This window comes from Pseudochaenichthys georgianus, chromosome 18 (assembly GCF_902827115.2).
Source record: "Pseudochaenichthys georgianus chromosome 18, fPseGeo1.2, whole genome shotgun sequence".
Taxonomy (NCBI): Eukaryota; Metazoa; Chordata; class Actinopteri; order Perciformes; family Channichthyidae; genus Pseudochaenichthys; species Pseudochaenichthys georgianus.
This window is the reverse complement of record NC_047520.1, coordinates 6,447,797-6,591,975: the sequence shown is the minus strand read 5'-3', so window position 1 is coordinate 6,591,975 and position 144,179 is coordinate 6,447,797. Positions and strand designations below refer to the sequence as shown.

The window sequence follows — 144,179 nt, the reverse complement described above, 5'->3', positions numbered from 1 at the left end:
AGTAAAACATTGTGTAGTGTGTATTTTTTTTTTAACCCATTCATTATTTTAATCCTAATGACTATTTCCTCTTGATCTCAAAAATTGTCCAAACTACCAGAAAGCCATCAAAGAACAAATTCTTCCTGGTTTCTGACAATCTGCAATCGGACAACTAACACGCTTACATGGAGGCATCAATAATCCCAGAGCATGACCAAAACTGTTCAAAGCCAAAGCATAGTTTGGTATTTTTCCTGATGTTCCCCGTCCTTCTGCTTTTATGTTTTGCCTCGAGGACTCTTGAGAGATGGCTTGGGTTAAAAGAGGGTCTAAGGTCAGTCTTTGAAGAGTTGCTGCATCTGTGCCTGTCTCCCTCACACCCCTCCAAGCTGCCACGCTGACCTCCAAGGCTCCCTGTGCCATGTCACGATTATCCCTGCCCTCATTTATAATCTGCACACCTGGGAATCTCCAAGCACTGAAGAACCAATCATGCCTTCACAGCGTGAATTCAATCATTCATTTCATCATATTTGTTGGTACTCTTTTCAATCAATCAATCAATGTTTATTTATATAGCCCAATATCACAAATGTTACATTTGTCTCAGTGGTCTTCACAGTGTGTACAGAATATCAGTATGACAATACGACACCCTCTGTCCTTAGACCCTCTGTCCTTAGACCCTCTGTCCTTAGACCATCACATCGTACAAGGAAAAAACTTCCGAAGAAAACCCAGTTTAAAGGGAACATGGAGAAACCTCAGGGAGAGCAGCAGAGGAGGGATCCCTCTCCCAGGACGGACAGACGTGCAATAGATGCCGTGTGTAAATTGAAAAGATAATACATTTCCAAACTAGGTAGTCCAAATGTTTGGAAATGCATGTGTGTATAATCTTATACACATTATATAATCTGTCTTTTGTCATATGGATTGTTTTTGAGGCCACTACCAAACAACTCGTACTCTGTTGCTTATGTATGATGACCTGTTGAAGTTGACAGATCTTGAATGGTTTGCGAGGTGACTTCATATCGTAGGCATACACTCATTTAATGTTGTTTTCTAAATGTGTTGACATTATGTTGATGCTTGGGTAAAACGTATAGAAGGAGATAGATAGATGGAGGAAAGGTGCCGTCTTGATGCCAACCTTAATTCCCCTGAAGACAAGTTGTAACTTGTGATTACGGCTCATTGATGAGACTTTCTGATGTTCTCTGCATTGTAAATCTGCTGCCTCTCGTTCAGTTAGACTAAGTGGGCTTGAGCTGTGGCTCAAAAGACTGCAATGAGTAGGAAATAACTATGAAATAATCGGTGTCTTTTTCTGAACTGGAAGAGCAGAGTTCAGATAATGTCACGTGCAAGTGCAGAAACTTTATTCTTGAGAAGGTATTAAATGATTACAAGTTTGAGAGTGTATTTGCTCAAAGATATAGAGAACATTGACTCGAAGCACCTATTCTGCTCACAATGAAATAAAGCCTCCGGAGTTTAAAAAACAACCTCAAATCAGTGAATTGCATTTTTATTTTTTTATCTGGCAGCAAGTAAAAAATCTTATTTCTTTTTTTGGCAGTACTTTAGTTGCTTTTGGTTTAAAAGCAATATATCAGTATGCACTCTTGAACAGAACCCTGCTTTCAATAGGTATTGAGGTAAAACCAATATTAAACAAGGTGGCAAAAAGGTACAATTTCAAACAAATGTATTCAAAGACTTTGGTCTTGTTACGAAATAATTCAGATCACCAACACGTACGAGCCCTGATCTCAACATGATGCTGCCCTGTTGCAAGTGGCTCCTGGTGCTGTTGACAGATGGTTGAATATCTCAGTATTACGATTACTGAGAGGCCGGGGCAATCCCATTGGAGAGTACAGAAGTACATTCTGCTCTCCTGATGGTTTCCTGGTCCAGAGTGGGGACAGCCGTATCGCATTCTGTCCCATTGTCAATCCATTATCAGGCCTCCAGGAAGCCTGTGGTTATCTGATTTCCCTTCCTATAAGCAGGTTGCAAAACAGCCACCAAACTTTGCAATTATAATAAGATGTTCCTCAATCAGTGTTTTCCCAGTAGTTTTACCTCATGATACTCCCAAGCAATATAATCAACGCGTTCCCGCATAAATATATTTATACACACATAGGAGAGCGGGTGTGGAACACCAAGCAGAGCGGTGAGTACTCGTGTTGTCCTGAGCCGGCTGTCTTAATAACACTAAGTCTAGTAATTGCTTTATAATGACACTGCCTTCTCTTTGTATTTCTTCTGATCAGGCACTTTTCACATATAGCTCGGGTATTTCCCTGGAGAGTGTATCCAAACCAAGAAATCAAAGTGACCGAGCCTTCATGAATGGAGATTCTGTTTCTTCTTAGAAAGCACTATATACTTCATAAAGAAAATATTCAGTTAAATTCAGTTTAAGGATAAGTTCAAGATTTTGGGGAAATTGGCTCATCTTATGCTTTATTGAAACTGCTTAGTTACAGATAGAACACAAATCTTTGTCACAAACGTGGTATAGTTGTATACGTTTTTGGCGAAAATTGTGGCAACTTGAATCAAGCAACCATTGTGTTTAAGGTTGCATTTTTGATATTGGTTTAGCCTCATATTTGCTCGTAAGGTTCTCCAAATTGAATCAGAATCGGTTGTATTACCGAGTAGGGTTACACATACGAAAGACACAGAAAGAAGAAATAGCTGATACTGATATTTGACACATTCAAAATTACATGGTAACGTAATTATTTGTGTTACACTTTCAGAGTAATACACTTTGTTAATAATGAACTATAACAAGTTGGAATAAAGACAATATTGTGTCCATAGGCTATAACAGTTTTATTTCTCTCATGGATCACCAGCTCTGTAAATCTGCAGTGAAATCTAGTCAATGTGGAATATTGTTTCTTTTTCTTTTACACCATGTCAAAATGCCCACTGTACGTCAACACCTATTACTTTTATTATCACACCATGTCTATATCCCTTTGTAAAAGCCTGCATCAAAAATATATTTGTTCCATTTCTTCATGAGCGTGCCTTGCAAATTGTTGCAGATGCCACCTCGCTGCGTAGGTCCATCGCTCAAAATCTGTTTGTTGAGGTGGCATGCTGTGATTACTCCCACTCGTCCTCGCTCGTGTGAAGTGAAAGGAGAAGAGACGGGAGATTTAAGTCTTTAAAACATTGCAGTTCAAACCAATTGACATTTGAATGAAAGCAGCACTGAGCTCCTGGTAGTCTTAAAACAATAGAAACATAATTGTGCTACAGTAATGATGGGTTTACAGTACTGTCAGTTCTTACTCTTTCTTTGTGTACTGTATGTTAACCGGTACTTTATTCCGTTTTTAGGTTAAAGTCAATTTAGTTTGTATTTATTTTTAGCTCACAGCTTCAAAAGCAACCAGCTATTCTATTCCATTAACGTGTCCATTATAAGCAGCTCTGATAGGTAGTGACGCACTTTCAGGAAAACAGCTGCTGTAACAACAGCAATGCACAGGGAAAGATAAAAAAGACACTGTGTGAACGATCCGTAGTTCACAGGAGAGCAGCTACCACATTAGACGAGTAAACCTGTCTTGCATATTAATCAGACAAAAGTGCAAACACACTGAAGCGTTCCAACCGAATTAGTATCCTCGTAATATGTCAGATTTTAACAGTATAACAAGCCAATGACAGAGTATTCAGAGATAATCACAGTTGCTGAGAAATGGTTATCTTTTTCACAACTCACACCTCTGAAACCTTGTGACTCATCTCCAAAATGTCAAGTCTGTGTGTGTGTGAAGAGTGTTTCAATGAATTCTGCCTTGAGTAGCTAATCCATGTTGCTCTGCACAGATGTGCCAGAATCCACTTTCAATGAAGTGAAGGCAACAAAGAAAGAAGGGCCAAAGATATCAGCTTTTCTCCAATTTGTAACCCAATAAAACTCTTACTTTATTTGGGCATTCATGAAATAACTATATTTGACACCTGATATCAAGTAATAATCAGCTGTCCCATAGCAGAACAGGATGACTATAATACCAAAACTATGTAGACATCCTTAGATTAAAGCAGACAAAAACTCCACTGGACTGACAGATAAAAGTGTGTTTTCCTGTGTGTCAGATTTAATGTAATTCAGACCTCAGACCTCTGCCCGGCCCTGCGTGTTGATGCAGTTTCACACCCTGTCTGACCTCAGCACATTTATATATGATGACACAGACTGGACTTCCTCATTTCAGGTTGTCAGGGTCTTGCTTCAGGGGGTACTAAGTGCCACATGCCCCACTTTGTATCATAAATATGTGCATTACCTCGTGTTCGGATCGCCATGTGTCACTCATTTGGAATTATATAATATATTTAACGTGCTATTTTTTTGTGTCGAAGTTGAGCAGCAAAGTGCATATTGTTTCAATTGTTTTAGTATAATGTTTATTTGTTCTTGCAATTTAAGAAATGAATTGGTTACAGGCCAATAAGCCACAAAGGCCTTCTCTTCTGGCCTAAACACTATCAAATCACTGACTAAACTTAATATACTTTTTTTTATAACATGTATTTCATTTTTTTCAATAGTCTATTCTCTGCATTTCATAGCTTTTCTCTGTGTTGCGCTTGGTTGGGCTTTGTCTAGTAATGTTTGTTTGTTTGAGCTTTTATCCAATCATTTAAATCAGAATGTCTTGCTTTGGTGATTTTTTATCAGATTCTTCCATTCCAAGTTATTATCTTTTAAGCAATAACTTAATACTCTCTTAGGGTTAGTAACCCATTTTTTGTAAAAGCACTTAAGATATTCTAAATCCAACTACTATAAAGAATCTCTCACATCGTCTTTAAGAATCCCAAGCAATTTTGGACTAAAATTAAATCTATTTTAAATAAATCAGGTAAACATTCTATTAATAAAATAAGAACTGCTGATACAATAATTCATGACCCATTATCCATTGCCCAAATATTAATCAGCATTTCGCTAATGTATGTTCCACACTACTATCTGACTCCTATTTGACGACTGGTATTTCTAATAGTAACTCATACTGCAACAGTTATTTTTCTTTTAAGAAGATTCTACCACACAATTTCATAATGCTATCACAGAATTAAAAGTGGATGGCAGTGCAGGACTCGATGGTATAGAAAACAGGTTCATAAAATTCGTCCATATTCTCATGTACCCACTTGCTGATTTGTTCAACCTGTCTTTGTCCACCTGTGAGTTGCCGACTATTTGGAAATGTGCACGCATCATTCCACTGCATAAAGGTGGTGATTTACTTGATACAAATAATTATAGACCAATCTTTACTCTTCTATTTCCAAAGTTCTGGAGAAAATAATTTATAATCAACTGTCACATTATCTCAATACTTATAATATTTTATCTCCGGTTCAATCTGGCTTCAGGCCTGATCTCTCCACAACTGCCCTACTTACATTTACGAATGACTTGTACTCTGCTGCAGACGATGGTGAACTCACAGGCGCCATTTTCATTGACTTGACAAAAGCCTTTGATCTCGTTGATCGATATCTGCTCTTGGATAAACTTCACGGCGTTGGCCTTTCTAATAATACAGTGTTATGGTTTAACTCGTACCTTCACAGTGGAAAGCAATGTGTGGTTGTTAATGGAAAACAGTCTGACCTGTTGATCCAACAAAAGGGTGTACCCCAAGGATCAACTCTGGGCCCACTTCTGTTCTCTATTTACATAAATGATTTATCTTCTTGTCTCATTAATTGTTGTACTCACCTTTATGCTGATGACACTGTCATATATACATCCAAATCTGATTTTCACAAATTCAGATCTCTCTTCAATCGGAATATGTAGCGCAGCGTCTCGGCATGAGATGGAGACCAGACTTGCCATTTTTCCCTGTCCACTCACTGCTGGATGGGCCGGATCCTCAGTGTCCTCCCCACTTTCAGACAAACATTCAGAAGCACTCTCAGTTGTGGAGGATTCCAGAGATAATTCAATGTCAGACTCGGAGCTTGTTTCTTCAGAAGAAGAGTCATCGCTTGCAGATGAAGGCGCATGACCATTTATAGGGCCTCTTCTGCAGTGAAATGCCTCTTCATTTTAGCTCCTTGGCTCCAGGACTTTCTCCTTCTCTGCTCACTCATGAATATCAGCCAAACTGCATGTTAACATGTGGCTGTGAAAGCAGCCAGGTGCGTAAACAAACTAACAGTTGTTTTTTGTTTTTTAATTACTCGAGCAAACTCTTCAAGACATGAAATGCATCTTTCAAAAGATCAAAAGATGCCCTTTGTCTTTACCCTGAAATGATCAGTGCATGCTTACAGATACACACACACACCACACACACACACACACACACAACACACCCACACACCACACACACACACCACAAACACACACACACACACACACACACCACACACACACACACACACACACACACACACACACACACACACACACACCTGTTGGGGCCCCGAAATGCTGACATTACAAAATGCATGGTTTTATACTGCAATGGCAGTGAGATCAAAAAAGGTGATTGAATTGCAGTCAATGAGGCAATTTTTTGCCACGAAGGTGTCCAGAGGTAGTATCTGATACTACGTAAAAATAATAATGCAGTCAAATCAATTTTGTTGCTAATCTTGACTCATCCAAGACTCTAATAACCACCAAAGCCCCATCCCTCTACTAATTATTATATTGAAAAAAATGTAAGGTTTTGTGTTTTTTGTAATAAATAATAAATAATTAAACAGGCATTTAAAGGGTTAAAATCCAGAATATTATTGAATGTTTGGTAGTTTTGAGTACGAAATAAGCTGTTTAAGTGATTCATAAAAAAAAAAAAAGTAGAAGAAATAATTTTATGTATGATGATTTAATAGCAGTTATTATGGCCGTGTACATTTTTGCCACAAAGGTGTCCAGAGGGTACAAAATGCATCACGAGAGTATACAAAACACGTAAGAGTAAACGACATGGATTTCAAAAATTTGACTCAAAAGAAGACTTCTTACAGAATTCCATGCCAAAAGCTGTAACACAGCTGAAATGATTACCAAATAAAAAAAAAAGTCAGAGGAGGGCACAAGGGTTAAGAGAAGTGTGATTGATTTGCTATAGAGTCTGGATCTGAACCAGCGAAGATCACAACGTTAAACTCATTATTAAACGTTGAACCGCTTACTTGGCAGCGGTCAGTGCATACTGTATGGGCCCTTTTTTTTTAAATAGTGATTTTAATGTTAAAAATTCTATAAAACTTAGACTAAAATGAAAAGCAAAGAAGTGAGGTGTCAGACCTCACTGTTGGCTGTTTCTGTCCCTGTACTGTAGTGAGGATAAACCAATGGGATAACATTACCGTAACCATGACATCATCCATAAACATGTCATGGGCCAGCCGTATTTCCTGTCACTGAACACATCATTGATTTATGTGGTTAGTTTTTCTTCTTCTTGTTGTTCATACCATTTGACAGTAAATAGATTTTCATGCTGCCACTAATGATTTGTGGTTCACTATACATCATAAAATCATTGCAAAGAATCTTGAATTCTTGTATTAAGCATGTGCTTAAAAAACCTTTGTTGTGGGCATACTCCATGTAAGACATATTGCAGTGTTTACAAATAATAATATTAACTTATTGTAGGGCCATACCTATACAAAACATGTCTGTGAAGTTTTTTGCTTAAAATACCAAACAGTTCACCCATTGTATCCATGCCTCATACTGCTCAAACCCCTCTGTTGCAGCCCTGTTAGAGAAACGCGGATCTTGGGTCCTTAGCTTGAAAAAAGTCGGAGCTAATGCCTGATCAGAATTCTACCGGAGATAAAGTTAAATTCTGCTGTGATAAAACGCCATCCTATTCTAAACCACATCAACGATTATTTCTGAAACAGTATGGAGCTCAAATGCTTTTTCTCTTGAAGGTTTATCACAGGGTGAGTTTCTTTTTTTATTTCCTGCTTTTTAAACACATGTGTGCAGCGGCTCCAGTACAGGTTAGCTCTGCCTCTGTGTTAGCGAGGCTTGCTAATGTAAACAAAGACGAGATTACGTCGAAAACACGTCAGGCGTTGTTTCTGATGGCAACTTTCTGTTGGTCCGCTGCCCGATTTGACGTCAGATCGGCAGCAATCTGTAACCGCTCGTTGTACACCTGTTTTTAAAAGATTTGGGTACGGAGGAAAAGAGAGAGGGTTTTCTTTCTGACGCTGCGTGAGTTCCCCGACGCACCGGAGACACATATTTATGTAAGACATCACAAAGTGCATTTGCATGATAGGTCCCCTTTTAAGTATGTCATTTAACCATCATGACAAGTGTAGAAGATTAGATGAGGGAGGAACAGATACATATTTGACGGTGACATTGTGCCTCAGTTAATATTCATGTAAACTCTTAAATTAGATAATTAAGTCTGTGTTTTTTTTTACTTTGGTTAATTTGTTTACACAAACGTTTAATCAGGTCCTGGACATGCAAATTGAATACTCGCCTCATTATGTGTGTGCTTTGTGATGATAAATCCCACCGTTGTTTAGAGACCTGGATGTAAATTAAATGTCAATAGCGTTGTTGTTTGGAGGCATATTACCCACAGCTGTTTATGCTCTCCATTTTCCTCCATTGTGTTTGAAGTAGATTAGTTCAAGCTGGTTTAGCTTTCATACATTTGTTAGATTTTTATTTTCTGCTTTCTGTGGTTATTCAATAGATGAACTGGCCTTGATATCTCTGTATATGCATGCCTTTCTAATTCAATCAAAACAGATTTAAATTGTTCTTTTGGTACGAGTGTGCGTCATGGTGTATGAGTAACACAGTATCAGCGCTTCAGGGACCCTTTGGGCAGCAGTGTTCCTTCCTCTGTCTTCTCCACATAATTTGCTCCATATTACATCCAAATTAGAAACAACCGACTCCTCGCTGACCTTCAGATCGTGATATTCTTTTCATAATTTCCCTTTTTAAAGCAAGTATCTTCTCTGCTCAAGTGTCCTTGAGCGAGACCCTGCTGCAGAGGGAGTCGTGCCTAGAGGGTTAAAAAAGAAAGATGAATACAATTTTACAATTCCATATTTCATAATTGTATATCAAGCATTGTTTTACCTTTATTAACTGTCCTGATATTATATACATGCACAGAAGCATGTCAAAGTAGCTAAAGAAAGGAGTATTGGCTTTCATATCTACATTTTAAAATGTTCTTAGAAATAAGACTTCATGAATAATTGATTAGGCACAGATTATCATAATTTTTGTATCTTAGAAGGACACTTATGCTGCTTTGCTCTCATGATCTTGTGAGATCTTCATGTCACTCATCTAGGCTTCACCATGGAAGCAGAGCAGATGATAAAAAGTGCCCTTTAAAAGCCACTAAGAATGACAACGTGGATTCACTTTGGCATACAAAATCTCTGCCAAAGAATAAAATACTGACGGTCCTATACTTTTGTCACTTTAATGATTGTAGCTTTTTTGTAGTTAGCGCCGAGTTTTAAGACATTAAAGAGGTCATATTATGCTTTTGGGCGGTTTCCCTTTACTGTCGTGTGTGATATAGGTGTTCATTCATGTACATGCTCTGCAAAGGCTAAAATCTCCGAGCATAGTAATACCTCTTAAAACTACTTTTTGTAACCTTCCTGAAGGCAGACATGTATTTGTGGTTGTTCAAGAATATTAGATTCTCAGTCATCATGGCCCTTTCACTGTTAACTTGAACTGGACAAGCAGAGTTTAACATCACCCACAGCTTCAGCATCAGGTTGTTCATTATTTAACTCCCTCAGGCATGAAATAGGATCTAAATGGGGCTCATATAATCATCCTCCGATTATCTAGAAGTGAAGCAATGCAGAAAGATGGGATGGAGATGGTGAGAGTACATATCAGCGTGTGGTCATATGGCTTTCACATGCCTCATTGAATACCATCAGTGACCAGAAGTCTCGGCTTTTTGTGTAATTTACCAGCAAGAAACTGTGCAACAAAATCACCAGTTGATATATAAGTGGTTGTTTTGTTTTACCAACAGAGGAGGTAGATTAATATCACTCTTGTTCTAGGGAATAATTGTCCATACATGTTTACCTTTTGCCCTCTGACACAGCTGCTCCAACCTTGAGCAGCCGTTATCTTCCTTAAGAAGGGGCTGCCTTAGCAAGTTGTTGTTGTTAACAGTTTATAACTCTCGGTCAGAGATAATCATTGTTGTGGGACACCTGGAACACATCCTTCCATAAGCGACTACAAATGTGATTCAGTGTCTTCAGCTGTTTAGTCTAACTAATGAAGAATGTTGATTACCCTTAGCGAAACTAGTTAAAAATCAATCAACCAAAGCCTGCTCAAATGTGATTGGTCAAAAATGTTGTTACTACAACCGGACACAGGCTGCGTCGGATACCAAAATCTTGTCCCATTGCCTGCAAATTCTACACTCATAAAAACGGATATCTCCTGGCGAAGTGACGCAAGGCAGGTCAGGCCAGTAAAGGTAATGGGATTCATAACAACGTTCGCTTACATAGCAGTAACCCAAAGGGACCGAGGTTAGCGAAAGGTCAGTGAGTGTGGGCAAACTTTAACAGCTTTCCAACACATTAATATGTTGGATTCAGATGTTGTTGCTATTCAGTGCATGTTGGTTTGTCTCGTTGAACATTGCCCACAGAGTAAAGGCAACAGAGTGGCAGCGGTTATTCATCTGTTGCTAAAGAACTTCCCAGTAGATCTGGCATCTGTCTACCCGCAATCAAACAGTTTAATAACGTTCAAGACAAGACTGTGGCACTGCAGATTTAATGTGAAGAAGAAGACAAGCTGTCCCTCAGCATCACAGCAGACAACGGAGCAGATTAATATTAATGCACTCGTCGGTGTTAATGGGCTGACTGTGCTGGCTTTAAATACTGCCACACACTTCAGACGATGAGTTTTGTCACCTGTTTTAAAGTCGCTCTGTGTCGGCAGAAACTGACTTCGGCGATTTCAGAAAGATAGTTAATGACTTCCAGGTTCATGGTAGTTTTTCATGTCTCATAAAAGAGAAGATTGTCTTGGATAAATGCAGTGTTGCATTGCATCAACTTCCAACTACTCTACTTACAAAAAACATTGTATTTCATGTCCATAAAATACATTTCTTCTTAGAAAATACATTGGGATCTGAATCATTTTGGCCAAACAACTTAAAAGAAATCCCAATTATTGAAATGTTACTCACAATAGACACAACCCAGCTTGAATACAAACACTGGAAATAAGAAGGTCTTTAAAGCATGGGTCGTTCAACCAATGTACACCGTTACTTTATGGGATCCACCAAATGTATTTCTGAAAATAGCGAAAATACTTCTATGAATTCAACGTAATATTAGCAAATATAACGTTTGTTGTTTTAATTACACAGGAATCTTGTGCAATCACGTGAGCCAGCCAACATGCTAAAAATGACGTCCATTACGGCAAACTAGTTAGCTTCAACAACATATGCATCATAAATAGATATGTTTAAACATAGCACTTGTGGTCGCCCTTCACACTATTGTAGGCCTAGTTAAATATACATTCAACTTAGCTATATGCAGTGGGTGTGCCTGCTCCATCTTTCAGCTAAGAGGTTCTGAAAAACGTCAAAGACCTCCATCAAAAGTACTTGCACTCTAACTCTTCTTCAAAAGCCTTGAGTAACTCATTGTAGGGTAAGCGTTACATTTTCCTGAGAAGAAACAAGAAGATTTCTATAAAATAATTTAAGTTTTTCAGCGTTGTACCCCAATTTTATTCCTTCACCGTGCGCATGAACAGAGCAAACAAAGGCTGACTGCTTTCTAACTGCACTGCATCAGTTCATTGAGCTGTGAGTGGCTCAGAAATGCCACACATCAGTGAATCATCTGAGCGTCTGTGCAAACAAAGTCTGACAATGCGTGAAAATGAAATAATGAATCACTGCTATCCCTCTGATGTCTCCACAACGCTCCCTGTTCACTCGCACTAAGCCGCTTGCTTGAACCTCTTCAGCGAGCAGGAGAAAGCGCATGTGAGGGCGGACGTGTTCCCCATTGCCATTCCTGAAAGGCGTCAGAGTCGCTCCACAAATTGAATTCCACTTGCAACAATAGCTCATGCTGATAACAATAAAACACTCAGGAGGTGGGGGGGTTAATAGATCTTTGTCTTAGTTTGCCTGGCGCTGGTTCCTTCGCAGCAGCCACGAGTTGAATTGCTTTTGCGTCACTGAATATTTAACGGTGAATATTGGGTTTAAATGTGTTTAATTGATTTCAGAAAGCAAATAAATGTAGGGTTAGTGCTGTAATGAAAAACACAAATACAATGTATTCTTAGTCACACGAACAACAAAGGACGAGAACAATCAGCACATTCTGATTCACATCCTGTCGGATTAAAGCAAATGAGTTTTTAAATGAGGAGATGCAGAGCTTTATCATGTCTAAGTATTCTTTGTCCTATTTTCTGTCAGTATTTAGTAAGTAAAAGCAATTAGCGGCACTTAAGTACTTATTAGTTACTATTCTAAAAAGGTCTTGATGGTTTTATTGTGTCTTCCAACCCCTATACTGTAGAATAGATAGGAAACACTATAGGAGCCAAGAAGACTAGGCTAGGGTGAAGGTTGAATACCCATCCCACTGTTTCAAAGGAAAGCAGCTAGCCGCACTAGCTCCAAAATGTGATCATCTCACAATGTTGCTTGGGGCCCCAAGTGGGCCAGGGACGGCCCTGTGTGTTCATGTCCAGTGAACATAGTTAGATGTCATGCATGTGAACATCATGCCCTTAAGGCTGCACTGTACTATTGCTTATTTTAAAAAACAAAGTACTTGATCTGCTTAACATTTGACAGTTTTTTCGAAAGCAGCATTTGCATCCAGTGCCAACTCAATTATGTACCCTGAATTTAGGATATAAATACTAGAGATACAAAGTAAAAAAAAATGTTTTTAATGGATATTAAGGGTTTCATGGTTACATGTGAGAAATGGCTCATTTATTTTCTAACTCAATCTTGTGGGGAACACTCCTTCATAATAAATGTATTCCACAGGCCCCAGGCCTGATAGGAGACAGTTGATTATAAGCTGATTAGGCCTGTTATGAATCAGAGGGCACATTGTGCACAGAACCATCTTCTCTCTTAATTAAATCCAAACGCCTCGGTGATGAGCCCGAAAAGTTTCATGATTTAAAAACTCACTTTGCATTATTTTCTGTTCCACACAACATTTCGGAAACCGTGTTTGTTTGCTTCGCTCAAAGACCACTGCAACTTTGTGTTGAAGCCCCTTTTCATGTGGGCAGAATTGGCATGAATTCTCAATGCGTGCCCTTTGTGAGACCACCAAGATGCTTTAGAGCCTTAGAGCATCTTCTAAGGGCAGAGTCCTTAATTGAAAGAGACAAGGAGAACAAGGAATATGTAGGGAAGGCCTGAGAGGTTAGAGTACTTCCTCTCCTTCAACAAATGAAGTGCCCGATAAATGTCAAGCCATGGAAGGCCAGGCTCTGAATGGAGATCGCTCTTGACTCCTTGAAATGTCAGCTAATATTCCTGCAAAGTAAATTCCAAGTTCCTAGTACTGTACATAACTTCCGGCAAAGTGTTTCAAAATCTGGATCGTTCCCTAAAAACACAACTCCTCTTAAGCACTCTTATAACAGAAGGGTAATTGACCTAGGGTCTTTTTAAAGAGCTTCCGAACCAAGGTTTGTGTTTTTGTCATATTGTATCGATTTTCTACCTCCTACGTGTTGCTTCTATATCTTGACACTGGCTGCCAGAACTACCTCTTATAGGTCCCAACGTCCAAAATCATCCAACAAATACTTATACTAGAAACAAACCTAACCTTTGTTAAATTTGATTCTGACCAAGACTACCTCCTTTCATTGGATCAAGAAAACAAACGTTCAGATACTCGCTAATTTGGTTCCAAGATGTGGGAAGGTTAGGCTGTGATTACAAACCAGCATGAAAATAAAACAAGTCAATAATTTACCAACACGTCTCGCATCAACACTTTGAGCTGTTTCTGCTCATGTGAAGAAGATAAACGAGTTCCCTAGTGCGTTTCAAATTTGAGGCTGTACTTTGAAGTTGTAATCGTTGTGGTTGATCAGGCAACGCACGTGAGCACTGAGGGTGAAGGCCTTCTAATGGGGGGGTTGTGTGTAAGTGTGCGACGAATGTTCATTCACCAGTTAATATATACATTTAAATTATTACAGCCCATCATTTTCTGTGAATGCCTTGGGCTTGTCACGCAGTCAGGATCTGAGGCTGGATTGAATTTAATAAAATTCTTAAGGATTATAACTTTAACAAAAAGAGACAGTGGTTTATTGGATAAAGGTAACTGATATGTTGGATACTTGGCCTGAAACAAGCAAGAAGGATGGTTGCATTTCTTAAAATGGGAGTTACCTGCTCATATAAGTTATTGCGATAGTTCTTGGGAGGAATAAAAAGTCTGGAATTTGATCCTGCAATTTATTTTACACAAAGACAAATCCAACAAAAACAACCAGCCCTCCTCTATGAACCTCAGTAATCCTCCCAATCCCTCACACTATGTTTCAGCCTCTGAGAGCTATAGATTTAGGTTCATGTGCTTTTTCCATTCAACATTTTTGTAAACCTCCCTGGTACAAACAACAGATAAGTGCTTATCCATGTCTGAGCAAAGCCTGAGGACCAACAGTCAAACTCTGTTGTTGCTCTCTTGCTGAAAGGACAGGAGTCCTGCTGCCCTTTTGTGGCTTTGGATGGGAAGCATTCTAAAGATTAAAAACATCAGAGCTTTTTTGAGGATGTGCTACTATATTTCCAACATATTTCTCTTCTTCTATAAGCTATACTATTGCTATACACCTAACAAAACTGCAAGCTTGGAGTTAGAAAAAGTAAAACATTGTGTAGTGTGTATTTTTTTTAACCCATTCATTATTTTAATCCTAATGACTATTTCCTCTTGATCTCAAAAATTGTCCAAACTACCAGAAAGCCATCAAAGAACAAATTCTTCCTGGTTTCTGACAATTCTGCAATCGGACAACTAACACGCTTACATGGAGGCATCAATAATCCCAGAGCATGACCAAACTGTTCAAAGCCAAAGCATAGTTGGTATTTTTCCTGATGTTCCCCGTCCTTCTGCTTTTATGTTTTGCCTCGAGGACTCTTGAGAGATGGCTTGGGTTAAAAGAGGGTCTAAGGTCAGTCTTTGAAGAGTTGCTGCATCTGTGCCTGTCTCCCTCACACCCCTCCAAGCTGCCACGCTGACCTCCAAGGCTCCCTGTGCCATGTCACGATTATCCCTGCCTCATTTATAATCTGCACACCTGGGAATCTCCAAGCACTGAAGAACCAATCATGCCTTCACAGCGTGAATTCAATCATTCATTCATCATATTTGTTGGTACTCTTTTCAATCAATCAATCAATGTTTATTTATATAGCCCAATATCACAAATGTTACATTTGTCTCAGTGGTCTTCACAGTGTGTACAGAATATCAGTATGACAATACGACACCCTCTGTCCTTAGACCCTCTGTCCTTAGACCCTCTGTCCTTAGACCATCACATCGTACAAGGAAAAACTTCCGAAGAAAACCCAGTTTAAAGGGAACATGGGAGAAACCTCAGGGAGAGCAGCAGAGGAGGGATCCCTCTCCCAGGACGGACAGACGTGCAATAGATGCCGTGTGTAAATTGAAAAGATAATACATTTGCAACATAGGTAGTCCAAATGTTTGGAAATGCATGTGTGTATAATCTTTATACACATATAATAATCTGTCTTTTGTCATATGGATTGTTTTTGAGGCCACTACCAAACAACTCGTACTCTGTTGCTTATGTATGATGACCTGTTGAAGTTGACAGATCTTGAATGGTTTGCGAGGTGACTTCATATCGTAGGCATACACTCATTTAATGTTGTTTTCTAAATGTGTTGACATTATGTTGATGCTGGGTAAAACGTATAGAGGAGATAGATAGATGGAGGAAAAGGTGCCGTCTTGATGCCAACCTTAATTCCCCTGAAGACAAGTTGTAACTTGTGATTACGGCTCATTGATGAGACTTTCTGATGTTCTCTGCATTGTAAATCTGCTGCCTCTCGTTCAGTTAGACTAAGTGGGCTTGAGCTGTGGCTCAAAAGACTGCAATGAGTAGGAAATAACTATGAAATAATCGGTGTCTTTTTCTGAACTGGAAGAGCAGAGTTCAGATAATGTCACGTGCAAGTGCAGAAAACTTTATTCTTGAGAAGGTATTAAATGATTACAAGTTTGAGAGTGTATTGCTCAAAGATATAGAGAACATTGACTCGAAGCACCTATTCTGCTCACAATGAAATAAAGCCTCCGGAGTTTAAAAAAACAACCTCAAATCAGTGAATTGCATTTTATTTTTTTATCTGGCAGCAAGTAAAAAATCTTATTTCTTTTTTTGGCAGTACTTTAGTTGCTTTTGGTTTAAAAGCAATATATCAGTATGCACTCTTGAACAGAACCCTGCTTTCAATAGGTATTGAGGTAAAACAAATATTAAACAAGGTGGCAAAAAGTGTACAATTTCAAACAAATGTATTCAAAGACTTTGGTCTTGTTACGAAATAATTCAGATCACCAACACGTACGAGCCCTGATCTCAACATGATGCTGCCCTGTTGCAAGTGGCTCCTGGTGCTGTTGACAGATGGTTGAATATCTCAGTATTACGATTACTGAGAGGCCGGGGCAATCCCTTGGAGAGTACAGAAGTACATTCTGCTCTCCTGATGGTTTCCTGGTCCAGAGTGGGGACAGCCGTATCGATTCTGTCCCATTGTCAATCCATTATCAGGCCTCCAGGAAGCCTGTGGTTATCTGATTTCCCTTCCTATAAGCAGGTTGCAAAACAGCCACCAAACTTTGCAATTATAATAAGATGGTTCCTCAATCAGTGTTTTCCCAGTAGTTTTACCTCATGATACTCCCACAGCAATATAATCAACGCGTTCCGCCATAAATATATTTATACACACATAGGAGAGCGGGTGTGAACACCAAGCAGAGCGGTGAGTACTCGTGTTGTCCTGAAGCCGGCTGTCTTAATAACACTAAGTCTAGTAATTGCTTTATAATGACACTGCCTTCTCTTTGTATTTCTTTGATCAGGCACTTTTCACATATAGCTCGGGGTATTTCCCTGGAGAGTGTATCCAAACCAAGAAATCAAAGTGACCGAGCCTTCATGAATGGAGATTCTGTTCTTCTTAGAAAGCACTATATACTTCATAAAGAAAATATTCAGTTAAATTCAGTTTAAGGATAAGTTCAAGATTTTGGGGAAATTGGCTCATTAGCTTTATTGAAACTGCTTAGTTACAGATAGAACACAAATCTTTGTCACAAACGTGGTATTAGTTGTATACGTTTTTGGCGAAAATTGTGGCAACTTGAATCAAGCAACCATTGTGTTTAAGGTTGCATTTTTGATATTGGTTTAGCCTCATATTTTGCTCGTAAGGTTCTCCAAATTGAATCAGAATCGGTTGTATTACCGAGTAGGGTTACACATACGAAAGACACAGAAAGAAGAAATAGCTGATACTGATATTTGACACATCAAAATTACATGGTAACGTAATTATTTGTGTTACACTTTCAGAGTAATACACTTTGTTAATAATGAACTATAACAAGTTGGAATAAAGACAATATTGTGTCCATAGGCTATAACAGTTTTATTTCTCTCATGGATCACCAGCTCTGTAAATCTGCAGTGAAATCTAGTCAATGTGGAATATTGTTTCTTTTTCTTTTACACCATGTCAAAATGCCCACTGTACGTCAACACCTATTACTTTTATTATCACACCATGTCTATATCCCTTTGTAAAAGCCTGCATCAAAAATATATTTGTTCCATTTCTTCATGAGCGTGCCTTGCAAATTGTTGCAGATGCCACCTCGCTGCGTAGGTCCATCGCTCAAAATCTGTTTGTTGAGGTGGCATGCTGTGATTACTCCCACTCGTCCTCGCTCGTGTGAAGTGAAAGGAGAAGAGACGGGAGATTTAAGTCTTTAAAACATTGCAGTTCAAACCAATTGACATTTGAATGAAAGCAGCACTGAGCTCCTGGTAGTCTTAAAACAATAGAAACATAATTGTGCTACAGTAATGATGGGTTTACAGTACTGTCAGTTCTTACTCTTTCTTTGTGTACTGTATGTTAACCGGTACTTTATTCCGTTTTTAGGTTAAAGTCAATTTAGTTTGTATTTATTTTTATCTCACAGCTTCAAAAGCAACCAGCTATTCTATTCCATTAACGTGTCCATTATAAGCAGCTCTGATAGGTAGTGACGCACTTTCAGGAAAACAGCAGCTGTAACAACAGCAATGCACAGGGAAAGATAAAAAAGACACTGTGTGAACGATCCGTAGTTCACAGGAGAGCAGCTACCACATTAGACGAGTAAACCTGTCTTGCATATTAATCAGACAAAAGTGCAAACACACTGAAGCGTTCCAACCGAATTAGTATCCTCGTAATATTGTCAGATTTTAACAGTATAACAAGCCAATGACAGAGTATTCAGAGATAATCACAGTTGCTGAGAAATGGTTATCTTTTTCACAACTCACACCTCTGAAACCTTGTGACTCATCTCCAAAATGTCAAGTCTGTGTGTGTGTGAAGAGTGTTTCAATGAATTCTGCCTTGAGTAGCTAATCCATGTTGCTCTGCACAGATGTGCCAGAATCCACTTTCAATGAAGTGAAGGCAACAAAGAAAGAAGGGCCAAAGATATCAGCTTTTCTCCAATTTGTAACCCAATAAAACTCTTACTTTATTTGGGCATTCATGAAATAACTATATTTGACACCTGATATCAAGTAATAATCAGCTGTCCCATAGCAGAACAGGATGACTATAATACCAAAACTATGTAGACATCCTTAGATTAAAGCAGACAAAAACTCCACTGGACTGACAGATAAAAGTGTGTTTTCCTGTGTGTCAGATTTAATGTAATTCAGACCTCAGACCTCTGCCCGGCCCTGCGTGTTGATGCAGTTTCACACCCTGTCTGACCTCAGCACATTTATATATGATGACACAGACTGGACTTCCTCATTTCAGGTTGTCAGGGTCTTGCTTCAGGGGGTACTAAGTGCCACATGCCCCACTTTGTATCATAAATATGTGCATTACCTCGTGTTCGGATCGCCATGTGTCACTCATTTGGAATTATATAATATATTTAACGTGCTATTTTTTTGTGTCGAAGTTGAGCAGCAAAGTGCATATTGTTTCAATTTGTTTTAGTATAATGTTTATTTGTTCTTGCAATTTAAGAAATGAATTGGTTACAGGCCAATAAGCCACAAAGGCCTTCTCTTCTGGCCTAAACACTATCAAATCACTGACTAAACTTAATATACTTTTTTTTATAACATGTATTTCATTTTTTTCAATAGTCTATTCTCTGCATTTCATAGCTTTTCTCTGTGTTGCGCTTGGTTGGGCTTTGTCTAGTAATGTTTGTTTGTTTGAGCTTTTATCCAATCATTTAAATCAGAATGTCTTGCTTTGGTGATTTTTTATCAGATTCTTCCATTCCAAGTTATTATCTTTTAAGCAATAACTTAATACTCTCTTAGGGTTAGTAACCCATTTTTTGTAAAAGCACTTAAGATATTCTAAATCCAACTACTATAAAGAATCTCTCACATCGTCTTTAAGAATCCCAAGCAATTTTGGACTAAAATTAAGTCTATTTTAAATAAATCAGGTAAACATTCTATTAATAAAATAAGAACTGCTGATACAATAATTCATGACCCATTATCCATTGCCCAAATATGTAATCAGCATTTCGCTAATGTATGTTCCACACTACTATCTGACTCCTATTTGACGACTGGTATTTCTAATAGTAACTCATACTGCAACAGTTATTTTTCTTTTAAGAAGATTCTACCACACGAAGTTCATAATGCTATCACATAATTAAAAGTGGATGGCAGTGCAGGACTCGATGGTATAGAAAACAGGTTCATAAAATTAACGTCACATATTCTCATGTACCCACTTGCTGATTTGTTCAACCTGTCTTTGTCCACCTGTGAGTTGCCGACTATTTGGAAATGTGCACGCATCATTCTACTGCATAAAGGTGGTGATTTACTTGATACAAATAATTATAGACCAATCTTTATAATCTATTCTATTTCTAAAGTTTTGGTGAAAATAATTTATAATCAACTGTCACATTATCTCAATACTTATAATATTTGATCTCCGGTTCAATCTGGTTTCAGGCCTAATCACTCCACAACAACTGCCCTACTTACATTTTCGAATGACTTGTACTCTGCTGCAGACGATGGTGAACTCACAGGTGCCATTTTTATTGACTTGACAAAAGCCTTTGATTTTGTTGATCGATATCTGCTCTTGGATAAACTTCACGGCATTGGCCTTTCTAATAATACAGTGTTATGGTTTAACTCGTACCTTCACAGTAGAAAGCAATGTGTGGTTGTTAATGGAAAACAGTCTAACCTGTTGATCCAACAAAAGGGTGTACCCCAAGGATCAATTCTGGGCCCACTTCTGTTCTCTATTTACATAACTGATTTATCTTCTTGTCTCATTAATTGTTGTACTCACCTTTATGCTGATGACACTGTCATATATACATCCAAATCTGATTTTTCACAAATTCAGATCTCTCTTCAATCGGAATTTAATATCTTACAGGACTGGCTATCACACAATAAACTACTGCTTAACAAAACAAAATCTTATACCATGGTCTTTGGTACCAGGTAGAAGCTCAAATCCAAACCTAATGTAGTAATAACATGTAAGGATGGCACTTCTCTGAATGAAGTTGATAGCTTTAAATATCTTGGTGTATGTCTAGACTCTGAACTTTCATTTAAACTACATATAAAGCATGTAATACAAAAAGTCAATTACGGAATCAGTATATAAAATGTATATATATATATTCATTGCTATCGGGATGTTAAGAGCATTCCATGGAATATAACAAAAAGTGTATCTCGAGCCGGTTTCTCAAACTTACCTACCCCACCTTTAATACTCATCTCATCTTACACTTAGCACATCTCAACAAGTTGGCATGCATTTCTCCGCATAAAATGAATGTCTAATTTAATGTGGGGAAACTACTGAAATAAACAATATGTCCAATCAGCACATACTGTAAAGCAAAGTTTAAAAACAACAGCAGGATGTCACTCAAACCCACCGTCACTTCTCTGATTTGTCACCAGGCTCGAACTCAAATCCCTTTTCCGAAAGTCATAACTTATTCTCCTAAAATCAGCGAGTAATTTTAAGGATAATTTGTGTCGTGCTGTGTTGAGTCATGCTGCATCACACAGCGCCCACTGTGATAACTGTTGTGCAATTCTTCTCATGCGTTCCTGTCCCCCTGCCAACACAGAGCATGTGATGAAGACCAAAACAGGGTGAGGGTCAGGTGGGACATGGTAACGGTAAAGAATAGAGAGCTAAAGCTAGTACGATCATCATGTTTAGCAATCAGCGCCCCCTTCCCTCTAAAAAAAGGACAAATCAATAGATGCTACAGACAAGCTAAAGCGTTCGTGCCGAGTAATGATGTCACTAATTGGATTATTGTTGTTGAACTCTCTATCAGCCACTTCACACTTTCTATTGTTTCCCTCCTCAGGAGATCCAATTATCAAGCTGAAGTGTTTGGCTGGACACTCATTGTTGAAAACCAAGCACATTTGGTGCATTACATAACTCACACCAAACATTTCTTATAATTCTTGCTGCAGTATGACGAATTTAAATAACGCTCAAATATGTCACTTGCTTGAGCTCAATTAATATTTGACTCTCTGATCATCCGTCCTAAAGCTATGAGTGCATGACTACAGATTAGTGGTGCAGCCTGCAGCAGATTAACACTTGACGGAGAATGAGAGGGTGAATTTGTTCTGTGATCACATCCAATGACCTTTATGTTGTCCAGTCAAATCGCTCCAATAACTGAGAGACTAGGACAACCCTTTGAGATGCACTGTCTGTCTGTGAACTTGTTAGGCCCAAAATGAAATACAGAGTTGAATCCCAGAACGAGATGTTTGTTAGAGGGTCTTGATACATTTGTAATCAGTGAATGTAAGTTAAATGCATGTTTCCTTGTTCGAAATATTTGTCCTTGTTGATGTTGCAAATGGAGCTGCGTTGATCCGAGAAAAATGTCCGCCCTGAGCTGAAAAAGTACTAGTGTATCGTGTAATTTTATCAGAATATCAGAGTATCGTGGTATCAGAATATCGCAGTGTCAGATTATCGTAGTATCAGAATATCGTGGTATCATAGTGTCAGATTATCATAGTATCAGAATATCGTGGTATCGTAGTATCAGAATATCGTAGTATCAGAATATCGTGGTATCATAGTGTCAGATTATCATAGTATCAGAATATCGTGGTATCGTAGTATCAGAATATCGTAGTATCAGAATATCGTGGTATCGTAGTATCAGAATATCGTGGTATAAGAATATCGTGGTATCGTAGTATCAGAATATCGTAGTGTCAGATTATCGTAGTATCAGAATATCGTGGTATCATAGTGTCAGATTATCGTAGCATCAGAATATCGTGGTATAAGAATATCGTGGTATCATAGTGTCAGATTATCGTAGTATCAGAATATCGTGGTATCATAGTATCAGAATATCGTGGTATAAGAATATCGTGGTATCGTAGTATCAGAGTATCGTAGTGTCAGATTATCGTAGCATCAGAATATCGTGGTATCATAGTGTCAGATTATCGTAGCATCAGAATATCGTGGTATCGTAGTATCAGAATATCGTAGTGTCAGATTATCGTAGTATCAGAATATCGTGGTATCATAGTGTCAGATTATCGTAGTATCAGAATATCGTGGTATCGTAGTATCAGAATATCGTGGTATCGTAGTGTCAGATTATCGTAGTATCAGAATATCGTGGTATCATAGTGTCAGATTATCGTAGTATCAGAATATCGTGGTATCGTAGCATCAGAGTATCGTGGTATCGTAATATCATTGAATAGTTTTTTATATGCTAGTATCATAGTATCAGAATATCGTAATAAAGTAGTACCTATTATAGTAGTATTAAAGTATAGTAAAGGCTTCTAGGACTAATAAACAACATTTAGCTCTCAGAAAGTCTTCACAAATATTGTTACTGTTTCCTTTTCCACTTACTTACTTACAAAGTGTTAATAATTTCTGGGTCTATGGAGACAAGTTTGTGGTCTTTAGCTTTCATAGAATCTGAAATGAACTTAACCTTTATCGAGATTTTCAGACACGCTCATGATGTTGATCCAATTAGCGAGAAAAAGAGAGAAACATGTTTGCGAAGGCATCTCTGAACATTCAGCGAGAGAAAAACACTCATCAAAGTGTCAATGAACATATTGAGAGAGCTAATGTAGCGTTGCTGATGTATGGTGTGTGTGTGTGTGTGTGTGTGTGTGTGTGTGTGTGTGTGTGTGTGTGTGTGTGTGTGTGTGTGTGTGTGTGTGTGTGTGTGTGTGTGTGTGTGTGTGTGTGTGTGTGTGTGTGTGTGTGTGTGTGTGTGTGTGTGTGTGTGTGTGTGTGTGTGTGTGTGTGTGTGGGTGTGTGTGGGGTGTGTGTGGGTGGGTGTGTGTGTGTGTTTCCAGTCTCCAACATATTAAGCAACGTGCAGAGTCAATGATTGTGTGTTAGTATCCTCAGTCGTCCTTAAACCAAAGACTATAATGTAATTGGCAGATTGGAACAAACTATTATCAGCATATTAGCACGCTTGTGAGTGAAAGGACAACAACAATAAAGAAGTCATCAGGCGGTGGAACAGCTGCAGCCCAATAAAAGCTGTATGTGGAGAAAAAACAACACAATTAGAGCCTCTCCTCTTGACTGCGGGAGGCTCTCTGCGCTTTAGTGTGAGACATTAGGGTCGTAATTGAGTTGCGGCGAACAAGGCCAACGACCAGAGCAGAAAGGTCAGCCGCTCAAGATTATTGGGTTGCCGTTTGGAAATGCTACTAAACCCTGCAGGCTTTGATCATTTGCAACAAATCTCTTCCGACAGATAAAGCGATCAGATGCTATTTGTGGAAGCATAACATTTACTTAGAAGCCGTGAGGTTGTAGGTTCAGCATCAGTGCGCCGGATACACATCGTGAAGCCAGACTCAACACTTGTGACGTCACGTACTGACCCAGTCCCTCCTTTGATGTAAAGATTAATAACAGTAACACACACAGTCTTAACATTTATTATATTAATGTACCTTCTTTAGGCGAACAAATACCCTACAATAACTAACTCTGCCAGACATCACCTGCAAAACGTGATCTAATTTACGGCCGCGCACTACACAGAACGACGATTGATTTTTGAACATGAGCAACAGAACGGCATGAATAACAATTTCATGCTGTGCAGACAACAAGGACAATTAGCAGATTGATATTCAGCGGGAAAATGAATTGCTTATTTGATTAAATGTTGGAGGAATTCAATTAACCTCCTCGGGTAAAACAGACATGAGGCAGAGGGGGGGGGGGGGGGGGTTGTCAGGCAACAGCTGATGTTATTTACATGTCACAATCGATATTCCCTTCAATTGACTTCAAGTCGTTTGACAATGTTTCTTTTGTGTGACACCCTGCATGCTGCATTTGGATCATTTCATTTTTTTATCAAATAATAGGAAAGCAGTATGGTTAGTATATAAGGGATATTTAAAAAGCAGTCAGTAGAAGCTGCCACTTGAGTAGCGACTGTAGATAAAAGCCACATTCAAATAAATGAATGAAACAGCCAAGTCATTAGGTCTGCTTCATCATATTATTCATCCACAATCTCATTGTTATCTGATAGTTAAACATTGACTTTCTTGCAGTTTTGTTTAAAGTAAATGTCTCACCTTTAGTGTCACTATTATAGTTAATTAAATGAGTTGTTTATGCTTTTATTTTGAAGGCAGCTTTGGGCACTGGGTGATTAGGTAGTAATTGGAAACAGGTGGAGGTGGGATTGGCGCACCAGAAATGATATTTGTTTTTCTTACCAAGGAGGGCCTCAGGACAAGAGAACAGGTAGAGGCTGTTTATCATTGTACTTTACTATTTGTAATAAACTGCAAAAACAATATTCTTGCCACGGAAAATGGGTTATAACCTGCATAAGATTCAAGATCTGGTGCCCCAGAGTCAGTTTGATTTTAGTTTTTGCCGCTACATCCATTGAGTAAACAATGTATAAAAACGTTCAACCTTTCAATATCGTCACAATATCGATGTTGATCAATGTATTTGGTCAAAAAGTATCGCCATATTTGCTAAATTCCTTATAGCCCATGCCCTAGTTTAAGAGGTGGGTGTTGCTGATGTATGGATACAGTTCAGAGTGGACAGTATAGCATGAGGCATTGTGGGTACAGTTCCATAAAGCTGACTAATGTACGGCTCTCTGCACTGAGCTGCAGGTTGGTCTGAACACACAGTGAAGCTCATCAGCGCCTCTCTGACTGGTTTGGAAGTTCTGAGAGTTACTTTGGATTCAGTTTTTCCTTTAAAAACAGAAAATCATCTGCTCACATGACCTAAAGAAATCCTGCTCTCTCTGCTGCGGTTTGAGCAGATTGTTATTGTGTCTGTAGACTCAGAGGCACAAATAATGACCGCCCTCCTCATCCTGTAAAGACTCCATTTTGCCGTAATGATGTGAAATAAGAGACGGGGGTTACTGCAGGAGGGGAGTAAATGGTGAAATGATGGTCAATGGAGAGCTGAGGCTGAACAAACAATAATGTATTTAATGTTCCAGGAGAATTATGAATGCACTCTGTGGCAGGAGTTGGCTGTCTGGCTTTAAAGTGCTGTTGCTGAAAATAATCCGTTCTCCTGCTTCCTGCATAATTTATTAAATGTAGACTTAATTTCTTCTGACTCTATGAAAAGGATCGAAAGGCGGAGGGCGGGAAACGACCTTGAATGAATTATTTAACGGCTCGCGTTGCTTGAATTTGTTTTCTGACAAGTAAGTCAAAGATTGACAAAGCAAATCAGACAGTTTGATTTGCAAGCAGCCATTACTTATTCAAGAGGGGTACTTTTTCTAAGGGGAAAAGTACATTTCAGATAATTGAACAAATGCCGAGTGCAGAACGGAATGACTCGGCACGGATCCTTACTCTGTGACACAATACACATGAATCTGAATACAGCGGCTTGTTACAGTTGTATAAGGACAGTCAGACGTGTTTATATGCTACTAAGCTTAGATTGTAGCAAGTTTTTTAGGGGCAAAAGGCTGCTCTCAAGTTAGTAATAATGATGATTTAGATTTTTATAGCGCCTGTCAAGAAACCCAAGGACGCTTTACAATGGGAGATGGAATAAGTAATAATAATAACTAGGGACAATAAGGCTTGTCAGATTGAGTTTCAAGTCAAGTGTTTTGAAGACAAATTGGTGATAATGTCCCAAAATTGATGAAGTTCGACCTTATGTCAAGCTCATGTCAAACATACGTTTTGAATATTGTCAAATCAAGTCTCTTAAGTCTTATCCAGTGCCATTTGTAGCGTCTACATTACGATTTCACAAGAAATGCTTCTCTATAGACATTGACTGAGAAAAGTATTTCTGCGTGTATAGATAAAAAACTCATAAATATATCATTAGTTTTGCGTTGGCATTCCCTGGCTGTTCAGAAAGATGCCTGTGCTGCAGCTCAATGGACTTTAACGCCCTCTCGTTGCTCTGCCATCTTGTTCTGTTTCTAAAGCGTCCCAGCATGCTGCGTTCAGCAAACAGGTTGCTCCTCATCCAAATAAAAAATGAATAATCACCAGCCTGGTTGTGGGGGCATGCTCCATGATAGCTACATTTTAGACTCTAAACTAAAGCATGTTTAGCATTTTACATCTCGAGTCAGTCAAGACTAATCCAAGCAAGACATGCAGGTCATGTAAAAATGGCAAGCTTTAGGACTTGTCACATGTATTTGTAAAATGAATGCGCCTTTTTCTTTTTATCCTGGGTTTGAGTCTACAGTTGATCAAAACACAGGTCCTGATCTAGGCCTGTGGTACATTCACTGTCGGTCGGCACAGTGGGAGATATTGGTCCTCCTACAAGAACTAAACTGCATCACAATCAGGGTCTGCACTTACACACAAGCTGTCTGTGGATCTGCATAGTTCAATTAAATACTGCCAACAGTTCCTCGATGGCATTAACATCATTTATTTGTATCAATATTTGACCAAAGACACGGCCAGTTACGATTCACTCCTCTGCGGTTAAGGAGTAGGCCTCCATGAGTTTCCTGGACACGCTCCACTGACCTGTGGTCTTCGGTTCCAGGTCAGAGGAGTGGAGGTCCGAGTGCGAGGGACTGTGAGACGACGAGTCAACGCGCATCATGTCTCTGAGCTGGCAGACGACACATCATGAGAGTGAGACAATTAGTATGAACAGTTCCTGTGTGGGGGCTTTTCATTTGGACCCTTTACAGCCTGATCTGAAACACACTGTGAAAGTAATGTGCTGTGTTTCTCTTCCAGAGCTATGCCAAGATGGGGCTTCTGGATCCTTCCTGCAGACACACTGAGTCTCCACTGGCCTGCATGGTACTGATTCACTGTCCATACAGAGACATACATACTGTACGTTATTATGATTATTTTTTAAGGGAGCAAACACGATTCAATAAAAAAGTGCACACAAACCGTAATTAAATATATTTTCCATCTGACTTCCACATTTCACCGCTGAGTTGCCCACCTAAATGGCTAACTTAAGCTAACAGCACTAGAATTTAATTCCTGAGACACTCGTTGGCTTAACTCTAGTTGCCATGCAACCAGTTGCTTTTTAAAATGGTCATTTCTAACCTGACAGATGCTTGTTAGGGTTAGATGGCCCAGCAGCCAAGTAGTGTAATGTGAGCTATTGAAAGTGGAGCTTTATGAAAGGATTGCGGATGATTATGATATAATGCACTTCACGTGTTATGACTTTTTTATGACATACTTTGGCATATCATATTTTATGCAAATTGTATAGTTAAATATATTAAGACTATTTTTCTCTTATAAAATGCCAAACTGACATTTTTAATCAAATACATGTTTTGCATCGTGCTATATTATGCAATTTTTATGACATTATAATACATCTAATATACTAAATAATAAATCTATTTCTAATAGAAATGTGAAATGAATGCATAGATTACAGTGACCGGTATAATAGCTGTGGTGCTGTGGAGGTGAATGAAAAAGCTTCATCATCATTTGGAATGAAAAGACACACACCAGTTTATAGGCTGCCTTTTATCATATTGTTTCCAACTGTACATGGGGGGGGGGGGTGGTATCTACTGTGGCTCGAGAAAACTGAATGTTCACATCAAAGCAGTTTGATATAAATAATATACAAGAAAAATAGTATTCTAAGAAAGATATAGCGCCTCAAGAGGAAGGCCCTGTCCTTGAACTCTTTTCTGTACATTATGTCTTTACATGTATATCTTATGACAATCCACATCACCAAAATAGAAAGATGTATTTACAGATATCAAAACAGCGTGTCATCAGAGAAGACCAACATACATCTACAAAACACTTTCTATATAGCTTTTTTTTCTTTCAGCAAAATGCCTATGTGCACACACAAAAGTAGGAATAATAATAATATGATGTAAAACCACATAAGTGAGTAAAAAAAGTTATTTAAAAATACATCAAATGAGTTATAACTTTGACAGATAATGGCAGTGAGAGACAGAATGTGTTCTAAAAAGTAAAGGGATTCCACCGGCCTCGTTTCCAGAGTAAGTCCTGCTCCATGTGAAGTGTGGAGCACGGAGAACCCGCAGCATTGAGATTCTGTTCTTATGATAAAAACACTATTCGGTTGTTTGCACCCAGGCAGCAGTAAAAAGTCACCGTGCACAATGTGCAGACAAAACCAGCGTGTTATTAGGGATGTCCTGAGTGCGCTAGGAATTATGGGGGCTGGTGACTCAGCTTATAAGGCACATCTCCCCCCCCCCCCCAAAAGTTGCTCCTTGTGTTGTGACGGCTGATCGTAGGGAAATGGACCGTGTACATTATGTGAGGAGTGGATGAAACACAGAATACATTTCCCCCCCCCCCCCCACAGATTCTTCCTGCAGTCTTTACAGTTTGATGTGGGATGCTGGTCTCCTGCTGGGACCCTCAGCTGAGTGATGGAGACCTCAGTGAGGGGTCCCCTTCTTCCGGAGCTCCAGAGTGAGCAGACCCTCCTCCCGGCCCAGAGCGTGCTGCACCCCCACCCTGTGAGCCGTCTCTGTGGCCGTGATGTCGATCTGAGCGTACTTGCTGGAGCTCTTTCCTTTCAACACACAACACAGAGATTCTTTTGACTTCAAGTGAGAGACAGGAAGTGTAACATTTAAATGTTCAGCACTGAGGACATTCAACACTTTGCCTTTTGACTTGCTACAAGGCGAGACAGTACTTTTCAGCCCACGGCAACCCAAAGTGCTTTACAAAATAAAATAAAAGACATTTATGAATAAATATAGTGGAAGCACATTATAAAAAGGCATTTAAAAGCAAAGATAATAAAATAAACACAACATGGATAAAAGCCATACTGCAGTTTGAATATGAACAACTCATCCAAATGCAGCCTCAAAAAGATACGTTTTTAATCTGGATTTCAAAGTATTAACAGTTGCAGCGGACCTGCAGGATTCAGGGAGTTTGTTCCAGATGGGCGGGGCATAAAAACTAAACGCTGCTTCTCCTTGTTTAGTTCTGACTCTTGTAGCAGAGAGCAGACCCGTCCCAGAAGACCTGAGACTCCTGGATGGTTCATACTTTTGCAGGAGATCGTTAATATCATTTGGGCCTCAACCATTCAGTGCTTTATAAACCAGCAGCAGTATTTTGAAATCTATTCTTTGACACACAGGAAGCCAGTGTAAAGACTTCAGAACAGGAGTGATGTGATCCACTTTCTTAGTGTTAGTGAGGACTCGAGCAGCGGCGTTCTGAATCAGCTGCAGCTTTCTAATAGATTTTTTAGTGAGACCTGTGAAGACACCAATTGTAGTAGTCCAGTCTACTGAAGATAAAAGCATGGACAAGTTTTTCCAAATCCTGCTGTGACATTAGTCTAAAAGATATGTTCTTCAGGGCCCAGGAGTTCAAAACATGTAATGTCAATCAGGTCCGATCAGATTTTGAAATCCCATTTTTTGTGATCCAGGATCAGACAAGTCGGACAGATTTTGTCCCTGTAGTTCAAAGCAGTTCAGGATAGGATCACCCTGCTGATCCAGACTTTTCAAGATGACTAGATCCTGAATATCAGTGCTTTAATCCTACCGATCTCCATCTAGTGGACATGAAAAATGATACAAGGAAGACAAGAGACCACATTGCATACATCTATTGTCCGCAATTACTTTTGAAAGGTGATGGACAGTTTTTTTGTTGAAGATATTTTTTCTTTAATCTAAATTACATTTGTGATTGAAAATCTTTGTTGTGATACTTTTATGAGCATAAACATTTATGTCATCAACATTTGGTTGAAAACAAAATTGGCCACCACAAACGTGAGCAAAAAATGAAGAATGATTTGCCATGAAGGCTAAAAATGGTGTATTATTTCAGTTAAACTTTGCCATCTTATTTATATTGAAACATATTTTTAAATAAATGGTACAGTACATTTTGCTCTGGTAATCCACCGCTCTGGTGGGATCAGGATAATCCAGTTCTATTTCGTATATGGCTTCGCCCTCTAAGGCTATCGCTATTGGGTTATCCCTCTGCGCCCCCGCGCAGCACTGAAACACTTGTAGTCCACGCCCACCCGCTAGGTGGGCCCCACCCTCGGGCCTCCTTCCAGTATAAATAGGAAGGTGGCCCGGCAATCTGCTCCCTCTTTTCTTCAGCAACCAGCAGTTTACTGAAGCACGAGAAAGCAACAGCATGAGCAATAAAGAGTGTGTCCGTATGTGCCCTTCGTGCAATACAGGCTACATTATGAGCTATGATTTGCATCCGATATGCGCAGCCTGTCTGGGGCCAGAGCACGCGGACGCGGCTCTCAGCCAGCAGGTCGCATGTCCTCATTGTGTGCGTCTTCCTTCATCCGACAGGAAGCAAAGGGCGGACGCCCTAGCTGCTGCGGGTGAGGAAGACGTCTGGGGTGGGCAGGTGCCCATCCAGGACAGCCTGTTTATGGAGGCGAGTGGGGGGCAGGAGTCGGACGACTCCTTCCCCGCCTCCCTCCAGGGCTCGCCATGCGGCTCTCCCCTCTTCCCCGGACGGGGGAGACGGGGTCGGAGCGAGAGTCAGAGGTGGCGGTCGAGCACGTGGTCCCCTTCTCCGTGGCCACGGCGCTACCGGCATTGGGAGGCATCATGCTGGAGCTGCCGGAAATAATCGGCAGGCAGCAGCATGTAGAGGTCTCCCCGTTCCACGAGTACGGGAGAGGGTGGCTCTGGATGACATGGCGGGCGTGTTTTCCCGGGTGCAGACGGGCAGGAGTGATCCGATCTGGCCGCGCTTCCCCGCCATTAGGCGGTATCAGGAAGGTGCAGCGGCGAACCCGAGGAGCTTAAGGGCTCCGGTGGCCTCCCTTGTCCCCTTCACCAAGGTGGAGGGTTTCACAGATGAGGTTTTCCCAACCACCCCCGCTCTGGAACCGAGCTTGACGGCATTTTTCGGGGTAAGACAGGCCCACCAGAGAGGGGGGGGGTAAGAGGGGAGTGAGGTACTCCCGTTCGGCGGCTACTCCACGAGAGCCGCCGAAAAAACAAAACCGACCTTGACAGTGTGATCGAAATAAAAGTTGTTTATTTCCTAACACGTGGTCTGAGTCATCAGTTACAAATGTGTGTCACATATCCCCCACCCTGGGAGCTGCCTATGACCTGTCGGTTAATAGCCAGCCGGGTTCGGTACAAAAGCCTGCGCTATTTAATCTATAGATGAATAAGCTGCGGAGCACAATAATTACACCAACTGCCTCCAATCTGATGATTAGTAGGCGGCATGGTTCGCGACAGATTTCTGATGGTTATGACTCTTCGGTTATTAAACCACAGACCTCGCGGCATTCTTCTGTCCGAGATACGCCACCTACACACGGTCATAATAAGCCCATGAGAGCAGTGTGAACGCCTCATGTGGATATTACTGCACACACCTCCATCCATCCTCTGAGCGTGTACACGTCTCATGATGCGAGGCGGAGTGATATGCAGCGTGTGGAGGCCTCCGCACAGCCCTTTCGCTCTAGGCCCACCTTGGGTTGCCTCGAGGGCTTTGGAGTGGCTCGTCGTCATGACAACCACAACACATCTCGAACAGGCACGCCCGCTGTCAGAGTGCTTCTCGGCGTGGCAGCGCCTGTGTTTGGTGGACGGATGGATGCACAGGCTGATCAGCAGAGGGTACACCCTGCAGTTCGCCTCCACCCCCCCACAGTTCAAAGGGATACAGGTGACATGCCTAACATCCCGAGAACAGTGTCTTGCGCTCCAAGCAGAGCTACGGGAACTCCTGTTGAAAGAGGCTATTTCCAGGGTTCCCCAGGAGGAAGAAAATCAGGGGTATTACTCCCGCTATTTTCTTATCCCGAAAAAGACAGGGGGAATGAGACCCACTTACTTCCATGTGTCATCATTCCGAAACACAGGACATTCCTGAGGTTTTCATTCCAGGGAATAGGCCGTCTGCCGTTCGGCTATTCCCTGGCTCCTCGTACTTTTTCAAAGTGTGGAGAGACGGCGCTGCAGCCGCTACACAGAGGAGGAATGAGAGTACTTTTTTACCTGGACGACCTGCTGCTGGCTCGCTCCAGAGAGGAAGCGGCTTTACAGACGGTACAACTCATATCGCATCTGTCAAAGCTGGGTTTCATGATCAACTGGGAAAAGAGCTGTCCTGTTCCAGCCCAGAGTATTGTTTACCTGGGGGTGGAATTGAACTCAGCCGCATGAGAGCACGACTCTCACGGCAGAGAGTGGAAACGCTGACAGCTCTCCTTCAACGTGTCATACCACGCAGCGTGATGCGGCTGCTCGGCATGATGGCAGCAGGTCACGTGGTGATGCCCCTGGGTCTCCTACACATGAGGAGACTGCAGAGGTGGTTCATCAGCCTCCGCATCGACCCCATACGACAGAAGATGCGCATGGTGGTCATCCCTCTGTCCGTGGGTTCAGACTTAACATACTGGAAAAGTCCCCACGTCCTGTCAGAGGGGGTTCCCCTGGGCAGAGTTACGTCACACATCTCGGTGTTCACCCTCTCTCAGGGTGGGGAGGAACGTGCATGTCACATGTTTTTCCACATAAATGTGCTGGAATTGATCTCCGTACGGAGTGTAATTCAGCACTTTGCCCCGTTGCTGCGGAATCAGCATGTGTTGATTCGCACAGACAACAAAGCCGCGGCGGCCTACAGGGCAGGACACACCGCCACTCATCCCCTGAGCGTGTACACGCCTCATGATGACAGCCGGAGTGAAACGCAGCGTGTGGAGGCTTCCTCGCAGCCCTTTCGCCTCACGGGAGGCTGAGTGCCCCAGCGGCAGCGCCCGCAGCGCCACGGCGTCAGGGCTCGCTGCAGAATTCTGCTAGTTTTAAGCTATCGGTTAATAAACTGCAGAGCTCGCTAATTAAGCCGGCTGCCACTAATCTGTTGATTAAGTAGACAGCAGGGCTCGCTGCAGACGCCTGCCGGTTTTAACCTACAGAGCTCGCAGCATTCCTCTGTCCGAGATACGCCTCGTACACACGGCCTTAATAAACCCAGGAACGCCGTTATAACGCTTCATGGGGGCAGCACTGCACACACCTCCATCCATCCCCTGAGCGTGTACGCGTCTCATGATGAGAGTCGGAGTGAGACGCAGCGTGTGGAGGCCCCCGCCTTGGGTTGCCTCACGGGCAGCGGCGGAATGGGCTCTGGCGTGGCTCGTCACCATGACGACCAAAAACACATCTCGAGCACGTGCGCCCGCTCTCAGAGTTTTTCTCAGAGTGGCAGCGCGCGGGTCTGATGGACAGATGGATGAGCAGGCTGATCAGCAGAGGGTACGTCCTGCAGTTCGCCTATCCCCCCCCTCAGTTCAATGGGATACAGGAAACACTCCTGTCCTCCCAGAAGCTATGTCTTGCGCTCCAATCCGAGCCGCTGGAACTCCTGTTGGAAGAGGATATCTCCAGGGTTCCTCAAAGGGAGGAAAATCACGGGTTTTCACTCCCGTTATTTTTCTAATCCCGAAAAAGACTGGGGCAATGAGACATCCTCGATCTGTCAGTATTCCACATGCTGACGATCAAACAGGTGCTGCAATGAACTTCCACCTGAAGGATGCATACTTCCACCTGAAGGATGCATACTTCCACGTACCCCTCATCCCGAAACACAGGAAATTCCTGCGTTTTCTCATTTCAGGGAATATCAGACCAGACAATCGTCTGCCGTCGGATATTTCCTGGCTCCTCCCATTTCTGTGTAGAGAAGGCTGGAGCCGCTACACAGAGGAGGGATGAGAGTGTGGTTTCCTCTGGACGACCTGCTATTTGCTGGCTCGCTCCAGGGAGGAAGTCGCTTTCCAGACGGTACATCTCGTATCGCATCTGTCAAAGCCTGGGTTTCACAAGAAATTGGAAGAAGATAAACTCAGCCAGCAGAGCGCGGCTCTCGTGGCAGCGAGTGGAGGAACTGACAGCTCTCCTCCGGCCTGTCACAACCCACACAGCCCTCTCCGTGACGCAGCTGCTCGGCGTTGGCGTCAGCTGGTCACGTGATGATCCCCCGGGGTCTCTTCCAACAGGGACACACACCAGAGGTGGTTCATTCGCTGCAGAAGCCTGCTGTTTTAAACCTATTGGTTTATAAACTGCAGAGCTCGCGGCATTCCTCTGTCCCAGATATGCCTCCTACACACGGTCATAATAAATTCACGAGCACCGTTATAACGCCTCGTGTGGACAGCATACACATACCTCTCATCCTCTGGGCGTGTACGCGCCGCATGATGAGAGACGGAGTGAAATGCAGCGTGTGGAAACTCCCTCGCAGTCCTTTGCCTAAAAGTGTGAGGCGGTGTCGCAGGCGTATGTCTCGGTGGAGCCCCGGAGAACATTAATGCGCACTCCACCAGAGGAATTCCTCCTCCACGGCTTTGCACGGAGGAATGTCAGTGGAAGATATTTGCACGGCTGCATCTTGGTCTTCCCCCTGTTCATTTATTCAATTGTATTTGAGGGATGTCTCCCTTTCCTCTATGACGCACCCCGTACTGGGTGTCCTGTCAGAGTGAGTGACGTCAGGGAGCCAGCTGAGCGCCTCTCGGCACACAGAGAGCGGCCTTTTCCCCTCGTAGGAGAGGGATGTTCCCCTTCCTCTAATACACTTTGTACGAAGTGTCTGATTAGAGTGAGTAACGTCAGGGATCCAGCTGAGCGCTCTCCTACCTGGCTGGCGCGGAGAGAGCGGCTGTTCCCCCTCTATGATGAGGTGGGACCTTCGTCTCTACTTCTCACAGCGGTCAGTATGTATTGTTCCAGCCTTCACCCCGTCAGGAAAACAGGTATGTTTGCTATGTTCCAGTGACGGGCCATTACGCATGGCACAACAGGCAGGGATGTGTTATTGAGCAGGTGTGTCTGTGCTTCTAGTGCCGGGCGGACCCAGTGGGGCGCAGACTACATCATGCTTCGCCCTTAACCCAATAGCGATAGCCTTAGAGGGCGAAGCCATATACGAAATAGAACTGGGGTTAGCTAACTGTAACCCAGCTTCTATGAGTAATGGCGCAGCCCTCTAAGCGCTGGGCCCCACTGGCTCTACGAATAGCTGAAGAAAAGTTATATTGTATGGGAGCAGATTGCCGGGCCACCTTCCTATTTATACCAGAAGGAGGCCCGAGGGTGGGCACAACAAAGCGAGCTAGAATGATGATCGTGGATTGACACAGAATTAGCATTTTAGTGGGAGCTTTTCATTTGGATCCTTTACAGCCTGATCTGTGAAAATAATATCCTCTGTGTTTCTCTTCCAAGCTGGGGCTCCAAGATCCTTTGGACGATTCAACAGACAAACATTTACGTTTTCTCTGCCCTGTGACTCTGCAGTCAGACTCACATACTGTGAGAGGATCTGGCTCATCATGGTGGAGCAACATGAGGAAACTACTATTATATCTAAACCTCTCCACCAGCTCGTCATGATGTCAGTGCTAAGGTGAAGGGACTCAGTCTAATATGGCCACTAAGGGGTATGAAACTTCATTAATTAAAAGGAACAACAAAGAGTTAAATATGAAAGCCTTTAAACACATTTTACGATTCTTTTTTCTTACCCAAAGAGGAATGAATGCATTTAAAGAGACTAAATACTGAATGATCTTTAAATTGTTAATTTAGTTTTGGGAAATACTCCAAGAGCTCAATGTGAAATTGAGTCCAATCATGTTACAAATGAAGCTCCAGCTATATAAAGTATGCTAAGCTTATCACAAAGACAGGACACAGCTACATGTATCACTCACTAAATGTGACCCGTTTAATAAGAATATCAATAACTCGTTTCTTCCAGTAGTTCTATCTTTGGGTACATGGGTTTTACCTTCCTACAAGTAAACGCTTGCTCTATTTCTAAATCTTCAATAGCAATAAACAGAATATATTTTGGATTTGGACAGTTGTTCGAGCAAAAAGAGGCTTTTGAAATCTTTACCTCGTACTCTTGGAATGAAAATCTGTGTTACTATTTACTGACATTCTTTAGCTAAAAAAGAAATAATTAGTCAGTGCAATCGTAACCCTCACCATTTAAAAAGGGTAAAGCACATTCTTGTGAGGTGAGAGGAAAATAAATCCAATTCCGAGAACTGATGACAGATGTAACAAATGTTCAGAGAGACGTATCTCTGCCCTTGAGGCCAACTGATGTCTTACGTTATGCGACTCTGGCCACACAAAGCAGCAGAATATGCAAATGCCTCCGTTAAAGCCTTGAAATTCCCCTCATGTCACCTCTTTCCCCCCCCCTCCCCCGTGATATATTAATGTGGCCGCATGCTGGGATATAAACTATACTGCTGACATCAGACATTAACCCCTCTCAGAGCTCCTTGTCCTTCTGAGGCAGCGACCTGTATGTCAATTAGCACTCTGCGGCGTCTCCATGGCGAGGACTCAGCTGTCTTTCAGCTCCACTCCTTTAACGCTGAACGAGTGAAATGGAATTACCCAACAATCGTGTTATCTCGAGCGACTTTCTGACGCAGATCAGGAACATGAGACGGACGGAGACAGGGGCCACGGCTGGGGCCCCTTTACTTTAGTTTTAATCGACTCAGGATGCGGACTTTCTTCAAGTTCAAACCTTTGCATTCAAAGGTCTTCCTGCATCTAATCCATTTAAGGTCCTCATTAAATATTCTCATGAATCTTTTACGATGTTCTAAATGGCAATCTGGACTTGCATGAACAGGCCTTCATGATTTCCTAGTTTATGATGATTGGCATTTACAGCGTGTCCATCGGCTCTGCTGTTTTACAGTGCAGTGTAGCAGGATTTAATAAACGTGTCTTATAGAAGGAGTATAAGCCAAGTAAAGTATGGACGAGCTATCAGTTAAAAGAAGATAGATATGCATATAACAGAAATGCAACATCTGAAAAACTACAACTACCCTAAGGGGAGGAAATACTGCTGCCTACAATTCCCAAATGTTTTTGTGCTGAAACAATACTTAGTATCTTACTTTGAGAAATCCTAACATGTCCAATTAGTCGGATTTGAAGGTTGTTCCAACACAAGCAGACCTAAATAAGTAATAGTGTAACAGTGTGACAAAAACAATAGATATTTGTTTTATGAATCTGACCAGACATTCTTTGCTTTGATTACTTTACTTACTGTGCTGGAAACATATTTAGTTTGGTGCAAAAAGTAGACCTTTCTAGATCTACTTGAGTTTCAGTATTGAATATTTGAAGTGAAATGTGTATCTGAAGCTTCTCCTTGATATTCTCCACAGGAGGACTTTGCCCTGCTGACTGTTGATCACATCTGGATAAGGTAGGATCATTATTACTCTACAGAGAAGTGTCCTTACTGTGAGGGGGGGGGTGTGCGACGGGCCCTCGGGGGCCCAGCTCCAGCAGCTCCAGCTCCATGTAGTTGAGCTGCTTCTTGGATGTAGGACTAACAGGAATATTCACATATGTCACACCTTCACGGCGAGGCCTTTCAGGAAGCGCCGCCTCGGGGGGGAACACTAACACGGCACCTGGGGAAGTGAGAGGAACACCGTTTTAATCAAGATCAGGACGTGTCTCTGCCTATTCTAACATGTGGTCCTTTCCGAGAGGTGTGAACAGTTATTTTTACAAAACCCCAGAGGACCAGAACCAACTAGATTTGTGAATAGTATACCGTATCTCCATGCCAAATAACTTCATTTTCATCCCAATAAGCCTTTAATACACATAAAAGAGGCATTCAGGTGCATCGGGATGACTTTATCTTTATTAAAATGAAGTTATTTCGTCGCATATTACATGGGGATTGGTTTCCATTTTATTCAGCTTGTTCATTGTAATAAAAACTGTCCCTCTGCTACAGAACTCCATCAGGATTACCTTGACAATACATCCTCGGATGGATTTGTCTTTTCATGGGATTTTATGTCAGAAAGATAGAACCAATCCGACATTTATTTGAAAGGTTTTTTTTGTCATTATGACCTCAATTAAAAGATAACGGTGGAGAAAAGGAGAGCTGGTATTATTTTAACACTTTGTCTGTTCTCCATCAGAAGCTAGAAGAGGTCTCCCCCTCAGGTGAGTAACTCTTGAGGCAGTCCTTATCAAAGCCTGCTGTTAATTAAAGTCATTCAGACAGATATCTGCACTGAAGTCTCTATATTACAGCAGCAGCTCCACTGGCACACTGTGTATTCCTTCTCCGCCCAGAGGCTCATTTCACATGATCTGAGGCCCCAGGGTTAGATGATGGGATGCATTATGGACATGTTGTGTTATGAGGCGGTTAAACCCAAAGTTATTGCCCTTATAATCCCACCCTCAGCTCCATATTTAATTCCTTGCAAATGTAATGTTTTTGTGTTGGCAAATCAGATTTCTAAGTAAAACCCAACACAGCAGAAGCAGTTTGGGGATTAAACTGAAATAATTTCATATTCTAATTTCTTAAAATGTATAAACACCAACAGAATATTTTTGAAGAAAAATGATTGAAAAATGTCTTTGAAGAAAAAGAAATGTTGCCTCAAACAATTTAACTGAACGCTCTGGTCTGTGTGTTGGACAGGAAGAACTACAGAGTGTCCTTCAGTGCTCTTGAAAGGTAAGATTTACTAAACCTAGAAGCCACCAAGGACAAAAGAGAAGAGTCAAATCTGTTTTGCTCAAGGTATTTCTAATGCAGTTTCAGAAGAACCGCATTGAAATACTTGCATATATTTCAACCTGCAGGGCGCATTGGCCAACTCTGCCCGTGTCATCAATGCCAGCAAAGCGTTAAAAAAATGGTTTGGAGTGAATTTGCATAATCTGAATATTGCGTTCTCTCCAAAGAATAGAAAGCAATGAAAGAAAGAAATACTGAAATGTATCCAAACAGATTTGAGTGAAGTGACTTGAAAATAGAAGTGAAATTAAAGTGACTGCTTTCTGAAGTCAACTAACTTCAGCACTGTCCATCAGAATCACATTTAGGGCCACATGGTCTCTTGATAAAGTCACTTGTTTTGACTTATCATTATAAAGTAAAGCTGCACTTTCCACAGGAGTAGTAACCTTAATTAAGATTTTTGGTCTAAAATGTTTGAGATGTATGGATTTTTTTAATCAATATCTGCTAAATGATTACAAAGCCCTCGTTATCTTATTAACAATTCACAGTTATTCAGGGGTGTGAGGTTTCACTGCCAATATGTAGTGTGTGTGATGCACTGCATGTCAGCGAAAACCAGCTCACTGATGAACAGAGAAACACCTCATAACAAAAACAACACCCATACAAATATTGCAGACACAATAATCCCAACAAAGACTTCAACTGAGGCCCTCTTCTGCTTGTGTCAAAATATTGCAAAAACTATGAAATTCTGCATTAAAATATTTATAAATCCATGCCACGAAAACGTAGTATTTGTTTTGATTCGGCTGTGTTAATTAAACCTTTCCATATTTATAACCCAGTAAAGGATTGTACTTTGTTTGTAGAGGCTGGGTAATGTGCAGCGTTTGGCGACAAAAACGACTTCACCTGCTGTCGCCTCTTTCTGAATGGCAGCAGCTCCAACCAGCAGCTGGAGGCGGGCCCCCGGGGGCCAATCACAGAGGATTAGCCCCCTCTCAGTGGGAGCAGCCTTATCCCTAATTGATCAGACACCGAGCAGCAGTGGGTTAGCCCGCAGCTACAGGAGAAGGCAGCCTCTGGGGGGGGGGGGTGTCACAGAGTCAAAATGGGAAACACGGCTCTAAGACATGTGTGTGTTCAGGGGGGGGACCGGTTTAAGCTGGTTTTCCATCTTTCTACATCCCTCTGCAGGCCGGCATTGAGGAGGTGAAAACATGTAGAAGTGTTCCCAAGGGAGTGATGACTTTACTCAAAAGGACAATCCTTCAGAGACATATTCCATGTCATGTGTTCAATAATTGAAGAGAATAAAAGAAGATGAATGTTAAGTAAACAAACCTACACATTATTAACATTATTTGTAATTAAAACGCATCATTCTACCCAGGTTCACCTGCCTGACTTCATCAGGAAACTATTCTTTTCAGATCCCATCCTTTGAGACAGCAGGAGCCCCTGATGATGGAAACAGCCAAGACCCTGCCAAAGACCCCACTGCCAGGGTCTCTGCGCTGATAGGTGAGTGTTTTCGAATCACCTAATCCTGATTTTGTTGTTGATTAAATTTGATAATGAATATCAGAGCAACGACATGAACTAGAAAATGCATTTCCTGCAGAAAATGTGTGCGAATGCTGTAAACTGTGAACATTTATGGCTGAATTTAGCTGAAAATGCTGAAAAAGCTTAATATTTCAAAGAAAAGGTTTAAAAAAAAAAAAGGTATAAACAACAACATGTATAGCCTTGATGTCCTGAAATAGCTGAATAATGTAATAGTTGAATGGGTTCTGCAGCTGAAAATAGGCTGAAGGAGTTCAATATCAGATGTAAGTAGTAGTGAATGAATTTGTATTAAGAAGAGAAAAGAAAGTAAAAAGGCTTGGGAAAGCAGCAGAATATTTGAACTGAAAACTTTTGAACTAACTTGATGGTGAATTATCTGTCGCCATGGCAATGGCATTTGATGACACCCCATAATACTCTTAGATGTGTTGATGGCTGCATCGTTACCAAACCTGTGAAGTTTTGGGCCATTTCGAGCATTTTCACTGAAGTTATGAGAAAACCGTGTTTCATGGTGAGCGTTGTGTTGCCATGGCAACAGCATTTGAAGAAATCTCAAAACTGTCCTGTAGATGTCTTCATGGCTGGACTGTTGGCACACATGTGAAGTTTGAGCACTTTTTCAACATTTTCATAGGAGTTACATTACTCTTCTCTTGATCATTCATCATCATATCTCTGTGTGTGTGTGTGTGTGTGTGTGTGTGTGTGTGTGTGTGTGTGTGTGTGTGTGTGTGTGTGTGTGTGTGTGTGTGTGTGTGTGTGTGTGTGTGTGTGTGTGTGTGTGTGTGTGTGTGTGTGTGTGTGTGTGTGTGTGTGTAAACAGCACTAAATAGACATTCCCAAGTCTTAAACAGAAGTCCTGCAATAAAACAGTTCACCAGGGCTTCATTGAATACTCAGGCTTGCCTCAAAACTGATTTCCTACAATTTGTCACCAACATGTTACTCGATCCATTTTGCACAAACTGTCAAAATGACAATAATTAACCAGTAAAAGTGCCACAAGAACAACCCGAACAGACGTTTCAGAATTCAAACTAACTGTTGATATAGCGTCATCAATCATTGCTGCTATCTGCCATCTTTCATAAAAGTGTTACCAAACTTCTCTGACATCAACAGTGACTCATTTCAGTTGCCATGGAGCTGGCCTCCTTGCATAACCTGAACTTGGTTGCCTCCTGCACATCCCCGTCCATTACTTGCTCGCTGAGGTGTGTGTGTGTGTGTGTGTGTGTGTGTGTGTGTGTGTGTGTGTGTGTGTGTGTGTGTGTGTGTGTGTGTGTGTGTGTGTGTGTGTGTGTGTGTGTGTGTGTGTGTGTGTGTGTGTGTGTGTGTGTGTGTGTGTGTGTGTGTGTGTGTGTGTGTGTCCACCAGTTGGTGCAGCTGTAACCTGTGTGTTTGTTGTAATCAGCAGTGATGGGACCCAGGATATAAGAGGGCTGCAGAACAGGCTCTCGCTCTCTCTCAGCTGCCCTGCTCGGTGCAGGTTCTGTTTTATTGTTGTTTGTAACCACTGTGTTGCATAAAATAAATGATTGTTTTGGGAAACCCCGGTGTGGAACTGCTGTCCTTATGTTGCAAGCAGAGCCAGCTTGTAACAGTGGTGACAGCAGCTGGGACTCCTCAGCAGGTGTGCATTAGACTGAGGGCATGTTGCAGGCTGAGGGATGCCCAAGTGGCCGAGCGTCCCCTGACACAATGGGGTCTTACATAACTCCAGTGGAAGGTTTACATAACATGCAGATTGATTAATAAGTGTTCCAGCTGCAGTGAGCCCTCCACTACACGATGACCTGAGGCTTTTATTCTGAATTATAATAATGTCAACACAAATGACTGAAGTGACTGCTGCTGCATTCTGTCCCTGCAGATACTCTCTCTGCTACATCAGAAGGATCCGTCCCCTGACCCAGAAGGCAACACAGGCCCTGGTCCAGGCTCTTATCATCTACTGCAGCCGACTGGTCTCCAACCTCCCTAAGTTCTCCCACACTAACTGGTCCTGGCCTCCCGCGCTGTCAGTGGCTCAGGCCCTTCCTACATTCAGGACATGGTTAACCGTACACTCCAGCACTTCGCTCTGCATCGGCCAATCGGCTTGCTACTCCTTCACTGTAAGTGGGGCCCAGGTACCCCTCAACAAAAACTCAAACCTCTATTCCTAAGAGCAATATGAATGATGTGTAATCTACTAAAAGAAGCATTTGATGTTTTTGTAAATGCATTTCTTGGTTGTTGCTGATGAATCCCAACTCCGACCCTGATCTGTTGGCTCCAGACATTCTGCAGCACGGTGTGCTATGTTCTCCATGAAGACTGGAGGAGCCACATGTGAAGTATTTTATGAGTTTGTTACGGTACCTGTTTTTGAGTCACTATAGGTGGTGGGCGTGTCATTGGATTTGTGTGGTTATATCGGTTGCTTTTACCTGCGCACTTTGTGATAGATGGAGGGGGAGTGAGCTGGAGAAGGACAATTGTTGTCGACCGCACGCATCAAATAATATATGGATATGGGCTATTGAATGTTTGCTTTGGAAATAAAAGGTCAAACGCATACTGGTGGAAAGAGTGGGTTTTTGTTTTTCTCTTGTTTAGACCCTCGCGCCACTTTGTTTGGAATGTTACTGCGCAATAAAGACAGCTTCCTGTCAGTGTCAGTCCATTAACCTGAATAAAGTCAAGTAGACATTATGCGTATTGACAATAAGTGTTCCTGGTTGTGTGCCATTTCAGACACTTCATGCTTCATTTGATTTATTCATAATGCACCTGACTGACACCAGAGCTTGCGCTAGACTTTTTCGCTGCCCGTCATTTTGACGGACAGGATCTTAAAACTTCTGTCAAAATCCAGAATTACCCGTCGGCCTTTTCACAACTCTGACGGGGGGGCCGGTGAGGGGGGGCAGTTCACATGCGCCGTGTTATGCATGGCTGCTGCACCTCGCGGGAGCGTGCACAGCGTAAAGCCAAAACTCACAGACATTTCAATGACTTGTAGGCTACGGCACAGTTAGGTTTGGAAACGGTATCATTTCCTTTTTGGAGGGCATGCATAACACGGCATAACACTCATACATCTATTGGCTTTATATAAGTGGCTCCTGGTTACTGTAAGAGGCCGGGCCAATGCACAGCTGAAAACTGACAATGGTCTCACCTTCAGTCTCCTGCAGCAGCCTCTGCTGACTGTAGCTGCCCATCAGCTCGTACTTGCTTTTCTCTTCTGCCTGCAAGACACAGAGCACTCTTGATCAGAATATGCACAATGTGTCATATGTATACAGAGGAAGGGTACACATTAGGAGTATTAATATACAGACGCAGAAATTCACTGAGAGCTCCGGGCTACGGTACGTCTAACACTGTCCGCAACGACTCATCAGCATGGATGGATAACCAAGCAACCTCTGTGAGAACAGCTATTATGGGATGACCGTTGGTGGTGGAGTGCAGCCACATTGCTTTCGGTCTCATTGAGGCCCTCTGCACAGAAAGAGTGACTCCTTTAGGGCGAAAGGGGTCCACTGATACGACTGTAGTTCATATTTAGAGAGAAGGACAGCTGATGGCCAATATGTTATTGTTTTCACATCTGATCAAATGAAAATGTATGTCCCACTGCTGTTGTCTGCATTGTCTCTGTTCACACTCATTTGACATTGAATCGTTTTAGTGAACTAAAAAGCATTAATCAGCAGATTTGCCTCGTTTCTAAGAGACACAACCAAAATGTTGTAAATGTACATAAATAAAACAATTAATCAACAATGTTAGCGTTGGTGCTTTACCTGGTTTTGAGTCAGTAAATGCTCAAACTAAAACTATGCCGATTAGTCAATGAATCTTGCTACGACAACAGTTTACGCTTGAGGTCGTATGATCCAAAAGTGTATCTCTTGCTGCTTGACTTTTCTTCCTTTTGCCTAACACTAAATATATTAAGTACAGAGCTTACAAAATGTTCAATTACAGATATAACTCTAGCCTTTTCTAAAACAAGAGTTAATCGCATCATATCAGACACTTCCCAACACGTTTGGCTGAACCCACAGAGTGGACGTGTGCGAGTGGTCGATAGTGTAAAGCCGATTAGAGAGTTTTGATTGGCCTACCTCAGAGTTCCTCTCCATGATCTCATAAGCAGGATCAGCTCTGCGTCGCTCCTCTTTGCTATTAAGCCTTTTGTCTGGTGGGAGAGAAAAACAGTGTTTTAAATAAGCCTTTCAACTGCTTGTGCCAATGCCAGGAAACAAATTAATCCCACATTGTACTTTCCTAAACCATCTTGTGAATCAAGTCAGAGAAAGTGCTTCCTGGGTACACATTTGTCCAAACGAATCAAACAAAAGCTCATCTCACAATAAAACAACTATTACACATGGGGAGAAAGAATCCCTTCCGAAGCAAACAGTGTAGTGCCATTACTTGTCCTAGAAACACGTTAAACAAAAATCTAATTTACCCATACTAAGTGTTTTCTTTGCATATTTTTGACATACTATACTACGGCTTTTTTTCAATATACTATGACATAATTTTGAATATTCACGACATACTATCCAATGCCGCTTTTTGCACATTTTCGACACACTTAACCATGCTATTTGTGCATAATTTCAACATTCTATATTATGCAGTTTTTCGTTTTCCGTATTTTACTATACTACACTTTTCTTTTCAGACCAACTTGGCAGCTTGTGATTAGGTTAACTTTAACACTCGTTTTAAAGCTTTCATAAGAGAGCCTATACTGCATACTTCACAACCCTCAAGAGCTCAGTTGGACAAGCAACACAACAAAAGGAATCATCAGAGTGAAGAGAGAAAACAAGCAGTTCATTCAACAAAGCAAGCCAGGCGGAAAAATTGAGAACAAAAAGTAGGAAACAAAGAGATCGACTTCAAAAGGGCTGAAGAGGAAAAGGACACCGAATAAATCGTAGAGGCTTTGTTGTGAGTTGAAGAGGAAACTGAAGAAGAGGAGACTGGAGAAGAGGAGACTGGAGAAGAGGAGACTGGAGAAGAGGAGACTGGAGAAGAGGCCTCTTACCTTCACTGGCCACTGTGGGAACATTTATCTCTTCGTGCTGACCCTGGATCTGTGATCTCTCGCTGGGAGTCTGATGGAGCGCTTCCTCATCAGCAGCTGCTTCCTGCTCTTGGCTATTCTTCAGGCCAGTTGGAAAGGGTTGGGAGGTTAAAGTGTTCCTGTTGCGGAACATTTCAGCAGGTGCGACCCGTGGAGGGGGGTGGCAGTGGTCCGCTCGACACTTTAAACAGTTCTCATAGATGGCATGTCTCTTGCCTGGCTGTGGCTCAGTCGGGACACAGGGGCTATTTGGTGCAGATTTGAGCTCATTTCCAAATCTAGGGCTCATTGACTCATAGAGGTTCAGGCTGTTAGTCTTGGCCTCCGGAGAGCCCAACAGCTCAGCAAGCAGACTGGCTAGTTTCTCTCTTCCCTTCCTTGGCAGCAGTGAATCCTCACTCGTCCTCACTGCTGGCGTCTCTGAGCGGGGGCAGCTTCCAGGGCCGGGAGAGGCACACCGTCTCTCCAGACTTCTCCTCGCTGCATTAGCGCATGGACTGCATGGTGATTTGTCAGCACTTTGATCTGCTGGGTTGAAGATATGATGTTCTGGAGGCAATGCACCCTCAATACCATTTGATTTCTGCTCAAAATCAAATTAGGGAGCTGATGATGAATGTTTATTATCAAACATGCATCAACTCTGTTCATGCAGGCAAGGATCAATGCATGCTGTAGAGGTTTCTCAATACTCAAATGTCCCCTCCTCGAGCTTGGTGCCGCCCACAGGAGATGCGAGCGGAGGACCGAGGAACCGAGGAGAGAGGAGTGGAAGCAGCAGGCGGTTAGAGAAATGAGAACTCCTCTCCTCTGAGCGGTCATTTTAAAGAGACGTCCATTAATGATGACAGGAGGCACAGCAGCCCTCTGTCTGATGGACAGATGTGTTCATGATGACTTATATATTTACTTTGATTCATTGACAGTGCGGTCTAATGAGACAATAACAGGCTACAGATGCGGACATACACACACACACATATATTTATATAAATATATACAATTTCAGAATCAAACAAGTAAGAGAGCACTCTCATAAAAACGTAACACAATCAGAGACTGGATATATCCCCCCCCCCCTCTCTGGTCGCTGAAATGGGGAATTGAATTTACGGGCCAAAGGTTTTACAAGTATTAAAAGTAAGCATAGGACACCAAACCAACTGAGACCCGTCTGTCCGCCGCATCTACGCACTGTACCACACACACCTACACACTGTACCACACACTGTACCACACACACACACACACACACACACACCTATACACTGTACCACACACACATCTACACACTGTACCACACACACACACACCTACACCACACACACCTACTGCTCCTAAAGCATAATCAGGCTACAGCCGTTGTGTATTTTATTGTGAAGCACTAAATGGTTTTAGAAAAATATCGACTCTTTGTTTGTAGATATCTACTAAACTAAAGCAAATACAGAGAGTAGGCCTGTTCTACTGAGTGATATATATTATACACACTGCTCTGCTTTCTGCACGGACCTCACAGCTGTTCTCACTGTAAACATCGCGTTGCGATGAAAGCAGTTACCAATATAATATCCAAGGGATGCATGCAGAGCTGTGATTGGCTGAGATAAGTCCGGCCGTGCGTCACGCCTCCACCGTTCCCGGAAATGCATCCGTGGAGGATGCATGAGTGTCTCCTCGGTTAGAGCTCCTCCAGAGAGCCTCCTCGATGTGCATTTAGAGAAATTAGATGTCCTTCTACATGGCGCGCTGAAATTCATTTCCGGGTCACTACCGGAGGACCGAGGAGTCGAGGAGGGGACATTTGAGTATTGAGAAACCTCTTGTGTGTATGGAATATTTGACTGATTTCACGCACCTGGTATGGCAGGCGCTGCTGGACCGCTAACTGGGATGTACGGCGTTCCCTGTGAGGAAAACCAGAGAATTACAGAAATGAGATTCTTAATGCAAACTGTGTTGATTAGATGAATAATGAAGTATCCTCTTCTCGTCAAAGCCTGCATACATTGGTGTTTAGACGTGGGGCCTTTTGAAGGAAAAGGCTGTAAATGATCTCCATTTTATTCAACTGGCATCAATCCCATAAGAAAAGAGAAAAACCAACAGAGCGTCGATCCATCTCTCAGCGCTTTCACGGACTCTCTGACAATCGGTTTGGTCCAAGTGAAGATATTCATTTGGAAAAATGGTTCACAATCACAAATACCAACTTTTCATATTAAAAAAAGGCAAAATATGTTTCCAATAACAGCTGGGCATGGTGTTGTTAAGCACACGCTACTTGGGAGTACTTTCAGCTGTAACATGTAGTACTAGAGCAGGGGTCTCCAACCTTTTTTAGGATGAGAGCTACTTTCAAAAAATAAAACAAGTCGTGAGCTACTTTTACTTATTAAATATTTAGCACATGTTTACATTATTATCGGCTTACCTTTAACCTTTGTGTGCTCTTTGGGTCTGTGGGACCCGTTTGCAGTGTTTACTAAAAGAAAATGTATGCAATTTTAACCTGCTTTATTTGGGGGTGGACCTCACATCCTCTGGGGGGTCCGGGGGCATGCACTTTACATGTTAAAGTGAAATGCATCAATCTGGTGCACTTCGAGCACAACATGAATGTATGGATACAGCTCTCAACACTCAGATGAAAGGGAGCTGTATACTTTTCAATAATCCAAACATCTTTAGAATATCACAACCAATTAAACTTGTTTATTCACATCTTATGTTACCTAGTTAGCATTCTATCTTTTCATTTATGCATATTTTACTAATCACTCCCCTTTTAAACAGTTTTTTTTCTTTTTTTACTGTCTTATAGTACACATTGGAATGATTTCTTACTTTATTTTTTACAACTAGGCTATATTAAATAGATAAAGGTGTGCTCTCTCGCTCTCTCTCTGAGGCTGTGTGCTCCTCCGTGGTGATGACGGCTTGCGTTAACAAATAATAATAAACATATTTGTAAAGTGGGGGGACACAAACGGGATTTCGAAAAGTGGGGGGGACATGTCCAATAAATAAATATGCAAGTTGCAACACACACCGAGTAAAACTCTGCCCCTCATGTGCTGTACAGGCTGGCATGACTAGGCGGTGTTCAATGGGGCTGATGTGTTGTAGATTCTGCCAGAAGGAACATCACGGTCACACTCCTTATGAAGTGTGCGGTGAGGTGCCGCTCCACATTGCTTTTCTTCCCGACTGCAACGCTGGTCCCGCAAATCAAGCAAGAACTTGACAATACAGTCCAGAAGACAATTTAGGCTGCACAACAGTTTGGATTAATTCAATCCCATCCCTCCAGTGGTTCCCAAACGGTGTGCCGCGGCACACTGGTGTGCCGTGAGGCAAGTCCGGGTGTGCCGTGGGATTTTGTGACAACCATACCTTATTATTGCAATATACAACTACACAAAAATAAAAATAAATTAATTTACTATATCAGTACTTTGTAGGTTTATATGTACGTAATCTGCGCGACTTGCGCGTCCACATCTCCACGTGCAGTGCTGCATACACATGGCTGAGTCAGCGATAACTCTCGAGGGGTGGAGGTATGCCCATTATTTTGAGTTCATCCGAAGAATAGACAGGAATGTGACGGTGAGGTGCAAATTGTGTCCAGGCCAGCAGCTGTTATCCACTGCTGTAAACACCACGTCAAACCTCAACAAGCACCTGCAAAGAACACATGCTAAGGTGGAGCTACCGCACACGCTATTTGTTGTTTGTTTATATCAGTCTGTTCTTCTTCTCTGTCTTCCGGTTGTTGCCTGTTTTGAATGACGAATACACACTACCGCCACCTGCTGGTAAGGAGAGGTATTGCCACTCACGCATGCGCAGTTCGTACGTGCTCGGCTGAAGTCTTTGCGGTGTCTGGTTCCAGTGCAACACATGGCCAACACGCAGGAGAACATGCCGACGCAACAGAGTGAGCAGAGATAGACTGCGCAAAATATACAGATAGTAGGAGACAGAGGACAGCCATGGTCAGATAGGAAAACATTCAGGATCTGGATCAGTCTTATGCGACAATGGAAACTGAACTAAAGAGAACATTTGAAACTTTAGCAGTCTGCGTGATCTGCCTGCAGGGAGGGGCGGGCCGGCCCTGCGAGTAAAGTAACGAGTAAAGTAACGAGTTACTTTATGTAGAGAGTAACGAAGTAGTGTAATATATTACTTCTTTTACATTTTTAAAGTAATATGTAATATGTAATATATTACTTTTTTTAGTAACGACCCCATCTCTGCTGAAATGTTACATTTATAATTTGTAGTTCAGGACCATGGCCAATGCAGCTTCCTTGCATTGACAGTTCTCTGTGCTGAATTTCCTTTGTCTCATTTTTAATGTTGTGACCTGTCTGGTTTAAATGAGTGTGTTGCTGCTTTGATGAAGCCTAATTTGATAACGTTTCAAATTAATTTCTGAAATATTTCGTTAATAAATATTTCATGAGTAATATAGTTGTCTTTGTCACATTTTATTTGGCATTAGTAAATAATTATGCACATTTACAGATATTTTACATGATATCAGTGATAACACGTGTTATAAGGGCTATTTTGCACAATAGGTGTGCCTTGAGATTTTTACTTGTCCTTTGGTGTGCCTTGGGCACAAAAAGTTTGGGAACCACTGCTCTATACTACACCTACCCCCCCACTTCACAAGATCTGGCAACATGAAACGTGTCATGATACAGGGGTTACAATGTATTATATTGTTAGATTAATAGGCAATATATACGTAGATATGTTTTCCTTTAACTGTGAGCCCATTAACACTACAGGGCGGACTGTGTGGTGAATGCCTCCCACACTGCTGCTGTCTGATGAACTCATGCTTCATTCATTACACTGAGGACTGGCTGGAGGGAAACAAAGGAAACGAGACATTTTGTTCAGGTAATCCATTACTGTTTGCCTTTTTACCTAAATGCACTGCCAGCAGGGGGGGCTATATGTTTGGAGTATTCTAAACTCACAGCTGATATGGAAACACAGGACAAAGAAGTATTGATAAGGATTTCCAAATAAAGTATAGTTTAATATCGGCCTCAAAACTCATGCAATACGCTTTAATAATATGTGTCAGGTTTCTACTGAATTACATCGATTACACTACACCGAAAAATATAAAACAGGTGTTTATGATGTAAGACTATTCATCATAAACATCAAAAAACAAGGTAAAGTTGAAACAATAAGTAAATTATTGTAATAGTGATTTTCAGAAAATTAGTCGTTAACTATTTTTATAGCAGATTTAATGTTTTTTTTTAACCTCTGGGTTCAGCAATGCAAATGTGAATATTTGCCTATATTCTTAGACATTTATTTATCTAGATATATTTGGGTTTTGAATTGTTGGCACCTCAAAACAAAATATTTCAATATGTGAACTTGGAATTACAAAATGTTTATGGGCATGTGTAAGTCATTTCTGTCATTTCTGTCATTTTATGGACCAAACGATTCAGCACAAAATCCCCATAATGAAAATGATTATTAGTCCCTGCCCTCAAACAAATATGAATGAAGGAGACATCTCCAGAACACCATGACCTACCTTGGAGAATGGTTAATATGGAGATGTTTTATGAGGCCACTCCACCCAGCCATATCAACACTCATATTGCTCGAGGCACGGGCCGAGGAGGTGGAGTTGCAGCAATCTTTGACTCAAGTTTACTTATCAATACTAAACCAACATTAAATTATACCTCCTTTGAAAGCCTCATTTTTAGTCTTACGCATCCGACCTGGAAAACTTTGCAGCCAATCGTATTTGTTACAGTGTATCGTGCACCAGGTCCTTATTCAGAATTCTTATCAGAATTCTCTGAGTTTTTATCAACTTTGGTTCTTAAAACAGACAAAGTAATTATCGTAGGTGACTTTAATATTCATGTTGACGATGATAAAAATAGCCTTACTGTTGCATTTAACTCTATATTAGATTCTGTTGGTTTCTGTCAGAGTGTAAATAAACCAACCCACTGCTATAAATCACACTCTCGACCTTATTAGTCGAACCGCATAATCCTGCTTTATCCGACCATTTCTTAGTAACTTTTGAAGTATTATTACGAGACTACAAAGCATTAGTCAAAAGCTCCTGCAGCAGAAACCTATCTGTTAGTGCTATAACCAAATTTAAGGAAGAGATTCCACCAATACTTAACTCGATAGCATGTCTGCATGTAGGGGAGGAAACTTATACAAAATGTACACCACCCCAAATTGATCATGTTGTTGATAGTGCTACAGATGCGCTGCGAATAAAATTAGATTATGTTGCTCCTTTGAAAAAGAAGAAAATAAAACAACATAGATTAGCTCCATGGCATAATGCCGAAACCCGCAAAATAAAGCAAAAGTCGAGACAACTTGAAACGATATGGCGTTCCACTAAACTTGAAGAATCTCGTTTAATTTGGCATATTACTCTCAATGAATATAAGAAAGCACTGCGTAAAGCGAGAGCAGCCTACTACTCTTCATTAATAGATGAGAATAAGAATAATGCAAGATTTCTTTTCAGCACTGTAGCCAGGCTGACAGAGAGCCACAGCTCCATTGAGCCTTCTATTCCCATAGCACTCAGTAGTAATGATTTTATGTGCTTTTTTAACGATAAAATTGTTACTCTTAGAAACAAAATTAATGACCTCTTGCCTTCGACCAGTATAGTGTTATCAACAGCTCCCGGAATCGTAAGTTCTAATATTACACTAGATAGTAAACTAGAATGCTTTTCAGCCATTAACCTTGAACAATTACATTCAATGATTCTCTCTTCTAAACCATCAACATGTATCTTAGACCCGATTTCCATTTCTTACCTTAAAGAACTCATTATCCCCTACTGTCCTACTAGGGCATTGCGTTCCAAGAATGCAGGGTTGTTGGTTGTTCCTAGAGTCTCTAAAAGTACAATGGGAGCCAGAGCCTTTTCTTATCAAGCTCCACATTTGTGGAATCAGCTTCCAGTTTGTGTTCGGGCGGCAGACACCCTTCATCCGTTTTTAAGAGTGCGCTTAAGACCTTCCTTTTTGATAAAGCTTATAGTTAGGGCTGATTAGATTCAGCCCCTAGTTTTGCTGATATAGGCTTAGTTTGTCGGGGGACATCTTACTTCTTCCTTCTCTCTGTCTGTACCCGTGTACACTCATGTTCCGATTAACCCAGCTTCCCCACATTTCTTTCTTTTTGGTGTCTATATACGCCGGGATCCGGAGTCATGGATGATCCTGCGGTCCTGTGTCCTGGATCGCGAGCCCTGGATCTTGAGTCGTGGCTGTGGTCCTGGATCATCGGTCCTGGATGGATATCCTTGTGGATTCATCTTCTTATTATACACACATGCATTTCCAAACATCTGGACTACCTATGTTGCAAATGTATTATCTTTTCAATTTACACACGGCATCTATTGCACGTCTGTCCGTCCTGGGAGAGGGATCCCTCCTCTGTTGCTCTCCCTGAGGTCTCTCCCATGTTCCCTTTAAACTGGGTTTTCTTTGGAAGTTTTTCCTTGTACGATGTGATGGTCTAAGAACAGAGGGTCTAAGGACAGAGGGTGTCGTATTGTCATACTGATATTCTGTACACACTGTGAAGACCACTGAGACAAATGTAACATTTGTGATATTGGGCTATATAAATAAACATTGATTGATTGATGTTTTACCTTAAAGCCTATTTATCGTTGGTATAAAAGCCCTACATACATTTGGACGACATTCAGTTTGGAGATAACACAAACCTTTTGCCTAACAGTTTTGAATCAAGAAATGAAATGGATGTAGAGGAAGTGAATAACGGCACTCACAAGGTCTTAATCAGCTTGATACAGGGACAGAGTCAAACTAAATGAGCTGCTGAAAGGCTCACTTGTTAAACAGACGGACCAAGAGACTGCAGGTTGTTTTGACACCGAACGCAAAGGTCATATTGACAGTGGGCGATGGAACAGATGATACAGGGAGGAGAGCGCCTGCTCACACAAGCTGCTGTACAACAGGAGTTATACAGCAGAGTGTACTCAGGAGAACATTTGAATCCTGTGGCTCTCTTTGAAAAAGGTACGTTTTGAGGCAAACAGACTGATGACGAGAATATAAGTTTACTTATATCTGAGCTGGCAGAAGAACGACATAAACAACATAAATATATTTCTGCTTACCTTAAATCCACCACAAACGGAGCAGATGGTCACAATGGTTTTGGGGGCCGATGTGTCACTAGAGGGCGTCACCTTGGTTTTCTTGCTCTCCTCTGAGGGGCCGTCTAGTTGTACATTTGTTGACTGTGTGTCAGTGTTTTCCGAGTGACCCTCGGGGGTCTTGGCGCTGCTTTGATCCCCCTGTGCTGAGTCTGTTGTTGGGTCTGGCGAGGCAGTAGCGTCCTTAGTTAGCGTGGAGGGTTCATTGTCTCTGGCCGTGGCCCCCCCACCCCCCTCCTGTAGCACACTCCTGGGGCTGTCGTACAGATACCTCAGTGATGAAGGTGTTCGGTATTCATGTGCAGGTGCAGTGGAGCAAGTACAGGGGCTCAGGTCTTGAGCCAAGTGGGGGGGCAGGCTGAACACAGAGCCGAAGTCCTCCCCGGGGGGGAGGTCCAGGCTGCCTGTGTAGGAGGAGAAGCTCCCCGAGTAGGAGGAGTGGCTGCCGGTGGCGATGCCGCTGTCAGAGGAGCTCTGACGGCCGATCTCCTGGAGCGGCCGGGGGGTCTTGGGGGCGGGCCGGGTCACCCCCCCCTGGGTGACGGAGAGCTTCTCCATGCTCTGTAACGCCAGTTTAGCTCCAACATGGCCGACGCTTTCAGATGGGTTGGAGGACGGCTCAGTCCAAATGGCCATCCGGCTGCTCATGCTGCTCTCTGATTGGCTGGTGTCTGAAGCGTCCGAGGAGCCGGACATGCTGCGGTCGTCCCCCCCGGCAGACGCACAGTACGACACTGCCAAGACACACAACATTAATGACACTTTGATGAATGTATTCAACAGCTGTAACAAAACAACTTTTTATAATCATTTAAGCATAGATAAAGCATCACAATATCATTTATCTTGTCACTTGTATCCATAACATAACATGAATAATACATCACATGTAAGAGAACTGACGATTCTGCTAACTTAATTGAAATGTTAAAGGTGGGGTAGGTAAGTTTGAGAAACCGGCTCGAGATCGCAAGAATTTGAAAATACACAACCGGAGAAAATCTGCCACTTCCTTATAGAGCCCCTCCTCCAACACACACGAACGCGCACATGACCAATGAGGGCACGAGATAAGTTTGTGCCCCGATGAAAGGCTGACAGGCAGGTAGGCCAACCAATCCGTTTAGCCGGCCCGGCTAAACGGATTGGTTGTACTTTTTACAGTATTACGGCTTCTACAGATGACATTTTTTTATGGATTTGTTGTCAAAGCACTTAAGATATTCATTGCTATCGGGATGTTAAGAGCATTCCATGGAATATAACAAAAAGCGTATCTCGAACCGGTTTCTGAAACTTACCTACCCCACCTTTAAGGGCAGCATCATTATGTTTAGGTGTGGAACAGAGATCACTGCAGTGAAAGAATGATTATGTGTGCTTTGGGATGGTTATTAAATGTAGGGATATATTCAGAGCAGAGTACTTTTAGCTTCAGTTCCAACTTTTAAACCACAGTAACATGCTATACCTGTGCTGCTCCGGTGAGAGAGCATGCTCAGCCGTTTCTCCAGCTCCTGGGCGTCATGGTTCAACTTCTCCTCCGAATTCGTCTGACTGCCACTGGGGTCTGTATGGAGAACATCAACGAGTAAGTCACAAAGGCTTAATTTATATATATATAGAAATCTACAGACTTAAAACAGCAGACCTTAAATTAGCGCAGTCAAAGTAAATAAGTGACGACACGGTAAGTTTAGCATGTCTTGCTACTGTCACTGAGACGTGGGATCAAAAGAGACGCCGCTGAGGACTCTGAGGCACAGCTGTGGAAACACATCCAACAACAACAACAAGGGACACTTTGAACCACAAGGGTCTCACTCACAATATAATAATATGTGAGCAACAAGATGTTAGTGAAAAGACTAACTTACAAGCACTTTGCCAGGAGTGTTGTGTACTATGATTTGGCCTATGAGTATAACAGGGACGTAAAGAGGGTCACACAGGGGACAGTATTTATGCAACATACAGGGTTATTTTTAGCGCTGCCACGTGGCTGTATCGGTACGCGCTCTGCTGCTCGTGCTGTTCAAGGATCTCATGTACCCGCCACCGCCAAGGTCAACTTTAAAACTGGATCGATACTTTCCCTCGACCCCGCAGCAGTGACGTGGTAATGACACCGAATTCCTTCATGTGGAGGATCGACTTACAGCACACAACACTGTTCTCAAATTAAAAAACAGACTGGGGAAAAACTTGATATTAGTTTAGTAAGCCTTGCCACTTGTGTCCCTCGTCTCATTAAGTTGCATGTTTTTGAAATCCTGTCTTTATCTTGAAGACAAGTAGCTGTTTGTGATACTAGTGTTAATACCATTTACAGTATGTGCTGATTTTAATTTTCTTCAATTCAAATAGTTAATAAAGCGTCATGTGTTCAGGAAATGTACTTGTCCCGAGGAACACTATGTACAGTGTAGTTTAGAGGACCATATTAAATGTTTTACTATTATACTTGTAAATTCTAGCGAGTGCGTTCTGATTAAATAAAAATTGTTTTTCTCATTATAACTTGATTTTTTAAATCATATTTTAATTTCATTAGGATAAAAATGTATCTTGGTGCTTTCAAAGGCTCGGTGTGGCATGTAAATCAAATAGTACAAAATGTGCCAGAAGAATTATAAATCATTTCACACTGGTTGTCATGGCTGCAACCAAAAGGTATTGTTCTGCCTCTGCTGGCACTCAGAAGCTGTGAAAAATGAAATCAAAGTTTCCCACAGCATCTCCACTTACTGCTGCTGTTTGATAACCAGCCGAGTGAGAGTCATCAGTCTCATATGACACCCTCACGCCTTTTAAGAACGTCTGCCTGTGCAACCAACAGCCTCCCAGCATGACCAAAGAACAGCCAGAGATCAGAGGACTGGGGTAATATCCGTTTGACTGACAGGTGTCCCGGCCTATCACACAATGAATTTCTCGGGCTTACTTATCCTGGCTAAGCTCCTTTAGACTAACGCCTCCTCCTCTCTGACCAAAATAGGATTCTTTTGGCTGCTGCAAACAACACTCCTCCCTACATGTATGTCACGTCTGCGGTTATGAGATAAGGAGGAAATACGCCGACACTAAAACAAATTATAGGAGGATAGAATTGTAATCACCAATCATGAAATAGTTTATAAAATACTAGTTTGAAAGGAACAGTTTGACATTTTGGAAAATACGACTCATCTGACGTTAAATATGAAGCTATAGCCATCAGTTGGTTAGCTTAGCCTAGCATTAAGATTGGAAGCAAATGGAACTTAGCTACATATATAAAATGAACTTGGTTGAAAGAAATCCTAGTTATATACAATCTCCTCTTTATATTGAAGCAGCCATTTTAAATGTGTATTCCCTGTGGCTTGATTACTTGTTAAGTAATGAGAGGCAAAGAGAGGTGGATACAGCATACAGCATGAAGGGTGACACACATCAAGGCAATTCATGAGAACAGAGGCGGAGAAATGTAGTCAGGAACAGAGACACAGACTACTGGGTGAGAAAGTGAGAGACACAAGAGTGGTGGGGGGCAGAGTACGATATGAAGGGGGGGGCAGCAGTGGAATCCTGTGGGTGAGGTTACATACAGGCTCGGAGTGATTAGGAGTCTTTGGCTGCTCTGCTGGTGTGAAACAAGTCTTTGACTCCTCGCTCTCGCCTCGACATCCTCCCTGCTATTTATTCTACTACGCAGCACAATAATAGGAGTATGAGCTCAACCTGTGATTGGGCGGCGAGATGTGTGAAAACCAGAATATCCACGAGGCCCCGCGGCTGCGTGCCAAGCTCTCTGTTGAGTGGCATTCTTTCTTTTTGTGTGTTGAAAATCAAAGTGTTAAAGTGGACAGCAGGAGAGCAGAACACGTCTCACAGCTTTAGTAATATTAGACCTGGCATCCAAGCTGGTAAAATTACGAAAAATAAAAGCATGTAAATGGTCAATAGAGACATTTGAAAATAATATCAAACCAATGTTTAGAAGAAGACAGGACAACTCTCCATAGAGTCGAGGATTTTAAAGTCGAGTGATAATTCTCTCTGTTGATTCGTCACTACTTTAGTTCTTCTCCCATCTTAAGCCCAAGAGTAGGATTCACTTCAAAGTTGAGGAGGAACAGAGGCTCTATTATTCTTCATTATCAGTGTGTTGTTATAATTTGACTAATAGGTGGATTAACTCCGAAAATTGTGAATAACGCTAAACACAATTTCCCTGAGACTACACTGATGTTTTTCCAAAGATTAGCTTCTCCTGCTGAACAACCCAAACCCCACGTTCAATCCCGTAACTAAAGAGAAGCAGCCAATCTTCAGTATTGCGAGTCTGGAGCCAGGTGAAGGCTGCAATCTGTACACAATTGATTATCCTATTAGGGATTCATTTTCTATTCCGCTTTCAGCCCTGGCATTATGTTACAAAATCCCAGAGGAACTGCAGTGAAGAAGACAACTTTTAGAAAGTACACTAGTCTCTCCGTCGGGTTTTCCCAATGGGTGGCAGGGGAATAGCGGAGGACGAGCCTCAGCTGAAGCTCGTTATAAAAACAAACTTCACCGTTACACAGAAAGTTCAGAAATATTCCACTCTATTACCTTTTCAAGTATTACCAAATGGAGATCATGATGTCCACACATTGAGTCATTGTCTATCATTTAAGGAGTGCGCCTGGCACCTTGACAAATTGTAATCTTGCCAGACAACCCTGCTGTAACACGAGGTTAAGAAAAGCGTAATGGCAATTTGGAACGCAGCCCACCCCGGCACTATACCCTCCACTATACATAGACTACAATTCAATGTGCTGCCTTACCCCCAGTGAGTACAGTAGTCCTCCTCTCACTGGTGCATAAGGGGACCCTAAGCCCTGTATGCACCCCGGTACACTTAGGTCAGGGGTTAGGATGTTTGACTACAGTTATAAATGGCTGCTTAGGGTAACCCAATTACATAAAAAGCAGCTGTCAGTCACAATTTGGTGACTTCAAAGCACATCCATCAGCGGAGGAATCGTCTCACTCGTTCTGCCAAAAAGGGTTGGATTCTAGGAAGGCAGCAGTCGCAGCTCTGACAGTTCCTGGAGGCCCCGGGGGGGGGGGGAGCCGCGCACACTTCGATTCAGTTTAAATGGCAAGTGTTGACTTAAGTGTTTGCTCATATTCCTTGGCAACAGCGAGGCACTCCATTAACTGAATGAGCCTCACACGAAGACCCACCTTCTCTTTAAATAATAGCGCTTCAACTTAACGTTCCCTGTCTCTATAGATCTCTGACACCCTGTTGTTTCTCATGTCCTCTCCAGTGAAACAGCTCCGGTACTGACCTGGCAGGATGGGCCGCAGTCCAAATGGGCCCCTGGTGGGGGAGATGCCTCTGACGATGCAGTCGAATAGAAAGCTGATCTGCTCGCTGTCAGCAGACGAGAGCAGAAACACACCGGCCCCTGTAGAGAGCACACTTTATTAGTGTCACGATAGATTTGCAGCAACAGATATACCGTAATTAGCACAATTGTACTATTTGGCCAAAGAGTCATGAGGGAAGTCTTAAAACAGGAGGTCTCGGGGTAGAGCAATGGGAGAATTTGGTTTGGGATATTGCCAAATATCTGGAACATGCTCCCAGAAACCTGCAGGTCCGCTGCAACTCTTAATACTTTTAAATCCAGGCTGAAGACTTTTCTTAGTGCCGCTGCTTGTAATTGAGCTATTCACATCTTACACGGCACTGTAACTTGTATTCATGTACCCGTGCTATTCATGTTTTATTATCTTTGCTTTTTAATGTTTCTAAATGTGTTTTATGCTCTTAATGTCTTTCATTTGTATGAAGCACTTTGAATTGCCTTGTGTTGAAAAGTGCTATATAAATAAACTTGCCTTACAAGAGGCATTAATAAGAAATATATCACAAGAAATATGTATCATTTGAAATCCTTGAACTGTCGCGCCAATATTATTGATGTACCTGCCACTATTATGACTATTATTATATGACTATTATTCACATCATCATGTACTGGGTGGTTCTATATCCGACGTCTACCTCTTGTCCCATGAAGTCATTAGGAATCATCCATGCTGATCCATTAAATGAACACTTCAGTCCGGAGCAACCGATCGACTGATGTCCAGCAGCCAGGCTGCTTTCAAAGCTTTCTATGAAAAATGATTAAATATAAAATATTTGCCGGTTCGTTTTCTGTCGAATAGAATAAATTGTGTTATTGTTCTGTTTGGGCGAATACTCAAATGAACTATTCAAAGTACCTTCTAAACATCAAAACAAGATTAAATAATCAAAGGATAAGTAAGCAGATCTGGCCAAGCATTCGTTACTTAATAATGTTTTAATACCCGTTTGTATTGAGGGTTGATACTCGGCACTTATATTCATTTGTCTTTCATATCAATGTAGAATGTCATCAAAGGGGAATAAGAATGCAAAGGTTAAGAGGTCACGCTCTACAGAGGTCACCTGACGCCCTGTGACAATACAACTGGCTTCCCATTACGAGGTGTCCCCATTAAAGAGGCGCTGTGTCGCCCTGTTCTTGGGACCACCCATGTGAAAGCTGCCGTCAATCACATTCCCATCCCACCCCTCAGTCAGCAGGGGTCAGCAGTAAAACCCGCACAGATGTTGTTCAATGTGTTTGGGAGTGGGAAATGTAAACTAGCTAAGAGTCTTCATAAGAGCAAAGGCTGGGCTTTCCATTTTCACAGCAGCAAACGCATCCATGCACTCCATTTCAATCAGGCTGCAATCATATTCATTTCAACCACTTTTTTCTTTTGTTACAAAGGAATAAATTAAGTCAAATTAAAACAGAAATAAGCGGGGAAAAAACACTCATTTCCATTTCAGAAAATCTTTTAATTTCAAAAGCTGGAGGCAGGAAACGTTTGGCATTTTAATCTAGTATGATGATGTAATTTCTAATGCTGGATCAGTTTGTAGTTTATTCTATTTTCTTCAGCTTTTCCTGTCATTGATTCGACTGCTGTAATGATGCCATTTCCCAACATCTTTTAAATGTATAAATCCATTTGAATGTCCGACTTGTGGCGGATTCATTTTCCGTCTATCATTCTCCATCCGATTCATTATTTTACTCATTATATCAAGAGCGGTTTTCCAGCCCACTTTGGCTTTACTACTCAAAAAACAGTCATTTAAGAGTTAACTCGAGCAGGACATGGACCAAAGGTCAGACACATGAAGCTACAACCAAGCGACATGTCCAACCCCCCCCTTACACAACTCCTCCTTCTGCCACAGACTGTGCCGAGAGATTACATGTCACAGGAATGCGCGCCCTTCAACACTGCAACATCTTCACACACACACACACACACACACACACACACACACACACACACACACACACACACACACACACACACACACACACACACACACACACACACACACACACACACACACACACACACACACACACACACACACACACACACACACACACACACACACACACACACACACACACACACACACACACACACACACGCCTCTGTTGTTGCTCTTTTTCTGTGCATGCGTTGTCTGTGATGTCTGACTGTGTTCATATTATCCAAGATCCTCTGCTGGAGTTTGAATGGAGCGGAATAAATCATATTTGGCATACTGGAGCGCCATGTTTCCAGCAGGGTCATGGTGTGTCCGTAACGCTCCGATGTCTCTGTGCCCCCCCCCTCACGTCAGCCCCTCTCCCCTCCAGGTGTTGACATGCACCGTCTCTGCTTTAATGGTTTCACGTCTGTTACAAGATGTAAACTATGTTCTACCCGATCACAGGGGCACGCAGACGGAGCCGTTATAACTGAGGGGTAACTTCTGTTTCTCAAAAACAACTCCTCTGACATGAGGCATGATGTTGCATTTCGGGCACAGCAGGGGGGAATCTCGCAGACTGAATCATTTCCTCCAGTCATGAAGCAGCTGTTTTACTAATGCAACATGCAATGAGTCAGAGAGGACAACATTAATGAGGACAAGTGGAAAATGTCTTCGTGCCACTCGCGTCTTCTGGCTGCCATTACTCATATTGGTGAATGTAATAGCCCATATTTCACATTATGTCCATATGTAATAGCTAAACATCTCACTTTGACACCATGAATGAATCTGCTGCTACAGGCTCTCCACACGTGTTTTGAACAGGGCTTTGGGCCCGTTCAGTCACATGAGCATGGCTGAACTCGTTGGAGTTAGAGGAGAGGCCAGTCAACTTCTTCCACACAAAACTGCAAGTTGGAAGCAACCGTTGTTTTAAAGTGATTCCCTACCAGGGTACAACTGATTCTACTGTGGCTACTAGAGAGTGGAGCATCGAATCCATTGTTGTTTTTTAGCAGGAAAATACGGAAATAGTATTAAAAATGCGAGACTTTGAAGTATATTTAATGTCACAATAACTAACAACGACCAGCTATTAGAGAAGGACTAGCCTTGGGTTTCCCATTAGTCAGGTGTCATATTTTAACACCGTGTGCTGCGATTAAGATTGCAGAAAATAAATAAGTAGTAAGTAAACAAATGAGTTAAAATGGATAACTTTAGGTGATGGATAAATGGCTGAAATCTGTAGCTTATGCCGCTCCAAGTGGAGGTAGAATAATGCCAACTAAGCACACAAAATGAAATCAACATTTCCAGGATCATCATGACATGTATGGGCTCTGATTCACAGCCACCGACCCACCCGGGGTACATGCCCCATCTCACAAGGCAGGGCAACAAGTAATTGTACGCTCTACCATTCTGATATCTCCTAATTGGAACTAAGTGACTCCATAAAAAGCAGCTCCAGATAACGGGCTGTACAGCGTGTATGTATCCGAGTCTTCCACAACGTGATGGTACCGGTCAGAAGCCTCTCTGTCAGCAACACTGCTGGATAAACGCTACAAATGAATCATCTTGAATCACAGACAGTTATTATTTGGTCGGCTGGAGAAAGACGTAAGAAAAGCACAGCGCAGATTCTCATTTGTTCAGCTATTAGCCTCTAATGATGCAACGCGATGTTTCCAGCAGACATTGTTGTCACGGCATGGTGACGATGTTGTGCGAGGGAATGCTAGGTGGGGGGAAGTTGGTGAATTGTCTATTGTGTTGTTTTTTGAACATGTTCTAAACACTTGTATTTTAGGTGTTGAATGTGCAATGCTCAGTCAACTTTCACAGTTCTTAGAATTCCTTTAGTTCCATCTCATGCTTCCCAAACAAAAGTGTGCTGTTACAGCCAATAACCAATGATCCTGATGTGTTGAAGAACCATCTGCCAAACACAGAATCCCAGTTAATGACCGAAAACTAAACGCATCCAAATGTAGCATGAGAGCAACAACATAAAGGCTATAGACTTACAGTAACCACATCTTGTCCCTCCCTCGAACACAAATCCGTTGGGTACGGGTCCATATCTGCGCAGGTCTGGGAGGTTCCAGTGTCCGATGATAGCAGGCGGGACGTCCCGGGCTAAAGCCAGCAGGTTGTTGCACAGATGAAGAGTCGCAGGCCCGCTCCCCAGCTTGGTCCCCGGTAAGACTCCAACACTGAATCTGTGAACTAAGCAAACAGAGAAATGGTTAAATCACGAAGAAAGGCAAACCGCTTCAATGCAAGACTTAGAACTTCGAGCATTATCTAACAATTGTCACACTGTTATGTACAGGTGATTGAACTGCCCCATAATAACCTGGTCAAATAAGACATTGACTCACTGAAATCCGGATCCGGACCCAGACGCCGACCTATACGGACCCGGAGCTATTATCAATACATTAATAGGGGATTTTTCGGCGCCTCCCGCTTTTTTAACGCTGATTTGGGTGACTTGTGTAATTCGTGGAGAACCGAAGAGTTTTCGTTTTGGGGGTGGGGGGGAGGGAGTCAGTCCGACAGACGGACAACTTCTCACTTCAAAAAAGAAGAAGAAATCTAGACCGCAAAAATAATTAAACAAGCGAGTACCTGTTTTTCCTGGCCAAGGACAGGTTCATGAACACAACACGAGCGTAACGTGTCTTCACGTGGTATACGTCTCGTCTGAAAGGAGTGCTGACAGACAGCACCGGAACGCCGCTCCAGCCCTTAAAATATTGCAATACCCATAAGGAGCCGTACACATGCCGCAGTGGTTGCGTGGCTGTGTCTTTAGTTGTAAGCACAGTGGCGATCTGTTGTTATTAGCATCCGGTTAGCTAGCTATGCTAACGAATTTAAAGAGCTTTTCTACAACCAGGTGGAAGAGAGCTCTCTCCTGAGAGGCTCAAATAGCCTCAGCTCAGTGAGGTTAAGGCACACCTTGATATGATCAATATAGTTATTAATGAGACTAAATGAAAAACAGGTATAAAATACTATATGACAGCAACAAAAAAGTTGTTAAAAATAACAAGAATAGAGTTTAAAAGGGGAGTGATTTGTAAAATATCCAAAAAGGAACATATGCTACAGTTCTGTTTCATATGGGTGCTGAGAGATGTATCCATAGATCTCTTAATGTTGCTCTCAAAGTGCACCACATTGATGCATTTAACTTCAATATTTAAACATTACACATATCCACAGTATTTAAGTAATGTTAATTGACAATAAATATTGTTGTTTTTGAATTGTACTTTCTTTATTTGATTGGCAGTCAGTTGTTGATTACATGCAGACGTTGATAAAGCTACAGGTCACTTCAATATATTTCACACTAATTCATGAAGCAACTTAGACATTTTGATGTTCCGGACCTTTGCATGGGGACATTTTCTCTAACTGGACCTCGTTGAATTTTAGTTGAAGACCCCTGGTCTACGGGATTGACCTTTTGAGACAAATGAGTAATTTGCAATATTATATAAGTACATTTGAATTAGATGTTTCCCTGATAATACTATATTGTAAAGAGAACAAATGCATGTTGAAGTCGTCGGGAAGAAGGCTGGTTACGTCACCTGTTAGCAGCCTAATCAGAGGTACTATTGACTTGCATTATGGTGTGTTTATGTGTGCCCAACAAACTGCCAGGACTTCTGTCAGAATCCATTCACAGAGTCCAGGCAGAAATTAGCCGCAATTAGTCTTCACATGGGATAGATGCACAGTGTCCTTAAAAATGATTATTTCAGCACGGTTTTGATTTCATTCCTCAACTAAAAGCAGAAACAGCTGCACACGCAGGGAGTGAGATCAGCGCGCTAACTGTGAGCACAGCAGGCTCCGATCTAAAGGCCAATGCAATCAATCACAGCCTCACAAACATCTGTGTCATGTTGCTTTGAAGGAACCAATGAGGTTGTCAAATTAGAAACAAGTACATTTGTGTTTCTGCCTGTGAGTTTGTGAAACTTTATTAAACTCATGTGTGGGGTTTCCCAATGGCTCTTAAGACTTTACCTGCGCTAAGCTAACTCCGCAGGTGAGGCTGATGGGGAAATGCTGACAGGATGCGTCATGTCATTACTCAGGTTAAGGAAGATTAATATGTTGTCCCAAAGAACAACAAAAGCTGTTCCCAACAGTGGCCCTCAGCCCACAGTCTGGCAGGTGACATTTCCAATAGCCACACACACACACACACACACACACACACACACACACACACACACACACACACACACACACACACACACACACACACACACACACACACACACAACACACACACACACACACACACACACACACACACACACACACACACACACACACACACACACACACACACACACACACACACACACACACACACACACACACACACACACACACACACACACACACACACACACACACACACACACACACACACACACACACACACACACACACACACACACGAAGGAAGGAAGGACTGCTATGCAATTTGTCTCTAGCACCATGTCCTCTACCCCACAGGCAGGTCCCGTAACCCTGTCATTAGTGACTGCTTTAACATTCAGCTGGAGCCCGGCCATCAGCTCGACAGTCCAATGCTATATTTAGCACCTATTAGTTTATCTTTTATATAACTTGCATACAATGGATCCATAGAGCATGGATACATTAACTCAATTCAGGTGCGACCATTTCTAAAACCTTGTAATAAACCTTTAAAACGTTCTTTTACTGACTATTCCCCGGGTGTGATTTACTAAAAGATCCTTAGCCCTTTCATGAAGCACATGACTTAGTTTAGGGTCAGACAAAGTGAACATAGCAGAAGTGTATGCCAGGGTGACAATAGCTGTTCTCGGGATGGTCTGTCACTTTTCAAGTGTACTGAATCAGTAATATAAATGCTGTTTGATGGAACAATCATATAGGACCAGAAATGTGTTAAAAGGGTTCAACAGCAATTGAAAAGACATTCATACAGCGACAGAAACGTCACAAATAAACTGGCTTGCCAAGTCAAAAGACGCACAAACATCAACTTATAATATAATATACAGAAATCTGTACAAAGTAGTTCCTTTCTTCAATGAATCAGCAGTCAAACTGCAGCTTTCCTATAACGGTGCTTCAAAGCTCTCCACCCGTTTCCTGCCTTTGCTTCACTTGCTGCAAGGTACTCGGTGGTTCACCTGGAAGGCTTCATAAACCAGGCCCCTGGATACATTCATAAACCGCTGACCCATCTGTTTCCTTAGGCAGAACTCTGGGGTCAAGACTTTACTGAATGTGTCCAAATACACAATTAAATCGTACTGCTGTTGAGGGCAGTTTGTTTGTTCCTCTTATGTTCTTGCTTTTGTTGACTTGTGAACACTAACTATGAAAAGGCGCACATTTGTACAGATCTGACCAATTGCAGGGCGCTTAAGGTTAGGGTCCTTTGTCTGCGGTGAATTCTAAAGTCTGAAACCTGTCAGCATGATGGATGAATTAATCCACTTGTTGAGAACCGCTTTTATTATAGAATAGAGATTCATCTTGAATTGTTTTGAGCACCGGAAATGAAACACTAAGCGAACAAACAACAAAATACACGGCTGTATATCCTCACCTTCTCCGAGGCTGTATCGTAGGCGGGCGTCCCACGCCTGCAGGGCCTCTTTGCTGTCGAAGCCCAGTAGAGCAGTCTGGTTGAGGCAGAGGATGGTGAGAGTGAACGCCACTCCTTCAAACCACTGTCCCGTTTCCACTCCGCAGATCTCCTCCAAGGTGACACTGGCCCTCTCCTTGTTGCCCTGAGCTTTGTCGGATTTGTCTTTAAAGACCAGCAGCACTAGGCAGTCTGGAATCAGAAAGTACGTACATGAAAACATCACATTTTTGCATTATTATAGAAGCAGCAGATCCCTGAAAACAACTGGAAACAGTTTAAATACATTCAATTCCATCGTCAAATAATAAAGTATTCTGACACACAGTAGCTGTTCTGTAGTCTTTTGGCACCTTCAGATAATCAGTGTCAACTGACAAAACAACAGTGTGTGTGTGCATCTCACTACACACACACACACTTAACCCACATAACTGAGGCATGAGCGCAGACAGCTGTGATAACACTGACATCCAAGATCTGAAGAGGAGCAGCGCTCACCTCAGTATAACCTGTGGAGCACGCTAAGCACCAGATATCTAGAAGAACCCTTTCTGTGTAATGCAATACAGACACTTTAATACTGGGAATCAGAGTTCTTAAAAACATTAAAAGATGTAAGTACTTTCGACAACCTTGAACTCAACTTCATGTAAGCTGAAGCCTCTTCAGTAAATGTGACCAGATAACACACATTCACTGAGAGTCTAAAAATGCAGAAGGGCTCGCTCTTTTATAATTAATTAGCGGATGGGCTCAAAGGGTCAAAAATACTTTGAGCTTGTGGAATCATGTTTAGAAATATTTTGAAAACTGTTTGTATATCAGTTTTAACCTGCACAATCTTTGTAAGAGAAATGTTACTGTGTGGAAAGAAATCTGACAACTATTTGTGCACAATTAAAATCAAGGTGAGGCTACACACACAGCAGGAAACTGTGAAACAACTGAACACACTTGAATGCACATTTAAATGATTGATGCTAATACAAGTACTTTTACTTGAGTAACATTTTGAATGCAGGAATTGTACTTGAAACAGAGTATTCCTACACTCTGGTACTTCTACTTAAGTGCAAGACCTGAGAACTTTTTCAACCTCTGTCTTTATTTCCGAAGTTATTACTCGTTTGAGCCCAATTTGTGCCCACATAGTTCCGAATGAACGAACACAAACACGGCCTCGTCATTACTGGAAAACACACCTGATATGTTCAACCTGCTAACGAGCTAGCTTCGTCTACTGGCATAGCTAACATGTGCAAAAACTGCGTCAAAGCTTTACGAATATTTTTTCATTTCGTTAAGAAAGAAGTGTAAACAAGAAGCTGTTATACCTGCTACAGGCGACGGCTTGCGAAGAACGACCCACCTAGTTTTCCACTGTGAAAGAAAGCAGAAAGTACACACAAACTTGTTTAAGCATAGATGAAAGTACTTCTGCCATATCCGTCAGCACATTTAGTCACGCTAAACACCTTTTTTCCATCTCTGAGTCTGGCATATCCCTCCACGACAACAGAATCCGTCATCTTCAGTCATGGTTCCTGACAGCTGCACAGTCGCTGACTGAATGAGGGGTCACTTTCAAAATAGCTGCTCTCTCCCTGCTGGAGGGGCACACACTCCCCCCAGCAGAGGCACATTGAAAAAGGCACGACCACTATCCAGTGTTGTGTGTAACGCGTTACAAAAGTAACGGAGTTACAGTAATGTAATACTTTTTGCTGTAACGAAGTAATGTAACGCATTTCTAATGAAATGTGGGTAATATACTACCCGTTACAATTCTCAGTAACGCAGTTACAACACATTTAACCCGAAATAAAAAAATAAAATGTTTAAGAATGTACCAACATCGCGAGACATTCCGACACCAGAGACAAATTGTGCGGGTAGATTAGTAAACCTGGTGTTCATCAGCCTGTCATGTGTTCATTTCCCCATAATGACCGCCTCGCTGCACATTATCCCGTGTATTAGTTTACACGGCCATACTAAACAAACTGAAGTTACCTACTGTAACTCCAGTTTCTATGAGTATTGGCGTAGCCCTCAAGCTATCGCTATTGGGTAATCCCGCTGCGCGGGTGCGCAGCCATACGAAATAGAACTACAGAGCCCACACCGTGTTCCTGTTATTGTTTACTTCCTCTCTGCCTTCTTCTGGTGATTTATCTGACGTCCACCTCTCCGTCTTTTAACCTCTTTTCCTTTCTCTTTCTTGATCCTCCTTAGCAACCTTCATTACAGTCCTTGACAGTGGTCTGGACTACTGTATTAACAACGTGTCAAATGTTAAGAATTTACAATCAGAATCGAGTATTCAACTAAGCCGTGTAATAAAAGTTGTTAGTAGCCTTAATGGCTATAGCTATACCACATTGCCCTTCACTGGACATAATGAGCTGCACTAAACTACATTTTAGCATTTAAAATACCTAGTCATTATTTTGCGGTTATTTTGGTGAAAGTAACTCAAAAGTCATATAAAAGTAGTGTAACTCATTACATTTCAGAGACAGTAATAGTGTAATGTAACTTATTACTTAAAAAAGACAGTAATATGTAATGTAGCCTACTGTATTACATTTTGGCCCGCCATGCTGCTGCCATCTGGGCCGGGCGTCGGTGCACCGCCTGCTGCTGCTGGAGGAAACCTTCATTCCCAATCTCCTACCCCCAACACCACACCTCACATACTTCTGAACGTTTCAAAGTTTCTTTACAAATGCTGGCTTAAGAAATATAAACGTGTTACTTTAAAATAAAGTTTATTACGTCGAAAATGCTCCTGGAAATCGAAGATATTGAAAGTGGCCCTTCAACTGTGTAATTGTACAATAGCTACATTCAAAATGAAAAGACCCAACACAATTATTCATGGGACAAATTCCTGGTGAAAATAGAAATGTGCTGCCAAAATAATTGATATCCTTAAATTAAAGTTAAACAAATCTATGTATTTCATTTGAAATAGTTACAATTCAGATTATTTTTGTTTACATTAGATACATTGAAGTCTCACTTTAAGTAAAAGCACTAAAAGAACTAAATAAATGTGAGTTTAACTTCAGCTATGAGTATGCAATATTAGAATGATCTTATATGACCATATATAAAATATGTTTGCATTGTTGTACTAACTATACAATCAAAGGATAACACGGTTCTATCATTCTGTGCAATATGGTTAAAAGGCATAAATAAGCTTCTTAATTCACATTAAATTGAGATATAATTTATGAAAATACATACAAATATAACTCATGTATTAGGCTCAACAACATTCTAATATATTTCAAGTCATAAAAGGTTTATTCAGTCACAAAGTGTTTCACAGTTAAAAAAGATAATCTATAAACTTCCACAAGCATTATAAATATAAAACAATAAAATAAAGTACAAAATATTATATATTAAAGCTATTATCCAGGTAACATCAATTCACAAAGCCTTGGGTTTGCGTGTGATCACTGAATTGATCCAATCGATATAGTTCGTCACTTTAGTGTAAACACCGGGTTTTTGGGAGCGGCCGCAGCCCTCTCCCCAGCTGATGATGCCATACAGGAAGCTGACATCATGGTGCGCGCAGGCCAGAGGGCCCCCCGAGTCGCCCTAGGGAAACACATAAGTGGATAGTCTTCACACACAATATAAACAGACATGCATAGATGAAAGCGGAGTCGCACAAACAGCTGAGTCACCCACTTGAAACCTAATATATTACTAAAATTGCACTCTACCAGCTCTACAAGCTAAACAGATAAGCATGACATTTCATTTAAGAGGGAAGCGCGGATGATTGGGTAGGATGTCTTTGGCTGCAGACGTGTCTGTGGTTTGTAAACCCTCACTAACTTCCTCCTGTCACTTCACTCAGGGGAATCCCTGCTGCCATCTTAAGTGCTGTTCCATTACTCTGAAACCTTGAGTCAACGTTCTTACATAGACCCTTTCAAAAAGTGAGGGACGTCTACAGCTATGTGGACTTTGGGAGTTGTATCTGCGCAGAACACTTTATGATCAGTCGTGAAATACTCCAGAGCAAAGAGTCGAAAAAAAGAGAGCTGGTTGCGATTCTTATATTCTTATACCTAGCCTTGTTTTCTTTCTAAGACATTTAGCAGCAGAATATAATTTTTTACAAATAGTATAAATGATAATACATATTTACAGCTGCCAGATGTAGCTTACCTAGCTAGCGAAACATCTGACCAAACTACTGTTAGTTTGCCAACATATAACCTGTCGAAATTCAAGATTAAAAGAGATAATGGTGGACACACTTGGCCCAAGCTTCCAGGAAGTCAGCTGGATGTTGAAGCACCTTTTGTTGTTAAAATCATCATCGAGAAATCAGGCCATGTTGGCTTTATGCGGCACTGAGCGACTTTAATAGGAATAAAGGGGGCCCCTCATCAAGCGCCCCATGCAGTTCCCTTAAAACAACCATGGCTTGACCCGAAACCTAACTGAAAAACAACACAATCAAATGCTCAAATTATAAACATGCGAAAATGTCGGAGTACATACGTTTTTATTGGTTATATACCATGCTTTTCGCAGCCTGGGATATAACAATCCCTGTCTGTTTCAAATGTGTACATACCTGGCAGGCGTCCGCACAGCCGTTCAGCCCCGCACAAATCATGTCAGCAGTGACATGGTTGCCATAAACATTTGGCTTCCTACAAGCGTCATGAGGAATCAGTCTCACTCCAACCTCCTGCAGACTAGAGTAACCCTCTGCCTCTGTCAAAAGAAATAACCCCAACACGTTACATTACAAGGAAGTGAATGGAAGTCCCCCATGAACCCAGGAAGGTACTTGGATGTATCAATTAGTTTCAATGACATGTTCTATTGAAGGCCCAACACAGGTGTTTCCTCATGAGACCTATTGATTGACATCTTTACTCTCCTGTCAGGGTTTACAGGGCGGAACAATTTAACCGGTCATCATCAGTGTTATGAGTAGGTAATAAAGTATTATGACAAAACATTTCTAGGAAAGCACCCCCGGATTTCAACTTGACTGAAGGTTTACTTCTCCATCGTAATAAAAGGGGGTGTGCAGGGCAAAACTAAAGGAATACTTCAAACGTACCACACTAAATGATATCTAAGATGACCTCTTCCAGGTTGCTATAACCCCAAAGATTACAGGAAAATAACTTAATGGAAGCTTCAGTCTAAAAGGCATTTCTTATCTCTATAATTGTACTGGTACAAACCCATTTAGTTTGTTAAACTAACATTTCCTGAGAACTTTGGAGGAACTTGAAGCACGGAGTTTTGAACACATATTGACAAAACAGTAAAAAGACAAAACAACATTTCCACTGCTTTGACAGTTTAATGTTTCATAAGGAAATAATGTATTGCCGTTCAATATCCACCCAAATAAAGTGTCTGTTCCAGTGTATCTCTGTACTGCAGGTGTAATCGTGATGAAACAGCTCGCCCATGATCTCCCAATCACTCACTCTCACTCATGTGTCCCCAGCCGCTGATGGTACAGCAGGAGTGATCAGGGAACGCCATGCTTTTGTCCGGGAGACAGATGGGTCTGATGAACGGAGTTCTCCTCACGCACCGCCCGTCCTGCTTCGCCAGCTTAATCAGAACTGCAAAAACAATAAACGCAACGCTATGAAACCGGTGACAAAAAGCGTAGTTACACGATGACACAAGTGTTGACCAATGAAAACGTTAGTGTGTGTGAAGAAGTCAGTGTGTGTGTTCATGCGGGGGAGCACAGGGAAACAGCTGCTCAGTGACGCACAGCTGTGCACGCAAACTGGGGTCTTAAGTGAGTTTGTGTGTTTCTGAATGGGGACAGGAGGTATTTACTTGAGTCACTGGTGTGTGTGTGTGTGTGTGTGTGTGTGTGTGTGTGTGTGTGTGTGTGTGTGTGTGTGTGTGTGTGTGTGTGTGTGTGTGTGTGTGTGTGTGTGTGTGTGTGTGTGTGTGTGTGTGTGTGTGTGTGTGTGTGTGTGTGTGTGTGTGTGTGTGTGTGTGTGTGTGTGTGTGTGTGTGTGTGTGTGTGTGTGTGTGTGTGTGTGTGTGTGTCCGTTCAGTGCTTACCAATGTCATGTAGTGTTGGATTAAACACTGAGAACTGTTTTGGAAAGATGTACTCCTGCACTCCGAACGTCCTGGTGTTTGGACCCGTGACGTTGAACCTCTGCTGGCCGAGCACCACCCTCAGCTGAGACTTCAGGGGGCTAAAGGAAGACACATTATGATCAGTAGATGGTAATGCCAAGTATTTACTCATAATGTCCATCTGTTACCAGACATTTCAGTCCAGAAGCCTCAACAACTACCGGCTACAATTACTCCGATTAACTTTGATGCCCAGAGGATGAGCTACAACCTTTATTTTGGCACCACCGTTAAACTAAAATGTTACGTTCACACAGGACATTTTAAAATGCAATGGATGTAATCGATTTCCATTATATTTATCCAGTACCTCCAAGCATCCATACGTCCTAGCTTTCCCTGAGGACAACATTAACACTTCTCGACCCGAGACTCTAATAATAGCTAATCTCCAATATGGTGTTCATTAATTAGTTTGTTCTGCGGGGTATTAGGAACATTGTGGACTCTTGTTCTGCTTCGTTTAGCAGAAAGCAGATATCATGTGCCGTATCCTTATAGTAAACTGCTAAACACTCCAATATCCATTCAGTGATGTCCAACTCGATGATGTAATGCGTTAGCCAAAGGTCTTTGAACTTGAACAATGACACCGGATGCCTGTATGCTGACATCAAGAGAGAAATGTATGCTCATGCATGTAAACAGCATCTGTGCGCGAGCCGTTTTTAGGTTTTCCTCGAACTGGACGTCTAAATATAGCGCCTTCGTAAAGCTGTGATGATGAGGAGTCAAAGCCTTTGAATCACGGGCCTTCTGAGTTGCGACCTCTGCGACGGATAGTATATTGTGTAGATAATGCTCCCGTCTGATCTATAAATGTCTTTTTGGTACCATATTTTCAGCAGGAACTTGGTGGGAGATTTATATTTTTCCACACAAATATGTACGGTATGTCGACTAAACAGGGCTACCAAACCATTGCCTTTGCAGTGACTGTAAAATGTGCAACCATTACAGCTGGAATGCGTCCATGACATACTTGCGGAAGAAGCAGTGAGCCGCAGAGACGATCCAGCAGGAGGAGACCAGAGAGCCGGCGCAGAAGTCTGACTCTCCGATGTAAATGGCTGCCATCCAGGGGTGAGTCCCTGGCAGCGCTGAGTTCCCGCCCATTATCCGGCCCTTGGCTATCGATGACCTCTTCTCGTGCCTTTTCCCACACACATGCTTTTTGCCGGGATTGGAAGGCTTCGGGACATTTAATGGGATAATCCTTTGTGAAAAGGCTACATGAGGAAACAAGTAGAAGTGCATGATTATTTCAGATTCAATGGCATAATTTAACTATAAACTACATTTTGTAGAACTAAAACTAGGGCTGCACAACTAATCGAAATTGTGTAGAAATATATATATAAATCGCAATACTGACTAGTGCAATGTCCAGATTGCAGTAAGCCCAATATTTGATAAGGACAAATATGACAAAATATAGAGTAAAATATTGCTATCGCAGACTAAATTTAAAAACAAAGAATCCCAACATGACCTTTTAATATTTTTTTCAATGAAAATGTGAATAATGTTTCAAAAATGATCATTCCCTCTTATACGGCATACTGATTGCAATTGAATTCCAATAAAACCAAAAAGCAATTACTTATTTTGATTTGAATTGTGCAGCCCTAACTACACCAACCTACACGACTACATATTCATCTAAAAGCTAGAGTATGATGCTAACACACTTCCTAAATACCTCTTCTGAATATTTGCTTGTGTGTCACAGGCTGATTCTCCCCTGTAAGAAAGCAAAAAAGGCTGTTCTATAGGAAAACAATGATATATCAGAAGAGCAGCCCCATGCTAGAAACCATGTGTTGAGGGGAGCGCAGCAGATGGGAAAAGCTTGTGGATTCTGTGCATACCCCTGGCATCGGGACGCACGGCTGACGGTGCTAAATCCCACTCACCACATAAACATGGAGCTGCACCTGACATGACATGTTGATTCAGGGTGAGTCATGCCTAAGCCCCCTTATCTCATCCAGCCCACGTTGTAAAAAAGCGCCCTGCCAAAAGCAGTCAACTCGGCTGTATTCAACTTCTTCGGAGCAGCGTGACTCAACGGAGATTCGCTGTGTTCCCCGCGCTCTCTGCTATGATCCCAAACACTGCATTTCTAATTAAAAGTAGGGATGCCAGCGATTAATCGATGTTTCGAATATTCGTTACAGTCTCCATAATCGAAAATAATTTTTAAAATTCGATTTTATTTATATATTTTTTTATTATTATTTATGTTTTTCTTTTTTTTCCTGGCTTAGTTTCAACCAAAATAGCGGTGAGGGAATAATCGATTAATATTCGCCAGGGCTGTCCGATTTTCGAATTTGATCATGGTCAGTTTCTGGCATCCCTAATTAAAAGCGAGGGCCTTGAATGAGCAGTTGATCTGTTTTGATTGACTGTGTTTCTTATTCAAAGCAAATAGATGAACCATTGTCAATGATGGCCTTCCTGAAAAGCTGCTCCTAATCTTTTCATACTTTCTAATGATGAGTTCAACCTTCACAGAGGACAGCTTAAAGACCCCGTGAAGAGTGCGCCTGTGCATGATCTGTTATGCTAATACATATAGTAATGACCAAAATTGTCCATTGAAACCCATATCAAAAGATGTTGGAATAGCAACTAATTTGATGAGTTTTGAATTTGCTGCCGTGAAATCCGCAGTTGACCGATGTTTCTGTTCCCAAAAGATGAAGGTGAGTCTGGCTGGTGTCATTGTTTCGTAGATTCGTTGATTGTTCATGACAAATAAAGGCCACTGGTCGATTCGAGAGAGAGAGAAAGAGAGACTGAGAGAGTTACAGGGTTGTTGTTAGCATCTAGTTCTAGCTCGGAGCTAACGGAGATTAGCTGTTTCAAGAGGGAGAGTCCTCTCCTGTTGGACTGAGAGAGATAATGTCAGCTCAGGGAGGTAAAGGACTCTGAGTGATTAGATTGTAAACTGTAGCCTAAGTTATCTCAGTTGGTTTGGTCATCTATGTAAACAAATATTTCCATCTATGTTAGTTGTATAAAATAGGTTAAGAAATCCTTCCAATGTTTTTTGATTATTGAAATATATCTTTGATATGAGTGTTGAGAGCTGTATCCATAAATACGCCATAAATACGCCATCCTTTATAAGTTACATACATTTACGTAAACAAGACCAATAATAACCAAGCTTGATAATAAATGGAAAGCGGATAGTTCCAGAATGTATCCGCAGTGATAAAAGCACAATAAAGCTGACTAAGATATATTATTACTCCTAAAACCCATGGACGCGCTATCTCAAAACACCAACTACATGACAAACTAAATACAGATGCTAATATGTTCTTCAACGCTCTATGATTTCCAAAGAGGCCTGAGAAAATGTCCCAAAAACACATGGTCCCACTGCTTACAAAACTAGATGATCAAACTTCTCCGTTTACTCACACACAGACATCACACAGGCGGGGACGTCACAGTACTCCCAGGAGATGGCGCCGTTATCTAGCGTGTAGCACCACGGCATCTTGTCTTTATCTGGGTTTCTGCACACACGGGAACACAGCGGACAGAGTGTGTGTAGGTGTGCCACCTTTGATTATAACACTGCAGATTACTCACATAAACTTAACGGCACCATCTCTTAAATTACGAGCGGAGAATTATTTCAATTTTGTTGCCCTCACATTTGAATAATTAGGAATAATGTCTCACTGAGCTGTTATATAGGACTTGAATCACAAAGGCAAATGGTCGAAACGTGTGTGTTTGTGACCAAATCCCAATAAGATGGACTTTTATTAATCCCTCGTGGGGAAATTGTTTCTCTGCATTTGACCCATCCTAGTGTTAGGAGCAGTGTGCTGCCATTTTGAACGGCGCCCGGGGAGCAGTGTGGGGAACGGTGCCTTGCTCAGGGACACCTCGGTAGCACTTGGTCTAGCCGGGACTTGAACTGGTGACCTTCCACTTGCCAAGCCAAGTCCCTATCGACCACCGCCCAGTGATAACTACTTGTAACTTAATGTTTGGGACTTTTTAGGTCACATACTAATTGCTGTGGGCATGCTTGGCAAATGTGGAGGAGATATTATTTTTAAATTGTATACAGGCGTGATTCACCATGTGCTTGTTTAACGCTCGCGGTGGTTTCATGTCTGCTGGTTGTCTCTGAGGACTGAGCGACAGGTGTTAGCATGTGAACTCCACAGATAAGCTCAGAATAAAGTTAGAAAAAGTCTAATTTATTGGAAGAATATGTTGAAATCTAGCCAAATAAGCCAGCTTGTACACATTCAAATCATAGAATAACTAGCTTTCATTTGTCATGTCGCTACTAGAATTAGCGGGATGTCTCCACACACACCTGCAGTAGGCATGATTCCCGAGGCCTTTGCGGGGCGAGTCGTCCACCGTGCCCACGTGCAGCTCATCGTACAGCAGGTCTGAGTTCCAGGCCGTACAGCGGGAGCCGGACACCGTCGTGTCCACCACCCCTCTGTAACCTGTGCCCCTGCCGGTGTAGCACTCTGACTCCGGCTCTACACACACACACACACACACACACACACACACACACACACACACACACACACACACACACACACACACACACACACACACACACACACACACACACACACACACACACACACACACACACACACACACACACACACACACACACACACACACACACACACACACACACACACACACACACACACACACACACACACACACACACACACACACACACACACACACACACACACACACACACACACACACACACACACACACACACACACACACACACACACACACACACGTGTCAATCATGTCTTGATTTCCCAATGAAGTGTGTCAGCAACATGAATACAGGTTACTTTCTTTCACTCTCAAATTAGTCAGAACACGTCTAAAAAAAAAAACTCAGGTTCAGCAGCTCGCTCTTGTTTCCACCTGCCACCATTAATCAAACCATTATCACACACACATGAGTGGACACGAATGCACTGTATGAACACGAACACGTGACAGATACACTTAGAGAGTTACTTCCTGCTACTACAGGTCTGCTTTCACTCACCGACGCTGCAGTGGGGACCGCCGTAGCCCCACCTGCAGTTACACACCTCCTTTCGGGTGGCTGTGATCCGTCGACACGTCCCGCCGTTCTGACAAGGGTTTGACCGGCACACTGAACACACAAAGGCAAAACAGGGCACATCATCTTCAGCGTTCATACCGTCTGTACTCTGCGTGTTCAACACATCTGCGATAAGTGATCGTTTGGTCCATTTAGGGATGTGGAAACAAGCCATTAGCAAAACACTGACATATCATATATGGCGTTTGTTGACAGGCAGCTTATTTACACATTCAGCAGATGCAAAGCCACATCATCAATCACTTAACAATGGGCTTTTGGGCACCTCATCAAAGCTCAATACGTCCTCTCTTTTAGCTCCTATTTTGGTCCCTACCACGCTCTTATATAAACGTTTTTAGCCGTAACAAGCAGCTGTTTGTTTTTACAACAAAGAGTTAATAAATGACACTATTTACAGAGCAACAAACACCAGATACACAAAGTTAGCAACCAGCTGGTCGCCATAGCAGAGCATTTAGCGGCTAAAGGGACAAGAGATATTTCCCTCAATAGTTGGTAAATGTTGTGTAAATATGAAACTGTTTTCTAAAATGAGCTCCATGCAAGCAAGCTGTGCCAAGCTGTGCCGGTCTTAAGAGACAAGAAAGTAATTGAATGCCGCTTAAATTAAATTAATTAACCTCGTGACGCAACATCTGTATATCTCTGCGCTGTTTAAGGAGTTTCATGTGTTACCTTCAGAGAAGTTTCCAGCGAGCCAAAGGATGACTCAAAATAAACCTAAGTGCAATTGCATTCCAAAGCTCAATCTAAGGTCATGCAGGTGCATTCAGTTTAAAGGAGATTTTGTTTCCTCCAATGTAAGATAAGCCCCTACCGTCACGACAAAAAGCGGTTTCGGCTCACGGAGCATGACTCCCTCTTTTATGCCGGGGAATCTGATTAATGCCCAAGAACATCCTCCCCATAGAGATGAAAGCACCTCATGGACCTGAGGGGTGTGTCCTAAAACAGCATTCCTGAGTCACAGTGAGTCATATCATGTGTCTTTTCTTCCACGGCAAAGTTAGGCTTGTAACTATGGAGCCGTGATCAAAGAGAGAAAGCCTGACACTTGTATCTTTTGAGGTTTGATAAGTAAGAAAAAGCTTGTGAAATCTTTCCTTAGAGTGCAGGTTCACCTAACTGACAGTTTGTGGGAGTGCATAGTGTTTAGGTTACGGTAAATACATCCTCATATTGGGTTTCACTCATCGTCTCAACAAAAGCACAGGACTGAAAACACGTCTTACTTGTGTAGCGGACTCTTTCACACTGGATTTCCCCCGCCACACATGTGCACTGTTCCACATTACGGAGGTGAATTCGTCCCCAAGTCTCTCCGGTGTCATAATAGTGCAGGTGTACCATTTCATAGCACTTCTCTGTGGACGCATGAAAGGCAATAGGTTGAAATGTGAGAGCTCAATGGGCTGAGCTGAGCAAGATGCATTCAAATGAGAAACATTTGAGCGTCTTCTTGGTGTTGATGTTTGATTGAGAGCCATTCAAAAGACTTTGAATGAGTGATTTGCAAAATGACTCATAACAGACCTGTGTGAAATTAGAGGGGACACTTCTTTAACAGAGATAAGAGAGGGAAGAAGTAAAGCCTGACATCTTATTCTAGGTCTTTGAAAGAAGATTTTAAATGAAAAGAAGAAATCATTTTAATATGACCAACATGCACTTCCTTATGTTGCAAATCATGTGACATAAAGCGTTTTTTAAAAGCCACGAACATAACTTCATGTACCGATGAATACCATCAAGCTCTTGGAAAAAGCCAGTAGCGTGAAGAATTCATTTTGGGGCTCATTTTTCATCAGGACTAGGAATAAAGTTATCGGATTGAAATCATAACCTCTGCATACGTTTCCTATAAACATAATGAGACAAGTTGCAGAGTTTGTTCATTTGAAAGTTATCAAAGAACCTTTCTTTTCTTTTGCGGCAGTAAGTACGTACAGTAAGCTTCCTGATTTGCAAAATGATAAGAAAACACTGAATGAAGGCACACTTAAAAAGGGATGGCCATGAGAGTCTGAACTGTTGTGTTAAGATTGAATGATATAACAAAACAGTGGAAGTATACATGTCATTCATAAAGAATAACTATCTCAGTGTACATACTGTGCTCACAGTGTGTGCCAGTGAAGCTCTCCGGACAGGAGCACTCAGCAGACGAAGTGTGTGGGATCCGTGTGCAGACCCCTCCATTCTGACAGAGGGTCACCTGACATGGATCTGTGATTCTGCGCGACGTGTGGACCGAAACTGAAACACATCAACGTGGACGGACAGTTAGAGGGTAGCCATGACAGTATTATGATTGATTAACTGCACTGTGTTTAGTACACTTACCATTTGGAATCCTCTTCTGTGGCGCACAGAAACCGTACTGCAGGTCCCGATCGAAATTATGAGTGAGGGAGCACCTGCAACGGAGGAGGAATATAATAGAGTCTCCAGCATGTCACCGAGATTACAAAAGGAGACATTTGCATCGAGATTAGGGTTTGGCAATATACTCATGTTACCGTGAAAGATTCATCAACTGTCTGAGATTGTTAGATGATGTTCCAGTGTGTCTCAGCCTTTGACAACTCAGTAGTATGCATGATCCGATCGAGTGGGCGGGGCCTATGGGGATCTTCCATTTAAAGTGATGTCTAAAACTCACTTAATGGAGCTCAGTTAATGGCCCTTCCACAAACAACAACCAACATCATTATTACTTTCAAATGAAGTACATTATTCAAGTTCTCTCTCTCTCTCTCTCTCTCTCTCTCTCTCTCTCTCTCTCGCTCTCTCTCGCTCTCTCTCTCTCTCTCTCCCTCCCTCTCTCTCTCCCTCCCTCTCTCTCTCTCTCCCTCTCTCTCTCTCCCTCCCTCCCTCCCTCTCTCTCCCTCTCTCCCTCTCTCCCCCTGTCAGTATCGTCTCATGCAGCTCACTGACCAGTAATGAGTGACCCGACAGTGAAGAATAAATATACTTGTAGCTAGTTTAGCTAGTTCCAGAGGTAGATAAAATAGCTAAGTGTGTTAGGTCTAACTCTTAGTGTGTGTTTTGTTCCGCTCCATCACAGCGGGTGGAGCTGCAGGATTTCTGCTTCACACACGTTGCATAGCGCTATTTTACTGTCTTTTTCGGACACCTTAAAATAATGCCAGACTGGTGAGCTTGTTTTGCCGGCCACTGAGAAAAGTGTCATGTATTTTACGTCATGCGATCGGCTCTCGCGATCTGCATGTTTAGAGAGCACAGATCGATCGGCAGAGAGTGAGTATCGGCCGATATCGATCGGTGGCCGATCTATCGGCGCATCCCTCGAGTAAATCATGCAGAATGTTGCACTGATCTATCGGCTAAACATCAGTCGGCAACATGTTGATATTCAAACCACATGAGAGATAGAGCGGCCACAAGGTAGATGCTCGCAGTATCTTTAATATGAAGTACAGTATTCTAAAAGGTAAAGGTAGCTGTATAGCAGGTTGAACGCACTTTATAAATATTAATAAAATAAAAAGATTACTTAAGAGGCTGTTTCATACGTTTGTAAGATTCAGTTTGTGCTTATTGCAAGATGAGTGCAACAAAGGGCTTAACAATTTCTGATCAGTTCAATTATTTTTTTTATATATAACCACAAAAGCAGTATCCATTACAAAAACAAAATACATCAGTTACTGCAATCTGTTAACAATTGTTCAATCATAACCGCCCAGAATTTCACAATTGGTGCAACCCTAATATATATTCTTTCTTTATAGCAATTTTTGGGCCAATTTGTGATATTGCTTTATAGATTGAAAACTCATTTTGACAGATTAATATTGCTTTCTTTAAGAGAAATGCATGGAAAGGGAATGCCTTAACAGCTATAGGATTGGTTGACATGTAATTTGATAGAGACATTAACCCTCCTTCAAGATGAATTCCTCTTGATGCTTCCTCTTCAATGCGTCCAATACTTTTTTTTTATAATAGATTGTGCAAAACTAAGGACACTCCCATTATCCTCAAATGCACTTTATGTTTAGTGCTAGTTAGAAAGCTGGTGAATATGCTTAACATTACCTAAACATAAGCACATTTTTTAAATGAGTATGTTAGCTTGCTGATATTAGCATTTAGCTCTGGTTCTGCCTCAAAAAGTTGACTCTTAGTCTTGTTATAAGACTTTGGCAGTCAAATAGAGACACAACTACCTGCTTATTGTATCCATTAACAGTTTCACAATAAGCATTAAATGATTTTATGACATAAAACCACTTATATCATTAGAGAGTCTTTTATTCACCCTTAAACGACGTCTTACAAGCTACAAGTACTAACAGGCCACACTAACAATTTCTCTGTAACTGAAATGCGGTACTTTTGAATTCCACTTTGATTCTGTGAGAAAAAGAAAACCTCACTAAACCACAACCGACCGACACTCTCTTACTCTGTAAATCATCCACTTCTTTAACCAAAGCAACATCGGCATACTCCTGGCCCCCTCGGTGAATCTGCAGTACATAATGACAAACCTCTGCCGACGCTGAGCTCATGAACGCATCGCAAAAACATGCAGGGCCACATTACAGTATGTGTAGGCCATATATAATTGCATTCATGTTGCTCCAACTTGCTGGCACCCACCCTTCTTGTCTCAATTCCAAAGAATGAAGACTGGAAAAGCCCGTCAGCAAGTTTTCCAGAATAGAAAAATCTAATAAAAAGGAAGATGTTGTTGCTAAGACATAAAGCAATACAAATGTGGTTTAACTGTGACAGCTGTTTATTCACCCGAAGGATGGGAATGTATAAACTACAGCCACAGCAACAGTTTACAGAGGATTTCTTTAATAAGTATAATACAACTATTATAATATTCCTGACAGGGCACACAAATCATTAGAGGGCCCACCAGCAATGAGCAATTAATTAAAGCAAATTAGCTCATTAAAAAATGGCATTATATTTCCCTATGACACCGTAAATCCCCCATTACTGTGACTGTAATTGGAAGCCACTACACAGCCCAATTACACACTGCACTAGTGTCATCAGGAAATCACTGCAATTACCGCATTGCATGATGGAAAATACCAGTGTTTTTGTTCATTTCAATGTCATGCCAACTTGAGGATAAGTCATACAAACATCTATAACGTAACACCTGCGGTCGGCGTTAGGGTGACGTATACAAGGCGTGTGAGTCTGCACAAAACCAAAATGTGACGAGGCACGTGTGGTCTAATGCAAGAGTGTGGTAAGTTGTTACCATTACACACAGGTGGTTGATTGTGAAAAAATAGAAACTCACCAGGGTGTTGAGGACCGGATGGTGAGGCAGTGGTGATGAATTCTTCCCCCCTGACGAAATGGGAATTTACATTCTTTGTTGTCTGTTGTTAGAACTGGCAACAGAGAAAGAAAACACAGCTTGTTAGTGATTTTCAGAGAACACACACGAGTGAAATTAGAAACTGGCTGAAAAAAATGCAATTCCCCCCCTGCACCTCAAACACAAAGACTCCTTTGACTTTGAATAGCTCTGATTAGAGAACAGTAAACCCATCTCCCTAGATACCTAAATCTGCAGGTAACAGACCTATACAAGCACTAACTCCCAAGGGATTACAGTTAAAGTTGCACCCACAACTTTCTCTGTAAGCTAAAAATATGACATATTCACTGCCAGTTAAATGTGCACCATCCCTCTTTTCTCATCTAAATCAAACCCAGGAATTAGGTAAACCCTACCTTTCCGGATCCCGCTGTATGGCACTTGTGAGGTCATGGATTCATACCCAGCAGACAGTATGCGCTGAAATAAGTGAAAATAAGTCATTGCAATGAACTTTTCACGCAAAATTGATTAAAACAAGTAAGTAGGGTGGTTACAACTTACCCCCCTTGTACTGAAAACACAAGGTAGAAAAAGTAATACAAAGTATGCCATCATGAAAGTGTGTTGGTCCATCCGGAGAAGCTTGTTTCCAGAAGTCCGAGGAGGTTCTGTGAGCCTGTCACGTTATATCTGTCAGTTCCCAAGTGATCAGCCTGCGTTTGGTCATAGGAGAGGTGGGAAACCCTGCAAGTATTATCCTGTCCCTCACACTTTCAAGCTGTATTGAGTAAACCCGTTGCGTCATTGGGCTCGGCTATCTCCGCGGCATCCTATATCCCGACTGGTGTTCCCTCTGCACCTCTCTGCAGACGCCCACGGTTTATCATTGTTAGTTATCCATGGAGAGAGGACAGACCAAAACTTTCCAGAGGCAGAGGCGGGGGGACTATCTGCTGCAAACTCCCAACTTTTCATACTCAGGCACCGTGTTAAAGTAACGCGTTACTGCAGTGTCACTTAACTTTATGCCTCATATCTGATACATGTGTCGACTGTGGTGTCTGGATTTTGTAAACTTGTTTCGTTAATAAAGACTGAATAATATAATAGTAACTTTTGACATGTCTTTGCAAATTGCAGGTTAACTAAGCTAATGGGGTTAATGCATGTTGAGCTATAGTTTAGTATATTAGGCTAACTCTACTGTTAAGTAACGTGATGTAGCCTCAGTAATATAATTAAACCAATTGACATACAGTATTATAACAACCCCTTTTTAAATGAACACTTACAAGAGAAACCACGACTAAGTTCAATTTTAATTCTGACATCAAACTCATTAGTTAGCTCGTGTCTTTAGCCCAGTTAACTTTAGCTAACGCGTGTCCCAAACAGAAATGCTAACCTTACGGGTCCCACATAATATATTCTAAACGAATTAAAGTAAGTGGGTTGAACAAAGTTTGACTTGGAAGTTCAAGGCTGTTGTGATAATTTAATAATTAATTGCAGAGGAAATGAAGTCAAGTGCCATGAGTCGTGTCGATGTTTAAGCATGCTTAGAAGTTAGCTTAAATAACGCTAAGCTAAAGAGGAAAGCTAGCAGTTGGTGTGCTAACAAACAGTGCTGTTTAACTGCCGATACCTACTTGTCACAGTATGTTACCCTGGAGAAAGTAGTGCTAGCTAATGTCACAACAAAATATAGTTCTTAGGAATTGTTTTGGAAGTCCTGAAACTGGTTATAGGTCTCTTCTTTTATTTCCATCATAGATTCATAGATAGTACAAAAGGACTGCTTTGGGAGATGGTAAAAGAGCACAATGTGGAAGCAGTCAAGGCATAAAAACATTCACAGATGGGCCATTGGGTTATATCTTGTTTTTTAAATCAGATAAGCCAAATGTAAGGTGAATCAAGGATAAGGCAGAAAGTACAGTTCTCATCTAGAACTCATTAACGGCAGGCCCTTTGAAATAGGACACGTATGAAAGTGAAGAGCCCAACCAACCTTGTGTGTTGTCAGCATTCCAGTAGTGACATGCTGTGTCAAACTACCCATTCCCGTAATCTAACCTCTAATTTTCCCCAGCTGTAATGATCTCCTTCCAGATGCTGAGCTAAAAATACAAAGAGGAGGTTGGACAATTGAACAGCACCTTGAATTGGTAAAAAAAAATCCCAGGTGAAGGTAAAATTGTTCAACTAAGACATCTCCAACGTTAATTATTTACAAGTCCCACTAATTTAGCAAACACATGAAGCTGGCCAACTATGACGAGAAGAAGAATTCAGGGCAGAGATTGTTTTATGTAAGACTTGGTGTAATAAAGTACAACAGAGGAGTATTTCAACTATTTGTTCACTAGGGGGTTATTACAGGATGTTAAAGGATTCCCTTACTGACATAAAACAATGAATTAATCCTATAAATTATGCACTTACAAACGAAAAGAGAACTTTTGATTCGAATTACAGCAAACAAAGCTTTTTAATCAATCAACATGTGGACAACCTCACACAACCACAGAAGCAGGAAGTACAGGCAACAAAGGTACCATCATGTATTATCTGTAAACATAAGAAGAAAATATATACAAAAAAACTTAAATATGCAAGAAAAATTGTGATTTACCTCCCTTTTGATCCTATAACAAAGTACGATCTAGCATATGATGCCATAACATTTGGTACCACTTTCTAATAGGGTAACAGTCGTTTGACACAAATGTTTTAGCCCAAGGGGCTCTTACTAGATGAGTATTTTTTATCTTTCCACTATATCTCACAGCCTTCCTCAGCAGAAGAAAAGCTGGTAAATTGACATTAGGTCAAGATCTTTTGTTCAAACTTTAAGTTGCAATTAATAGCTTAATTAATGGTATTATTTTACATTTTGGTTATGCTTTTGAGTTCATTCAATACATTTTTTCAGAGCTTTTCATCTACATCTCACAATTTTCCTAACCGGCGAGTGTCTATAAATGTAATTGATGGCATAATCAATTATTAATCTCTTCTCTTGTATATGTTGTTCCCACAAGGTATTTTAATTTAGCTGTTCAATTCATACTGATAGCTTATAAGAGAGTTACATTTATAATAAACCCAATAATGACAACTTTCAATCCTAAATGCCTAATAGAAACTGGTACCATTAAGTTAATTTCAGGCTTCTTCCATTGTTGTCCTTAGTCTAACATGGCTCACAATAGAAAGATTTTGAACTTCATTATTAAACTAAAGCATAACAAAAACATATCACTGCCTAAAAATTACAACCAGTACTAAAAATCGACAAGAATACGCCAGAATTCGTAACAAATATACAATATCTATCACCATAATATTGACTTTTTTTTGGAGTGTACATGCAGCCGATTGTTTGACAGTGCCTTAGGCTTAAAAAGTGCAGCAGTGGGGTTTCCCTTTAGACGATTGTGGCCTTGTAAAGGTCTGTCTGGCAGTCCTGGCCCTCTGGTGGGTTCCGGCCACTCTGGGGTATCTGGGTGCTCCTCAGCTTGCTCTGGCACTGCCGCAGCTCAGCCACGTAGCCCTGGAAGCTCAGGCTGAGCTCAGACTCCTCTCCCTGGGATCTTTCCAGTGTCCCCTCCTCCAGGTGGACCCCCTCCACATCCATCACCTCCGGAGCCGTCTGTGCAGCGTCGGCTCTGTCGGTGGCTGATTTGGTGTCAGAGCTTGGTTTTGTGTTTCCCTCTGTGCGTGGGAGAAAGGAAAGACAGATTGAAGATAAGTTGATGCTTTATGGGCAGCCAATGTCTATTTGAATATTTCATTTGAAAATGTGCAAAAACACAAGGGGAATTCATAGATGTGGCCACTTGGATTCCATAGGTCACATAGATTACAGTTACTCAATTACACATCGAGAAGACACGACATTGTTTCTTTAATTCTTTTGTGTTCTGATAAATCCAAGCTCAATATTCACTCCACTACAAGTTTTTTGTAAAGTCTGATTGTTTTTGCCATCATGTTATCGTGCTTGGCTCATAGCCCACATATCTTTTTTATTAAAACAGCTGCAAACTCCAGTTTATAGGAGCAGATGTTTTAAGGTTTAAAAACCAAAACCGTGAGCTAAAAAATAGCTAAAACTCAAAATAAAGAACATGGAGCTTGGCTACAGATGTGGGAGATTATTTTCAGTGTTTCACTTCTGATAAACTCGATTCATTTTTTGTAACTTAATATTGATCACTGCACCCATTTGTGGTTAAAAGCATATTTAAAAGAATATATCCCATCTCTTTGCGACTTTGACTCATTTGGACCATGTCTTCCAATTAGACTGCATCATGACCAGATGCGTAATATAAGTGTTTTCCATTTCAGCGGCTCTAAGAAACGTGTCATCCATTGCATTGTAGCTCAAATGAACACTTTAGTTGAATATGTTTGAGTAATGTGACAGTTATATAATCTGCACAGCTGTTGTCAAGACAATCTGGATGACATAAATGTCTTGGCTCAAACTTGCTGAACTCACTTGCCAACCATGGGGGAGAACTGAATGGATATTATTAAATATTAATAAATGGACTTGGATTAGTTGTCCCAAGTTTTATATTACAACTTCACAATTTGGGCTTCATTTCAAACAAGCTGTATTCATCAAAGGCTTTTACTGTTTAATAACCAAAGTTAAAAGTACATTTTAAGAGGGTGATGAGCAAAACAGAATCGTCTTCTTCTCGTGAAAGTGTACTCATGGGGCTAAAACCCCAATGTTTCCAGGATGTTGGCATTACAGTCACTGATAAACTCCCCACTTCTAATGTGAACCCTATGGCCCCACAGACTCTAAACACAGAGGTCCGAGTGACTCAAACACAGCACTTCAACACATAGACGCTCCCAACTCCACCGACTGTGATTCACTGCTGTTCGGCGCAGATGTAAACACAGCCTGTGAGCTCCAACAGCTGACCTTACACAGACCCTCAGCAGAACCACTGCGGCACAACAGAATCCACCAAGGTGAACACGAAACAGCTTCAATAGCTGTTCAACGACTGCCAACAGGTTCTCTGAAGCTTAAAGACATCATTTAGACATGTTTTAGGCAAATAAGGAGAGACTTTGATTAGAATTAGATATACTCGATGGTATATAATATCAACATTAATCACAGGGGTTTCCACAGGATGTGATGCATTGATGCGGTCATGCAGAGCTGCTCGGTGACACATTATGATTAATTGGTGTACATTTGAAATTGAACAGTGATTATTTTTATAATTAATTGGCTGCAAATCATTTTCTAGATACATTGATTGTTTGATCTATACAATTTCAAATGAAATTGAAATTGCCTCCAAGGTAATGTATTTACGTGTCATGATTTGTCAGTCCAAAACCCATAATAATGTGTTATTACTATTATTATTATGTATTGAGAAGCGTAACACTTCCTTTTTTACTGCCAGTTTTGAACCAAGAACTATGTATACATATTCATTAGTACGTATTTTGTTGCAGCTCTACTTTTAAAGCCATGAATGTATTCATCCATTATTTCCAAAAAGTTAATTTACAATTGCAATTTTCCTCTGAAATAGTTTTCCTCAGATTTACAAAATCACATTATGCCTCAGGTGCTCATTAATGTTTACATTTGAACACAGGTCACAAGTTAACATTTGTCCTTTTTAAAAAGGGTACAACTGCGATTAAATATCACAAAATAGTTAAAAATCAATAATATGCGTCTTTGGGACTCATCAAAACTAATCTTCTGTTTTTGATTAATTTACTATAAAAACCGATCATATAAATGAAAGTATCAGTTCTTGTCACAAGCCAAAAAGGATGTGAACACATGCTTCATACTCACTTTGTACTGTTATGGGTCAGGCAGGGGGGGGGGTGCAGCCTATCCCAGCATGCATTGTAGCCTATCCCAAAGAAACAGGGGACTTCCAAGATGTTGATACTAATAGAAGAAGGTCCTACTGTAAACACTGAGCCACCATGCTACCAAGTCTTGTTCAAAATGTTAAAACCGTAGGTATACATTTTAACCAAATAAAATATGTTGATAGCTTAATTATGCCTGATGTCTTGCCTTCTCTTCAAAAGATCACCTCACAAGATTAAGTGTGTTTCTCCCAGCCATCATTTTTCACCTTTTCCAAGCATGTTTTCGGTGTCCCAGCTTGCTGTCTGGGCTGTGACGTGCAAACATGATGGCCTGAACAGAGCTGTTTGACACAGCCATGCCTCCTATGGTGAGGTTTGTCCACAGATATGGCAGCAGCCTGGAGCTGAAAAAGAGCCTGGATCGCACTCAGCTACGGAAAGTGCTGCCAAAAATCTGCGCGCAGCCCTCCTCTGATCACCAGACGGATGATAAGGCTGGCCCAGGGTCAGATCTGTCGGCTTTGAGAGCTGACAAGAGGAAGATGGCGGGAAAACTGTGCCACATGGTCCCTCAGGTGTGCTGCAGTCATTACCGAGCCCTTTTTGTAGATAGCCCGGCCTCAAGGTAGATTTACTCCCAGCAGGAATTCTTTCATCTTCCCCACATGAGCCAAACTATTCCTCTGAATTAAAACAGAAAGCATCTAAACTTTAAACCCTTCCTCAATTAATCAGTTCTAGCTCAATTCCTACCTTTATTTCTGACTCAAACTCTATGCATTGAGTTCATGCCACTCAGATGGAGTTCCACTGTGTGATGTCGCCCCCTAGTGGGCACTCCCCTCATGACTCACAGTGTGTCAGACAGGGTGAATTGATTACAGCCATCATTAGCAAATTATCCCCGTGACCCCTGCTAAAGGCCTCCAGATACAGACCGCAGGCCTTCTGGTTTCATTCTAACAGACTAATCAGGGGGTAATTTACACCAAATATGCAGAGTAAATGCAACTTACTGTCGAGCCAGAAATACTCTTGGTACTAATATAACTCTGCCTTAGAGCCACCGTTTTAGAAGCTAATTCGTACAGGGTGTTTTTACCCGTAATACAATGATTTAGCTTCTTCAGTGTCCTTTATAAATGCATGAATTACCTTGTGTAGTTTGACCTTTTTGCAGTAGGATTAAGAAACAATACATTTCTATGACTTGAAAAGTACTTATTTTATCCACATGAGCTCATGTAGACACAGCTGGACTGTATCCTCTTATTTTCTATTGTACTTTATTATTCATGTCTTAAGAACGTGTTGATCCACCTCAGCAGTAATTATTGATTTCCTGGGAACAGCAGAGGGCGCCATTTCAACAGAAACAAATAAACTGACAGTCAAAAAGCATAATTGCTCCTGAACCATTGTTAACTTGACCACTTCTGACGTATTCAGTGGGTGTTTGTCTCTTAAACACTTTATAAAGCCTGCAGCGAGCGTGACTTTGCACCAGAATAAAGAAGTACCAACTTGATAAAGTGGAGGCGTGTTAACTTTTCCAGCCTCCCCGAGGTGTTAGAAATATGGATATGTTAAATGTCTTTTTCAGCTGCTGGGACAAAGGGTGTAATAGTCTGGGAGACGGATGAAAACCAGCAGTGACAGTTTCTATCTGTAGCTCAGTTAACTCGCAGATAAGGTTACCATGGCGCCCAGTGGTGGGAAGAATCAGGCTGATGCACTTAGCAACGAGAAAAAGAGGGAGCCTGCGGAGGAGCTTCCATCCTTCCTCATCATCTTCTGCATGTATCACCTTGCATTAAAGACTCGCTATTCATGTAAAGAAAGCAAGGTCAGAGTGAGCATGCAGCTTTGATACGGTGCTTTGAAGTGATAAACACCGGCTTTGTTGTCGTCGAGCGTCATTATCCTCTCTTTCACGGGATCACAGAAGGTTCCCTGGAGTTATATTTAAAGCCGTGAATCAAAAACATGTCACCTCTAATTGCATATCTGTAAAGAGAAAGCCTTGTATTTCTGAAAACGTCAACAAATCAACCACCACCGTTACAAATCAATTCACCACTTGATCGGTTTACCTTCAATCTCAAAACACAGAAGTGGGGGGGGGGGGGTGCGGGGGGACAAAGACACGGAGGGGGGATAGATAGAAAAATGAAATCCATCTGCAGGTGAGCTGTACACTATGAGCCAACACTCGAGCGCCACACAACAAAAGCTACACACAACAGAGCCTGTGAAGCAACAACACACCAAGCAGTGTTTCACCAACACAGAACACACACACAGCGACACCCTGAGACGCGCGCACAGAGAAAAGTACACAAAGGAGTGGGAGCTGATGAGAGGAGGAAGCCACAAGAGAAAATGAGAGGAAGCTACAGAGAAGAGGAAGGGGGGGCATGCGGAGGCGGGAAAAGGTTGTGGAGGTGGGGGTGAGAGAGAGAAAACTCACAAACGTGTAAAAAGACAGACGAGTGATTTCCAATTCTAACATTTATTAGATCTACTCAAATCACAGGTACAGAGATCATTGGCAGTGATTATCTACAACAGGTGTCTGAAGAGGGGACCCGGGGGGGAAGAGTGACAGGCAATCCAGCAATGTCACCAGCGCTAAGGAGCACTTGTCCTCTCGGTGAATAATTATGTTCACCGGTTGCTCAAATGGCTGCAGCTGGAGACGACACCTTGGTAATGACTCACCGGAGTTCCGAGGGTCTGACATTGTTGGATTGCTCTGAGATGAACGTGGTGGGATGGAGAGGAGCACAGCATGCGTTTAGTGATGACTGTTGTAATGCTGTCAAACAGGTTCATGGGTCTACTTGGCTACGATGGTTTCTAATTGTACATGATGAACCCGTGATGGCAGGAAACACAGCTGCCAATCTCACTTTCAATGGTCTCCACCACAGCATGCACTGACTGTCAAATATTGATTGGTGATCTGTATGCACTACGCATGTATTATTCATATTCATTATCTCCGCCATCACCATCGGCATGCACCCAAACTAAACTAAATGAATTACTGGAATGAACTGACGCAACAGTTGGAAGTGACTTCCAGGTACTCGCTGAACAAAATATACACATCACTATTTACACACATGCTTTGCTAACTTTATGAAAAACAGTTTTCTTAAAGGAACGGCAAACTGACAATTTGTCATTAAAGTGCATCAGAGTCAGTGTAGAGGGAGTGTTACCGTTAAAGTGGTCGGGTTTGGACCACTGTGGAGAGAACGCACACGCACATACGACACACACGCAAACACACCGGTTGGGTTACACTGTCGAAATACCTGAAGTGGACTCTCCGCCTGCGTCTTGAGGCTGGGGGCAGGGCGGTGGGGGGGTGAAGTTGGCTTCTGGCAGGCTGCTGTTGAAGGACGGCATGGGGGACGACAACGAGGGCAGCAGGGTGCTGTTGGGGCTGCTGATGTGGCCCTCCCCCACCAGGGTCAGGTCACTGTTGGTGTCTTCCTCCACGGTGCGGAGGCTGGGCCGGGTGTCCGAGGGCCTCGGGATGGGGGACAGGTGGGTGCCGAAGGTGGCGTGGCGCGTGGGCGGCATCAGGCACCGCCTCGTCGCGGAGTGTCCGTTGGCGCCGGAGCTGAGGGAGGAGTCGAGGCTCTCGGAGCGCAGGTTGGCGCTGAGAGCCACTCTGGAGGAGACGCCGTTCTCCCGGCTCTGTTTCTTGGAGTCTGGAGTGGAGCAGGAGATGGCTGGGGTGAGACGCAGGAAGTCGGGAAGCACCAGGTCGTTTTTGTTCAGGAGGCCGCGCTGGTCGTTGGCTCGGGTGCTCTGCGCCCGGCTCAGGAGCTCAAAGAATTCTGCAACAAAACCAAAGAAAATCACTCTAACTCTTCCGAATATGTTCAATCCTGGAAGAAAATATTAGTTGAACATGCAGCATAGCAGCCTGACACCTGACAGAGAAAATAACCCTAGTCCAGAGGCAAAGCGAAAGCTAAGAAATCCACCACAAAAACATCAAAAAGAGAAGAAGAAGAAGGAAGAGAGGGATTTACCTTCAGCTTCATCTATATTAATCTTTTTCTGTTTTCTCTTTTCCCCTGGGAGTGCTGAGTCTGGTCCACTCGCTTTCACAGAAAAGTCCTTTGGTGTTGACCTCTCATCTCCCTGCAGATGCAACAATAACAATGCACTCTGTTAGGGGATGGAGTGGGGGGGAGGAGGGTTTCGTGGGGGGGGTGGGGGGGGCTAAGCACGGGCTGAAGCAGAACGTCCAGGTTTCATGAGCCTTGTCCGTCTGTCGGAGCCTTTTTCTGGCCATGCTAACATCTATACGGAGTCCTATCGGTCTTCATACGGTGCAAAACTCAAGCATGGAGAATATGAGCGGGTGAGTCAGCCACGGGCGGTGTTAGGGCGAAGAATACAAACAAATCAGGAAGTACACACCAATGTAAAGCTTGTCGAAAAGTGTACATGTTGATGCACTGGCCCGCTGATTAATGAGGCTTAAAGGAGCAGAAGCAGAGCAGCAGTAGGAAAGGACAAATCACCACATCCCGACATTTGAAGCCACGTGAGAAAAAAGACATTGTGGGTACTCACAGCAGCAGAAAAACTTCTGGATGGAGGGAGGTTCTTTAGGGAGCAAGACTTGGATTTATCTGCTTGAAACAAAGACAGAGAATAAAAGACATGTTATACATACAGAAGTTAAGGGTGCCAGATTGTGCTTTTTGGGGTTTCCCTTTTCCTGTAGTGTGTTATATAGGTTTCTGTGCATTTCAATGGTCTGCAAAGGCTAAAATGTGCATTCTTCTACACACTCCCCCCCTGCCTGAAAACGCCTCCATTGGACTCGTATGTTTACTTCCGTAACATAGTGACATCACTATGTATCACTCGCGCTGTTATTGGCTAGTGCTCCAACACATTTTAAGTGATAGCAGGGACATCTCTAAGTTGGCCAATCACACTAGAGCTGGCCAGCTAACCAATCAGAGCAGACTGGTTTCAGACAGAGGGGGAAAAGAGGTGCTGTAACACAGGCAGTATGAGACAAATAAAGACCTTTTTGAATATTAAAGCATGGAAACAAGTCGAACAAAGTTAAACTTCTGGTGTCCATCCCAGTTAACAGTTACATTTGAAATAAAAATGAATTCTTATTTTTGGTATAAAAAAAAAATGGTATTCTTGTTTGATGGTCTCACCTTTCCCTGCAGCTGGATCAACTCTCTCCAAAACAACTCGCAGGCCATCCAAACTGGATATGGGGGCGCCGAGGTCCAAAGGCTCAGTTTCTCCACTCTGAAAGAAAGTCATATTTAATGGTTAACACCTTATGGCTAAGTATGTCTCAATTAGTTTTGGCTGTAATTGAGTTCACAAGCTAAATGTATAAACCGTATTTCAGGCTACTGTATAATAGAGTTATAATGCCTGGAAACCCGAAGGACTAAAATACATCCTCTGGCAGGAGTCGAGGGGAGGACTAAAAAGAGTTGGCATGTTTGAGGAGTGTCGTCATTTGTAATTATAGCCCTGCTGCTCCATCTTCGGAGGCCGGGCTGAGTCACAGCGCTAACCACCGTGTAGAGATGGAAAAGGATGCGGTCGCTTCCTTCCCCTGACCATGATACTCCACCCTGTGGCACCGTCACACACTGCACAAGATGCTGAACACACACACACAGGAGCTTCAAACAAACATGAAGGCATTGTAGCCACCGGGGGCGACTTACTATTTTGGCCACGAGATCGCTGAGGTGGAGGCCATATTTGGCCACCACGGGACGCAGGACCTCAGTGACGGGTTTGGTAGGTTTGGCCTTCAGACCCACGGAGCGGTTAATGGGGACCAGGTCCAATCTAGGAGCACAGAAAGAGCACGGGTAAATGTCAGCGGCGACATTAAAGCACACAGTGAAAAAGTGATATTTATTGGCAAGAAGAGACACCATGGAAATCTGACGCAGCGCCCCAGTTTGAGACCTGGCCGAGGTAAGAGGAAGGCATTTAGAGAAGAATAGAATATCAAGGATCAATAGATCTCTTTTTCCTTTGTACAACGCTCCCTTGTACCCTTCTTTAGACTAAGGTGAAACTAATCAAATATTAATCCTTTTTTACCTTAAATCCCCTCCAGCTGTTTTCTTATCATTACGATCAATACATATTTAATATAATTCTTTTAACAGAGGGAAGTAGGAAAGGATTTAATTGCATTTCTAAATGATTAACTTATTATTTGTAAATGTAGTTTTCCGTTCATTATTATTTAAAAAGATTCAGGTTTGTGGTTATACTATTAATAATATTTGCATGCCTGTATTGGTCTTCCTGGATTGGGTATGTCTTGTTTTCTTGTCTTGTTATGTATGCAAAACCAATGTAAACTAACGTGTGAAGAGCTCTTTCAAGGAAATTGACATATCAAAGGAAATGTTTAAGGAACATACCTAAACAACGTCCGCTTCTCCACTCTTAATTCTCGGGAGCTGAGGGTCATACAGTCTTGGTCCAACACCAAAGGCTGTGAGGAAAAAAGCAACATTAAAAAACACAAGCGACAAACCCAGAGCACTCCATACCGTAAACTCTACTACACAGTACATCTGTTTTAGTGTCTCTGTTGAAACTTAATTAGAAAAAGCTTAATTTAACCAATGACTACTCACAAGAAAATACATTGTTTTATTAGCTTGGTTCATCGCAAACAAAGGGTTGACTCAGTGGTTGCATGAGGAGCTTGCCTGAGTGTTCTGATCGATTAGCAGCATGTTTCCAGCATTCATCAGTAAATGATTGTCTTACCTTCTCTCCTCCCACCAGGAAGAGGTCCACAGCAGCGATGTTGACGTTGATGCTCTGACAGAGGTCGTGGAGGACGTCCCTTACGGAGGCCCCGGGCCGGAGACTGATGGGAGAGCAGGAGCCGTCGGGCAGCACCACGCTGCACTGTTTGGGGGAGCGCTCCCATACTGAGTGGCGATTATCAGCCTAAAGAAGATAGACAAAGGGAGGCTTCATTAAAAGGACTGGAAGAGTTAAAAAAGCCGCTTTCACTTTGTACTGTGTACTTTGCCGTACTTAGTTCCCAGCACTGTTTTTTTTTGTGTTGCCATAAGTTATTCTCTCTCCGTTGGTGCGCGAGGCTAATGCTAATAATGCTAATGCCAGCAAATACAATGGCGGCTTCACAAAACTTTTTTTACGGGGCGTGGTTTGCAATTCGCCCAGCCAATCAGAAATTGGAACTTTTTTCTCCTCAGGAAAGTACCACCTCTCTAGCAGGCACGTAAAAGTTCTCATGAACTAAGTTCTCTTTTTGGTGTGAACGCAAAATCCCAGGAACTATCGGAACTAAACGAGAAAAGTACTCCGGTGTGAAAGTGCCTATATACATGGCTTCAGTTGTAATTTATGCCACCCGTTAACTATGAGTGGGCTGACAAGTAACACACAATTACTGAGGCCTGATATGATAGCTGTACCAGACACTGGGCTCTGTGTTGCCATAGTGATTTGTCCAGAGGAATCTTACCTCGATCTTCCCAGCAGAGCAGGAAGTGGCCATCTCCAGACTGGTACCAGACGACAAGGAGCCCTGGGACTCCCTCCGCCCATTACTGCCCCAGTAGTCTGCACAAGAGAACACAGAGGAGGGTGAACTCATGCAGATAAGAGACTTTAGTCACTACTTTCAGAAAAATAAAACGTACAATATTTAACACCATGACAGCTTCAAACTATGGCATGACTTAACAATGTTTTTAGAGTTATAATCAACGTTTGACACCACAAAAACGGTTATCAAAGAAGATATTTGCGTATAAACAGTGTCATTCAATTGAATTGCAGCTATATTTATTGAGAGACGGTACCGGTGTGAACAGTAGGTTCAACATAGACCAAAAAATTATGATTGTAATATATATTCAAAGCAATAAATACACCAGAGTTTGACAAACACTCTGGTGTATTTACACATAAAACAACTTAAGCTTTAAAGAATATTTACAGAAAAATTAGGAATAATTTCTAATGTATTTGACAAAGCTTAAAAATAAATGGTTTTATCAATTGCAGCCTTTCAAATTAGTAACCTTAAAAAGGCACAATGAGTAGGTTGTTTTAAAAAGATGTGCAGATTCTCTCTGTGCCTTACAGCTATAATTTGATATCATAATGATCAAAATCCCCAACAAAGGCTTCCCATCATCATATCAACCTCATTTTGGTATTTCGCCACCTTTAAAACACTGGCCCTTTGTTGATAGCACTCTCTCCGGTGAGTCAAAATGCTGTCAAAAGGTGGTTTTGGGTACATGAGCTGCGTGTGTAATACTTTGATGACTGCGGGGCAGCTGTGTTTCTACATCCCTCCCCCGCATGTAGCTCATGGCAACCCCGGAGCTGGCATCAAATTGGTGTGTTTTTCAAGGACACATCAGCTCTTTGGAAGTGTTGCGAACGCTTGTGGAAAGCTTTTTTTAACCAGTGTTCTTGTTTATCCATTCCATACCCAGGTTTATGTCTGCTATGTCCTTCTTCTTGGGGCCCTTTCCAAAGCTCCTGTTGCGGGACCACGAGAAGAAGCCGCGTTTCTTATCGGCGGTCTCATCCTTGTCTTCGGTGAGTGACCTCCCTGACCTCTGCTTTCTGGCCTCCTATTGGTTGGAGAACATAAAAGGAAGATGTAACCAGCTGTAAAGGACTGTCAACAAAGCTGTTCTATTCTAGTGATACAGCTTAAAAAGTCAGTGTTACCTTTTTGGGAGTGGAGAGGGAGGAGCGGTCCGAGCTGCCGCTGTGTTTAGAGGGCGCAGGACTGCAGGGAATCTGGTAAGGGTCCGGCAGAGATCGGCCATCCACCTCGGCACGCATGCACTCTTGGTAAAGGGAGGACTTGAGGAATCGGGAATAACTGTCAAACTTCATCAAATTAAAAATCTGTAGAAGAAAAAGGGCGGTTTTTAAAAACAGTGGTGGAATGAAAGAGGTGAGATACACAAAGAGGCATGTAGGGTCAAACATAAAAGGGAAGAGTAAATTAAACAAAAGAGGAGAACTACCGGTGGTAACGTATGGTTATAGCTCATGTTATGACAGGTGTCTCAACACTTTTAAATGCTCATGTCCAGCCTGGAAATATACACATGCATGTCTATGTGTCTGTGTGTACAGTATGCGCTTGCTTCTCTGTGGGCGTATGCCAGTTTGTGTTTATTTCTCTGGTAAAGGCTCCGCGCCCTTTCGTAAACAAACCCAGATGGCCATCGAGAAAAGCCAATATGCTTATGCAGAGTGACTAAAGGCGAGAGGAGAACGGAACCCCCTACTGTCAAGGAAAATGCCCGGATATTCACGGTGATGCTGAGCAAGGAAATCATAAGAATAATAGAATTCAGAAATCAAACAAATATGAAATGCTGAGGGTCAGTTTTTAGGCTCCTATTGAGGTTTTGAATGTCTGTCTTCATATTAAAGTACACTTATCATGCTATTTGTAGGCAATAGCATAGGTCTCAGATATATAAAAAGCATGTCTATGAAGTGTTTTGCTCAAAATACCAAACAAATCACCCATTCTAGCCTCATATCCCTCTATTTCACTTCCTGTTTCAAAAGTGCTGATTTGGGGTATAAAGATTTAAAAAATAAAAAAGGAGGGGGCTGAGCTCATGCGGAACACGGCAGCTACTGTCTAAACTAAATACTGCGGTGACGAAACGCCATATCATGGATGATCAAGGATTATTTCTGAAACAGTCTGGAGCTCAAAGGCTTTCTCTCTTGCCGGTTATACCACAAGGTGAGTTCCTTTTTATTTCCTTCTTCACACACATGCTCTCCAGTACAGGTTAGCTCTGAGTGTTAGCGATGCTAATGTGAACACCGACCATATTACGTCCAAAACAGTCGGGCATTGTTTCTGATAGCAACGTTTCTGATTGGGCCGGGGGTGTAAAGCCAGCCTACATTTCCGATATTACGTCATATCGGACGCAAATCTGGATCAGCTCCAGTGTTCCCCCGTTTTTAGAGATTTGGGTACGGAGGAAAAGAAAGAGGGTTTTATTTTCTGACGCTGCCGGGGACACATATTTATGTATAAAAGACATAAAAAGTGCATTTTGCATGATAGGTCTCCTTTAAATGAATTCATCACCCTTAAGAAAATCTTCAATTGTAGTGAAATGGTTTATCTTTTTGGATTTAATCAACTATCTTTGATGAATAAAATGTGCCAAAGTGTGCCCTTTGTGTACACACAGCAGTTATTAACAGTTAACCATTTTTTGACCGCAGTTCTCAGAAAGGCTGAACTGAATATTTTGTTAGAATTAAAGGTATTGTGAATTTTGGAAATGATTGCATCTATCTTTTCCATTAATTGCTAATTGCTGTGGAGTTAATGAAAACGTTTGGATCACACAGGTTGGAATCAATCCTATTTACAAATCGTATCATACTGGTATTATGCTTCAATAATAATAGTATAACACTGATAGCATTAGTCTAGCCCTTCTTAATCAGCAACTTGGCTGAAACATTATATATTCTGTCATGCAGAACAAAAATGAATGTAGCAGTCTTATTTAGATTTATGACTTTCAACATGTTGAGAGCAGCCTTGATTTAGCTCCTCCCTACCAAAGACATGACGTGATAAAAAACTGTTGAAGCAACATGTTATTTGCAGAGACGAGCTCACTACAACTTCTACTCTCGTTGTGTCTGTACCTGTAGCTGCTGCGTCTTGAACATGTCGGGCCGCGGGGAGGTGAGGACGTCGTCGGCCAGCTGGGCCTGGCTGTCGATGTTGACCGGCATGGTGGCCTTGCTGGACAGGAAGCTGTTGTAGATCTCTCCGGCTCTCTGAGACAGCTGCAGGACAGAGGGCGGACGATGCATTAGAGCCAAGATGTATTTCACATAAAATAATAGCATCATTTCATTAAGGATTGGCCAATTGTTGGAAGGTGGGACTCATAAGGGTCACACAATAAATGTACAGGGTCGAGAGAGAATGTTTATGTACGGAATTCAAAATGTAAATGCAACCAGGAAGTGGGATTTGTATCTTATGTGGAGAAGCAGGACAGAGTCTAAAAACGTTCTTACAGGGACAATAAAGTATATTGTATTGTATCATATCAAAGACTTCTATACAAAATCATTTATTATATATATTGGCTTTAGGTATAGATGATGGTTTACCCCTGTTTAACCTGTTAAAAAAAATCTTAACTCATTTGATTAAGGAAAAACAGTATGATATCTATTCTGTTAGTAGAGGTGATACTCAATTTTGTGTTACGTAGATATAGGACAAAAAAGATAGGAGTGTTTCCAATCACTCTACATGTCTTAGTCAGTGGGTTTAGCTTCACACTGTAGACTTACCTGCTTTTTATCAGCTGCAGGGACATGACTGAAGTATTCACAGGCCTGCCAGAACAAGATATTCTCCTCACTGAATTCTTTCTTGAGAAATTCCTGTGGAGAGCAACAGAAGGAGTCTTAATACGATCCCAAACCGGTGATCATGCTTTTTTGTTATGTTCTCCGTGCTGTTGCAGTAGTGAGGAAAACGTTTTTTAGGTGAAATGCTGTGAACAAAATTGGTGTAGGCACAGGAGAGTGTGGGTGGATCTGATCAGTGCTGAGGGGGGGTGAGGAGCGACGGGGCCTCCGGGACGCCAGAACTTAATGCTGAGCCTTCTGAAGGTGTTGTAGGCTAAATTCAATAGGCACATCTTTTCTGTGGGAGGTTATATAAATGAAGTGCCCGTAATGAAAAGTTTGGATATAGAGAACTGGTTCGGGACTATTGAAATCTTTGCCTTAGATTTTGTTAAAAAATAAGTCTCTCAATCTTGTCATAAATGTAAAAAAGAACACAATCCAAGCCATAAAGAGGGGGCAAACTCTCAAATACTGACAAAAAAGGTGAAATGTTAAAATGTAAAGACTGCATGTAAACAGTTTAATGTTAAAATGTGGTCTAACTCCAACATGACATAACTGGATAAGAATGCAGGAGTTTTAATGCCATAATGGTCAATGATCAGCTGATAGAAAAGCACCAAGCACACGTATGAAAAAAGTCTGAAACTAAAATAACATTTGTCTTTATTGCTTACACAATTGAGTTCGGTTACTTTTCACTTTCAATTACAAAAATAAATAACTCAAATAGAGTGCAGAGCTCGGCCAAGGCCAATGTCTCATTCAGGTTCTCTGAGAAATTGGTATTACCAATATGCCCGTTTTCCAGTCATTTTGCACAACAGGACTGCAATACAAATGCCGTACCTCGCATTGAGATTGCAATAAAAGTGAAACATGAAACTTCATGCCAACAGATATTTTCACAACCCTGAATCCAATCACCTATGAAACGTTCTTATCTTACCGAGAAGTAGCGCACCCCCACTGGGTCCTGGAGGAGGCGTTCGAAGCAGGCGGCCCAGCTGGCCACTCTCTGCTCCGGGACCCCTCGCAGGCTGCCCGCTCCTGGAAGACTGCCATTACTGTTCAGGCTGCTCTGGCTGCAGCATCCCTGCAACTGGACTCCACTGTAGTCTGTGGAGGAGGGGGAGCACAGTGTAAAGGTTAGAGGAGATAAAGAGTGATTCAAGCCAAAGGGAAAGTAAGAGAGTTTTTAAACCTTCTAAATATCCTGACGATTTTGGCATTGGTGTGTTTTTTGTCCCAAATAATAATGAAACTTTCCTCCCTGTCTTGTATTTCAGCTGTTTTTTTTATTATTACTTTATATGTAGTTATATCATGTGTTTCTGGTGCACTATGTCATAATTGTTTTAATGTTTTTTTTTGTGCCCTTGTTCTTAAAAAGCGCTTTATAAATCGACTTGCCGTGTCTTTTGGGATTTTTTATATTCCCGAGGAGGCAGATTGAATTAATGTTATCTGTTGAGGAGAACAGAGCTATTGTGAAGACTTGTATAAACACTTTCTAAGAAACCAACAAAGACTTTTGGGATTGGTACATTTCTTGAAAAGACTCTTAACAAAATTAGGCATGTCTGACTTGAAAGCAGCCATTTTGTTGCAATGGAACATTATTAGAAGTGGGTTAGTTTCACTACAGGCAACTATTATACGTACAACTCTTACTAGTCTTTTCAACAAGAAAAGAGGAAGACAAATATGTAATAAAAGTGTTATCAGAATACCTTAAATGTACGTAGTTACAGCAGACAAAATAGCCACAGACAGCTTAATGTTACATATGGTACATGCATTAAAAAGTACTAAGTTATGATATTATAAAAAATATATAAATGTAATTAAAAAATAAAAGTTACATCATTTTCAAAATACACATCCTGTAACAGTTCTTAGGATTTAGCAGCCAGGTATATATATCCCGTTGAGTTAAGAGGGAAGATCTTTAACAAAAGGATCTAGTCATAATGGGGAGTCAAGAGGTGCCCTACATCTGCGGCAAACACAATTACAATGTGGAAAGGGATGAGACAATACGGTAAATGTCAAGGGAAAGCTAATGGGTCTTTGACTGTAACCTTTGCTACTCCTCTCACTGGCGAATGTGAACACACTAAGTGAATGTCAAAATATGTTATGTGGGAAGTGGGATCTGATTGCAGTGGAGAAGGAGCAGATGTCACTCAGTTGGTAAAAGAAAGGGCAGAGAGGACCGGGAGCGGAATAAAAGACGAAGAAAGAGAGGACACATGGATGATTAAAAGGAAGACAATGAGGGAGAGTGCGGGGCTGCTGGTCATCTAAAGTGGGGGCTTTGACCCTCACAGTACCTGCTATCATGACGGCAGATGGCCACTTTAGGGCTGTGGGCAGGCACAGTAAAAACAAACCACACCGTGTGATTTCTTACAGATGCTAGCTGTTGTTATTCTACTCAGAGTTAGCTGGTTAGCATGGGCAGTGCTAACTGGTGTTAGCACTGTATCTCTGATGTGGAGAACAGAAAGGCTAGTGGGGTCAAATAAGGTCCGGTCGTCATCTTCCTTCCACACAGGATGTAGGATGGGTTTTCAACAGTGGTGAAAGAAGTACCAAATAATAATCGAGTAATACCAAAATGTTAATTACTCGATTGTAGATAAACTTCCTGCATTTCAAGTCTTATTGTAGTGAAGTACAAAAGTATCATCATCAAAATATACAAAACGTAAAAGCACGTAATGGCCCATTTTCACTACCATATTAATTAATGGATTATGATTATTGGTGGAGCTAATTTTAACTGCTTTGTATACTGCTGCTGAATATCCTAACCTATACAAATACATATATTTGTAAAAAAGTACAATATTGGCTTCCAAAATGTATTGGAGTAAAAGTTTAAAGTAAAAGAAAAGTGCTTGAGTACAGTACTGTATTGTATTACATTCCACCACTGATTTACAAATAGGTGGTTTCAGTAATTCAGCTTATTAGTAAGGTGGCATCTGTATCAGCTGCACTTAGTCAAATGTAATCATCATCCTATATCTGGTACATACCCATGATTACTTTGCATAATGATTAAACAATGATACCAATGGCTTAATACTCTTCAGGAAATAATGAGTTGACGTGTTATTAAAATTGCACACGCTTTACATAAAGTGTGAGAATCTGAGAGACTGAGGCCTGAATGTGTGTGTGTGTGTGTCCCCCCCCCCCCCGTCTCTGCAATCCCCATCCTAAAATGTGCTGACAGGCCATTTGTTTGGTCTCGGTTTACTGTATTAGGTCTGAGGCTTTGGCAGCCGTGTTTACCACACTGTGTGCCGCTCAGTTAATGAGAAGGCTTTGCAAACAGCCATCCATCCCCAGTGAAAGGAACGGGCTGCCCTCCTCAACGTGGCCTCGCTCAGCCTGTTAGCAAATGTTATTAAAGACTGCTATGAAAGGGAGGACCAGACATCTAGCTCCGGCGCTAACCCCGAAACACGCTCAGCAAACATCCTTTGTTAATGAGGCATGCTCCCGGCAGTGAGCACATCACCACGTCTTTTTAATAGAACATTTTATTAAGCGACGACAAAGCTGAGGGTAGAAGCAGAAAATAGGGAATCAAAAAGGCTGGACGAAGATCAGAAAGTTCCTACGTGTTGGGGTGATTAAGAGCTTGAAATCTTGGTTCTCTTGTGAGTTTCACTTACATATCTGACATAACTTTTGATTTGATGAGTGTTTAAAAGTAGTAATAAGGGAATTGTACTCACCACCATCTGAGGAAGCAGCAGACTGAAAGAGAACAAAGAGAGACATGAGTGAAAGGCTGCCCTCATGACCTCCCTCGCTGAGACCATAGACTGAAGATAGCAGCGTCTCTGCAGGCATCCCAACAGTCCTTCTGAGGTGTGTGTCTTCGTGGTGTGTGTGTGAGAGTGTGTGTGTGTGTGTGCTACTGGGAAAGTGTTGAAACTTGGGTCCTTACACAGGCCCAATAATGTGTAAGAGGGTGGACCCCAGGCTTCTCTACCACACACAGCTGTTCACACCTCCACACCAGGACCACACACACACACACACACACACACACACACACACACACACACACACACACACACACACACACACACACACACACACACACACACACACACACACACACACACACACACACACACACACACACACACACACACACACACACACACACACACACACACACACACACACACACACACACACACACACACACACACACACACACACACACACACACACACACACACACACACACACACACACACACGAATGTGTGCATTCCTGCTAACTGCAGTCACAAAGGTCAGAGCCCATCAAGGCAGAGCCACTTGAGAGGCCATCAGTGGCTGTAATGCTCCTCTTTTCACTTGCTAATTTAGGCGATGTGTCCCTGAAAAGAAGCACAAGCCTCCCCCGTGGACTTGGACATTTCACAGTGGCAACTTCCCATTATTGGGTGTAATTATAACAAAGGCATGAAGCTGAATAAACCCCCCTCCATGTCAGTGCTTTTGAAGGATCAACAAATATTTACATGGCAATACTTCAATTTGAAACCCATGCCTCAGCAGTGGGCTTCTCGGAAAATGTGTTAGCATCATTTTTGGTAAATGCTAATAAAGAGAGAGTTATAGCCTTGACTGTGGAGACGTTGTCACAAATATTTTTAAATGCAGGGGAGGATATGAGAGGCGCATCTTAGGGTTCGGTCCAAGAACACTTGATAAATCGGTGCGTTGGAGGATTCATCTGAATAGGGAGACTATTTCCAGAAGAGTGCTTTCTGAAGCTGCCACTTCAAAGTGTGAATATCCAAGGCGGATAATACGTCTAAACAAGGCTGTGTGAGCAGTAAACACAGTTTGTACTTCAGTGGAATTGCATAATACTGGACTGTAAAGCTGCAAAATCAGAGAACAATGAAACAAAACTTTTGCACCCTGCTGAGCGGGCCTGTCACGATGCATTACGTTAGCAACTTATCGAAACAATTGAACTTACCTCGGGTTGTTTTTACACAATCTTAATACTGTATGTTGTGTTTACATGCTTGATTATTTACATCTGAATATGATCCACCTTTTAGCTTACAACATGGTAGATTTACAACTTTTACAAGATTTGGTAACCGAGTTAGGAGTCCTTTTTATTTTTTGCTTTTGGCTGTGTGGTTTTAATTGGTTTTGTATATTCATTCAGGGTATAAAAACAAACTAATTTTCTAATATGAATGTTTGAAAATATTATTTTATTCAGTTAAAGTGAATTGTCCTTAGAAAGGGTGCTTGTATTATTTTGCATTAACGTTATCATTCTATCAGGGGCAAAACATTTTCTTAAAATGACGTGAAAAACATTTGTGGCATTTATTTGTAGGACAATACATTTCATTTTCCTGTCTGATTTAATTCAAAGTATCATTTCCAAAGGTGCCGCGAGTTGAATGAGTACAGCTTGATCAAACAGCCACAGAATAAGCTCAGACATATTGTGGACCAGCCCATTCTTTATAGTTGTTGTCGATGCCTTCTGAAGCCAGTTAACTTGACCGCGGTCCTGTGCCCTGACGTGACGCTGGGTTCCATTTTGGGAGTGACCACATGTAAAAAGCTCCATCAGACAATGACCACGTAACCACTAATTGTCTGTCGCAAACTCTTTACAACTAGTCCAACCCCATGTAGTCAACACCCAAAAGCCACCTCTTCAGTGGTGGCTAGCATGTGGACAGTAATCATGGATGAGGACCAACATGAAGCTGAAGCAGAAAGGAAAGAGGAAAGAGAACACCCACTCCATCTGTCTGCTGCTTTTGGTCTAAAAACGGCTAAACCTCAACCCTTAAATATATAGAGGGAGACCGACATCACACAATGTGACGTAGACTTCGGTTTTAAACAAAAGCTCCCAGCTGAAACTTTGGAAATGAAAACTGGTCAATGTCCCAAATGGAGAGATGTTACTTCTGATATGACAAATATAATAGACATCCGCTTCCTGTTAGCAGAAGCTCCTCTTAATCCCGGTTAGGAAACAAGTGGGAGAGTTCCACTACATCTCAATGAATGCCTTCCTGACACACAGATGACGATACATCTCATGCTGATGTCAGAGGAAATATATGTTGATGACAAATATGTTATAGGTTGCGTAAGCTAAATCTAAAAACTACACTGACCGATAGCTAAATACATTTATCAGATTTAGTTGAATCCTATTAGCATTTTTAAAATGGTGTAAACTTCAGACTATTTTCATTGTTGAAATTGAGAGTAGTGTAACCGGTTATGTTAATTTAACGACATCTAGTGGTTGTTTTTTTAAAGAGAGAAAAGTAGCAAATATTCACATTTGATAAGCTGGAAATGACAAATGTTTTGCTTAGAAGTTACTTGAATAATACAATACTAAAGTTGTTCTTGGTCAATATTTACATGAACTGATCAGATAGAATAACATAATAATGACACGTCTCGTTTGTAATAGTTGACCTGGTGTGTGTATGATGAGCCAGCAGGGGTTAGACCACACACACCACTCGTTATTACTTCCTTGCCCACAAGTTGCCTACAGTGATGACCCAGGCCCACCGTCACCTCTTGTCCACACAACCCCTTCCTCTGTTGACACCTCTTCTGAGGATCTGCTCCACCATGGGTGGCTTGGCTGTACTGCAGACCCTCTTTGATCCCTTTCTCTCAAAGCTGAATTGCAAAGATCCCATTCCCCAGCTGGAATCCTTCTGAAAGCTGCCCACGTTGGGTTGTTATCAACCAAACGGACAAAGTCACAGTGAGTACCTTGGCTCCAAACGAGCAGGATTTGGTTCTCGGGTTGGAAAACGCTCTGCTAGCTTTCCTGTGGTACAGCCCCCACGCCGCACAGTCTGGCATCCCGAGACACCACATGCTGAAGGAACGTAGATGATCCCACCAAGACATATTCATGATGATCGGAAGTGAGCCACCGCAAGAAAACAAACTTTCACCGGTGTGAAATCAGTTGAAGGGTAAGCCACGTTCATACAAATGTTAATGTCCCCCATTAACATCTCTCACAGACTGTAAACCCGAACCTTTAAACCTGATTTCTGTCATCTGTTGGGCTTGTTTAGGCTTGTTGCTTCCATTAAAAACTTTTTTGAGATGAACCCTGTTCACACAACAGTCGGATAATCAGAAACGTAACTTTTGCAGAAGTCAAGGCTGATTCTAGCACCCCGCAAACAAACAACCACGAGTCCCTGCCGCTTCAAACAGCTGTTCAGAGTGGGAGAGAAAACGAGCGACAAAGAGGGAGATTAATGAGAAAAGCAGCTGAGGGAACCAAAGGAGTCTCCCCGCTTAATACAGAAGAGGCACCTCGGCAAACCACAGTTTACTTACAGTGTTGAAGTTCCAATTCCTCTTGAAGGAAAGTCTCTTTTTGAGACTCATTGTTCCCTAGTCTGCTACACCAGAAGCACACCGACAGATTATGTGTGTGTGAACGCATACCTGAACATTCTCCACCCAAAACTCTGCAAACCATGTCTGAACAAGTCGAAGAGAGGGGAAGAGAGGGAGGAGGGAGAGAGAAAGAGGAAGAGATTTGACAAGGTACTAGACAGAAAGAGGAGAAGGAGGGGGCTGAGATGGAGGAAAGAAAGATTTCCTTACGCCGTGGCTGTTGTCATGGCAATGTGCCTGACAATACATACAGCCTCTGCCACATTGGCATGAAGGAATCAGATGAATTAATCCCCCCCTCTTTTGATTCCCTTCACAAGACACACACACTGGCCATGTCAAAACCACACTGGCCTTCCCCCCTTCTTTTGTTTCCAGTTGGGGCACTCTCCCTTTGCTTGAAAGAGAGGAGAAATAGCCAGTCTGATCAAATGGAAACCAGATGAATTTTCTTCAATCAAAATAAAAGTTTGGTAGCCCACGAGTTGAACTCTGAGTTCCATTATCCGCTGCTACTCACTCCCCCAACTTGAATCAAGTCAATTTGTGTTGTCTGCAAAGCAATTTAGCTCATGTACCGGCAGAAATGATTCTGGCATCAGGGTCCGATGCCGCGCTGTGCTTGCACATTTCTCGCAAATCTCTACAATCAGTTTTTGGACCGACTGTTATTCTTCAAGCATTGGTGGTTCATTCTGAGGTTTCCCCGTGGCACAAGAGCTAGCATTCTTTGGACTTCGTTTTGCCGTAAATAATGGATGCGGTGTAGTGTTTATTAACAGTTGGTTTCATGGTACATTTATCCGGTTTAATTGGATTTTCCCATGGTCTATCGCTTTGTAAATTGCGTGTTTATCAGATGTGTATGGGCTGTGTTAATTACTCGAACGGTGCAATGACTAGGCTTGGGCGATTGCGGGTGGTTTTTTGGGGCGAATTAAACCAAGTGGTGAAGCGGGCCCATTGGCAGTTCATGGGGGTGCTGCTTTTGCTGCCATAATGGCCCTTCCCAAATAGGGGTTTGGTATTCTTTTCTTTGCAACAAGCCTTCCAATGATTGCAATTACTGAATGTGTCGTGTGGGGATTTTAACCGTAACTTAAGCTATAACCGACAACTTTTTAACCCCCTCAGGAGGGAATTATTTCCATTTATGTGAAAGCACTAAATGGAGTGATAGAAAATGACTCCATTAGGTTGTAGCAATATATCTAATACCACTGTATTATATACAAATGCATAAATAACGACACATATATGGAAAGCCTCTCCTCAAACAAAAGATGTGTGAAGATTCAGCCTATGCTGCCTGTGAGTGTGATTTTAGTTATCATAAAGTCAATTAAGTAAACAACCTTCGCAAATCTACTGTTAGTCAGTTGTAATTAAGTCAAAGAAGGAGCTGAGCTAAAGACAAACTGAACATGCCCTTAAATGATCCTATAACAACTTAGTCTGATGTATACTGAGAACTAAAGAAAGAGAAAGAAGCTCTGCATGTATACTACTTCAAATTAGGTCTAATGGCACATTTCCGGGGCCCGTTTTTGGTTGCATTTCCACTTAACGTAGTACCGGCTAGCGGGTACTGTTTCACAGTTTTCTGGCCCCATAAAATCGAGGTTCTTTCCGGGCCAACAACCAGGCTGAGTCGGGCTGAGTATGCTAAACTAGAGGGAGAATCGCTGGCAAGGGGGCTACAACTACAACAAGAAGAACATATTTGACCGTGATTTAATTGTAATACACGTTTCAAAATGATGCCGAAGTAACAACATACTGATACCGGTTAGTAAAAACCATGGATTAATGCTTTGACAGACAGCAGACAGACGAAAAATCTTTTAAAATGCGTGTTTTCTAAATGGAGATCGGCTAAGCTAACGCAGTAGGGCTGAACGATATATCGTGTCATGGCGATAACCCCGATATGCGCATGCTAAAATCCTTCATCCGGTTAAATATAGTTAAAAAAAACGCAATATATATCGCAGGGGAAAAAAATATTGCAATGTCAGTTTTTTTCAATATCGTGCAGCCCTATCACGCAGCATATGCTCCGACCGCCCACACTCACAACAACGGCCTATACAGACATAAATAAAGCAGCGACTGCATTCGCCATGACACAGGCAGTCTGTGGTTTGTACTTGTTTCACCTTTGTCTCGTTTCTGAACAGATATGAGGAGCTGTGAGCTCTGAGTACTAAGAGCTAACGGCTGATGTTGTTTTTCTGTGGTTCTCATTGAAGATGACGTCACGGCTCCGCCTACACTCACTGCGTTACTATAGTTACTGCCCCAGCTACTAAACTGTAATGGAAACGCAGCATTAAGTGAGCCAGTCCTAACAAGGCCTAGCCATACCGAGCGAGGCCGTGTAGTGGAAATGTGCCATAATTGTGCTGTTGTAGAGCTAGGGTTAGAAATTCAGAAGCTACTCACAGCTGGAAACATGTGAACTGTTTGCAAACAGCGTTGAATCAGCTACAATAACCTTAATAAAGATCACATTGCTGAAGGAACATCTCGTTTTCTCTTTCGAAATTTGAATTGACAGCAACTCCCCAAAGCAATTAATCTCCATCAGCGCATTGGTGGAGGAATAATTTCCTGTTCGTACAAAATGATACATTCATTTAAAACACTGGACAATTCAGATGATTGAGTCATGTATACATCACGCTTGAATTGCTGCACAGAAAAGCTCGATGGTATGCTTCATCATGCAGATAAGGTAATCCAGTAAATGAAGCTATTTCTGATGCAAAGATGAATCATCCATCATTGTGGTCACCAATGACAGGACACAGAATAGACTACTCAAGCCCTTTGACCTCCCTGAGAGTTTACTGCAGCCAGGTGAGCATATTTAAAAAGCACCAAACACAAGCAAAGCAAGTTGGAACTCTTCAAACTAAAAACGCCTCCAGGCTGAAGTTCTTTTCTATTTTTTTCTTCTGTGTTGCTAACTGAAGAGCCTGCTGCCACAAAGTAAATGGGTTTTACGTGAGTCTCCACTTGATTTAATCTATTTGGAAAACTTAGACAGCGACAATGAACACTTCTTGTCACAAGATATAACTGATTGTATGTCAAGTTCTCCACCAGGCAATCTTCGGCTGAGAGAGGGGGGAAAACCTCGGACTGATATCTGTGGCAGACGACAAACTATTCCCTGACAATAACATCAAGAAAGAGTTTCGCATGGAGGCGACTTCCTTTTGAGGCAGAAAAGAGCGAGGGTGCGGTGACTGATAAGATGGAAGAGACATTTCTTTCCCAACCAAGCAAGGAGTGTGGGGGAGAGACTTATTTGGGGAATTATGAAACTCCTTTGACAATTTCTAAGTGGAGATGGTGTAGACAGATAGCCATGTTTGAGTTTTCAGCGGTTACGGGAGAATCCAGTGTGGGAAATCTTGTTTGTCACAGCAAATATAACATCAATCAACATGCTTATTTGATGCTAGGGAGGGCAGGAAACAACATGAACACAATTAGATTTCCTATGTGTCCATAGATCACAGCTGGGGAAATATTTAATTCCTTCAGGAAACACAACCTATTTTTATAGCATATTTAAAAAAGGCAACTTACTTAATTGAGAACTGTTTTCCGAATGTTTGTCATAAAAGTCTTAGACATGCCAATTCCACTTTATTAATGATTCGATTTAGTTTCACACCATTTTTTATTTTTACCAAAGAAAAACATGACAGTAGGAGGCATGTGATCTGGACATTTGGGGTTTCATTTTCATACAAAGTATAATGGTATTATGGCAAAAATAATTAATATTAATTTGAATAGCTTAAACCAAGTGCAGCTTTAAAAGCGTAATTTAATCAACCAATGCTTTGGCCAAGGGATTTACTGGTTCCAATTTGACCCAAAACTGTATGTTTTTTCTTATTTAAAAAACATAACGATACAGATATCTGACACAACTAGCATTTACCACTGACTATTCAACTGTTTATAAGAAAGAGTTGACATTTGAACCTTTGAAATGTTCCATATTGAGCAAATCAGATGGAAAGGCGTGTCATATTATTATGCGAACCGATGCCAGCATTTGTGATTAAACCATGTTTGATCTATACACTAAACCAATAAAAGGGGGGTTTCCATTCCAACAATTAAACTACAATCTTTAAATCACACGGTAAAATGATTCCTCGTGGATAAATGTCTGGTCCTTGACTTTGAAACTGAGCCATGAGTCCAGACTTTAGCCGGGGGGTCTTTTAAGTGGTGGTGGCGAAGTCTATAGGGACTTGGCTTGGCAACTGGAAGGTCACCAGTTCAAGTCCCGGCAAGACCAAGACCAAGTGCTACCGAGGTGTCCCTGAGCAAGGCACCGTTCCCTACACTGCTCCCCGGGCGCTGTTCAAAATGGCTGCCCACTGCTCCTAACACTAGGATGGGTCAAATGCAGAGAAACAATTTCCCCACGGGGATTAATAAAGTATATCAATCAATCAATCAATCACTCAGCTAACAAATGGGTGGTTCTCCATGTCTTTAAAGACCTGAGTGATTCACATGCAAACAGAGGCCACCGGCACAATGGGTTTCATCTCTTAATCCCCTTTATCGGCTGTAATCTACCGCCTGCTCCACAACTCTAACCCGTCAGCAACAGCAGATGGGAACGGCTCCGCTCCAGTCTGGATTAACGTGGCATTACTATGAATTGTGCAGTGCTACCAGTGTGTGTGTGTGTGTGTGTGTGTGTGTGTGTGTGTGTGTGTGTGTGTGTGTGTGTGTGTGTGTGTGTGTGTGTGTGTGTGTGTGTGTGTGTGTGTGTGTGTGTGTGTGTGTGTGTGTGTGTGTGTGTGTGTGTGTGTGTGTGTGTGTGTGTGTGTGTGTGTGTGTGTGTGTGTGTGTGTGTGTGTCCTCCACTTGTTGCTGATAAAAAGCTGACAGGGAGTGCTAGCATTCCTATGGATGGAATTGTTTACCTTTTTCCTCTCTGCTGCCCTACTTCTCGCAGCGTCAGGAACGCTGACACTTTAACAAATATCAGAATGAGTCTTTTCCAACGACAACGACAATGTGAATTCTGAGCATAACTCCCTTTGTTGTGTCGAAGTAAAAATGCTAGTTTGGAGGAAAAGCTGTATATAAAATGAGTAACAAACAGAAGATTTATAAGGCTAAACTGAAATAGAATTACTTCAGAGAGGGAAACTTCCAGCGACCACAAACCCTCCCATCTTAATTTATTATCACGGTGAAAGGGCCGCGCTCAGCCTGGAGGGCTTGAGGTGGGTAAACCACATAAGATACCACCACACCCTTTTAGCGCTCTCTTTCTTTTCCATAAAAAACACCAGAATGGACTTTCCAACCTGAAACCAGACACTTGTAATTAGCCCAGTGAGTTTTGCACGCAAAACATCTTACAGCTCTGTGTACAGTGTTTTCAAAAGTCTTGGGGCCTGGGTACATTTGCTGTGCGATGATAAGGCCGCGATATGATTGAATTTCTGCCTACAGGAAACTCACAAGGCTTTATGTTGCCAATAACAAGAAACTGGCATCATTTTTTACTTCCTTTGTAAATCCTACTGACCTTACACCCCCGCTGTTAATCTGTTTGGTCATGCAGGGAACCTGAGATGGTTGAGGGAGACTGGGAAAGAAAAGAAGGCGATTTGGGCTTTTATTCATCCCTCTATGCTCAGGGCTATAGGATGGCATATGTCTCCATGGGTATTTGGCATGGGGACAAATCATAACAATGGCCACAAATGTGAAAAGTGTAACTTGGGATCTTTCTGATTTACGTATATATCTGCAATTATTCTGTTGCCTTTTGCTTAAGTTCTGATTTGCATTTCAAGGCAACCTTTTGATTCAACAGCCTTAAGAAATATCCAGCCGAAGGTCAAAACATGAACAATGTGTAGTATTTTACTCAACCTAAAGAAGTGAGGTCATGCAAAACCCAAGATATGTAAACAGACATATCATATTTCCAGTTGACCAAAAGATGAAGAGGTTATGGAAAAAGTTCACGAGGGAAAGTTTGTGTTTCGGCTGCCAAAGGGGTAGAGCGCCAAACCAAATCCTTCACAAAATCACAGGGAGAGTAACTTGGCCACCCCAACAATTCATGTTTATGTATTCCACGGTGCGAAGTAGACAAGGCTTTGGCCTGGTTCTCTCGTGCCTTGCACCAACACAAAGTCAGAAATATACCAACTTCATTCACTTTCCCTGCAATCCTCTCCAAGACTAGACAAGCCCAGGACACGAAGCAAACGCGCCCTGGTGTGGTCTAAATTACACGTGGGAAGTATAATCCTAGACATGTCTTAACTGTTACCAGAGAGGTGATACAAGACTTTGGCACCTCTAAAGCCGTCCCTCGTTGAGTAACCTCCTTGGCAGTAGACTCCCTTTCAGTGAAGCACAGACATTTCATAATAGTACGATTGAGGAAGTAAACAGTGTGTGGGGAATGAATCACCTCTAGAAGTTTTGGAGACCTACTTGTTCAGACACTCTTTCCTAAAGTCAATCAACACGGGGATAATGAAAAGCTGTATGGTGAACAAAAAAAAAACGTAATAATCCTGAATGTTGATAGATGATGTCATGGCGTTGGTGTGGCAACAGCCAACTGTCGTGCTGCAGTGCGCCTTCGTCCAGAGATGGCGAGGCAGCGGGTGTTTTCCGCGGTCGCATTTTGGTCAAACAGCAAACTCAGCAACCACAGCCGCATCTGGTCATCCATTTATTGGCATATTCATACTCGGAGCAGCTGGGCAGTTAAATAACTTCTACTCAAGTTTTGTCGTGTTAAAATACAGTTTTTCCATTCAGTGGGTTCGGAGAGACAAGTCTCTGTAATTGCATTAAAACCTCGTGCGGGGAGAAAGAGAAAAAGGAACCGTAGTGAAGACATCTAGAAAATGTCAGGCTGTTTAGTCTTTACATCCTATAATGCTAGCCTGAGGACACGTTTTGTGAGCGCAACTGTCCACCCACACTCCAGCACTGGCCATGTGATGTCAGCCAGATAACAGCGCGTCGTGTTCTCCTGCCTCTACAGCTAATCCCCAGGAACAGAGTATTCCTGCTCACCCGCATAAAAAAAAAAGCGGGAAGAATTTATGTAATGAAGTATGGCGTCTAATTTGAGCAGCTATTAGAATATTAATTATAGTGATGATCCGACTGGCAAGCGGATATAGTGTGTTGCTTGGATATGGCTGTTTCTTTACTGTGTGAGCAATATGCAGTAAAAAAAAAGAAGGTATTTTTGAGATAAGTGAATAATAGAGCTGGTGAATAATAGAGCTGGTGAATCAGAGCGAGTACAAGCCCGCACAAAGCCAACAAGGGCAAGGCAAAACCACAGGCAACCATTTCAACTTCAAACTAAACTGCTGCTATGACATGATCATCACGGCAAAGTGCAATGTTCGCTGATCATGTCATTTTATCTCCGTTCCCCTCAGGATTTCTCTCAATGCCAAAAGTGATTGCAAAAAGGGTCACCTCTCAGGGCGATCACAACCAAGCACACTTCAATCAAAGGCGCACGAGCGACCCTTGATGTGCAGTTTACAAGAATAATCCTGGGTTGCCTCACAAAACCCTTTTAGTCCAACGTCTAATTTAAAGTCAGCGTGCACCCTGATATAGACGCTGGACCACATTTTGCTGTATAGAGCAGCGCAGTGTGTGTCATGCAGCACATGAGAGTTCAGCTGGCACCGGTCAAAACATTCCTCTGACAGACCACACAAGCTAACCACTGTATGCCGCTCAAAGGCTACAACAGGAGCTACAAAGAGCCCAAAGACGGAGTAAGTAACGGTGGCCGGAGGAAGGTGAGGATGAGGATGGCACCGCCAGAACAGGAGAGAAGTGACAGACCAAATAATCTGGGATTTCATCGCAAGACTTACAGAGTTGAGAGTCAAAGTTTGCTCCATGTATGGCGCGTGTGTTTGGCTTGTCCTCAGCGCAGCTCCACACGCCTGCTGTGTGTAAACCAATCCATCCGCTGGCGCTCCGCGGCGCGTGTGTGAGTCGGTGTATGCAGTGTGGAGACGGAGCTCAACGGGGGAGGAGAGAGCGTGCAGGAGAGCCGAATATCCTGACAGCTACTGGGAGTTCAAAAGCTCCCTCTCTCTTCCTCTGCTGCCGGTTCCCCTCTCTCTCTCTCTCTCTCTTTTTCCCTCCCTCTCCCTTTGCTGTAAATTCCTCCTCTTTCCCTGTGTCTTCATGGCTTCTCTTGGTTTTGTGCTACGCCCACAAGATAGATCTATCACCCGTAGGCGTGCAAACAAGAGATAATGTCTCCACACCTCAGAGGAGAGGAGAGAGGAAAAGGTGTCCAAATATTTCCAAGCAGGCAACAACCACCGTAGTAATACAACAACATTCTTAAAGCAACATAGATGTTTTCACATGCACGAAACAGCAGCTTGCTAATCGTCTGCAAAAGGTGAACTCTATCAGGGCGCAAAGCATCCGTTTATGTAGTAAGAAATAGGCTCTTAGTGGTGCGGTGGTGCTTGGGGGCATTTGCACGCACCAAAATAAGAAAAGGAGCTACATAGAAACACATTCTTATACTGTACATGCCCAAACACAAGGGGAATCTGACAGTCAAAACAGTATTCATAACATATGCAGGGAAGGCCAATCAGCACCAACTCAGAATTGTACAGCCCCCTCTACTGAACCAGAAACGCATCAAGAAGCACAAGATTGTATATGCTGTGCCGAATTAGTGCGCGCTCATTCGCTCAATGCAAAAGCTACGTGTCTGAGCCTCTGTAATGTGAAGACAAATATCAAGCATTCGCTCATTCCTGCTCCAGCCGCTGTGACGCACACCGCAGACCATGGAAAAAGCAACACGGGCGCACGTGTCCAAATTGTTCTGGGCTCGTCCACAACATGCAGCGAGGCCACATGCAGAGGTTATCCACGAGGGTCTGCCCTGAGCACTGACGGCGAACTCCAAAATATCTTCACGGCGTCCTTGTGAGTCCAGATGCCAGCACTTAATGGCAGCTTATCACGTGCCGTCATGAGGACAGTCCCTCAGACCAGCATTCATACCAATATCTATGTTAGAGTGCCGCAGAAAAGCAACAACTTCTACTCTTCCAGTTCGTCATCACTATATGCTGAAGCAAGGAGTTGGTAACCGGCTTAGAGATGCTTGATTGTTCATTATCTCTATTATCTCTGAATTAGAGCACAGCCAGAAGTTCAATATCCGGCTTCTCTTTCCTGCCCGTTGCTGCATAGAAGTTGTTTTAAGAAGATCATTGGTGATGCCATTGGATGTATTAGTTTGCTGTAGCAGGGGCTTTTAGAAGTGCACCATCAAAGCTCTGAGCCTGAACCCAGGGTGAAGCTCTGCCCTTGAAACAAGAGCCCTTGGGCAAGTGCTAGGTGAGGATCCAATTGACTTTAAACAACCATTAAACATTCCCAATGGTGGTATTACCAGGATAGCCCCAGTAAAATGCCATAAACAGCACTTAACTCCAATAGATGTAGTCTGAATATATATCAGCTGAGTATAAATCCAAAAGGTGAGTATATATCCTCTTTTTTATTTCTATCATCAAAATGTAAAGCTGATTTGATTTATTTTCAATTTAGAATAGAGATTGTGACACTCCTAATAGTTACATCGTGTCCACGAGAAAGACACATCTTTCTGTCAGTGAAATATCTCCATCGGGACATAGGATGTAATCCTTTTACAAAACCGCCAACTGAAAGGATCGTGATCAAAACAGTTTGTCTTACGCCCTGCGGGGATATTGTACTTCTCTCTTGACTCTTTCAACAGCGGCAGTTGATACGGCATAGTTCAAACAAACAGTAGACACCTTTGTTTGCACTGCAGTACGTATGTGTGACTGAACAGAAATGGGTCCCTAGTGTTTTAAAAATGTGTGTTTACCTTGCACAAGACAATTAACCATTCTTCTGTTTATTTTATAAAAATGGGGTTTTGTAACCAAGATAAACTTCCACCAAAGCAATAATTCCAGCTTGCTCCATGCATATTTACAAAACATATTGACAATGATAAGATTATACAGCTAAATCGTTTAAAAAGCCAGTTCTAACTAGGGCTGCTCGATTATGGCAAAAATCATAATCTCGATTATTTGGGTCAATAATTGATATCACTGTTATTAAAAACGATTTACTTTGAAAACATCCCTTTATTGAAAAAAAAAAAAAAAGTGAACAGTTGATTACCCTGAACCTTAAGTATAATTCAACTGAAAAACCAATAAAAAAGAAAAATCGTTTTATTTCGATTACGTTGTTTTCATAATCGTTGCAAGCCAAAATCGTAATTGCGATTAAAATACGATTAATTGAGCAGCCCTAGTTCTAACAATGTATGCCTAAATTCCCCTCCAGCATCCCAATCCAAGTCCAGCTCAATACAACACTAATATTCATTAAGTAGACAACATCATTCAACTTTTTATGAAGCATTAATGCCCAAACTAAGCTAACTTCAGATGTTTAAAGTCAGTCTATTGGCCATTTTGTTCGGTAGCCAACATGTCCAAGCATGATAATGTACAGAGATCCTGTTTCCCATCATCGCACTTAAAAGGCCAGTGGCTTTTATTTCTCCAATACTGACACTTACAGAAACATGCGACACCAGCCTGGGCCTGTCATAGCAGCTTCTGTGTCCAGGTATCACAATTAGAGAAGGATAACACAATAGAACAAGTGTGAAGCATCCCACCTTCTGCCCAGCCAATGAGAGTTTGCTCAAAGCAGTTCTTTACGTTTTAAAAGTAAAACCATTTGTGGAAAACAGCTGCATCAGTTGGTAGGGATGATTGTGAAGTGAGGGGTAATTATACTCTCGATAGATGCATATTTGCAAGTGCTGGGAAGACATAACCATAGCAACTAAATATAATGAGACGGAAAAAGATTGTAAAGTCAACTGTGTACATTAAGCGACTTGGAGCACATAAGCAAAACAAAACTAGTTTAAGAAGACACGAACAAAGTAGCCCACGCTAGTTTCATAAAATGTCAATGTACAGTCCAGATAAGCGGGAGAATTATTGCGTAAACCCGCATTGAAATGAGGCATAACAGTTGTGTTGTGCAGCTGTCACAACCTTTTATAGCCATCTTTATTCCTGCGGCTGAGCATGGGGCAGGCTGCACACAATCTGGAGCTTTTCAGCAACAGTTCTGTTTAGTGTGAGAGTACAATGCGTGGTCTGCGGGCGTGTCTGTGACTAATGCGTGGGTATACAAATACAGTACGGTTTGTTTGTGTGTCTGTTTCGGAGCAATTATGAGATGTGGGACCACTAGTGCTTGTGCTTTTTGTGAATCTGAATCAGTGCAGATTCAGTGTGCATGAGCAATGCGTGCACGAAGAGACCGCCGAGTTCCACGGCTTTATTATGAGCACGATATTCAGGCGTGCAGCAGTGCTCATTAGCGAGGCCAAACAAGCAGGACCACGCCTCTGGCCCACACAAAGACCACTTTGTGAGCCCCCCCCCCTCATGCCACAAGTGCAGCAGCAAAACGCAGAGTTCAAGGCAACGGAAATGAAAGGTGAAAAAAAGTTGTGCAGCATGAGAAAAGGGGGGGGGGGGGGGGGGTATTCAACTGAATGTCCACAGTACTGTAATGTCACATGATAGTTTTCCAATCACTTTTGTTGAAGTGGCAACACACACGTCATCATTACGGTATATGACATCATCAGCATTTAGGTTCTGGACAAGTCTAACTTTCCCCACGCACTTCTGTCAACCGATGGGTACTATCTCCTGGGGAAATGAAGGCTCTATTTATGGCAAAAGGGAAGTGCATCGACTGTAGCGACATGACAGGATACACCACGGGATGGTAGAGCTTCCACTACGATAGCTATCGATCTCGCCAATCAAGCTGTTTCTCAAAGGTTACACGGTCATGGCGAGTCACGGGGGCGGGGGGGGGGGGGGGGAGGAAGAGGAATCCCAACCATCCCAAAATGAGGAAGATTACTGGGCATTTTCACTGCTTTTTATTCTACCGTCAGCTGTTTGAAAAGATGTTGAGCAAATCCCGCAGGAAGTCTTTTTTTCTTTTGCTTTACTCTTAAATAGAACTGTGTGTGGTTTGGATATGGCTTTGTTTTGAATATGATGTGTCTATTTATAACATGTATGTGTTGCTTTATTGAGCTTGCAGCAGACAATTGGACAGCAACCCAGTTGTCTGTATTCAAACCTCTAGGGAAACAAACACAATAAAAACATAGTGCTTACCTCGAGGTCATCCAGGGATCTCGCCAGGCTGAGCCGTTTGACAGAGCGGCGTTTAGATGCACGGTTAACACCCATACCCCAAAACCTGGACACCTATGAGGATAAAGGAGACGCAAGTGTAAGACAGAAAGACTGATACACACACCCTCATTCTTTAAATCTTTGTTTTTGTATTTTTAGTTTGGACCCTGTTGATGTCTCTACAATAATAGGTCCAAATTAGGGACATTCAATTAAATTTAATAACATTAAATTATATTTGTATTGCTTATAACCCCTCCATAATGCATCTCGCTAAAGGATAGCAAAAAAGACAACATGGAATAATTTAGAAAATATTGTGCAAATATAATGTTCTTCACTTCTAAGTGTGCTGGAGCATTTAGTTACATATCTCAAAAAGTCACATTTTACCTTCAAGACATATTAAGTGTTAACTATGCTTTTATGACTGTAGTCTGGATAATGAAACATGGTAGTGACGGAAAATGTAACTATAACCAAACATAGACTTTGAAGTTTGTCGGTATTGAAGAACATGGTTTGGAATTCTGCGGTTTTCTCACTAGATTTGACAGATTTCCTCGCTAAACATGTACATTCATGATAACATCTCTCTGACAACATGCAGATTGGTCATATTAAGTTAATCTGAACATATACAACCCTGTTTCAAAAGTACAGAGACACAAGGACTTCTTTGGCAGTCAGACAGTCAGAACAGAACCATGTGTTTCTGCCTTTCACCAGCCTCTGCTATTCCTATGACTGGAGAGGCCGTGTCTAATGTTTGAAAGGGAGTTTAAGAATTGCAGATAATTACCGCTGCATGACATGGGCTCTACTCTGTAATTTGCCTGGCTTCCTGAGCGAGATTGTCTCCTCTCTGATCTAATGCAGGCTGAGGGGACAGGGATGCAATCTGCTTCTGATTTATAAACACAGCCAAGTACTTACTTCAAGGGGAGAAAAAACAACATTAAAAACTGTAAGGGGTATTTAAAACAATTAAGATGTTCAGCTGACCTTGACCCTAATTGCACTGGTTTCACCCGAGCTATATTGATTATTATTGATTAAAATGTTATCAAGATGGCAGTAAGTACAATAATTGGTCAAGTAAAATATAAAAAATATATAAATTAAGTATTTCAGTTTGGAAGTTTCAAACAGCACTCAACAGACTGAATAAGAAATCTGTGTCGGATACAGATGGAAAAAAGTATCATTCCCTCGAACACTGAAACTTCAACATCATCCAATATAATCACAATGAAGTAATTGTTTTCCGACAAGATGCAGCCCTATTTGCATACCTGCTAATGAATTACATTCACCCCATTAGCAGAAATAAACACATTGAGAGACGCTGCGTGCATAGCGTACTGATCTTGATTTACTGAGGGAGCCACATGTCCAGGTCTGCATGGAGACACAGGGCCATCTTGTGGGCAGAAACAAAATCCCTCCCTCGGCACACATCTGACAATGACATCATTGACTCAAAACAGGTGCTTTCTGCGTTCATTTCACACTCGGCACCAATTGACCGTCGAAAAAGTGGGATTGTATTTCGTTGTAGGTGTCACTAGAGCCAGGCGTACGTACACCCCCTCAGTGTCTGGAAACTCAACTCCGTGTGGCCATTTTAATACTTCCTGTGTCGCTGTGTTGAACGTGACTGAAGTACAGAAACAGATGTCCTACAATGGAACTATTTCGTGTCACTGTGTGTCAGGATTTTCCAATAACGCATAGCAGAGAAATACAGATAGATACAGTATTATAAGACTCAGTTTTCGAAATTCTAAAGTAATTACTCACAAATCTATTTTGCGGTAAGGACAATTGAGAGGGGTAAACGTTTCCTAATATAATCAAAACATGAGTCTCTCCATAATATTTTCATTTTTTTAACTGCAGCAAAGATAGCAGAGCATCTACTAATATATGTTTACGCTGTTTTGGCACCGACCAACCAGATTATGTCAATCAAGTCATTCCTTTTGACCACAATGTTGACACCCTTATGTTTTCCCAAGAGGATTAACAGAACCGTAAGCAGATCAAATGTATTTCTGCGGCGCAAAATCCTGTTCTTGTTAGACTTTCTACTCTTGCCTTTGTTCTGATTAATTCAAATATATTTTTAGGCTTCTCAGAGAAACAAGACCAACAAAAATAACACTGTTTAGTTTAACTAGTTACAACCAGTTGACATTTGCAACCGTCAATAGTTCATTCATATGTTGTTATTTTTAAGGGGCTGAGATCAACTTATTTTGAGCACAGAGATCACTGGCAAACCTGATCAACATTTCTTGTTTAGAAAATGTTTGTTTTACAGTCAAATACAAAATAAAAGTTGATACTCACATTTTTGGTATTATGGTTTTTCTGCTGTTTCTCCCTCTGGTCGAGAAACCTTTTGGTCCATTCCTCTCTGGGAGGGAGCATCATGACCTCTGCTGAGCAGTACCTGTCTGAGGGGATCTGGCTCATGGGGGGGGGAAGGTTATTGGTCCCGGAGCCCAGGCTTACGCTTGAGGACCAGTTGTTGGTCACCTGAGGGTCCGCCTCACTGTGGTGGACTTTGGGCCACTTTGCCTTTGGCCACCACCTTTGGCTTCTTCTGAGCGGATCTACAAAGGAGTTCGATTTTTTACACGAAGGCAGAGGAGGTGGTGGGGGCTTGAACTGGAACTCCAGTCTGGGTGGGGGACCCCCATAAAATCTATGAAGAGAATCAGGGCCAGGTAGTGACTCAGAAAGGGAATGTGTGCTGGCACTGTTCTCTGGATTCAGTTTTTTGCCATTCTTGGAGAGATTTATTGGGGTGAGGTCTTCAGCTAGAGGATAATCCCATGGACAGCTGGGGAGGGTGGTCCCAGGGGGGCTTTGGATTGCAGAGGGGAAATCCCTGTCCGCTATCTCCTCAGGGGGGGACGCATTTTCAATTCCACTGTCCCCATTGCTACTAGCACTGCCTTCTTTGCCATTACTTCCCTCTTCCTTGGCTTGCTGCTGAGCCTCCACGTCCAGTTTGACTCGAAGCCTCTCCACAGCCTCCCCCAGGTCACTGTACAGGACTGTGACAAAATGGAGAACATCTTGGGGGGTCTGAGGGAATTCCAGGCACCCCAAGGCGTCTGGATCTGGAGTGCAATCGAAGGCAAAGCGTCCAGCAATGCCCGTATGGTCCTCATGGTTCCCCAGCTCTGGGTCGATGAAGAAAACATGGCAGGACGCCCGCAGAGGACCGCCCTCTGGTACACGCCCATTTATTATGTGTGCTGTGGTGACCAGGCAGAAAAAACGAGGGTCTTCAGCACACACAGCCCCTAAAACCAGGTTCTCAGCAGGAAAGGCTGCCAAAACGGCGCCTGTGTCGTCACAAAGTCGAATACAGTCATACATGACTTTCATCATCACCAGAGTGTGGGTGTTCTGCTCTGTTCCCAACAGTCGTATTCGCTCCCGAATGGCTTTCAAACAGTCCTCCTCTGACCCTGTAGTGTTCAAAATAAGCTCTGTGGAGCTCAGATAGCCCACCACCAAGGTCATGTTTAACATACTCCAGTCAGAAATATTTTCTTCCGTGTCTGTAAACACAGAGTCTGTGTCCGCCACTCTGGACATGTCCTCTTTTTGCTGCGCAGCTAAAGAGTTCCACTGCTGTGACCATTGGGACATATCAGGCTCTGACACCGGCCTCTGTCTGGGGCTGATAGCCTGACATGAGTTGAAGGAGGAGTTGCTTGAATCATATGAGATAGTGCGGAGAACAGCTGCCTTTTGGAACATACCATTTTTCTGGGCAATCCCAAATTTTGCGTCATTAAGAATGGGGTTCCCCATCACTCGGCTTGCAACATGCACCACTAACTGCAGGGGTCCTTTGCAGCTGCCAATCAACTGCACCACCGTCTCATGCAAAGCAGTGGACACGTCAGTTCCATTGATGGCCATGATGTGATCCCCCTGTTTGAGTCCCACTAGGTCAGCAGGGCTTCCCTCCAGGATGCCACTTAGCAGACATGGCCTCTGCCCCGTGATAGTAAAGCCATATCCTGCCCGTCCACGTACGAGCTCCACGCCCCTCAGATCCCCGGCTGCATTTAAATCCAGACGCCTCCTCGCGCCCTCGGGCTGTCCCTGTATCCTCATCTTTGCTGTAGGGTGCCCAGCGTGTGGGAACCGAAACACATGCAGGTTGCCAACACTATTGTGTTGTCGTCATCCTACACAGTGGGCAAAAAAAGGAAGATACACAATTGAAAAGCTGTTTGTTTCACATACATGGAATTACACAAAAATCTAGAATAGAAGAATTATCGCAGAGTAGTTCAGTTTCTTATCGGCTTTCAACAGAGAAACATTGTGATGAAATACAAATGTAAAGCATTATACTAGTGCAGCAACACTTATTATTACTTAATCTGCCAAATTCCTGGTCAATTAACTGAGTTTGGTGTTGTCAAAATAGTGAGAACACACATAAAACCAGTTTGCAGATATAATGTCCAAAAGACAAAACAAAGATATTTAGTTTACAGATATTTTACAATAAATAAAGAAGGAAATCGTCACCTTTGATACAACTAGTAAATGTAACCTTTTCTGCTCAAAAATCACCCTAAACAAATATTCAAGAATCACAATTGTAGAAGATTTATCAAAGAAAGACCTCATATTTCCACCTTTACATTACATAGTATATTAAGATTATTATGAAGTTATTTTTGCATTATTAATACATCTTGTAATAAGATTATTTGTGAAAAAAACACTTTGCAATACACACACACACACACACACACTTTAAAGCCAACATCAAAATGAAGCATGGTGTATCTTAAGCTCTTTTTAAACTCTTACTTAAATGAAATAAAAAATCATTATCAATCTTACTTTAGCAATTATATGTCAGAGATAAGACACAGAAAGCTTTTATGTCCCTACACAGCTTGCAGAGGGGCCACCCCCAAACAGTGCCAGCTGGCTTCCTACTCACCAGCAACACGAAATGACAACCAGATTTTTGTATGGTTTTGGTCAACCACTGTTTTTAAATGTTCCTATACTCAACTCACCACATGAGTTAAACATGTTCAAACCGGAAACACCTGACGAAGCTTAGTGGCTTCTTGGTTTTTAATAAAGTTTAAAATAGCTAATCTTAAACCAATGTTACGCTAACCCCGAAGCTCGTGCTACAATGAGGCTTTGTACGGACAACTTTTTAAATTACCTTTCTCAGCGGTGAAAAGTTCCAGAAAAACTCTGACGTACATTCGTTCACGCTGCTTAACGTCCAAAAGTTTACATTGTATACATTACACGTCCATTTCGTAAACATACAAGGCAATATCTCCCTGCCGTGATTCAATAGTCCATATGGCAACTCGCGAGCGCACCACCAGCCTCCATTCACTCACGGTGGAGATCACAAACATGATCACAAAGCGTCTTTCATTGTAACCATGACAGCGTAACGTCTCCGCAACATGTGACGCCTCTTTCTAGCCAATCACAATGCACGTCATATTCAATATTCAAACGATTGGAGTGACGCTATTGGCTGATAGTGATGACAGTTGACAGTGTTTATTTTACAAGTAAATCTAATTAAACTCCAATATTATTATTTGTAATAACAAGTGACACTTAACTATAGTTCTACTGGAGTTAAGAACAAACTGTAAGCTTTATAATTATACCGAAAACATGTCACGAAGGGGCACGTTACATTGTAAAACGCACACACATGTTCATTCTTGATACGATATTCCTACAAAAATACAAATGAAGTCTTACCCATATGATTTTGCTGTTCACTGCGGCATATCTGAATTAATTTTCCTGTGGGCAGCCCTCTCTTTCTTCCACACTGGAGCAGCAGCACTTGAATGCGGTTTCACTGTAAACAATAGGTTACCTCTCTGGTCAAAGGGCTGCAACGGTTTCCTACAGTGTCACATGGCTTTACTACACATGTGCAGCAGGCCACAGGTTTGCAAACAAGAGGGCGTGATATAGCACTATTTAGTACGACGGAGTATTAGGGCCACACTTAGAAAAAAACACAGAGATTTCGAGAATAAAGTCGTAATAATACGAGAATAAAGTCATAGTTACGAGAATAAAGTCGTAAAATTACGAGAATAAAGTCGTAATTAAGAGATTAAAGTCGTAGTTTCATAAGTGACTTGAGAAGGAGACAACAGCAACATCAATAAAATTAGGAATGTGGAGCATCTTGTGAAGCAGTAGGCTACTTTAGTTTAGGTTTCTCAAATAACGAAATACTTAATCTTTTGGCACATCAGCATCAGATTATCATAAGTATTAGAACTTTGAAAAGGTTGTGCAAGAAACTGTCTATTATTTCGAAGAAAGAACCAAACGGACTTGGAGGAGATTGTCTTCTTTCTGCAGGAGGAAATGTCTGGTTCTGGCCGACTACAAGGCTGTCGTTGGTTACATCTACGAGTCTCATAATACACTCATGCACACAGAAGGATTCACACTTGTATTTCATGATCCGCAAAAGGATTCACACTTGTATTTCTGGATCCACACTTGGGTTTTTCAATGCACACACAAATGTGTTCCGTTTCACATGTAAATAAAATCAAATACAGAAACAAGTTTTACATAATGTATTTTTGATCCTCACATATTTGTTTTCCGTTTAAATCCCCTGAACCTGCAAACACAAACCGCTTTCTGTGCACGGATCGTTGTGCATTCGTGTGTGGGTTTTTTGACTCTCCTGACGGTCAGCCGATTCGTACTTGTAAAATGTTCTATCTATAGCCAATCAGATGTCTCCTCAATTCTAAGCCAAACACATGAACGCGCCCCATGGGCGCGGGAAGGGGGGTGCTGAGGGCGCTGCAGCACCCCTTGCGGCAGGCAGGGGGTGCGGTGCTCCCCTGTCTGAATTATTTTTTGACGGTTATTGCTGCTCCCGCTGTGCATAATCTGTGTAATATGGAGCCAATACATTCCACATTGTTGGTAAAATAATATTTTGGCCTGCCCCGGACAATTCTACCTCCATAATATAATACATTAACCGTGCTTTACGTGAACCTCATCAAGACACTAGAGAGGACGATAGAACTGTAATTTCCCGTGTTCAGTGAATGCAACAGAGGCAAGACACCAGACCAATCAGAGAGTTGCATGGAAATAAAAGTGTGCTTGTGTCATTCAAGCTCGGCTGTGTGTGTGTGTGTGTGTGTGTGTGTGTGTGTGTGTGTGTGTGTGTGTGTGTGTGTGTGTGTGTGTGTGTGTGTGTGTGTGTGTGTGTGTGTGTGTGTGTGTGTGTGTGTGTGTGTGTGTGTGTGTGTGTGTGTGTGTGTGTGTGTGTGTGTGGGGAAATAGCGCATTTCGTGTGTGTGAGAGAGGGAGAGAGAGAGGGACCGGTTGTTAGCATCTGGTTAGCTAGCTGCACTAACGGACATACGGAGCTGTTGGTTCCACAACAAGCTGGAGGAGAGTCCTCTCCTCTCAGACTGAGAGGCTCAGGTGAGCTAAAGGACTCTCTGAGTGTTTAGATAGTTAACTTTAGTCTAAGTTATCTCAGTGGGACTCAAACGGTTTGGTCACAAATTATTCAAAAGATTATTTCCGCGGCACACCTTCATATGATCATTATAAAAAAAATAAGAGAATAAAGGAAAAACAGTTATGAAATACTATATGGCAGTAAAACAAGAATACAGTTTGAAAGGGGAGTGATTTGTAAAATATCCATAAAGAAAAAGAACATCTGCTTACAGTTGTGTTTCATCTGGGTGTTAAGAGATGTATCCATAGATCTCTTAATGTTGCTCTCAAAGTGCACCAGATTCATGCTTTTAACTTCAATATTTAAAAAAAATCTTCCCGGGGGAGCATCCCCCCGGACCCCCTAGAGGAGGTGAGGTCCGCTCGCCACTCGTAAAAAAATAGCACTTTACCCCTGCCTATATGCCGTGAGCTGATTATCGAGCCTTCATTGTAACAGTCGCGGGTGTACTGTGTGTTTGCGTGTGGGGAGTGCTTTTGTGCGTGCTCTATAGTGCCCGTAATAGTGTTCACTGGAGTCCAGCACCTCAGCACCCCCACTCAAAATACCTTCCCGCGCCTCTGGCGCGCCCCCACGAGGGTAGATTTCTTGCGTTCATGACGTAGCGCTTCATGTACGCATTTTGCGCTGTCCGGAGTTGACAGGTCCATGGAGCCTGCCTGCAGGCGCTAATCTCAGGACACCTCCACTCTCAGTACATTGCCACTTTCCGAACAGGAAATGCACGCAAATACAAGCCTTTGTATTATTAAGGTACAGCGCCACTTTCCGAACCATTGATGAATGCTTGTGTTGTGGTGACACGTTATTGGACATAATTCACCTCTCTTATTGTGTTGCCACACGGACCCTTTAGTGGGAACACCTGTAGCATTAGCACCCATTCCTGCTAGCTCGTCAAGCAGAGCATTTGATGTGTTAACCTCTCTATGATTAAAGGAATGGTCCACTCATTAGATAATTAATCAAAACTTCAGTATTTAGTGAAACATTATGTTTAAATCATACCCTGAAGAAATCTGCGATATTCCCCGGTAAATAATGATTTTATAGCTCTTTTTTATCAACACCTGTATATTCCGTCTGGCCGCCGCCATGTTTGCCATTTTCAGTAGTCACGTGATGGTCGTGACGTCATCCATGCGTTCACTTTGACAACACACGGAAACATGGCGGGGTATTTGAGTTCGGACTCGTCAGCAGAGGAAGAAGTTTTGACCAATGTGACGAGATTGGATGGGGGAATTCAGCCATACATATCAGTATGACAATATGACACCCTCTGTCCTTAGACCCTCACATCGTACAAGAAAAAACTTCCGAAGAAAACCCACAGTTTAAAGGGAACATGGGAGAAACCTCAGGAAGAGCAACAGAGGAGGGATCCCTCTCCCAGGACGGACAGACGTGCAATAGATGCCGTGTGTAAATTGAAAAGATAATACATTTGCAATATAGGTAGTCCAAATGTTTGGAAATGCATGTGTGTATAATAGGAAGATGATATAAGATACTATATGTATGCATGTAGTACCACCCTTGCTAGCGATTCCCTCTCTAGTTTAGCATACTCAGCTTCGTTGTCCCTGGCCATAGAATCACGATTTTATGGGGCCGGGAAAAACTCGGGGGAAATACACACTAGTCGGTACTACGCTATATGGAAAGGCCACCAAAAACTGTCCTGGCCTGGACGCTAAAGGACGTTAAAACGGGGCTAGCCGCTGCAATGGAAATGCGCTATAACATACCTTATTCTTACTCCGAGCACTACTTCTGCTCCTCCGTCGCTTCACACTTGCAGAGGGCGATTTCTCAACTGGCCGAACTGGTGTCCTGGTCGGTGATGACACCAGAAAGACCGATGGTACTGCATCTCCATTAAGTAATGGTTGTTCCATAAATCCCAGGTTATGTTTTATCACACTCCGAATGCCTCCGAATGTACTTCTTAGGCTTACCTTTTGGCAACAGATGGAACCGAGCATTCCGTGGATTGTTCCTATCAGAATTGTGGCAATATTTCGCGATACAGTGAGGCATATTTGAAGAGAGAAACTACAGTAAATAACATGGAGATCAACGTGTCTTCGAAAACCAAACGCATGGTTTACGTCACGTCCGGAAAATGGCGGCGCCCACAGTGTTGATGTTATTTCGGTATATAATCAGTTTAAAATCACTGATAATGTCATCGGATTAAAAAAAAAAAAAAAAGACTGGCAGAGACTGGTCTGTTTTATCGGATGATAATTATTTAAAAATGAGTGTCATGAGCATACCATTCCTTTAATGGATAATAAAGATTGGAACTCTGTTCTGAATACACCGCCTCCGACTCCCTTTTCCTGACACTACACTGGTGACCCCGTTTCCGAGAAAGTTTCCGGAAAATTAACGAGCATGGCTGAACGCGATGTGTTCGTAAAGCTGCCGGAATTCTGGGAGCACGCCGCGGAGGCATGGTTCGCACATGTGGAGGCGCACTTCGCCTGCCGACAGGTCCGTGACGGGGACCTGAAATACTACCATGTGGTAGCAGCGCTGGGCAGCTCTCGTCCAGGTTGGTGGGATTCATCGCAGCCCCCCCACATCATGGCAAATATGAGGCGATTAAGGCCCTCCTCCTTAAGACATTTAGCTTATCTGCTAAGGAGAGGGCCCGCCAGTTACTTGACATTCAAGGCCTAGGAGACAGCAAGCCATCTCAGCTAATGGAGAAAATGCTAAATCGGCTAGGGGGGGAAGATCCCCGGATTTTATTCACGGAGATTTTCCTGTGTCACTTGCCTCCCCAAGTCCAGACGGCGCTGGCCAACACGCCTGTCACGGAGCCGTGTGCCTTGGCTGAGGAAGCGGATCGTCTTTTCCTGGCTACACAACAGCCCGGTGCAGAGACGTTAGCCGCGACGCGCAGCGGCCCATCTCCAGTCAAGACAGCATGGCGGGGGCCGGACACGGCTGTGGCGAGCCGGCGTGGAGACACCGGAGAGTGCTTTTACCACGCACGTTTCCGGACAATGGCGAAGAAGTGCATCGCTCCGTGCAGCTACAAACCCCCGGGAAACAGAGGGGCCGGCGCTCAGTAGTGGCCCTGAGCGTCTGCGGCACGTGCAGGTAGGGGTGGGCGATATTGAAAAATATGTTATCACGATATTTTCAGGCAGTATCACGATAGACGATATATATCACGATATTTTTTTCATGTCGGTTATTATGGTTATTTTTCAAGTTACTTAACAGTACAAGCACCTACAAGGTAACAGAAACTAAAACAAAAAGGAGTAACAGACCAAAATAGCATTTCAAGCTGGTTTTATTTCAGAAATGAAACCCTGAATGAACAAGTGAGCAGTGAACATCAATAAACATGAAAAGGAGGGTAAAACATAACTAAGTAAAACATAAAACATCAATGAGGAAAAGTCAGTGCCAAACAATTAAAATGTAAACTTTAGAGTAGACTTGAAGTGTAATAAAAGACTTTAGCATAACTGAAGGGAAAACATAAAACGCCACAGCGTCAGTTATGTCTTTCCACCGTTTGCTAGTCTTTTCATAAGGAGCCCCTTTATGAAATGCCTGCCCTATGGTTGCTCGCTGCAAAGAAAGGGGGCGGGGACTTTGGGAGCGTGTCAAACAACTCGGACTGAACGAAAGCAGACATTGTGAAATCGATCGGGCTTGATATATGGTGAAATTAAAATTAGTAGGTGAGGCTGGGGGAGCGGGAGGGGAAGAGGCTCTCCGTCCGCTGTCATAGTCCCCTGCGCCGCGCACGGAGAGCCTCTTCCCCTCCCGCTATTTTTTTTTTATCACGATAGGACGATATCTCTGAAAAAGCATATCGTGGAGACCTAATATCGTCACGACGATATATATCGTCATATCGCCCACCCCTACGTGCAGGATCCTCTTCGTCAGCGACAGCGTTTCGGGGAGCCTGTTTCTGTGTGACACGGGCGCTCAACGGAGCGTAGACGACGGCTAACGGCGGTCCCATTCGCACGTACGGCGTGAGGCCTATGTGTTTGTGCATCGGAGGACAGCGTTTCAGCTGGGATTTTGTGACAGCGGACATTTATTTTCCCCTCCTCGGAGCGGATTTTTTGTGTGCTCATGGACTCTTAGTGGACGTTAAGAATAGGCGTTTGGTTGATGCCTTGACGTTTTCTTCCCTCGTGTGCACACTTGGCAGCGCAGCGTACGACGGGCTGTCGGGCTCGCTGTCAGGGGCAGACACGTTTCTCAGACTGTTGGCCGAGTTTCCAGACCTGTCGCTGCCCACCTTCTCTGCGCTTACCACTAAGCATGGCGTGGAACACCACGTCACTACCGAGGGGCCTCCTGTCTACGGTAGAACCCTTCTAAGCTGGCTGTAGCGAGGGCGGAGTTCGCAACCATGGAGCGCCTGGGCATTGTCCGCCGCTCCGACAATGCTTGGGCTTCCCCCCTGCACGTCGTCCCCAAACCGAACGGCGGGTTCCGCCCGTGCGGGGATTACCGCCGACTCAACGACGCCACTACGCCTGACCGCTATCCAGTGCCGCACATTCAGGACTTTTTGGCGCACTAAATGGACTCTAAATAACCCCAATGAACAATAATAATCCACCACACCTTGAATTTTAAATTATGATATGTCTTTGCCCTGTGCTGTGTGTTGTACTTTTTATTGTCTGTTTATTGTATGTTGAACTGTATGGAACAAGCTGTAATACTCTGCACTGAACACGAATTCCACCAGCCTGGCTGTGTGGTCATTAAAGATTCTAATCTAATCTGGCCGGTACAGGGGTGTTTTCCAAGGTGGACCTGGTGCGTGGATACCACCAGGTGCCCATGCACTCCCTGGACATTCCCAAGACGGCAGTGATAACACCTTTTGGACTTTTTGAGTTCCTGCGGATGCCTTTTGGACTCAAGAATGCCGCTCAGACGTTCCAGCGCCTGATGGATTCGGTGCTGCGGGACCTGCCGTTTGTGTTTGTCTACCTCGACGACATACTCGTCGCCAGCGCTTCAGTGCAGGAGCACCTGTCCCACCTCCGAGCCCTTTTCACAAGACTCAACGAACACGGATTAATCATCAATCCTGCAAAGTGCCAGTTCGGTGTGTCTGACATTGATTTCCTGGGGCACCGCGTCACCAAGGGTGGTGCGACACCTCTGCCAGCGAAGGTGGAGGCTGTTGCGGCTTTTCCTCGCCCGCTCACAGCCCGGTCGCTCCGTGAGTTTCTGGGGATGGTGACCTTCTACCACCGTTTCATCGCCCGGGCCGCACACATCATGCGGCCGCTGTATGAAGCGTTGAAAGGCAAGACCCCCGTCCAGGCGATCGACTGGACAGCAGAGGCGGACGTCGCTTTTGCTGAGGTCAAGACCGCGTTGGCTCAGGCGGCTTTGCTGGCACACCCATCATCTACGGCTCCCATTTCCATCACCACGGACGCGTCGGACTACGCGGTGCACGAGCAGTGGGTGGAGGGCGCTTGGCAGCCGCTCGCCTTTTTCAGCCGCTCGCCTTTTTCAGCCGCCAGCTGACGCCCAGAGAACGCAGGTACAGCGCCTTTGACCGAGAGCTCCTTGGACTTTATTTGGCCGTGCGGCACTTCCGTTTCATGCTGGAAGGCCGTGAATTTACGGCGTTTGTCGACCACAAGCCGCTCACATTCGCCATGTCAAAAGTGGCGGAGCCTTGGTCGGCACGTCAGCAGCGGCAGCTTTCCTACATATCAGAGTTCACTACGGACACTCTCCAGAGTCGTCATCAGTGCCGTCCAGTTGGGCCTGGACTATACTCGCATGGCGGCGGACCAGGTCACAGATCCCGGCGTCCAGGCTCTGAAGGTGGAGGGCGCAGGGCTGCGCTTGGAGGACGTGGTGTTTGGCGACGCGGGCATTACCCTCCTGTGTGACGTTTCCACGGGCCTGGCGCGGCCTGTCGTCCCTGCCAGCTGGAGGCGCTCTGTGTTCAAAGCGGTGCACGGCCTATCACACCCCGGCGTTAAGCCTTCGGTGCACTTGGTGGCCGCGAAGTTTGTCTGGCATGGGCTGAAAAAGGATGTGAGGACTTGGGCCAGGGAGTGCGTGGCTTGTCAACGCGCTAAGGTGCACCGGCACACGAAGGCCCCATTGGAGCGTTTCCTGGTGCCTGAGAGGAGGTTTGATCATGTCAACATTGACCTGGTGGGTCCGTTGCCCTCCTCTCAGGGGTTTTCCTACCTCCTCACCATGGTGGACAGAACGACCCGTTGGTCGGAGGCGGTTCCGCTCGTTTCGACATCAGCCGCAGACGTTGCCCGGGCCTTCATTGCATCGTGGGTTTGTCGTTTTGGCACCCCGTCAGACATTTCCTCAGACAGGGGCTCTCAGTTCACGTCCGAGCTCTGGAACGCTGTGGCAGGCGGTTTGGGGGTTAAGCTGCACAGGACTACCGCTTGCCACCCTCAGGCTAACGGCCTCTGCGAGCGCTTTCATCGCTCCATGAAGGCGTCCCTCAAGGCGTCCCTCAAGGCCGACCTTACGGACGGTAACTGGGTCGACAAGCTGCCCTGGGTGATGCTGGGCCTGAGGACCGCACCTAAGGAAGATCTGCAGTGTTCTACAGCGGAGATGTTTCTACGTCTTCATTCGTCACGACGCACACAGAGGCCCCCTGCAGCCCCCTTACGATGGACCTTTCCGGGTTTTGGAACACGGTGAAAAACACCTGGTGGTCGGCATGGGCGGTAAGGCTGAGCACGTCTCGGTTGACCGGGTGAAGGCTGCTCACTTGGACGTCGACCGGCCGGTGGTGCTGGCTCGGCCGCCGAGACGGGGCCGACCCCCGGCTTTGATTCCTGTCAGGGAGTGTGGACCTGTTGTTCCGGTCCCTCCTCTGTCAGGGGCCGCACGGGCAGAGGTCGCTGATCCGACTCCGGTGCGCAGGTCTCGTGGGGGCAGGCGGATTGCTACAGGTTAGCTTAGCCTAATCGATCAGTGCACTACGAAGCCAGTGCTAGACAGTGACCTGTTAACGGGGGGAGCCCCGCCGGTCATTATCGGCCGATATTCACTCTTAATAGTTTGATCGGTGCTCTCTATAAAGGCCGATCAGGAGAGCTGGATCTGATCGATATGGACATAAACGCGAGTGAAGACGCGAGAGAGAGATCAGATCAGCAACGCCCTCTGTTTAGCGAGCTGATCGGACAGCGCAAAATGCGTATATGAAGTGTCATGAACGCAATAAATCATACCCTCGTGGGGGCGCGCTCATGTGATTGGCTTAGAATGAAGGAGACATCTGATTGGCTATAGATAGACACAATTACAAGTACGAATCGGCTGACCGTCAGGGGAGTCTCAAAAAACCCACACACGAATGCACAGCGATCGGTGCACAGAAAGCGGTTTGTGTTTGCAGGTGCAGGGGATTTAAACGGAAAACAAAAATATGTGAGGATCAAAAATACATAATGTAAAACTTTTTTCTGTAATTGGATTTTATTTACATGTATATGAAACAGAACACATTTGTGTGTACATTGAAAAACACAAGTATGGATCCGGAAATACAAGTGTGAATCCTTTTGCGGATCATGAAATACAAGTGTGAATCCTTCTGTGTGCATGAGTGTATTATGAGACTGTTCTGAGCCCATAGAAACTCATCTCTTTCGACTCCACTTCGAGCGAAAGAATTACTAACAAATAATTGCTAACAAAGCCCGTATACTAATAAAGGACTGGCTTATCTAAAGCCAGTTGAGTAGCACTTGAAATGTTTTAGCTCTATGAAACCTGATGTACTTATATGATTCTGTTTTCTTCAAGTTTGTATCTTCTTGGTCGAATGCACTTATTGTAAGTCGCTTTGGATAAAAGCATCAGCTAAATCGCAATGTAATGTAATGTAGTCGGCCAGAACCAGTCATTTCCTCCTGCAGAAAGGAGACAATCTCCCCCGAATCCGCTTCTCAAGTCACTTATGAAACTACCACTTTAATCTCGTAATTATGACTTTATTCTCGTAATGTTACTGTGAGAGAAACTTCTGCTCAGCAATGTTGATGGAAGAACTGGAAGCTGGAGTCCGCTTTATATCAAACACCTGAGTTTATTGAGAGCCACGGCCGGGAGCATTGGCAGGGTTCTCACACGACTTCATCATGTGATTCCCCAGCCAACACTGAAGATTACACAGAAACACAGCGCAAATCTACACAGATAATCAAGGAGGAGCCTCTGTTCGGGCCCTTTCTGATCAATAATCACAAACACATGTTGAGACCAAGGACTGATCCATTAACAACCATCTGTGCATTTGGTCACACTTCCCCTCAGGGAGGCAGGACCTTTTGACCTGTGCCCTGTGTAAACTACAAACAGGACACATAGGGAAAATACCAACAGTCTCCCATGCACAGATCGCATTAAATATTTCCTTCACAGTTACGACTTTATTCTCGTAAGTATGACTTTATTCTCGTATTATTACGACTTTATTCTCGAAATCTCTGTTGTTTTTTTTCTAAGTGTGGCCCTAATACTCCGTCGTAGTTCAGTTACATCTCGAACAAACAGTATTTTATCATCATGAATAATTAGTTGGTGTGATTGAACTAACTTAATCCCCAATTTCTCCTAATCCTTTTAAAAATAGGCTGAAAGGCAAAGACTTCAAACGGTTTGGCTTATCAGCTCATACCTGTGGTGTTTTGTGGATTTTGCATTTCAATAATTATTCTGCAGTAACAAAGAAATGCTATCAACCAAACATATAAAAAAAATAGCAATCTAGGAAAAAAACATGTTTCAAGGTTTGCATCTATCTCTTCTCCTGAAAGCACAATGCCCCCCACAACTGAAAACTGTGGTTTATTTGTTATATGTTGTTTTCTTAGTCAGCCAATTTAGTTTGCAGGAATAGAGCCAATCTCAGTTAGCTCACAGTGACGCACATCTTACATTTATGGATATAAAGAATGAGTCAATGGACTTTAGTTGTTTGTCAGATTTTTATTTATTGCATCTAAATAAGATTTACCTTGGGAAAAGATATTAATTGAAATGCAGGAAGTATACCTTAACCCATTGTGGTCATTGTCAGAAACTCGAGGGTTGCTGTTTTGTGTTGCCTTTTGCTAACAGATTCACTTCAAAAACAGCAGAAATCATGCCTTGACTTAATAGATGTGGCAAATTGCCCTGTTTTGGCATCAAGCATTCCCAACTTGTAATTATCCTAGCACAGTGAAAAATGAAGTGACAAGATATGTCTGTTTTTGCAACTCTGATGCTCCCACAGTGTTTTTAACACTGTACTTGACAGATTATCAAGACAAAACGATCTGATACAGCTATTCCTAGAATGAAAGATGTTTAAGTACAGTCATATGTCTTTATGGTTATTAATATAGCCATCTTAAGGCTCATGACATCCTAAACAAAATTCAACAACATATACGTCTCCTACTTTGCAGACCTACAGTTTGATGTATGCAACACAATAAACCTATAAAATGTCCATGTCCAACTGAAATCTAAAACAAATATGCTTTATTCTTGCTTTAACAAGGCTATAGGTTAAGTAAGACCATGATCTCTTCCAGACCACCATAACGCTGGCACTTCATGGCTTCACTGAATCTTTGACCCCGGTATGACCCCATGGTGCTGAAGTGGTGGAAGGCTGGATCATCTTCTCCAGAAGGTTCATCATACGCTCCTGAAGCTGCAAACACTGAACCTGGATGAGGTTCTGTTGGTTCACGGCTCGACGGACCTCACGACACGTCTCCTCTATGGCCCGGCCCGACTTCTTTTGTTGCTGTAGCATGGCCTGCATCACCCGCAATTTCTTTCTCTTCATGGACAGATGCCTGTTTCCGCGTTTTTTCCTGGCTGGAGTAGGGTGAGAGCTGGAGAACACAGAATGGACAGTTAAGAGCAGACAGTGTCTAAGTACTAGAGCTCAATGTTAGTCTTTCTATTTGACCGTTTGTTTACCCCAGCAACTCCCTTGTGGAGCCAGAGATCAAAAGTATTTTAGAAGATGAGAAATACTAAATAAACTAATTGAACTATTGATGTAGCCTTTTAAAGCCAGACTGCTAGGTAAACCAGATAAACACACCTAAAGTACATGTTTTATATGTAAAACAAACGTTTTAATTGTTGTCATACAGGCATTTGTATAATTTTAAAGAACAAATTGTAAAGCATTTAAAGCTTTAGCTATAATGCTTAGCACCAAACCAAGCAGTCAACCATAAAGCTTAAGCAGTAGAGACAAAAGATTGCTAGCTGAAAATTACCAAGTCTAAGTTAGCCTTGGCTAAAGTGACATGTACTTGTTGTCACCTTTCCCATTGTATGTTTATAAATGTAATACCAATGAAAACAGTGTGTAAAACTTGACCTAACAACAAAATACAGTTAAAGCTAGCTGAACAATGCTAAAGCAAAGCCCAGCCGTTTTCTGAATCAGATTCATATTGATTAACTATACTCTTCGGCCCGTCCACGCTACAGCTTCGACAGCTTCAAAAACGGTTTCCAACGCGTCTGCCCATTCACTTTGAATGGGGTGACGTCACGATTCGCCGAACTGCATTGTGGGAGCAAAGCGTAGCTTCTCTCGCGGTGCTCGCTGCAAAAGTAGAGCAATGTTCTACTTTTGCCGCCTCGACGGAGGCGTCAGCCAATCAAATCCCGCGTATGCAAATCTGACAGTACAAGCGCTAGCCAATCCAACCGGGTGTATGTTGGGAGAGCCAGACCGCAGTTATTTCCCATATGTCAAAAAATGGAGGAGAAAATGATCGTGGCGGTTGGGAATCACCCGGTACTCTATGACCAGTCCCTCTTTACACACATGGATACAAACCGGAGGAGCCAGGCATGGGGGGCGGTGGCAAAGACAGTGGGTGAAACTGGTAGGTTTTCGCCTGTTTTGGGGAGTTTATATCCAGTGTACTTCGTTTGAATGGACAGCTAGCAAGCATAGACAGTATATTTAGCCAGCATGGATGTAGCATGAATGCTTTGCTTTGTATGTCCGGGGCGGGACATTCATGTGAGTGGTTGTTGCTCGCGTTGACTCCCCAAGCTCAAGACACGCCCCCCTGCCAAGCGGCAACGCACGCCGCCGTGTGTAGGCTCCGTCACGGCCCGTCCACACTACAGCTTCGACAGCTTCAAAAACGGTTTCCAACGCGTCTGCCCATTCACTTTGAATGGGGTGACGTCACGTTGCCTCGCTTTTCGCCGAACTGAATTGTGGGTAGCATAGCGGTCCGTCTCCGGCGTCAGAAGTTGAACAATGTTCAACTTCTGACGCCGGAGACGCTGGAGTAGCCAGCACCAGCCAGCACCAGCCAATCAAATCCCGTTTCTGAAAATCTGACAGCTCAATCCGTAGCTAATCAAACCGCGTCTAAGCTGGGAGAGATATCCCGCCGTTCATTTCTATATTTCAAAAAAAGATGGAGGAGAAACTGATTATCGCTGTAGCAAATCACCCGGTTTTGTATGACCAGACCCTCTTCACATACAAACCGGAAGAACCAGTCATGGAGGGAGGTGGCAGAGACAGTGGGTGAAACTGGTAGGTTTTCGCCTGTTTGGGGAGTTTATATATATATATATATATTGCTCGCATAAAATCCCCAAGCTTCAGACACGCCAAGCTCCAAGCGGACGGGCCGTTACTAATAAAGTTGTAATTCTACGTAAATAAGGCAGCAGCTAAGTTCAGTCATAGCAAAAGAAAAGCTAAACTCTACCTTAGCAGAGTAAGAGTAGCTGCCATATAGGATATAAACACTATAGGAATTCAAGATTTGCTGTGATTAAGCTACCATAAAAATCTAATATTTATGAAGTTGTAAATATTTCTAAGCCTCTAGGCTCAGTTTGGACCTAGGAATCAGCAGTTTCGCAAAGCAATTAGGTTTCCAAAGTCTCACACATATTTTTTGAAGATTTCTGAGGCTTTTAGTCAGATATTTTGGCCTTCAAAAAGAGTAGTGTCATGGAGATGGTTTGAGCTTTTTTGTTAAAGAATCTCACTTAACAACATTACAAAGTTTAGCCCTACGCTGCGATTTTTTCAGCTTAATTCAGACTGAAAAACCTTGGTGGACGGCTCCCTGAACCAATAGGATTCAAAGGGTAGTTTATCAACCTTCCATTAACTTAATCAGTGACACATAGACACACACCCACACAACATACATCTCGACTAGTTCCTGTTACCTGGAGCCTTGTGTGTGCTCACTGTCAGAGCTCAAAGAGTCAAGCTCTTGTTTTATCTCCATCTCATCTGAGGAGCCTGTGTACTCTGGCAGATATCCCATCATTCCCTCCTCTGTCTGGGGCACCAGGATGTCTGTAGATTGGGAGGAAGTGGATGGGCCTGCAGTTGAACCCTGATACTCCAAAGAGATCACACGTCCGTTTTCCAGCGGCTTGGAGAGGATCTTCTCGATGGGCTTAAAGTATGGCCAGTCCGGCGTCTCCCCACTTTCATTGGCTACAGTTTTCAGTCTCCTGTTAACAAAGAATAGAGGTTTACAAGTCATGCAACAGCTGGAGTTTGAACTCAAACTTTGAATGAACTTTGGTGCACTTGCCTGTACTGAAATGACATGTTGGTGATTTTCATCTTGATCTCCTCCTTGAAACGTTGCTCTCCGGTCAGCTGGAAAAACCTCTGGGACATCTTCTCGTAAACCTTGGCGTTCCTCTTGCTCATTTTCAGCTCGTTGTGATGTTCCTCCCAGACGTACAGGAGGGCTTTCATTTCACCGTCGGTCCAGTTCGGGGCCCGTCTGTGTTTCTCACTGTGACCTGCCAATAGGTAGCTGAAACCGTCCTCTGTTGCCATTTTTTAAATGGTTTCTCTGAGCCTGTGCTGGCTGTTTTGCAGAAAGAGGACCTTTAGAGGTTGAATTTGAAAGCCTTTTACTATGCTAAGAGCCGTGTTGAATCTGCAGTGAGGGATTGATACATGCATGCAGGCACACACACGGTCCTGCCTGTGCCCTTCCCCCTAGCCTAGCTGAAAGAGGACTCAAAATGGGGCCTAAGGCGGGAGAGGAATCCTGTTAAAAGCTTTTAGTGGTGTGTGATGTCACCGTGACATCAAGTTGCCAAGGCAACGGCAAGGGAGGCACTTCATTTTCCCTCCCTCTCCTTTAACCACTCCCATCCGCTCTCCTTTTTCCACTCCACTCTGCTCCAGTGGCAGAGAGCACAAAAAGCTTTTAGCTGAAAGGCAGCAGTGTGAGCACATGAGATTGCTGACAGTTTTGAAATATGAGCCTCTGGGGAAGTGAAAAAAAAGGGAGAGCTGAGGGTATGTGTTTCCCTGGCAACAGGGCATTGGACTTGGTATTCAGCCAACACACTGCTCCATTTAAAAGCTTTTAATAATAGACAAGTCATTTGGAGACGAGGAGAGGGAGGATTTGCTTTATCCGGCTTGATGTAGAAGAGAGGAAAAACACTTCCAGTCTGCAGTTCAGACCTAAAAGGCAAACAAAAGCTCTTTCTCTGAAAAACTGGGAAACACTTGAAAATAACAGGGGGGGGGGGGGGAGACATGATGGCATGATAGGCACCCCTGCAATGCTGACAATGCTACAATGCTGACTGCTTCGTTATCTGTAATCAGCTTTCTATTCACAGCAACGGCTTGTAGACAATGGACCCCTGCAGGAAGGGTTTCTCTGACCAGGGGGACCCCTCCCCCCTAGATCTCAGCAAGGGGCGGATCTCTGTCTCCCCCCCCTCAGTCCCCGTCTCAAGCCCCCTAATCTACCATATTATGTGCATTTATTTCCTCTTGTCTTTTCCTCCCTTTCTCTACCTCCCTCTTTGTCTCTTACAACAGTATGAATACAAATCACACTGTATTCCACACATTGGCAATAAAACCTCTCTCCCCCTGCAGCATTTAGCCTTTTTCTGTGTCTTATTGTTGCTGCACATAATACGTAAACATGGAAATAAAGGCACTGGTACATTACAACCCCACCCTGGCTTCATCTTTGCCAGTTGCTGTCAGTCCGGCTTAACTCAGTTCTGGCCTGATTAGACCCTTAACCCATCTGCTCCTCACTAACCGGTGGCTGACAGGCGGCCGGTGCATTTTCATACCACAAATTGGCAGCTTTGCCCAATCCATCACATCTGTCACTTAAGACAAACGGTAAGCTCCGCCGTTACAGAAATGGAAGGGCAAATGAAAGTTGGTGCAAAATGCTTTTTTTGGTTGTTTTTGCATACTTGCCTTCAGTTTGCAGGTAAAAGCCCGTTTCTTTGAGGTATGTGTTCATATTTACTCTTTGACTTTCTGAAGGTAGGATATTATTTTTGTTGCAGCACAGAATTAAGCAGGGCAGGTTTGAAATATGCAGAGACATGTTTTAAAATGTTCTTAGAAAATACACGTAGGGAGACTTAATTGCCTATTTTTTTAATAAACAGTGACATATACGAACCATTGCCTATTTCAATATCATGACTAAATCCTCTTCCGCGGGTTCATTATAATTGCACTTCATTATCTCCTTGCATTTTGTCATTCATTAGGCTGCAAGTAATCCCGACAACTAATCCAGGAGCCAGACTAATCTACAGATAAACTGGTCATGCACGATCATTTCTTGAAAGCTGAAGTAAGTCATTTAAATAATCTTACATTGTAAAAGGTAACTCTACAACAAAACTAACCAGGATCTTTTTTCCATGAGAGATTTCTAGTTTGTATTGGCCATATCTTTTTAACTGAACATGAAAAAAGCATAAAAAGCTTCAGATTCCTGACATGATTACTGTAGATAGAATACATTATTTTTTATCGTTTTATAAGTATTTGAATCAGTGGCAACGGATTATCTCAATGATATGCTGCAAGATGCTACATGTATTTAAACATAGTATACAATACACAACAGAAAAAACTGATCTCACATGTGATTTTCCAATTGAAGAGCCCCATTGCACTGCATACTGTAACCAGGTTCTGCAGTCATGTATTTAATCTTCAGATGAATATTACCATACAGTAGGTTTTACTAAAGCCTAGTTTCTGTGAAGCTTTCAGACACTCTTTAGGCCTTCATCGAGTTATTAAACCAACCAACTCTGTGTCAAAGGCTTACATCAATCTAAAATGTGCTTTCACAGAAAACGTATCAGTGCAATTAGCGAACAGATACGTGATGTGTTCACGGGATACGATATTCTTACGCAAGGCGACGTAACTTTGAAGAGCAGAAATGGCACACCCATTCTTCGACAATGCAAACAAA

At 42.5% G+C, this 144,179-nt stretch overlaps 4 protein-coding genes and 1 long non-coding RNA gene across 12 annotated transcripts; 1 reads left to right on the top strand and 4 right to left on the bottom strand.

The window, feature by feature from the left end:
• Positions 1-28,441: 28,441 nt before the first annotated feature.
• Positions 28,442-69,133, bottom strand: LOC117463364 (protein Dok-7-like). 2 transcript variants are annotated; one of them, XM_034105566.1, is made up of 13 exons: positions 68,978-69,133; positions 68,837-68,882; positions 67,461-67,691; positions 63,848-64,048; positions 59,778-59,897; positions 55,925-56,023; positions 54,415-55,187; positions 48,067-48,115; positions 46,170-46,733; positions 45,232-45,305; positions 44,277-44,346; positions 38,271-38,444; positions 28,442-29,501 (listed from the first exon to the last, which is right to left on the bottom strand). In XM_034105566.1, the coding sequence occupies exons 1-13, from the start codon at positions 69,029-69,031 to the stop codon at positions 29,365-29,367; spliced, it is 2,592 nt and encodes an 863-aa protein (XP_033961457.1). In that variant the 5' UTR covers positions 69,032-69,133; the 3' UTR covers positions 28,442-29,364. The 2 variants fall into 2 exon arrangements, with proteins under 2 accessions (XP_033961457.1, XP_033961458.1); XM_034105567.1 differs by lacking the exon at positions 46,170-46,733.
• A 1,170-nt stretch (positions 69,134-70,303) lies between these two features.
• LOC117463490 (hepatocyte growth factor activator) lies at positions 70,304-85,811 on the bottom strand. 2 transcript variants are annotated; one of them, XM_034105744.2, is made up of 15 exons: positions 84,725-85,811; positions 84,577-84,640; positions 84,137-84,230; positions 81,184-81,257; positions 80,953-81,096; positions 80,073-80,204; positions 78,757-78,867; positions 78,031-78,205; positions 77,112-77,209; positions 75,376-75,417; positions 74,656-74,902; positions 73,593-73,732; positions 72,992-73,132; positions 72,115-72,257; positions 70,304-71,120 (listed from the first exon to the last, which is right to left on the bottom strand). In XM_034105744.2, the coding sequence occupies exons 1-15, from the start codon at positions 84,794-84,796 to the stop codon at positions 70,947-70,949; spliced, it is 1,851 nt and encodes a 616-aa protein (XP_033961635.1). In that variant the 5' UTR covers positions 84,797-85,811; the 3' UTR covers positions 70,304-70,946. The 2 variants fall into 2 exon arrangements, with proteins under 2 accessions (XP_033961635.1, XP_033961636.1); XM_034105745.2 differs by lacking the exon at positions 75,376-75,417 and having other exon boundaries at positions 70,305-71,120.
• Positions 85,812-86,635: 824 nt separating this feature from the next.
• Positions 86,636-127,199, bottom strand: rgs12a (regulator of G protein signaling 12a). Of its 6 annotated transcripts, none has more exons than XM_034105738.2 (18): positions 127,113-127,199; positions 123,672-125,536; positions 121,296-121,388; positions 105,274-105,295; positions 102,468-102,637; positions 101,456-101,548; positions 100,793-100,936; positions 98,816-98,998; positions 98,571-98,715; positions 97,590-97,687; positions 96,860-97,045; positions 96,505-96,578; positions 95,788-95,914; positions 95,257-95,353; positions 94,649-94,710; positions 94,099-94,210; positions 93,370-93,900; positions 86,636-87,880 (listed from the first exon to the last, which is right to left on the bottom strand). In XM_034105738.2, exons 2-18 carry the CDS (start codon positions 125,460-125,462, stop codon positions 87,594-87,596), a joined length of 4,215 nt encoding a protein of 1,404 aa, XP_033961629.1. In that variant the 5' UTR covers positions 125,463-125,536; positions 127,113-127,199; the 3' UTR covers positions 86,636-87,593. The 6 variants fall into 6 exon arrangements, with proteins under 6 accessions (XP_033961629.1, XP_033961628.1, XP_033961632.1 ...); XM_034105737.2 differs by lacking the exon at positions 127,113-127,199 and adding an exon at positions 126,547-126,748; XM_034105741.2 differs by lacking the exon at positions 127,113-127,199 and adding an exon at positions 126,547-126,748 and having other exon boundaries at positions 94,649-94,707.
• Positions 97,098-100,889, top strand: LOC139435764 (uncharacterized). The gene is made up of 3 exons (XR_011644977.1): positions 97,098-97,339; positions 98,575-98,680; positions 100,799-100,889. It is a non-coding gene; the product is annotated as an uncharacterized lncRNA (long non-coding RNA).
• Positions 127,200-137,876: 10,677 nt separating the features above from the next.
• Positions 137,877-141,969, bottom strand: msantd1 (Myb/SANT-like DNA-binding domain containing 1). The gene is made up of 3 exons (XM_034106322.1): positions 141,495-141,969; positions 141,118-141,411; positions 137,877-138,779 (listed from the first exon to the last, which is right to left on the bottom strand). Exons 1-3 carry the CDS (start codon positions 141,746-141,748, stop codon positions 138,491-138,493), a joined length of 837 nt encoding a protein of 278 aa, XP_033962213.1. The 5' UTR covers positions 141,749-141,969; the 3' UTR covers positions 137,877-138,490.
• Positions 141,970-144,179: the final 2,210 nt, after the last annotated feature.

Bases quoted from the DNA above. Each gene is read 5' to 3' on its own strand.
- rgs12a (XM_034105738.2), bottom strand. From the start codon at position 125,462: ATGAGGATACAGGGACAGCCCGAGGGCGCGAGGAGGCGTCTGGATTTA. The intron at 100,937-101,455 runs GTAAGTCTACAG...TCTGTCCTGCAG, and splicing joins CTGCAGCTGATAAAAAGCAG to CTGTCTCAGAGAGCCGGAGA. The intron at 98,999-100,792 runs GTACAGACACAA...TTTCTTCTACAG, and splicing joins TCAAGACGCAGCAGCTACAG to ATTTTTAATTTGATGAAGTT.
- LOC117463490 (XM_034105744.2), bottom strand. From the start codon at position 84,796: ATGGACCAACACACTTTCATGATGGCATACTTTGTATTACTTTTTCTA. The intron at 73,733-74,655 runs GTATGTCATGGA...GTCTTCCTTTAG, and splicing joins GCTCACTGCTTCTTCCGCAA to CCCCCTGAAGTCTCAGCTGA. The intron at 72,258-72,991 runs GTGAGTGATTGG...TTCTTTTGACAG, and splicing joins CTGGGGACACATGAGTGAGA to AGGCAGAGGGTTACTCTAGT.
- LOC117463364 (XM_034105566.1), bottom strand. From the start codon at position 69,031: ATGACGGATTCTGTTGTCGTGGAGGGATATGCCAGACTCAGAGATGGA. The intron at 68,883-68,977 runs GTGTTTAGCGTG...TTTCTTTCACAG, and splicing joins GACTCAGAGATGGAAAAAAG to TGGAAAACTAGGTGGGTCGT. The intron at 48,116-54,414 runs GTAAGCAGAAAT...TTTTCCTCACAG, and splicing joins CCGTTTGTGGTGGATTTAAG to GGAACGCCGTACATCCCAGT.
- msantd1 (XM_034106322.1), bottom strand. From the start codon at position 141,748: ATGGCAACAGAGGACGGTTTCAGCTACCTATTGGCAGGTCACAGTGAG. The intron at 141,412-141,494 runs GCAAGTGCACCA...CTTTGTTAACAG, and splicing joins AACATGTCATTTCAGTACAG to GAGACTGAAAACTGTAGCCA. The intron at 138,780-141,117 runs GTAACAGGAACT...TGTGTTCTCCAG, and splicing joins GAGCACACACAAGGCTCCAG to CTCTCACCCTACTCCAGCCA.